The sequence below is a fragment of the Amblyomma mixtum genome, chromosome 6, assembly GCF_055824585.1.
Source record: "Amblyomma mixtum isolate Tamu chromosome 6, ASM5582458v1, whole genome shotgun sequence".
NCBI lineage: Eukaryota > Metazoa > Arthropoda > Arachnida > Ixodida > Ixodidae > Amblyomma > Amblyomma mixtum.
This window is the reverse complement of record NC_143017.1, coordinates 46,745,669-46,876,473: the sequence shown is the minus strand read 5'-3', so window position 1 is coordinate 46,876,473 and position 130,805 is coordinate 46,745,669. Positions and strand designations below refer to the sequence as shown.

Sequence of the window (130,805 nt, the reverse complement as noted above, 5' to 3'; positions counted from 1 at the left end):
GGAACCGACGCAGGCGTGGCAAGCGTCGCCCGGACAAGCTGAAGGCCAAGGCTGCCGACCAAGCCATGGACCAGCCTGTGAATTCCTTTACCGGGAGCCAGGGGAAACCTCCAGCTGCGCCACCGCCGCCTCAAGCCGGTGCAGCGAAGCCCCTCGGACCTCCCCAGAACGGCGGCTCCAAGACGTGGGCAAACGTTGTCAAGCAACACTCCCAGGTGAGCGGCGCGGGCAGGGCAGCTTCTCCCTTCCCTCCCCCTTCCCAATCCCAACCACGGCCAATCTCTGCCGAACAAAAAGAAATATCTGCTCTCCGCGAGCAGGTTGCAAATTTTCAAAAGCGCCTCGCAATAGCGGAGGCCCGCCAAAATTCCCCCAACCACACCTCTGCCTCACCCGCAGAAGGCAATGGAAAGCGACGCAACCCCTTCAGGACAGGCTGCGCATGCCCTCACGGCTCTCGAGGCGAGAGTGAGCGCGCTCGAAACTCAAGTTAACAACAGAATATCCGCATTGGAAACGCAAATCAATGCCACACTTACGGCGGCACTCAACAAAATTAGCCACCTTGCGGCATCTATCCCAAACCTCATAACCGCTCAGTTCGCTCAACTCACCCGCGCTCCCAAGCGCGCTGGCCCGCTCAAAACCTTCGCAGGCCGGCAGCTCAAAGCGTCTAGGCGTCGAATCGCCGGAGAAGAAGAAGAGGTCCCCTGTGCCATCCCCAGTATAGAGAACGCTCCTCTCTTTGGAGCCACTGGCTCTCAAGCCTCCTCTCTCCAAACTCACAACTCTACCCTTGATCATGGCGGGCGCCCCTAGAAATAGGAAGCATCCGCGAAGCAATTCGATCCCTTTTCAAATTGTACAGTGGAACTGTCGCGGATTCAAGGCACGCACAAAGCGAGCCGATCTACGCCTTTTCCTTACAACTTTCCCAGAATTACCTGCTGTGGTGGCCCTTCAGGAGCCAGGAAATGGCGCCACCCTTGCCAGTTACACGGTGTACCAGCAGGATGCGCAGAGCTGCCTCTGCGTACATAAAAATTACACGGCCTCCCAGGTTGACCTGGATCTTAGCGCTAATTTCTCCTATGTAATGGTGACTATCCTTCCGCTACGCAAACAGGACCCCCCATTGCACATACTCAACATTTACTGTCCCCCAAAGCTACCAAATGTTACATTCGCAGATATCTTCAGCCGGGCTTTGAAGGTCGCGAATCGGGATCCCCTCATAATCGTTGGGGACTTTAATGCTCCCAGCACCTTATGGGGGTACACACGTGAAGAGAAACGCGGACGCAAGTTGGCGGAGCTTGTTTCCACACTGTGCCTTACTCTTCACACGGATCCCGCGCAACCCACTCGTATAGGTAACTCCGTTACACGCGATACGTGTCCGGACCTCACCTTTACGAAAAATATTCGCTATGCAGATTGGAGGAACACCGAGGAATCCCTCGGTAGCGACCACTGCATAATTACCACTACAATCCATACCAAGCCACTCACAAGACCACAGGCCAATGCAAAACTACCCGACTGGACAAAATTTAGGAGCAGCTACACCAATCCTCAATCGATAATGGACCAAGGATACTCAACGTGGTCCCAACACCTAGTATCCCACTTGAAATCAGTCGAGCAAAATGTTCAACTCTCAGAGGCGAGCCCGGCGGTGGATAACCACCTCCTCCACCTCTGGGAGGCACGACACAGCCTAGTCCGCCGCTGGCGTCGTCAAAAACACAATCGGAAACTCAAAATTCGCATCGCGGATGTCACCCAACAGGCGGCACAATACGCGGCCCAACTCGCCGGCTCCAATTGGGTGCACCGATGCAACACTGCAGCTCGGCAAATGTCGAGTCGGAGTACGTGGCGCCTCTTTCGCGCCCTTATTGATCCGGCACAAACCCGTACTGAGACACAAAAACAGCTTCAAAGGGCTATACATAACTTCACTGGAGACACGGCCAAACTGGCCGATGCGCTCCGCGACAAATATTTGAGTATACACCAGGATCCCCGTGGTCAGGCGTACTCGTATGCAGGTTCCGAGAACGCGGATTTGGATCAACCGTTCCAGCTCCATGACCTAAAAGCGGCCCTGGCTAAAATGAAGCGAGGTACAGCACCAGGCCGGGACAAGGTGACGGTAAAGCTTATTGCCAACCTCCCAGATCCCGCCTACGAAACTCTCCTCGATTACTTCAACACTATCTGGATTGGAGGCACACCACTCCCCATAGATTGGAAAACGGCACTAGTAACTTTCGTTCCCAAGCCAGGTAAAGCCATTAACACCGACAACCTCCGGCCCATCTCCCTCACTTCGTGTGTGGGGAAGCTGATGGAGACTATGGTCCGCGACAGATTGTCGGCTTTCCTGGAACAGCAAAACATTTTCGCAGACACCATGTACGGTTTCCGCCCACACCGGTCCGCACAAGATGTCCTGTTGCAACTTCACAAGGAGATTCTCGACCCCGTCGAGCACCCCAGCAATGATAAAGTAGTCGTCGCACTTGACCTGCGGGGGGCTTTCGACAATGTGACCCACGAGATCATGCCATCCCACTTGTCGCAAACAGACTGTGGGCGCAATACTTTCAATTATATCAAACAATTCCTTACAGATCGCCAATCCTATATCCGGCTGCAAGACACAGAATATGGCCCATATCAACTTGGCACACGAGGGACCCCACAGGGAGCTGTCCTCTCGCCATTACTATTTAATCTGGCCATGATGAAACCAGCTGGCAGAGGTCGCCGGTGTGCAGCACGCTCTGTATGCGGACATCACCCTCTGGGCAACACAACAATCGGTTGGAGACATCGAGACCAACCTGCAACAAGCGGCAGCTATTGTGGACGAATACGCTCGTCGCTGTGGTCTTGAATGCTCCCCGAGCAAATCTGAATTTGTTCACATACGCCCCAACTCAAAGTGCACAACCAAAATTGCCCTTTACCTACTTAGCGGACCGATACCTGAACACGAGGAGATCCGGGTACTGGGGCTTTTCATTCATCATAGGCGCAAGATAGACACTACCCTAAACAAGCTACGTAAGGTGGGGGACCAGGTGGGTCGGATGCTCCGCCGGGTGTCCAATAAAAGGGGGGGGGGGGGGGGGGGGACTACGATGCAAAGATGCCCTGCGGCTGGCCAATGCATTCGTGACCAGCCGGATTTTATATTCGGCTCCCTACCTCCACCTACGCAAATGCGATGAGAATGCCTTAGAAGTAGTTCTCCGCAAGATTTATAAGAGAGCGCTCGACCTCCCCATAACGACGTCCAACAAGCGTCTCCTCGGTCTGGGGATGACCAACACCTTTGGGGAGTTACGAGAAGCTCATCTTAACAATCAATACTTGCGCCTAAGCAAAACACCTGCGGGGAGCCGCCTTCTGACCCGCTTACACATATCCTACGCAACACATACAGAAGAACGGGTCCGCATCCCTGAAGCCTGGCGCTTTGCACTCCAGGTGCGACCCCTTCCGAAGAACATGACTGCAGACACCCATGATGGTCGCCGTCTCGCGCGGGCGGAGGCTATTTCTCAACAATATGGCCATAAGCCAGGTGTCTTCTATGCAAGGGCGTCCGCAGAATTTTTTGCAGGGGGGGGGCCCCGTTGGTGTCCCGGGGGGGAGGGGGGGGGGGGTATGTTCGTAGCAAAAAGGCGCTATTTGCGGAGTAAATTTATTTATTTATATATAAATAAAAATTAAACAAAATGCGCACATGAAAGAAAAATTACAAACAGCAAATTAAAGCGCGGCTAGGAGAGGTACATTGGAGTTTATCAACGAAGAAACAACTAAAATTAATAAAAAATGCAAAAAGATGCCATATCACTTCGTGGAGAAGAGTGCTCAGTCTTCCTGCATACGGGTTCTCGACTCACCCGGATTGATGACCAGCACACAGCACAATATGTTCGCAAACACGCAACTACAGTCACTCAGTCAGTCTTCCTTGAACAGCAACTGTAGGCGCCTCGGATTTTTCTGGGCGAATTGCGTAATTACACGTGTGATAAATTCACTTCTGTGCTTCATTACACGCTCTCGGTGCACACTCATCATACACATTGATTGGAAAAACTGTTGAACGCGTACGTTGAAAACAAAAGATGACTATATATACAACGAAAACTTATTTACAAGATAAATGCACGCTCGCAGCTTCATACACCTCGCTCCATCTTGCTTGCGCATCCGCACAGTCGAGCAACCCCACACACACTGCTCGCCGCTCGTCGTTTTCTCGTCCGCTGTCTTGGTTGTTCTCAGCTTCGCTGACAACCGGCCACTAAAAACACCCAAGCACAAACACAGAGGCGCGCACACGTGCGAGGGCTTACTTGCCGCAGTATCCCCGAATGCGCACTTTGGGGGTGAAAGGAACGCCGCGCAACTTCCGAGGGGAAGGGACACTCGCCACTCCGGTCGGAAAATTTGTTTTTGTGTTTTTATGGGGTTCAGAGCCCCAAAACGACTCAGGCTATGAGGGATGGAGTAGTACAGAGTTCCGGGTAATGTCGACCACCTGGGTCTCTTTACCATGCACTGACACGCACAGCACATGGGCGCTGTTGTGATTTGAGGCCCAGCCAGAGGTGACAGGCGAGCCAGGCAGGCGCCATCGGGCTGCGTTGACCAAAGGCGCTGGTTTTCACAGAAGACGCAAAGAACGCTGGTGTGGGGGCGCCTCGGGAGACTGCGTCGCCGTGAACAAAAGCAGCTAATCCCCTTTGCCGGAGATTCTGAAAGCGGCGCTTCTACCGAACTGCGCTACACGTGGATCGGAGGAGACAGCGAGCGGCGGCGGCGCCAACTCATCGCCCGCTTGAGCCTGAGCAGCCCGACAAAGCGGGGGTGGACACGGCTGATTTGTCCTTCCCTCCTTAAGAATTCATCGGTGACCGGCGTAACGACATAGGCGAAAACAAGATGCCCCGTGCACTGTCTGCCTCCGTGTCGCTATCTCTCTAGAGATCAAAGAAACAGACACCCATCTCAAGGCGGCTCGAAACACATGCTCGCCGGTGCCGCTGTATGTCTGGAACAGGTCGCCCTTCAGTAGAGCTAACGATGGCGTGGTTTGAAAACGGCGGAACGACGCACGCCCGGACGCGGCATTTCGCAGATGTGACCATGCGGGGCTGCTTTTACCCTTTTGACTGAGCGCACCACCGCCCCTGGTGTGCGGCCATCACTCACGGTTCGAGTGAGTGATTTTCCAGGGGGGTGCAACCGCCCCCCCTTGCCCCCCCCTCCGGACGCCCATGCTTCTATGTGGATGCGGCCGGCCCACACCATGGGGGTTGGTACACGGCGGCCGTCATCCACCAAAACACTACAGTTCAGGGCCTTACTTTCCGTGCCCCAAACATTACATTTGCGGAAGAGATCGCCATTGTACTGGCCGCCGCAGATCCAGAGTCCCGAGTCATTATTACGGACTCCAGGGGCGCCTGCCGCAATATTGAGCAAGGGTATATTCCAGACCGTGCTTTCAAAATTCTCCACGCATGCGAATACACAGGGTTTCCGACCCATCGTACCATCGTGTGGGCTCCGGCTCATGCGGGTCTTGAGGGGAACGAGGCAGCCGACGCTGCCGCCCGCGCGCTTACTCGCCGGGCGTCGCCTCATCCGCAGCCTGATCCGGAATTCAATTTCAATCCGGTCATCACCTTTAAAGAGATCACCTCTCTTTATCAAAATTTTCATGGTCTCTATCCCCCTCCCTGTAAAGGCCTCACCAGGGTGGAGGAGCGCTGGCTTCTCCGCCTCTATACCAATACTGTACTGTGCCCGGCAGTACTTAAGCACTTCAATTCTTCCTTCTCGGGCGCGTGCCCACACTGTGAGGAGGAGTTTTCGGACACCTACCACATGGTGTGGGCATGCCCTTCCAATCCTGCCTACCCACCCCACCTCCACCCCACTCGAGAGGACTGGGAAGCTGCCCTGCGCGGCTGCTCCGAACTCCATGCCCAACAGGCATTGGTAGCTAGAGCCCGGGCCGCTGCGGAAGCTACAGGGATCCCGGACTAGGGATCCCTCCTAGTGTTTGTATGGGGCGGGCCCTTCCGGCTCGCCCCATCGACCTCTCACTGTAAATAGGAATAAAAGTTTTCATCCTCCTCCTCCTCCTCCTCCCAAAGCTGCGAAACCAATAGAGCGGGGGCTTGGAAATTGGTAAATTGGTTTGCAGAGGATAAAATTTGTAAATTGGTTTTTAAGGAAAATAAATGCGCAGTATCTGTCTCACACATCTCGGTGCACACCTGAACCAGAGGGAAGGCGCATAACTGCCACTGGAACAGTGGACACCTCAGTCGTGCTTTAAGCTACGTGGCGGCGGTAGTGACAGATGTGCATTGCATGCTTTGGCATTGACACTGTTGTGCCAGAAGCGCTGCCACCTGCCAGGGTGGCAGGGTGGATGGGTACTTTAATGTAGATATAAAGACAAGCGGGAATTTCTTACCGCTTATGCAGGAGACCATCCCGTTCCTCTCGCTCGTAACGGCTCCCCACAGCTGTGACAACCTAGCGAAATACTTGCGCAGACCTCGCCTTTGAGAGCCAGGCATTGGTGCAGCAAGTCGAGCATATATCCATCTATTTCTCCGACCACAAAGCTTCCTTCATGACAATCAAGAACTGCTAGTGGAGTGTTTCTTGAAGGAATATGTGTGAAAAATAACAAGTTGTCTGTAATTGTACATACATGTATTGCTCGAATTCTTTGCCTCAATCTATCGAAAAGCAGCTGCGCTCATATTTCGCATTAGAAAGTAACGTAATCGTCGGCAATTTTGCACACAGTATGTTATCATTGACGATCTGAGTTCTCCAACTCTGCCAGTAACTCTGCCAGTCACGTCAGGAATGCCGCAGGGAAGCGTCTTGGGGCCTGGTATGCTAGGGGATCGGGACCGAGGTCCTCACCGCACAGCGTTGAAGTAAGCGGACTACGAAGGGAAGCCATCAGGAGAATAAGCAAACTTGAAGATTTATTCTACATATTTACAAAATAACAAGGAGACCAAGAGTCAGAAAAGAGGCGCTATGACACGCGACCGATGGCGACTTAAATACCGTTGGTAATCCCCAGGCACCTAGCTGGGAAATCCCATATCTGGTTGAGCGTCCAATGGGCCTTTAGCCTCATCATAGGCTCCGCCATGGGCGCCCGCACAACTTTTTCCAGGGGGGTGCACCCGATGGCCCGGTATGGGGTAGGCGATAAGTTAGCACCAAAAAGGAACTATTTGTGGTCTAAACTGTGCACATGAAACAAAAATTAGAAGCAGCAAATTAGTGCTAGGCTTGGAGAACAAACATTAGAATTTATTAAAGAACAAAAAATCGAACTCAATAAGCGAAACTTAATATCACCTAAGCGTGCTAATCAAGCTGTATAGTTGTTTTCTACTAGTGCATAAATAATATCCGTAATACCAGGGGGGGGGGGGGGGGGCGGTTGCCCCCCCCCCCTTGCCCTTTCTTTCCGGACGCCCATGGGCTCCGCCCTCACCCCCGTTACCGCGCACACCCCACAGAAACACGCACAGGCAAGGAGGAACCTTGGCGCCTTGCAGTCGAGAACCGCGGTTTGCCGCGGACCGACCAGGCCCAAAGGGTCGTTGGCTGCTATGCGGCGATCCTGGCCGTGGGGGACAAAACCTGACGGCTCGCACCGGTGAACCCTTCAGGAGGGAAGGAAGAATTAGCCGTGTCCACCCCCGCTTTGTCGGGCCGCTCAGGGGCAGCGGCCGATGGGTTGGCGCCGTCGCCGCCGCTCGGTGTCTAATCCGCTGGTCCATGGAAGAGCGCACTGCGGGAGAGGCGCCGCATTCAGCATCACCGACGAAGGGGATTGATGCCTTTGTTCACGGCGACGCCGTCGCCAGAAGCCGCCCCCACGCCGACGTTTCTTGCGTCCTCTCCGAACGGCAGCGCTTTTGGTCACGGTAGCTCGATGGCGCCTGCCTGGCTCGTCTGTCACCGCTGGCTGGGCCTCCGATCACAACAGGCGCCTTTTGTTTTTGATATTTTGTAATGACATCGTAGAAGTTATTCATGAACCCATAAAAATCCGTTTGCTCGCAGATGATTGTGTTAATTTCAACGAAATTAACTCCGAAACTTGTCAGATTGCGCTAAACTCAACCTTAAATTCTATAGGCGACTGGATAAATAAACCGGGCATGAAATTAAACCTCGACTTATCAGTCTTACTTTGCGTCTCGAGGACCAAACGTTCTCTCCACTTCACATGCGCCATCCAGGAAAGTCATTTTATTTAGGTTAATGAATTCAAATATTTGGGAGTGACAATAACAAGTAATCTCAACTGGAATACACATATTAATAATATCTCCTCGGGAGCCTTCCGAAAACTCTGTTTGCTGCGTCGTAAGCTTAAAGATGCGACATTTCAATTTAAACACCTAGCATATACGTCTCTGATACGACCTAAATTAGGGTATGCTTGTATCATCTGAGACCACTTCACTAAAAACAATGCTGACATATTAGAAAGAATACAGCGCCGAGCCGTTCGCTTCATATATTCTCTACGCGGTCACACAGTTTCCGTATTCTTACCTCCATTAAAGACGCAAGTTCTCAGGCCTAAAATTTCTCGACCCGTTATTAAACCGTAAACTAGCTCTGGACCCCAACCTATATTTAACGGTGCTTACTACAAGGCAGACAGAACATACTCGTTCGCTTCCTTTAATGCCCTACTTCGCAAGGACAAACGCATTGCAATATACCGATAACTGTCCTCTGAGTATGATTGAGACACACAATAAACTCCAGGGAATAACGGCAAAAACATGTTTGCCTTTTATTATTTTTGCGCGTGTATTTCACGCCTGTATGTTATTGTTCGTGCTTAATTCCCGACTTTTTTTTTTTTTGCTGTTCTGCAGAAACTCATGCCTGTACTCTGCACTTCGCGTATTTTCTTCAATGTTACATAGTACCCCAGTATCTTTCCCACTGCATAAATTCTACGATATTCCACTTCCTGCGCAACGATTTTTGTGCTTTTCTTTTATATATGCTTGCTGTGAAACTGTTCCCTTTTTACGTTTCATGTATGCCCCTCCTGCTTCGGCTGGCAGTATTTCGTAAAAAAAAAAAAAAAAAAACTAGATACACACCGGCGCGCTGCGATGATAACGCCTGGGAAGTGCATAGCTGCAAAATCAAGCCACATAAGCAGAGCAAAATAAAACTAGCGATAACAAAGCATTCGGGGATAGACAGCGGAACGGCGCAGCATAACGCTCGCATCGGTTCCTCTAACAACGAACATGCTGATACAGACGTGCACTTTCGTTCCTGTAAGTTCATTTCGTTATCGGATCGTGCTGTCGTAGCCACACGGCGGCACCTTTGATCTTGTGGTCGTCGCTTTATTAGTAGCACTCTATCGTTCCGATGTACCAGCTCGCTCAGCTAAAACTTGGTTCGTAGTAACGAGTTCATGCTTTAAACTTCCTTCCTTCCTCTTACCCAACAATGAAAGAATAAAGCGAAGCGTACCCCTGCGGAAAATTACGCGTGCAGGCTGGTAGCGGTTTACGCGCTTATCTTCGTTTAGTCGCATTGACTACGCGGCCCCTTTCTCCACCCCCACCAGCTGCCTCTTCCCCTCGGCCTTGGTCGGCGTCAGCCACGCCAGCCCGTCAGCCTACGCGCCCAAGAGGGAGGTGAGGAGAGGGTCCCACAGCAACACCCCCTTGCCGTCACTTCAGTCATTTTCTTCGCCATTCCTCAACAAACCCTCGCCAATCCCCCTCCCCCCCCCCCCACCTCTCGTGGGTATGTTCCATATCTGGCGAACAGCAACACGCAAAGCCATAAAGAGAATTGGGGGGCGGTGGGGGCGCTTTCCTCGCCACTTCCAGGAAAGAGCAGGAGCTAACCTACAGGCAGGTGACACGTGACAGGCGCGCATGTCAGTATCTCGGTCCAGTCAGTTCTTTCTTCGCCCACGTGGCGGTGCGTGCGCTTTTGCGTGGAAGTGGTAGTGTTGTGTTTGATCCGCGCGCCCGGCGCAAGTTTTTTGTGGCCCTCTCGATGTGATGTAACAGTGCGCCAAGTTTGTGACACGAGCTCGAGCCGCTGGTCAACGTAGAAGCGTTAAGCTGCGCTGCTGGCTGTCAACGGTTGTGTGTTTGTGCGGCTGTCGTCTTGTGGCCGCGGCTTCGTTGTCGAGGGGCCCGTCGGAGAACCCTTGGCGGTGCTCGAGTGCAGAGTGCATTGCATCGAGCGTCGTATGCTTTGAAGCTGTGGGAGCCATGCCGACTGTCACGTAAGCGCGCTTTTACTTGTACTACTTCGTCACTTAGCTCTTTGTCGTGGTCGTAGCTGGACGAGGTCCCGCGGTCGCCATTCCCACCGTAGAAAAGACGTGTCAACATCGCCTTTGCTACAGTTTAACGAAATGTCGCGCTTCACAACGCTCCTTAGACGGGCCGATTTAGTAGTAGCAGTAGTAGTGGTAGTTGTAGTAGTATGTGGTTGGTTATAAAACAAAACGAAAAGGATGGAAACGGTTTTTGAAGCACCAGAGTTGCTGCTAGCGGAAATAAAGGGACAGCGAGCAGACAGGGAGAAAGGACAGGGTTAGGGACATAGTAAATGGCACTAATATCAATCAAATAGCTGCACTTCAATTAGCTGCGGCGTTTACTTTCGGGGAAGACTGCAGTGTCATGGCGTCATTATGCGTCATGGTTGGAGTGGCAAGACAGACGGCCGCTCACCGATTTACGTCGCAGCCCTCGCATGCTCTCAGTGAGCACGGTTAAGAAGCTTAGTTTGTGGGCTTTGATTATATAGTTCGTGGCTGCGCTTCAAAGCCTTTCGCATTTCGCTCTCGTCTGCATTTGGACATTTTTTTTTCCTTCGGGCGAAGCCTTTCTGGTATCGTCGCGCCATCTGTGGGTGTAGCGGGGAACCAATGCGTCAGCTGTTGTGCTCTCAGCTGATTCGGCGCGATCTGAACTCGCTCGTGCCCCGATCCTTGCATTATTTTACCTTACTGTAGTACGGCTGATTTGTTCGAGAACGCGGCATCATTAAGCAATACATGTGCGCTTTCGCACGCACTTTTCATCCGTACGACGGGAGAGCTGCGCGCTGTGCGTGCAGTGTAACTATGCTGTAGCCGATGTTATTTGTAGAGCCTTTTGCGGTGCCCTAAACAGATTCCTTGCGTAGCAGATTCACTGATTGCAGTATAAATGGTGGAATGTAAAAAGATGAATATACAAGCGCTACCCAAGCGAATGGCATGGCTCCGCGCCAGTGCTCCCGTGCTCACCGGGGGTGGTCGGTTTTCATGCGTGCTGCGGAAGATCGCTGCGACGCTCGAATTTTCTGACCGCATAATTCAGTGAGCGACCAAGACGTTTGTTGGAGAGTGCGGAAGTTGGCTTTCAGCTGTTGAGTTCGGCTACGGACTCGGCACGTCGAAGGACGGACACGGACGCAGCCATACTGGATGTTTCGCTTGTTGCGATTTTTATCATTGACATGCGTGTAATTAGATTTAAATTTTACACGTTTAGGCTTTTATTAACAGCTCAGATATTTGGTACGAGTAAATAATATAGTGTTTTCATGTTTTCTTCGGCGCGATCATGTCGGACGACTTCGCGACACCGCCAGGGCGACCGCTGGAGAAGTCGTGTTTCAGCCTGGGTTCTGGCGGATCGCAGGCGAATTTCGAATATGTTGGGGCAGTGATGAGGTGCTCTCAAGTAGCAGCAACGTGCCGAAGCGACCGCAGTGCGCCGCCGGAGCGTTCGCCGCGGAGATGCGCCGGAATTCGCGGCGCTCGCCGGCGGGAGCTTACCTGGCCAGAGGGTCGTGTCCGGCGGTCAATCGGAAGGACTTCAAAGTGCGATTTGATTTCAGGTTATCGCTTCTCGGCCTTTTGGCTAAGATCAAAGTGTAGTATCTGTTCTTATCAGCTTAATATCTGATACGGGTCCTATTTGGACCCAAGATATTAAACTTATTTTTGGAATGCGGCGGAGTGCTTGAAGCTTGCTTCACCTCCGCCACGGGTTGGCCCGGTATTGCACTGCCTCCGGGATCGGCCCACTCACCCCCCACGGGGTGAGACCTTTCTAAATCGAAAATCAGATTTCAGAAACACATCGAAGGCAGATCTGATCGCCTTTACTGATAGCAGTTGCTATTGGAGCATGGTACCAATGTGGCAGCTGGCAGCCATGTTTCTGACGTCAGTGGTGGGGTTTTTTTTTCGAGTTTCAGTGATAACTATTGTAAAGAAAAGCTGAGATTATACTGCCGCCACATTTGGTTTCAAACAATTAGCTAAAGGCGAGGAACAGACGCTGCCTTGCAGGGATGTGCAATCAAGATCATCAGTACGAGACTAGAACAGCTGGAGGTGCAAATTTGATGCAGGGAGTTTTCTGGCTTGGGGGCTTGCTGCAAATGCCTTTGCTCAAACCTGCAGCCAATTGAGTGCATCAGACGTACATGACAGAAGCTGAACCTAAAAGAAAGCAAATCAACACTTTGGAATGAAAGTCTTTCGCCATAGAAAAAGAAGGATGGCAGATGTTGGGAGAGACACACACAAGTGCCTCTGAGTTGGTGAGGATAGCAAAGAAATCCAGCAGGCAGTTTGTGGATGTTCCCCATGCAGCCAAAACAAGGTGGCAACTTTGCTGGGAGGGCTAGTGTGCAGTACAGAGCAGTGCGAAAGGGAGCAGTTAGTTTGACCTCAAGACGCAAGCTTGTTTTTGTTACCAGATCTTAGAAAAGCCTGAAACAGATTTCTTCTGAAAAGAAAACCTGCTTTTATTTACACCTTGCATGGGAACAATGTGTTCTTTTGCCTTTCTGCCGTCAGTCCGAACAAATACGCAACATGAGGTAGCACTTGCATACTATTCACTACAGCAGTGCTGTGCATTAGTGCAGGTTGCTGTCAGGTGCAGCAGCTGATAGCAAAAGCTGAATCGCATGTTTTGTAATATTTATGAATGCAATAAGACTTGCCTCTGTTGAGGGATTTGTGGTAATGCCTAAACAAGCATAGCTGCTTTCAAGGAAGCCCTCTGCAGTTATGCCTTAAAAAAACCTCTCATTTTAAAGCGCTCGGTTTTGTTACTTCTCACGAAAAAGTGCCGTAATCCTCGTATACTAATCTTTTAGGACATGTACACCACTTTTCTGCTATGTGCAGCACTCTGAACAGACCTGCTTGGGTGGCTCATGCAGTGTGCTGCTTCTGGCGCAAAGCAAGTGCATGAAAAGGAGACCGGTGATGTCTAAATCTAAGTTAGTGTGTGCCAGTTTTTCTCTCTGCTGGTTTCTCCTTGCATGGGGCCCACTGATGTCTGCAACTTGTGAGGAAACACCAAACGAGACTGACAACATCAACAGCAACTGCTCCTAGCTGGGGCATGCCAGAAGGAAATGCAAGCGGCGTTGATTCACTAGGGGACTGAGGAGATGGATGGATAGGTGGATGGTGAGAGCGGCTCTCGTTGTGTTTCTCGCTGTGTTCTTTTGTACTTATGTGGAATTGCCTTTCTTGTAGTTCTGTTTAAAATTCCAATATTTTTAGGCTCTACTAAACCTGATATGACATTCTAGTGCTTTACACTGCTACCGTGCTTTTCAGCGAGGAGTATGGACACCTAATTTTTAGTTGTATGTTTTCTGTTTAGTAATGATTAGTAATGACTAATCGTCTACAGTTCTCGGCCGATACAGCATACCTGATTGGGGGCCGCCGCGGTGGCTCAGTGGTTACGGCACTCAGCTGCAGGCCCGAAAGACGCGGGTTTGACCCCTGCTGTGGCGGCTGAGTTTCGATGGAGGCAAAATTCTAGAGGCCTGTGTACTGTGTGATGTCAGTGCACATTAAAGAACCCCAGGTGGTCGAAATTTCCAGAGTCCTTCACTGCGGCATCCCTCATAGCCTGAGTTGCTTTGGGACGTTAAAACCCCCATAAGCCAACCAACCAGTATACCCGATTTCTAGTGCACGAACTAAGGCAGTTCCATGAATGACGCAAAGCGGCTTTGCCTACACATTCACATGGAGAGCTTTATGATGTACTTCCTTTTTTCTCTGAGCCACTTCACTCCGAAGCACATGGAAAAATAGGGACTTTGTTGAGTGCACAGCAAACTTTATGGGCCTTTTTCAATTACCATGCCCTCCTGAACAACTTCAACGTTCTGTTCACGATATTTCTTTAACTTGCTGAAAAAGTGTAGCTGTGCGGCAAATGCAGCGTTAGAAAGGACTGGGCTACGCTGTACTGCAAGATGGAGACCAACAACACACCAACAGTCACTGAGGCTGAGCAGCATAGGTTCTGGCAGTGTAGTTACAAGGTAGCAGCTAGTATTGACGTCACAAGCATGTTGTTTGTATTTCAAGGATGGCTGCTATGGAAAACAGTCGAGATCACTGTTGCCCATTGCAGTTGTCAGCAAACAATCTGGCTTTTTGAGATGAGGAAAAAGCCCTCCTTGGAGATTCAAGGTCATTGGATAAAGTAGGATGAAGCAGTGCTAGAATGGAGTGGATTGAATAAGTTGCGTTTTATTCCGTTACAAGGTATTTCCAGTGATGCCTGAACAACCATGGCCGCTTTCGAAAAAGTGTGGTTCCTACTGCTGCCCGTATTGGATATTTGAAGCCCCTCACACTTCAACATGTCTGCCAGTGAAGCGTAACCTGCATCTCTAAAGCTGTGCAATATGCGTGCCACTTTCCTGCTTTGTGTAGCTCTGAATGGAATCTGTAGGTAGCTGATGCCACCGACACTAAAGCAAGTTCATGCAAGAGAGGACCAAATGGGAAAGTGCTATTAGTAGTTGTGCATGCCATGGTGTTTACTTACAAGTGCTGATTTTGCTGCGTCCAGGTGAAGCCCAGCGGATCCTTGCAGGCCCTCAACCAAGGCACTGTGACGTCTTCTGGCTCCTGACGACCCCTGGACAAGACTGTCGACATAAGCCACTACTGAAAAAGTGGAATTCGGTTCTCTGGCACGAAACGCTACAGAACTTGCTACAGAGCTGCTCCTGGGGACTTGCTAGCCCGCCAGAATTTGTTGATGGTTGACCCCCTGACCGGCGGAGGTGATGAGGTGGTTCTGGCTGCCCTTCTGTGCACATCAGCAACGGCAGCGGCGGGGGTAGGTTTGCCGGGGCCCGCAGTCTGGTGCTGCAAACTGCAGATCAGATGTGTGAGGGCGAGTGAGTTGTTGTCAGTGCTAGTGAGTGTGAGTGAGTGGTTGTGAATCTGAGTGGAAATGAGTGTGAATGTGAGTGAGTGTTAACACTAGGGGTGTGCGAATATTCGCAATTTTCGAATATATTTTGAATATTATATTTTTAGTATTCGAATTCGATTCGAAATTCAAGTATTCGTGTTGTTTCGAATAATCGACCCGACGCGAATATTCGTATCTAGCCGAATATTCATTGTGAGCACCGACGTGCATTTCAGTCCGCAAGCCCTATCGACAGATATATAACAACATGGTGGCGCCTACACGGAAGGAAAATTCTTTCTTCCTCCAAGGGCCATGCCGTAGCTGACTGCGCTGGTGAGCTTTTTTGTGGCTATACTTGCGAAGCTGGTATAGTCAGAGCTGTGCACAAAGTACCTCGCAATACGTGCCAGGTCAGTGCCAAGTGAGAGGGAATTTTCTGTGGCTGGAGGAGTCGTTTCAGTTAGAAGGGAACTACTTCTGTCTGACCATGTGGAGCAGCTGGTTTTACTTCACGGCAACCTTTTACGTCATCCCAGCAACGCGCTTTTGTGCTGATGTCAAGCTAGCCTTAATCAATGCTGTGTACTAGCCATCTTCTCTGATATTTTCACTCTTCTAAGAATAATGTTCGAGACTTTGATACTTTTTGTGCAGCCACACACACCTTTTGTGTTCATTCAATCATCGATAGTTGAACTGTGATGTTCTTGGGTGCCCAAATAAATGTTTTGTAGTGATTAAATGCGTCTGTCCTTGATTATTCGATTCAATATTCGGAACTAAGTATTCGTATTCAATTCGTATTCGAAAAATTTGATATTCGCACACCACTAGTTAACACGTTTTGGCGGGCTAGTCGGTTAAGCATCTTGAATAAACAGCGCGAACGACGACAAGCAAAAGAGACAAGGAAACGGAAGTGGGGAAAAAAAACAGGTGTCGATGTTGTGTTTTCTGCGCCTGATCGTCTGGCTGGTCTGTGCCGATCTGTTAATGAGGTAAAAGGAAATGTGGCTAAGTGCACAACTAAGCACCAGTTACACTTCGTCCCTTGTGATAAGGGGGTTGTTTATAACATCCCTCTGCCCTGTGGAGGGGAGTACATTGGACAGACGGAACGATGTATTAATAAAAGGCTGAGCGAACACAGCTATAAAGTCTCTAAAGTAATTTTTGGTCACCTCTGCATTCATTGCCGGGATTGTGAATGGGCAAAGAAAGAGAAAAAACAGTGCGTACCGCTATATCATGAAACTGTAAGGGAAATTATCGAGGCCTACAACATATTGAAGCAGGGAAATGCATGTATCAGCACTCCTTCGCTAACACTACTGCAAAAAGAGCTGTCACTCCTGGGGGCTGATGATCTCTGCTGATTTCTAGCGCGCTTCTGTTGCTGTGGTCACATTTATGGGTTTCTTGCACTTTGTATATCTTTCCACTCTGCCGACATCTATGTATTTATACTTGTATGATCAGCAATAAACCCTCAGTTGTTAGTCAGTGCTGTGTTGTCCGTTCCCTTGTCTCTTGTGCTTGTCGTCGTTCGCGCTGTTTATTCAAGGTGAGTGAGTGGTTGTGTGAACAAGATGGATATAACGAAGTGTCCTAGTATGTCGTAACCAATAAAAGCAATGCTTTTGCATTTATCCATTCGGGCAGACTTGAGTGCCCTCGTAATTTCTGCAGTTGAGTTCACGAGCTGTTGCACTGAGCAGTGGTGCTCCCAGCGTTCGGTGAAAGGCCTTCTTGCGCCACCTGAGTGAGTGAGGGAATGTGCGTGTGTGTGAGTGGCCGTGAGAGTGAGTGAGTGGATGTGAGTGCATGGTGCTGAGATATGCACCAGAGTCACAAAGAGCATGGAACAGTGTGTGACATGGTCACAAGGCTGCAAAACCGAGCAGCTTGCAGCCGTCCCATTGACTGCCACCTTCCGACCAAAACGATAATGCAACTTTCACAACTCTCAAATTCACACTTGAGAGTCATGAGGTTGCGTGACCCTTCAGGTCGAAAAGCAAAAGTTGCTAGGACGGCCGCACGCACAAACTGCCAAACCAATGAGCGTGCTATGCTTTTTGGTGATATCCTGTTTCAATAATACACTGGTGTCGACTTCACACAGGGTTTCAGTCTTCTCTTGAAATGTTTTGGCACTGTAATCACTGCTATGGCTGCAACCAATTGCACGCAAAGGGCACTGGAAAACCGAGACAAAGACATGCAGCGAACATCCACCAAAGCTCCAAGTCGCGGTTTTGTGCATGACCGCGTAGTTTCAGATTCGGAATGCTGGAAACACTGCATGGCACGACTCATCTGATTCACTGTACATCGTTGCTGGTCACGTCATCCATGGTTGAGTAGTAAAAGCTAACACGGCAAGCTACTGAAGCCTTCAAGAACAGCGCCTACAAGCAAACTGGGTAAAGGTCCCTGAAGTCATACAGTTGCTGACGCTAATTTTACCCTCTCCACATCTCGAAAGAGGCAGTGCAGCCTTGAGGGAGCGTTGCTTGGTTGGCAGCATGCCCAGGACACCCAGGCATGGCGGTGCATGGTTCGCAATATCGGTGGCGCAGCCCATTCACATATGAATTAACGGGGTATGTTTTACATAGACTTCAGTATAACGCGGATGGATCAATTCGCAGAGATCTAATTAACCAGTAATTTGAATGATAAGCTTAAATTAAGCAGCTTTCACTATACTTGGTTTTCAAATCCATTACGAATACTAAAAATGTAATATTCGAATATAGAAAATGTCGAATATTCGCACGCCCCTAGTTTTTCAAAAACAGCAAAAATTGATAAGGGCTAAAAAATCAATGCCGTGCAGTCTCCCTTTCAGTGCGGAGGGCATGCCACCCAGCCATTGCACATGCCTCGTGGGTGCTTGAGGGTTCTGGTGAAGTTAGCTTTGAGTGGACGCGAGGAGAGGGGATGTCATTAGTAGCTGGTCCGGGGACAAAGTAAGCATCGAAACCATGGGAAAGGCAGGCAGTCGTCAATGCTAAGTGTTGGCTAAAATCCAATCTTATCTGTTGAACCAGCAGCTGCATCGTTGATGTGGCATCGAGATCAGAGCAGCTTTGCTTTGAGTGGGATAGCATGTGAGCAGATGAACATCATGTTGTGCCTCGAGAGCCACCACAGTTGTTTTGTCTGTGGATGCCAGCAAAGCCTGATCAGTTGTACCACGACCAACCGAGGTTAGCGCAGTGTCTCCTTTTGTGTTATGTTAGTGGAGGTGTGGCAGTGTGTTGTACGTCCATTGTGTCGATCAAACCACCTGGACAGTCGTTAATGTTTGCCCTGGAATAAACTGGCGCTTTGACTGGTGTGCATGTCAAGTAGGACTATGGCTTGCAGGCCGCTATAACGAAGGGGGGAATCACCCTAGGCTGGAGCAAGGTTTTAAGTAATTACAAGCATAGGCCATACTGCTAGCTCTCTGCTGTAGCCACATGGCTGTACCTCTGTGGATGCCAGTAATTGCACATTTTGATAAGATCCAAAGATAAGGTAATGGATAGCATAAGGACAAACGCAGCGGACTAGACAGGTGCTTGTCTAATCCCAAGGCAGCAGACCCAGCCCATCTTGTCTACGCCTTTAGCCCATTGTTGCTGCGCTGTTGCCTTCAGAAGCGTACCGACAGGCCTGAAAATAACAAACAAGTTGGGGGTCATCTTTCAGACCATTGACGTATATGCCATCTTACGTAAGTCTGCTTTTATTGGCTGCACAAAATTTTTGGCAGCTGTAAAGGACAGAATAGAAAGGGAGGTTATTAGTCTTTCACATTGCAAAGGCAGGTAGGTGACGTGCGTGCGTGACCTTCCTGTTTCGATTCAAGGAAAAGAAATGCTTTTCTTGAGTTGTGCGTGATTTCGGTTTCTCTTATTTGCTACTGCGTTTAGTACGACCGTGTCCTTATTCAGGTTGGAAGGCCTCTAGTCAGTTTGACTTTTTCGTTGTGCTTTTATAAACAGAGTGCTTTTGCCATGTGCTACTTCTCTTTATATTTTTTACCCATTTGGATTGTTTTTTTGTTTTGCTGTTACTTCTTGCCTTTATTAGTTGATACATACTAGTCCTTAGTTTTCAGCTTCTGTTGAGAGTGACACTGTTTTTTGCTTTGCATGTTATTGGTTTCAGATTTCACGCCCCACATACCTTTCACTCTCGCCCCTAACATTTCGTGCTTGACCTCGTGCTTGTGATGTGCTATGCTCATTTTAGGCTTTCTCCTTGACACTGCCTTTTCTTCAGTTGATGTTCAAGCATCCTTTTTTAATTTCCTTGGCCTCTCTGTTCAATTTTTTTTCTTCCTTTTGCCACAGTGTGACTGGATTTTTCTGGTCGCTTTTTCTGCCTTTGGGTCCCACGAGTACGCTGGATGTTTGTACAGTTTAGCCTTTGCCCTGTCTCAATGACCTATTCTGTTCAAAAGCGGTGATATGCCAATTTGTTTTTATTATCAATTTCTGACCCTGAGAGTAAGTGAAGTGTTTTTCTGCACACCGTTTCAGTTGACTGCACGGTAATCTCGTGTTTCAATGTTGGTGTACTTCGTGCTGGCGTGCAGTGCAATAAACGGCTGCCATTCAGCGCCTGTCCTGTCTTGTATCTTTCCTGTCATTGATTAGTTGCGCTGTTTTTGTCTCCAACCCTCCACAATGCTGCTCATTTGCAGTAGCTGTATGCGTAACAGTCTCAATCATTGGTAACATCATCATAGTGCAGTGGGGTAAGGCACCTAGGTAGTGCTTTAAGCAAATTCCCACAACTTTTCATGGTTGTTTGGCATCTTTTGTTTTTTTTTCTCTTTCGTGGCAAGAACCATTAAAGGGAGCCCACCCATGTCAGTCATGTAATTGATGAAGCCCATTGTAGTTGTAGTAGTCTAGCAGCTCTTTCTTGGCTTGGTGTCCAAGTGGATCAGTGCCAAGCCAAGGGAGGGGATACAAATGGGATGCTGCCATTGAGAGAGAAGTGAAAACAAAACATTCATAGATAATGAGTGCGATTGATGTGGAAGAGTATACGTTAGCATTACTGTTCCCCGAATAGAATTCTAAGTAAAACAGACTTGGCTTTACACTGCAACTGTGGGAGCGTTCCTGCACGACACGTTGCGAATGTCACCCTGTGCCTGGTGCTCGGCTGCAGTCCTGGAAGACACAGTTCGATGCTGCCCACTGCGGTTGCATCTCGACTGAGGCGAAAGGCTAGAGGCCCGTGTGCTGTGCGATGTTAGTGTGCTTTAAAGAACCCCTGGAGGCTGAAATTATCCGGAGCCCTTCACTACGGCGTCCCTCATAGCCTGAGTCGCTTTGGGACGTTAAACCCCATCAAAACCAAAGCAAACCAAGCCTCTCATTAACACTGTTTAATTCCCCTATGTTTCCAGCTATATCCATAGCTAATCCACAATAGCTTAGTACGTGCCCGCCCTTTAATACTGTATACGTCTCATCTGTTCTCACCACACGCCTTACCCCCTCTCCACTCTGCCCACTCCTCAACTCTGATTGGAGACCATGGGTCCCACACTCTCTTGCCTCCCTTATGTCCCCTGAAAGCGGAAAGGAGCATTCTCCTCGATGCTCTGCCTCCTCTACACTGATGCTTCACTCTGGAATGCTGGACAGTCTTTTTGCAATAATGGGCATCTTAAAGATATGATTGAGCATTAAAAACTTGCTGTCTAAACAAGGGGATGCGCAGGCTGAATGTTTGAACTCTGCCATAGCCTAGTTTAACTGGCAAGCGTTTATTGCTGCGGCCTTTGCCAACAGTACAGGTCAAAGCATTCTAACATGGCAAGTTTCCCACAATGAGCTTCACTTCCAACCTTGGTCGCTTCGGCCATCTCTGACCCAGCATTGCACCAGAATTTGCTGATTCATTGAATAGTCCCTGAAAGCTTTATGAATTGCGTAAAGTGCGCATCGTACGTAGAACATGCCATTTTGCATGCAATCCCCAATGCCCTCACGCTGCCAAATGAGTCACTAAAACAAGTGGGCACTGGAGTCCCTTTCAGAAGACAGCGGAGTGAGGCGAATAGTAAGTCAGATTTTAAAGGAACTCTGTGGACAGAAATCGGTGCCAAAACTGTGTGATTAAGTCAGCCATCGTCCCTAAAGTGCTTACTGTCACTACAGACAAAGGGTACAGGAAAGTGAAACAGCAGCTGGGTTTGCACAGCTTGGGCAAGTGTCAGCATAGCTCCATAGAAGCTGTCGGACTGTTGCCTGACCAGCGGAAAAAGCAAACCTCTGTTCCTCCCAGCAAGGATAGCCTCCTTGGCCACAGCCAAGGCTAAGCATCATCATCATCAGCCTGACTATGCCCACAGCAGGACAAAGGCCTCTCCCATGTCTCTCCATTTAACCCTGTCCTTCGCCAGTTGCGGCCACCGTATCCCCGCAAACTTCTTAATCTCATCCGCCCACCTAACTTTTTACCGTCCCCTGCTACGCTTGCCTTCTCTTGGAATCCACTTTGTTACCCTTAAGGACCAGTGGTTATCTTGCCTTCGTATTGCATGCCCTGCCCAAGCCCCTTTCTTCCTGTTGAGAGATAGCATGGTAGTAGTAACTGGTTTGGTTTATTGGGGTTTAACGTCCCAAAGCGACTGAGGCTATGAGAGACGCCGTAGTGAAGGGCTCCGGAAATTTCGACCACCTGGGGTTCTTTAACGTGCACTGACATCGCACAGCACACGGGCCTCTAGAATTTCGCCTTCAAGAAATTCAGCCGCCGTGGCTGGGATCGAACCCGTGTCTTTCGGGTCAGCAGCCGAGCGCCGTAACCACTGAGCCACCGCAGCGGGGCATGGTAGTAGTAACTGTAGGAAAATATGAAGTTTGACATTAGACTTTATTTACAAAGCAAGTGCAATACAGCTCTATACTACCTTCAGACATCCATGATGTCGTCGTAAGGTACAGCCAGGCGGACATTGTAGTTGTAGCCAGCCGGTTCGTCGTAAGAAGACAGACAAATGGAAGGAATTCCCGACGTCTGCTGGTTCGCCGAAAAATCGTAGATTCGTATGGACCCCCTTTGCCTTCGGAAGAAAAAAGTGAAGCAGAAGACGTGACAAAGTTAATAAAATGCAAGTCCCAGAGCTGGTCAAACATGTCGACACAGCATTAAGTACACTTACAGTATATGGCTGCAGTTATGTAGGTACAACTGAGCTTAGACTTATCATAACTGCACTTTAAGCATTTTCATAAAACTTCAATGTAAAATTGTGAATCTACATAAGCTTCGAAGTTTATTATCAATGCATAAGTGGTGACGTTCCCAAGGACTGCTGCTGTTTTGTATACACTTGATTTTATTTATTTCCCAAAACGAGAATGTAAAAGGTTGCGGAGATCAAGGGGGGAAAAAAGCTGCTAAAAGGCAGCTTGACTGACCCAAAGTTCCATTACAATAGCTGCAGCAGGGCAGCGGGAATATTTCTCAACGAAAACTTAATCAAGAGAAAAATACCAGTTAAACTTAATAAACAGTTATGAAATTTTATTGTGGAAACCATGCAAAAAGATAAAAAGTGACACTACACAGTGATAAGGACAAAAACTTGTAGTAAAATTACTTGCAGAACATGTGAGCACATCCCCATTACGTTGGGCACGATCATTTAGTAACCTTGGCGACCGGTGTTGCAACATTCGTAGCTAGTACATTTGTACATAGGTTAATTATAGTACATTACATAGGTTACATTAGTACATAGGTAAGGAACGCAGTAAGTTGCAACCAAGCAGTGGTTCGTTAAGGCAGGCATGCAAGTAGGAAGCAGAATGGAAATCATGAGGCTTACTACATGTGACTCTCGAAAACACGACTGATAAAGAAAATTATGGTGTGCATTCATTATGGAAGCACTAATAATAGGTTTTTGAGGAAAGGAAAAAGCCCAGTGTCTGTCTCGCATATCTCCATGGACACCTGAACTGCACCGTGAGGGAGGGGAGGAAGGTGGGAGTGAAAGAAGAAAGAGGTGTGCAGTGGAGGCCTCCCACCTGGAGATCTTTAACATGTAGGCACAGCATGCGGGCACCTTATTCACATTCAAAGTAGCATGTCCATTCATTTATGCTGGTAAATGTGGTCATGAAATATTTAGCTTCCTTAGCATCCTTTCACTTTTCAGAACTACCGAACTCCAGCAAATAGTATTAGCTGCAATTCACAACGGTCACATTATTAAGCAATTAATGGGAAAACTTTCATGTCTACCATTTCCATCTTCCTCTTCTGACATTCACCTCCTTTCAGCGTGTTAACATCAATAGAAACACAGCCCAAACCCTTCATAAAAACGCATGTGGGACAAATACAAACATGCACCAATGACATAGGATGTCTCATCTGCACCAAACTGCTTGAATGCTATGCTGCCAGAGATTGCAGCAAGACAGCAACCAACGTACCTGGTGTGAACCACAATGCTGCCATCCTCTGGCTCTGGAAAGAGGTCCTTCGGAATGTGGGCTGTGACGAGCGTGGTTGGGTTGGCTCGCAAATGTTGCACTGGGTGCCTGGAACACAGCATCGAAGTTTTCCCAGAGTACAACTCAAGCTGTACACACTGCAGGCCACATAATTATCACGCACATCGTGCAAACCATCGAAAGACTACTTCATATTCCCCTGCAGCATGGCTTCCACATTTGTGGACGTCATTTTTTCACAATTTCTCTCAAAAGCGTCTAGTGCTGTTTTCAGGATGCCAGTGGCTACATTTGAAATCCCTGCTGGACAGAATGGCAGAGTGGGTGAGGGAACAAACGCGGGTTAATGACATCCTAGTCGAAATCGAGAGGAAGAAGTGGGCTTGAGCAGGGCATGTAATGTGAAGGCAAGATAACCGCTGGTCCTTAATGGTAACGGAGTGGATTCCAAGAGAAGGCAAGCGTAGCAGGGGGCAGCAGAAAGTTAGGTGGGCGGATCAGATTAAGAACTTTGCGGGTATACGGTGGCCACAGCTGGCGAAGGACAGGGTGGTTAATTGGAGAGACATGGGAGAGGCCTTTGCCCTGCAGTGGGCGTGGTCAGGCTGATGATGATGATAAATGTATGTCTGAAGGGGATAACTGACTTCGAGCCCTCCTTCATTTTGTAATGCCATCAAGGGTCCTTTAGACTGTGTCAGCATGGTAAAGTCAGATTTGGGAAGACTAGGTCGTGTTTCAACTGAGAGCAAAGTGTGAAACAAAGTCCCAGACAAGTTACCACCACAGTGTGGGGATGTCCGCTAAAGGAGAAGGCAAAGTACAGGCGCGGCCATAAGTAAATGGAGCACGCTATTGCGTTCGAAGTGCAATCACGCTTTCTCCACTGGTAATGAAGAAACGTTGTTTGTCTGCAAGAAAGCCCACTAACCTCCGCTACCAGCATGCGCGTACCACTGCTGGAAATTTCAATTGGGTAACGCGTGAAAAATATTCGAAGGCAGTTGCGTGCTCCGTTTACTTTTGTCCGCGCCTGTACATCATCTGGTTTAGGCAGACAGCTTGGTCAGTTGGTACCCATTCATATTAAAAAGTAGCCACTCTCCCATCTGGTATAGCAACTGCAGGTCTTGGCAGTGCAAACCTCTGTGCATGAGAACAGCAGGCACTCCGCAGCTCTTGGGATCAGAATAGCAGTGGCATAGGCCGTATCTATACTTTGTCACAACTTTTTTTGGGCAATGCAGCCAAGTCTACAGAGCCAGAACAAGCATCTTATGCAACAAATACAGATTCTGGCTGCAGTTATCAAATAAAACATACTATATTGGTAACACTCGTTAATTTAAGGGTCCCTGAAAAGGGCGTCTGAAGCTGCTTATAACACGCTTGCATTATGTAAAGTACAGTCGCGGGTAAAAAAGATTAGCACACATGACGGAACACCAGAGCACCGGAATGACAACTCGTGGCGCTGCGGGTGGCGAAGAGGCTGATAACGAGAGTGCCGGGCCGTTCCCATTCTACAGTACTAGGGGGTTCAGCGGACTGCCACGGAGCAGCAAAATTACTGGCTAAAAGCAGCGCTATCATCTATTGTTCCCGCGAGCTCCTTTTGACAAACCATCCCGGACATAAACAAACAGCAATAAAAAGAAGTCATCTTTGCTCATGATAACCGAGCCAAAATAAATGCCGCATGCACAGTCATGTAGGGTCGGCACTTCAAAGCTCGGGCGGTGCACGCTTGATAAAGTTTACTTCCTGCCACCCCCCCTAGGCTGCAAGCATGAAAACGGCCCGTTGGGCAGGTCTTCGTAACGTAGCGCCACGAGGTGAGATATCCCAATTCTGATCGCTAGTGATCTGCGCTAATATTTTTTGCTCGCGACTGTACAGCCAAGATTTCGCCCGAATGTGCATGCAATGCGCCATGCAGCGCTCGTTACGTCACCAGCGGAGGGCTGTCATTGGTATAGCGCAGGTCAACTTCATGTTATGCCTTCTCACTCGGAAATGACCAATTGGAACGTGCCAAAACATAACTGGACCTAATCTGGACCTGACTGGTTCCAACTGGCCTTTTCTAACGAGTTGGCTCTCAAGATAAACACAAAGAGCCACACGCTGTTCACAGGAGGAGGAGTTCCCCCCTCACCTGCAGAACATCTCCCACAGCTTGGCCTTGGTGCGCAGGTCCCAGACGCAGACCAGGCCGTCCTGACCCCCGGTCACCAGGCTGTGCTCATCCATCTGCACTTGGGTCACCCCGAGGCCGTGGGCGTTGATGCGCACTTCACACCGCAGGGTGCGCAGGTCAAAGATGCGTGCACTGCACACAGGGGAGCCGGCACCACGGATGTCAAGGGGGGGTGTGGCTTTGAAATCCCCACACATTGCCCCCCAAAAATTTTTGGATAATTGCTGTTTCCGCTTGTATGCCTCGTTTTTTATGCTGTCCCGAAGTTGCATTGATGAAAGCGACAGGGAAATACTCTAAAAAAAATTGTGACGTGAACTGCGGCAGCTGTGTGTTGTGGAAAGATGCTCGAACAACGGGCGTTTTTCTCCATTACGGTTTCCTGCCTAGCTTGGCTTGCTGAGCAGATTTCTTCATGACTATTGCATCCATTTTGACTTCGTTTCTATTACTGCGCTACTAGAACCACTACAAATTGAAATCCAAAATTTGTGGTATGCAAAAAAGAAAAACTTAAGAATGCAATGAGTGCTGAACCAGCTTGGTGTAACACAATGCCACGGAGCTGGCAATTCTACCTCTGCATGGCTTCATGTAGCCGCTGCACCTCTTCTGTTCTATGCACTAACTTCGTGGAGGCATTCGCTGTTATGCCGCAGCCCACACTCTGCCTTAAGGGTACGACGCAATAGCTAATAGGTTAATGGCCATATATGCACATTATATATATATATATATGCTGCACCACTCTAGGCGCAGTGGAGTAGCAGTTTGCCACTGCCCTGCTATGGCAGGTGCTGCCACCAGTGGAATTTGTGGGATCCAGATCGTCCCAAGCAACCTCATGTGACCAATCACTAATTTAACCGCCGGGCTGCATGGGAATGCCATCTTTTACAGGTACCATCGAGAGTCCCCCCCCCACTCGCACACCGGGGTTTTCACTCAATGGGGCAAGTAAGGCTTTCGCCTGAAAAATTCTCTGTAAATACACCAAGAAATTAAGCACTTTTTTTTTTCTTTTGCTGAAAGCCACAGTGCCCCTTGGAGAGAGAATGCAGAATAACTGGAGTATAGGACAGCATCAATGGATGGCAGTTCACTGAAAATCATGTCTGATATATTGCCGTGACCATGACTGCCGTCCTCTTCCATTATCAACACTATCACGTGCTCAAAGCTAGTGTGCCTCACTTTGTCATTTTTTTCTTTTGCACTGCAGTGTGCCTCCATATGAGACTCATTTTGCTAAATAAAAACGAAGCTGCTATTTGTGTACAAGATTCTGCACTGCACAAAAGATCTTAATGAAAGGTTGGATGTTTATGGTGCCCAATCAGTGCGCACTGCAAAATTTTGGTACTTGGATTGTCATGGACCACGAGTATCTTGAAAGTGTTCTCCATTTTTCACGACTCCAGGTTGACAAGGTCATTTCATTCTCAGTTCATCCCGATTCAATTCTGGGCAGATGAAACGAAGGACAAAAGCCAACGGTCTACCGAGGAACCAGCGGTAGCTGTCTACACTGCTTGTGGCTGTACATTTTCATCATCACCACTCTATGGTCGTGATCCTGCATGCTTGCTAGAGGACACCAGTTTGGAGCATTCCACAAAGAAGTAGTAGACAGCAGAGAGCGCTTAGATCACTCCGGCTGCAAAACTCGCAAGAGGAAGCTATTTCCCGTGCCCACTTTGTAGTGGTTAGCAAATGCAGGCACCGACTAGGAGTGTTAAATTAGAAACTGTCCCCGTCCACTGTCATTCTCTTCAGAAGTGCTGAAATGTGTAGCTAGTTTTAGCTTTTAGTTAAGCACTCTGGTCGTTATATCCGCATGTTTTTATCCCTCCACCTGTTCCACTGATTTTGCTGCCAGGCACTAGTGCACGCCAGCTTGGTTATCAACCAATTCCGAGTTTGTAAGCAGTTCACAATTTATCCTACTGCCCACAGATGTCGCAACAATATGCTAACCTCACAAGTTTTGGCCCCTGAAGGAAGGATGACAAAGGATACACCCCAGCTATTTGAGTGGCTTAGCAAAAAACCTGCTGGAAGTCGCATGCTTTTTCTTCAAGGAGCACCGGGATTCTTACACCCGTAGTCATGGCAATGGTGCCAGCAACAAGCTCAGTCAGGAGGTTTTCCACAGTAGCTTCCGCCCCAAACTGCTTGGTGCACACTCGGGCATTGCCATAGCGATGAAGATGCTAGCTGCTCTTGGCTCCCTGATTGATCACAGGCTGTTGGCCGACAGGCATGACGAAGCCCTTGCTTCTAGCTTCAAAACAAAAAAAAAGTGAAGTAAGGGCCTCTCCTAAACTGTTTCCTTCCTCCAACTTTTCCTCAATCAGACGACCAGATTTTATGGGCCGCATGGAGTGTCACTACTAGTATGATCAAAGAGCTCTGCAGAATCGAGCACTGCACCCACACTGGTGTGTGGCGGAAGAGGGAATCGGGAGAGACGCACTTCTTGTCGCAGCTTCCGGTGAGCACCAGGTTGTCCGGGCACTGGGAGATGTTGACGCACAGAACGCAGCTGGAGTGGCTGGTCAGGGTGCCCCTGAGTTGCCTACTTTCAGCCGAGTACAGGGGAACCTAAAACGGGAAGGCAACGCAGTGAAACGACCCCCACTGATGCAGAGCGCCAGAGGCACTACACGGCCACAGAATGATTGGTTGGTTTGTTGGTTGGTTTATGGGGTTTAACGCCCCGAAGTGAACTCGGGCCACAGAATGAAATGCAAGCACTCTTCCATGACAATGATGCTTAAGGGAGCCCCATTCTTGAAAATATACGTTTTATGCAACACTGCCTCAGAAACGTAAACCACACCAAGATGAGAGAGTACTCTTATTGAAAGCAGGCACTTCTGGACCAAAAGCAGGTGATGGCTAAGACGAGGGCCGCTAGCTGGTACCCAGAACATGCGCAAGCTCCTGAAAAGCCCCACCGCACGACATTCAAGGGGGTGTCCATACCAGCAAAAGCCATCTGCTTAATGCTCAACTCTGCACAGTCGCTTCTACAAACATATGGCCTTTCGCTTCGACCTGGCTTTCTGATTTTTCAAAACATGCAAAGAGATTTTCTTTGCCTTGAGAGGATGGTGGCGACGATGCTGAGATGTAAGAGCCTGTAATAGGTGATAAACATCCCTGTTCACAGCTGTCTCTCGGAATAACAGAGCATATTCCTAATAGCATCTTCGATAAACACCACTGGTGTGCAATTTAACCTTTGATAAATGTGTTGTCGACAGCGATGCTCTGATTCCCCCAAAACATTTGCACAAACCATGCTGACCGTTCAAGCTCCAAGGTATCTTACTGTCTGTGCCAACCATGCCCCCCCCCCCACTTCTTTGATGGGCAGCGAGGAGGAAAGGGGATGCCAAGGCCCGTCTGAGTGCCACTCTCTGATTACCTCAGCCCCCTCAACATCCAGTTGGAGAGTCTTCCCCCATGAGGACGTACTTGCTACACCCTCCACGTAGAAGCCGTTTGTTTCGAACAGTGCTTTTGTAACCATCGCAGGCAATTGAACCAGCACCTTTATTTGTTTTCTTGAAGAGCACTACGCCGACTACAGTAAAAACCCTCGGAAAGGCAAGCTGTGAGGACAATGATCGACAAACTCAAACAAGCTGGACTCTAACTCTGCTTACACGAGCCTTATTCTCTTCCCTCGAAAAAGAACAGCGAGAAGAGGCTTTGCGTAGATTTCCGAGCCCTCAACAAAATAACTAAAAAGGATAGGTATCCACTCCCACCGACAGACGGCCAATTTGGCAGGCTACATGACAAATGGCTTTCCACGAGTCTAACCCTGCGTGCGGCTATTGCCCACCGATAAGGAGTGCCGAGAGAAGGCCGCTGTCATTCCGGATGGCCACTACGAATTCACTTACATGCCATTCGGACTTATAAACGCACCAAGCGTGTTTCAGCGCATCATAAATAAACACTGTCGTCAGCCCCCTCAGAAACGCCAAGGTGATGGCCTACACAGACGACCCACCGATTCCATCAGCTTTGTTTGAGGAAGGATTAGACAGCTAAGGACAGGTGGTTGAAGTCATGAGGTCTGCTGGCATTGCGCTGTCCTTGAAAAAGTGCTCTTTCTTCCAAGAGAAAATCGGCTACCCGGGTTAAAGGTGCACTGAAATGGAATCTGAACTCGTATTTTTGCCGCTGGAACTCGGATCTATATGTTACGAGCGTTCTTATAAAGTTCGAATTATTGCCCTGTGCGGCCCATTTTCATAATTTAAATCCAATTAAACGTCCCTGCTCCCGCCTTTTTTTTTTTTAATTCCACGCAGACGGTGGGAGGAGTAAACCAACCTTTCAGCCAGCCCCGTGGCAGCTTGCCACTCTGCCATCAGCAGAGTGATGCGTAGTGATCAGCGAAAGCAAAGAGTCCACGCGTATTTTTATTTCTTTGGGCCTAATTTCCAGCTGTGCAGTCGCTGACTACGTCTATTTATTCATGGCAACCTAAAAAACAAAATAAAAGCGAAAGCAAAGCCACCATGCAACTGCCTCAAAGACACTCCATCCGTTAGTCGACTCCTCCCACCATCTGTGGGAAATTAAAAAAGATAAAGGCGGGAGTCAGACGTTAATTTGATTTAAATTAGGGAAATCGGCCGCGCAGGGCAATAATTCGAAGTTTCTAAGAATGCTCCAAACGTGTAGATCAAGTTCCCGCAGCAAAAAGACGAGTTCAAATTCCTCCTCAGTGCACCTTTAAGACATTTCCGTTTTGATTCGAAACCCTGACAGACTCAAGCTGAAAGGCATTGTCAGCCTCAGTCTTCCTACACCCGCAAGCATCCATGACCTCCGACATTTCTTGGGCCTTTGCAGCTACTTCCAACATTTTGTGGTGGGATTTGCCATGATAGCAAAACCACTTACAATCTTCCTTTGGAAGGGAGAGGACAGTTAGCGTAGTTGATCAAGCTACAGCTTTGAACAGCTGGTATTCCCGGCTGTGATTCCCAGAGCAGGGTGAATTATTCAACTCGGAAGTTTCTGTGAAAGCTGTTCGGCTTTCTTGTCTTGCTATGTGGCTATGCTTGGGTGGATGCTGATAAGGAATTGCTCTCTTATTCATCCAATAAAGAGTGCACCAATGTGCTCATCTCTGTGCTGAATGCAAGTACAGCACTGTCTCCAACAATGCGTTTCTCATGGTGCCATCATACGCTGCACCAGCCACTTTAATTGGACGCTGTTGGCTGAAAGCTTTTATGGGGACGAATTTATACTCCAGTTTCCAAAGTTAGGATGCTGACCTACACAACTAGCCATCCAATCTGGGTGTGCATTTGGTACTCATATTGAGTTGATCTTAACCTAGGTTGCAGTCGCATACGAGATAAGAGTTCATGCTATAGACATTTATGGGGTTGTTTCCAATTCTTCAGTCCAGAATGCAGTGAACTGAATTCTGATCTGTAAAGCCTGAATAAAGCTTGAAACTGGTCAAATGTTTAGGGGAATCCCCCAAGGTGGAGTAGATTTGTAATAAGGGAGTAATTACTCATTGGCATCCACCCGAGCGCAGCCATACGGCTGCACAGCTTCCCTTTGTGGCCGTATGGCTGCGCTCGGGTGAATGCCAATGAGTAATTACTCCCTTATTACAAAGCTTGAAACTATTCTTAACAGTGTTCTTTTTAATCATACAGCCTTACGTGGTAATGGCGGCCAACTTTCTCATGGGTCGCCCCTGCTCGAAGTATATGGTTGAGGGTGCAAAGGAAAACACAAACATGTGCAACAATTGGGCCTCTGCAAATTCTTGCATTCTGGCCTCGGTTACCTGGGATGAAGACCAAGGAATTATGAAAAATTGCTATAAAAAATGGAGAGATTTTCGAAACTGTTGCAGGAAAAAAGTGCCAAAAACGAGATTTCTATGCCTAGGTTAGGCCGTTTTTGGTTATGGCGTTAGAACATCACTGTGCCTCAAGCCTTCGCTTAGAGTTGGATAGAGGCAGCGTAAGAGGAAGTTTAGTTAGAATACAACCACTCATAACAAGCTACAAAACTTAAAGCCAACCACATCTCAAGGTTGGCACCTAACTGTCTGCCTCTCTTTTTGTAAATATACTGAGAAAAAGCTCAAGCATTTAAAGTTGAATGCATAAGAACACAGTATGCTTCCCGTGTTTCCTACTACTTCATCGAATGTTTTCACATGACCCACATGCATACGATTAATCATTAGCACAAACCCTCAAGCTGGCTTATTTCATCTTTTATTTTATCTGTGGGAGACACTGATGGAAACCTTCTATTTCTTATAGTTAAGTCATTATCTTTCATTGTTGCTGAGGGTTCGGGTCTTCACTGTTTTTTTTTATTTTAGGTACTTACTAAAGTAATGTCACTGCATTACCAAAAAAAGTATACCTTTTGTGTAATGCCACCATAGTACTTTTAACTTAAACCATTACACCTAACACTAGCTGGTTGCAATAACTATCACAACTGTGTTTACTGATCTATCATGAAAAAAACACTGGTTGCAGAAACTTCAAACTGAAGCTCTTCAGAGGTTAGCTGCCAAGTACAGAACAAAAGCATCCAAAGCATGCCCACCACACTATTTAGCTGCATAGCTAAAACTTGCATGTAATGCACTATGGAAGTTTTCAAGGCCTGTTGCCGGTAATGTCCCGAGGCCGCTTGATTACCGCCGTATAAAACCTAGTGGTAGTTTTACTGTTATAATTTCCTCTTCGACGTTACAAGCTCCACTGAAATGTTTTATCCAATGCAAAATTGGTGCACTTAGGAAAATCAAAGCACTTACGCTGGTGGCAAAGCATGACCAAGAAAGGTAAGGTCACAACAAAAACGTGACTGGGGTATGATGCAAAACCTGCTCAAATGGAGTGGGCACTTTCCCTAATCAACATCAATTCCCTGGCCTTGGACAATTTATTGAATACTATACACCCATGGAAAGAAGAATGATAGGTGTAACGTTAAGAGATCAGAAGCGGGCAGAGCGGGTAAGAGAACAGACGCGGGTTAATGACATAATAGTTGAAATCAAGAGGAAGAAATGGGCTTGGGCAGGGCATGTAATGCGAAGGCAAGATAAACGCTGGTCCACAAGGGTAACGGAGTTGATTCCAAGAGAAGGCAAGTGTAGCAGGGGGCGGCAGAAAGTTGGGTGGTCAGATGAGATTAACAAGTTTGTGGAAATACAGTGGCCACAACTGGCGAAGGACAGGGTTAATTGGAGAGACATGAGGGAGGCCTTTGCCCTGCAGTGGGCGTAGTCAGGCTGATGATGATGATGGTGCCTTTATACAAACTCACCCTTTGCTAAGAGGCGGCGGAATAAGATGTCATGGTAGCCAGAAATGCTGCAACAAACCATACCAGAGGAAAGCAGTCTGCACAAAAGCAACACCCACCCATCATGAAAGGGTAGAAGTGTGGGGTAGCTGGCTGTTCATAACTAAAACTGTCGCAAAGGATGCAAGCTCTCCTTTGAGCTGTTTTTAGATAGGAATAGGCTGACCAAAGAAGACAGCTGGGCACTTCAGCTGCGCACCTGGAAGACGTTGACAGCAGACCGGTCTGTGAGTCCCAGGGCGATGACGGTCTCACAGGCGTCCAAGCAAGTGACGGTCGCACCAATCAGGTGGTGCAGGGGGAGGCCATCCGCCTGGAACTGCTTGCCCGCGTGCAGACGCACGGCATCTTCGGCCGCCGACACCACGGGCGGCCATCGTCGGCTGTGCCCAGTCGGAAGCAGCACCACATCAGACACCTGCAAGGATGAACTGCGGCCATCAGGGCGATTTCAGCTCGCTGCAGCGCCCTCTTTTGTTGCGAAAGCAGCATTACTGGAGCCCAGCTCGGCTCGTCGCGCATGCTTGTGGCGGTGCGGCTACCAAATGACCTCGAGTCGCCGTTGCCTAGCAACCGCTTTGGCTGCGCTCCAACAGATGGCGCCACTGCCGCTTGTCGCCTACACAACCAGAGGGCACCACCCTCGCACAGGCGCTGGGCTTCACAGCTCATGATGGCGTAGCCGGCACAAGCTAAACCAAACACTTAACCACAAGCTAACACCACAAGTGTATTGGCAAAAACGGCACATACTATCTTGTGCCGTTGCCTAGCAACCCCAGTTACTACCCGAGCTTACACGTGTTACTCGGGTAAACTTGGGTAGTAACTCGGGTAAGTACATGGGCACCAACACGTCTACTACAAGACATCGGCTCTTGCTTCCTATAATACACACCAATTATGGTCGACAAACGTTGCAATTTACGGGTGCTTATTTGTGGAATAGTCTTGATTATAATGTTCAAATTTCACCTACACTTCATGCCTTTAAAAAACAATTAAAACATTTTCTACTAAATTCAACCTAGTCTACATTCTTTAGTGCTTTAATTTGTGTTTTTTGTCTCAAAATAACATGTTTATTTGATGTTTTCACTAGTATCCAGTGCCTACTGCTGTAATATGCTTATTGCTATATAGTTGCATTATTTGTTGCTGTCGTCTACATCATATGTATTAGCTTATAGTGGTCGGGACCCTTAAACAAATTTTGTTGGGTCCCCGAAGTTGTGTGTTTGTATTTCATGTTTTATGCTAAATAAATACTTTCTTTTTTTCTTTCTTTCTTTCAAAAAAAAAACCCACTAAAGATATCATGCCACACCCCTAGGGCGGAGTTTAAGTGCCCCCTCCAATTGAAGAATGAACACCTGCTTTTGCAGGTCTACTCGGTTCAACTACGTTAAGCCCCTATCAATTTTTGAGTGATATGAGTGTATGCTTTACTTTATGATGACATCCAGACAGGTGACTTCATCCTTTTTACAGTGAAACATGTGTTTGCACAGTGTTGGCCCTTGCACAAATACCTGCACTGGATGGGCAGGTCAGTGAACGACTGAAAGAGCACTGAGACAATGTTTTGCAAGCTATGCCAGGTCACCTTGTTATTATTCATTGCAGGCACATGATTGTGCCCTGTTTTCTGAACACTGTTTGGGTTGTGCTTACAAGCAACAATGCCCTCAGGTGAGACAGAGCTAAGGCTACGCACACTGCATGTTGAACAAAGACGCGTGTAAGCATCAATACACCTTATAGAAGAAAAGGTTTCCTACTAGGCAGCTGAGTAGACATGTGTCTTCGAACTATCTCTTTACTGAGCACATGCGTGTTGCTTGTAATAGCTTGCCGTCATGTCTTGCACTCTAGTTATGCTTCTTAAAGGTGTACTGAAGGGGAATCTGAACTCATACTTTTACCACTGGAACTCAATCTACACGTTCTGAGCATTCTTAGAAATTTCGAATTATTGCCCTGCGCGGCCCATTTCCCTAATTTAAATCTGATTAAACGTCCCGGCTCGCACCTTTTTTAAAAATTTCCCGCGGACGGTGGGAGAAGTAAACCAACCTTTCAACCAGTCCCGTGGCGGCTTGCCGCTCTGCCATTGGCGGAGTGATGCGTAGTGATCGGCGAAAGCAATGAGTCCACAAGTATTTTCATTTCCGTAGGCCTAATCTGCAGCTATGTAGTCTCTGACTAGATCTATTTATTCATGGAAACCTGAAAAACAACACAAAAGCGAAACCTGAAAGGCACTCCATGCGTTGATTGACTCCTTCCCACCGTCTGCGGGGAATTAAAAAAAAAAAAGGCGGGAGCCGGATGTTAATTCAATTTAAATTAGGGAAATCGGCCACACAGGGGAATAATTCGAAGTTTCTAAGAATGCTCGGAACGTGTGGATCGAGTTCCCGTGGCAAAAAGACGAGTTCAGATTTCTCTCCAGTGCACCTTTAAGAAATGCCAAGAGCCTTTACTCTTGAAATAGCTTACACTTTGTGCAACTTCTTCTCCGTGAAACAGTGAGGATGAATAAAAATAGTGCAGATTATTTCAGTAGAAATGCTCGGGAAAATAATCCAGAGAACGTGCCATCGCATAAAAACGAAGACCCTTGCACAGCCGCCGTAAACGCCGCAAATCGTTCTGGGATCACGCATCGAAACAAAGTGTCAAAATTATTGCGTTTGCTCCTTTGGAAGGATGGCCACCTTGAAAAGCTTTTCACTAGGCCTGTTTCTGCACCTGAAACATTTCCCCCTTTCTCTCTTTTCCTCCCTTCTGTCGCTCCAATTCTATTTGCACGTCCAGGGGTGGTATTCTCCCGGTGTCACCTTTTGCGAGATGTCGCATTCGCTCTTTGCTGATTGGCTCGAGCCGCGGTGATGGCGGCGTGACGACACGGACCCGCCTTCCTGCTACGTCATCGTGACGTCGCCCCAACTTACTACGCTTAGTCTAACAACGGAATGCGCTGCAGCGATTCACGCGGGCGACGGGCTACCGTTAGCGTACGAACGCAATCGGCAGTTGCAGCTTTTGCGCCCTTGGCGTGAAAACATGGCGACGTCCTTTCAAGCGAGAGCCGCCCGCTTCAGCCAATTCAGCAGTCCTTGCGATTCCGGTCGGCATGTTTACCGGCAACTACTGGTGTTGTTACTTTTCGCTATGACTTACCTTGCTTCGACGATAAAGTTTAAGCTGCAATTCAGCCTAGTTTTTTAGATACGCTCTCGATTCTAGAGCGCGCAAGCCTAATGGGACCTCCAGCTACACTGCTACCGTCTGCAACTGCCCGAAACGCAGCCGAAACCTAGCACAACCGTCCGGAACGAAAGAAAAATAGATTTGGAGCTTTTTCGCGGTGTTTTATAGACTTAAATGAAGTAAAGCGAGTTTATATTAAATTTGCAAATGTTTTTTTGAACATTAGACGTCATGTGATGGCAAATATTCTTGCTATAAAAGATACGAAACTACTGCTGCTAGTGAATCAGCAGTGGTAAATTGTCGCTTCTCGGAGTGAATGAATGCACCGCAGACGAAAGTGCCGGCGGCTTTTTCCGTTTCTTCGAGCATCTGTAAGCACTTTTTTAGGCCCCGCCCATATGCGACATGTCGCAAAAGGCGACACCGGCAGAATACCACCCCAGAGCAGCATGTAAGAAACAACTTCAACCCTGTGATGTCTAAGCAGTGAAGACTTGAGAGAAAAGTTGGGAGAACTGTCAGTGGTATCCAGTCACCCAAGTGTGGTCCCTGCACTGCAGAAATGTTAAAAAAAATATGGGACAATTGGACATCTGATGTGAGAATTCTGCCAAAGAATTCGGAATTACCCTCGATGATTAGTGAAGGCCTTCAGGGTAAAGGCCTTAGTTGTAAATGCTGTCCGGTAAAAGCCTTAAGATCAAATGCCTTTTGCACATAAAGACCGTAAGTGCCGACCATAACTAGTGCTACTGCATGATATTCTACTGCATATTGGTAGAGCGACTGCTCCGGTGAAGCGGTGGTCCTGGGTTCGAACCCCGGACCAGGACGAATTTTTCTTTAACTACGAAGTTTCTGAGAAAGCTGTTAGCTTTCCTTTGTAGCCGTATGGCTGCGCTCGGGTGGATGCCAATGAGTAATTACTCCCTTATTACAAATCTACTCCACCTTGGGGGATTCCCCTAAAACATTTGACCAGCATGATATTCCGCACTTAGCCATGCCAAACCATCTGCTATTTTTCTGTACTGTGACACTAGTACACCTTATGCAATAATACCGGTAGACTTAGTGAGAGGAATGTGTTCACCAAGTGATTAAAATTAGTTAATTGTGATCATTCCTTGGGGTATCTAGGAGGAACAAAACTGCACATATATACTACTAAGGTGCACGCAGTAAATAAATAGCAAAATTCAAGACTGCTCCACCACCTGGCAATGTAGTGGTACGACCAAAGAAACTTTATGCTGTTTTGTCGTAGGGGTTGGCTTCTGCAGGAATACGTCTTCCTCTTGGGCCTATGGTTGCTGCTGCTTCAATGACCATGCTGTGATAAGCGTATGTTGTACACGGTGTTAATGCAATAAGTGAGAAATCGATACACATCTGTGACCATAAAAGAACACTATTTGTGTTTCTTCAGTCTGTACCATACATGATACTGTGGGCATTACAGGGCTAAGCCTTAAGAAAGTATATGCAGCGCAAAAAATCAAGGACAGCATAGAAAACACAAACGACATGACTGGCACTGAAGTCCTGTCCTGTTGTTTGTGTCTTCTCTGCTGTCCCTGTTTTTTGCGCTGTACATTACTTTCCTTAAGATAAGCCACCGACTGGCCCATACCAATATTTTTGATTGACAGGGCTAAGCCCCACCAGCATAGACCCCCCCTCCTGCACCACCCACCTTGGTAGGGAGCTGCACCGACTGCACCCGTCCCCCGGGGTCCACCAGGGCAACGCTGGTGCCCCCAAAGGCTGCAAAGTGGCCGTCCTGCCTGGAGGCTGCCACCCTGGCTGGACCAGGCAGTGTCATGGCTGGCCCGAAGGTGGCAGCCGACGACCCCTGGCCGCCAATTCCAGCTATGCACACCTCACCTGAAATTAGGACAGGCAGGCTGCTTTCATTGAGCCCCTGTGAGCCTTTTGCATTGCCAGGTTTCAAACTGGCTTCTTGTGGCCTTCACCTGTTAAGTACTGTCAAGTTTCCCGTTTAGCAGAATGCTGTGCGCGAAAAAGCCGATGGCCCACCTGCTACCTAGGTCATGTGACTTTGATGAGGCGTAGGGCCAAATTTTGTTTGGTCTGGTTTATGGGGTTTAATGTCCCAAAGCAACTCAGGCTATGAGATGCGCCATAGTGAAGGGCTCCGGAAATTTCGACCACCTGCAGGGTTCTTTAACGTGCACTGACATCGCACAGCACACTGGGCCTCTAGAATTTCGCCTCAATCAAAAATTTTGTGTTCGCTCAATTTTGTTGATTAAATTCTTTTGGTACGGGCTCCAAATGAGATGCGCATATTCTAATTTAGGCCTTACAAGGGCTTTATATGCATGAAGTTTTACTTCGGGTGGGGCACTGCTCAGCCCTCTTGTCAGGAAGCACAATTTTTTGTTAGTGCTAGCACAGAGAGCATCAGTGTGGGGCTCCCAACTCATGCTGCAGGTTAGCGTAGCCTCCAAATATTTCATTTGATTAGTCTTAGTAACTGCAACATTGTCTAATGTGCACATGAATTCCAGCGGCATTTTTTTATTAGTAAAAGTGATGCTAGCAGTCTTTGATGCGTTTAACTTTAATGCTCATTTAAACACTATGCTTGAATTAAATGCAACGAGAAATTTAACTTATCTTGATCTTGCCTGGTATTTATGGTTGAGTAGATAATGCAGTCGTCTGCAAAGAGTCTAATTTGGATTGGGCATTCAATGAATGAATACCATTTATATAAACCAGAAACAAAAGGGGTGCGAGGATAGAACCCTGCGGAACCCCCCAAAAAACTTTCAAATTGCTAGAAATACAGCCATTTATAGCAATGCATTGTTTTCTGTTGCTGAGATAGCAGGTGGTCCGAGATACTAAATGCTCTTCAATTCCGAAAGCTTTAAGCTTGGTTACTAAATCTTCATGGGAAATAACACCAAAGGCTTTTGAGAAATTAAGGAATACAGCATCTATTTGGCCCTCTGTATTAAATGCGTCTGCAATATGATTAGTTATTTCAGCAAGTTGGGTTACACTTGACAACCCAGACCTAAAGCCATGCTGTCGGTCATAAAGTAGATTACTGCTTTCCAGGTGTAATATCATCACTTTAAAAATGATGTGCTCCAGCACCTTCCAACAAGTACCTGTTAACGAAACTGGTCTGTAGTTGTTTATTTTAAAGCATGAGCCCGATTTCTGTATGGGAATGATTTTTGCCGTGAGCCTATCGTCTGGGATTACTGGTGTGTATAAAGAAGTTAAAAATATTTTTTCCATGTATTTCACAAGCAAAATTGCATATTTTTTTTTTAGAAAAGCAATTGATATATTGTCAGGACCAGAGGATTTTTTGACATCCAGTCTGTTCAAAAGTGAAAGGATACCGACTTTGCTTATAGTCACATGTAGGTGGCCATAAACATACGATTTCAATGGCGCACGTGTTGCTACACGTGTAAACACAGATTAGAAAAAGCCACTGAACTTGTCGGCCATGGCAGCATTGACAGTAATGCTCTCGCCAGAAATCTTTACGTCAAAAACACAGCCATGCTCCCGCGACAAATACTGCCAAAATTTTCGAGTGACATTATCCATGAATGACGGCACCGTGACCAAATAGAAGCGCTATTTAGCTGCATGCAGCTTTTCTTGCAAAGGACTGACAAGGTTGGAAATGCTACGTTTATTTCCTCGTTTACGCCGTCACTTAATCCTGCACTTTAAGTGTATCATATCACGCGTCATCCATGGATAGTCGCGACTAATCCCTTTTTTCTTGGATGGAATAAAGCAATCTTCACAAAAGGTAACGATTTCCTTAAAGCGCGTCCACGGTGTCTTAACTGCTGTGATTTGACCAAAGTGAAGGTAACAGGCTTCCAGCTGACATAATACAAGCTTGATCATCTGTATGACTGTAGTCCTTCACCAAAGTACTGCAAGGTTTGACATGCAAACGTGACCCAGAAACAGGACATGTCAGTACCAGCATCTTATGGTCTGAGATGTCATTTTCAACACTGACGGAACACTCTTGTAAAGAACTACTGACAAATGCTAACTCTAAGAGTGAAGATGAAGAGCCCATAACCCTAGTATCAATTGAAACTAGCTGGTTTAAAGAAAAACTAAATGTATTCGTTCAGCACTTCGTGTTTCTTTGCTATCATGAGACAAAGCAGACCAGTGAATTCCAGGCAAATCGAAGTCACCTGTTATATCTATAATTGAATGGGAACTGGTATATTTCATGAGGTAATCGTGAATGGCTTCAAGATACTCAGGAGGAGTGTTCGAGGTCGATACACGCTGCCTAATAGTATGTGTTTCCCAAGAGATGACAGTTTGCACTAGATGCTTTCATGATTATTGATACCGTTATGAGCAGCACATTTTTTTTTTAACATCAATAGCCACGCTACCATCTCTCGATCCTCGATCTTGTAGGAGAAGTTTATAGGCAGGGGGTACTATTTCTGAATCCTGCACATCGGCATGCAGCCATGTTTCTTCGAGAATAACCCCAAGGAGTTTATATAAAAGAATTAGATTGTCAAGAGGATCAAGTTTATTCAAAACGCTGTGGGCATTGAGTGATATAATTCGCAATGCCTTACTTGCATACTGTCATTTTTTGTGCTTCCGAGGGGCCGCACGAGCAGGCTTTGAATGCTCCGGGTTACTTTGACCGGACGAGAGGGGCTTTGTTATCTCTACTCATTTGCTCTGAAGCAGGTCCCATGCGAAAAGCTTGCCGTCCACTTTCAATCTGTCAAGTATGAGTGCAACTTTCAAGCTGCTTGCTTAGTCCACAGCGGCAGAATTCCAGAGCTTCTTGCGCAGATCGTGAACTCATTGGGAAAAGTCTTCAGGTATTGAAATCTCAGAACCCTTCACCTTATAGCAACAGGCTAAAATTTTTGCTTTTTCCTCAAAGTCAAAGAGCCTTAAAATGTTAGCACGAGGTTGCTCGTCATAACTGACACCAATCCTGTGAATTCGTTCCAAAGAATTGACTTCAAGACAGTGTTTCACCTCGAATATGCTCTCCTTTACCCAGTCTTCCAGTACCTTGGGATTCTCATCAGATTCCTCCTTGATGCCATGGGTTAGAAGGTTGTTACGACGACTTCTGTTTTCGAAGTCATCAATGTTTCTTTCCAACTCTTCAATTACTTTGTTCATTCTCTAGAATGCATTATCATACTCAGCCAGCTTCACCTCACACTTCTGTAGCCGCCCAATTTCTCCCTCAATTGTTTCTATTCTCGTCTGGATATTGACTACAGTTGTCTCCACCTGCCTTAAACTTAAAGGGACACTGAGAAGAAATTGAACTTTGCTTGTATCGACAGAATACCAGCTCCTGATTACAAAAACGCCACTCATACTGACAACAAAGCTCTTGTAACGTAGAAAAGAGCAAGAACCAAAATACAGGTATCGCCGCCACAGGCCAAACTCGCTAGTACAAGCGTGATGACATCATAGGACAAAGCAGTGTTGCTAGAACCAATGGTTCTAGCAACACTAGAACAAGAGAAGCCACGAATCACTGAGGCGCAGCGAATGCATGCACAAATCTCCTTGGCGTCGCCAGACGGCGCCACGTACCCGGCGGCTACGCGCGCGGCTGCAGCATCAGGACCAATCAGCACCTGCTCACCAGGGGTAGGCAGGCTCCCGGTATTCCGCTAACGGTAACAAGGTACACACTATGCTGAAGGTGTCTATTTGCGAGAACTTCGTTGACGACTTCGAGAACGAGATCCATCGTAACGCTGTCAAAACGCTGGTGCAAACGTAAACGAAGCGACGGTAGCGACGGCCGCAATAGCCGATAGATGCCTTCATCGTGCGGCCGGCGGTAGCTTTCTTTTCGGCTGCTGCCAGGCCGCACTGCTGGCCGCCAGAAATCACGGAGTCTGCGTCACGTCATGTGAACGTCATGTTTCACATCACTTAGTCCTGTGTCGTCATAAGAGAATCCCAAATTTGAATCAGAGCGGCGGGAAAACTTTTTCAAATTCGAATCCAAATTTCTTAGAAATAAATGCATCTTTCGCTGCCGGCCAAGTGGCAACAAAGCCATGAAATGCCGAACTATCGGATTTTGCAGTAAAAAATTTTTTAATAGAGCTCTCCTCACTGTCCCTTTAAAATCAATGCCTGAAGAGTTTTGTTTGTCTTAGTTTGTTCGCTCAAAAATTTTCTGGAGTACCTTATTTTGGGAGCTGCTGTCAGATTTGGAGCCGAAGTGTGGCCCGAGGTTTAATTCAACGTCCCCAGAAGTCAATAATGACCGTATAATGACACGCAAGCAGTCGCATAATATCACGGTCAAACATGGCGACTCGCGAGCACCGTCGAGGTCACAGAGTTATCCCGAATAGATGATACAGAGTATTTGTCATTAACCTCAATGTAAAAGAGGAACGGGACAAAGCATCCTGACGCCTGCGGTGCTCCCAAGACCGATGAAAGGGCCCCTGTGATAGCTTCTGGTTATATGAGCGAGCTCAGCAGAATTGGCCGACATCACAGTGCTGCTCCAATGAGAGGCTTGTCACACACGTGGAATCACCTCCGTAGACTGTGAAGCTGTATCCTCGATGAACACTGCAGCGCAGGCATGCGCACCGTAAACAGCTTGTGGAAAGGAACCACTAGTCTGGCCTGAGATGAGATTCGTGTGACCCAGTGCGATCCCGACGCAAAAGAAGAGCCTCCAAGTCCAAGCTGTACAGTCGAGCTCGGATATACCGAACCCAGATATTACTAATTATTGGTTATATCCAACACACAGATTATCCCCTTGAAAGTCCTGCGCAAAAAGCCCAGGGAAGTCATATCATATATTTCTCCAGTTTCAATGGTCATCTGGTATATCAAACTGCGCACCACGTCACAGCAAGTGTCGCTTCAACTCACAGCGCTCTTTATGATCGTTTTTTGTTTGCGGAGACAGGTCGGCTGTGCGGCCTTGGTCTCCAGCTGGTAGCACTAGCACCTTGAAAACACATTATGAGGTGAACATGGGGTGTAGTTAAAGGGACACTGAGGAGAAATTGAAGTTGGCTTGTATCGACAGAATACCAGCTCCTGATTACAAAAACGCCACTCATGCTGACAACAAAGCTCTCGTAACGTAGAAAAGAGCAAGAACCAAAATACAGGTATCGCCGCCACAGGCCAAACTCGCAAGTACAAGTGTGATGACGTCATAGGACAAAACAGTGTTGCTAGAACCAATGGCTGTAGAAACACTGGGACACGAGAGGTGCCACGAATCACTGAGGCGTAGCCAATGCATGCGCAAATTTCCTTGACGTCGCCAGATGGCGCCACGTACCCAGCAGCTACACGCGCGCCTGCAGCATCGGGACCAATCAGCGCCTGCTGACCGGCGGTAGGCGGGCTCCCGGTATTCCGCTAACGGTAACAAGGTACACGGTATGCTAAAGGTGTCTATTTGCGAGAACGTCGTTGACGACTTCGAGAACGGGATCCATCGTAACGCTGGCAAAACGCCGGTGCAAACGTAAACGAAGCGACGGTAGCGACGGCCGCAATAGCCGATAGATGCCTTCAACGTGAGGCCGGCCGTAGCTTTCTTTTCGGCTGCTGCTAGGCCGCACTGCTGGGCGCCAGAAATCACGGAGTCTGCGTTACGTCATGTGCACGTCATGTTTCACGTCACTTAGTCCTGTGTCATCATAAGAGAATCCTAACTTTGAATCAGAGCAGCGGGAAAAACTTTTTCAACTTTGAATCCAAATTTCTTAGAAATAAATGCGTCTTTCGCTGCCGGCCAAGTGGCCTGAGGCTATAACCTAGCGACACCTGCGCTGCCAGGACGCCAGCAAGCAGCATGTCACTGAAGGAAGTGCATTGCTAGCATGGATGAAGTGTATTCTTGCTTCTAGGTTACAGACAAGCTTGTCTGTTGCAATTTTTATATATCCAGTTATCTTGTTATCCAGTTATATATCCAGTTATCCAGTTATCTCCCACGCCACATTGCTGTCGTGCGGTGAAGCCAACCTAACCCACTGAAGCCTTGCAACGGCGCTCACCTGGTGCACTTCGCTGCCGGAGATGTTGTGGAAATCAATTGTATCTTACTTCTATTGAGCGATTATATTATTTATAGTGCACTGGTAACAGAATTAGACATTTTATAATACAGGCAGTGGCTAGTTCCGAAGAACCACCTGCTGCAGCTTCGATGCCGGCTATAACCTGAGGCTATAGCCTGAGGGTAACCTGAGGCTATAGCCTGAGGATAACCTGAGGCTATAGCCTGAGGCTATAACCTAGCGACACCTGCGCTGCCAGGACGCCAGCAAGCAGCACGTCACTGAAGGAAGTGCATTGCTAGCATGGATGAAGTGTATTCTTGCTTCTAGGTTACAGACAAGCTTGTCTGTTGCAATTTTTATATATCCAGTTATCGATATATAGAACTATTTCGCGATCCGCTTCCAGTTTGATACATCTGGGTTCTGCTGTGGTACACCACGCAGCTTGTGTGTACATCACTTCATAGCTTTTGCTTTCCAAACAAGTGGGACACCCCACATTTCACTGCAGCTGCCACCTGCCTGTGCCCACTTTGGAGCTGCACAGCAAAGCATAAAAATCGTCCATCTAGTAATTTTCTTGCCGACTATTAGCCCAAAAAGTGTTCCAAGCTGATTAACACACTCTTTCAAAACTAGACAGTAATTATCCGAGCATTCACCTGGGCACCCAGCTATACAACTTTTGTCTTTTAGCTGTTTGGCTGCACTCGGGAGGGTACTTGAGTAAGTTTTGAAACGTACTCCACCTTAGGCGTTTCCCTTAAACACATTGGAGTAGCTCTTTCAACACGCTGGTCAGTAATTGCAATGCGATGAAATATACGCTTCCTGCGTGAAAATAATGCCGCCCAAACTCACCGTTAGCATATCCGACTACAGCGCAGCCCTTGGCCAGAGCCACCGAGCTGACGTGGCTGAAGCTGTTCGAGCAGACAGCTTCGTCCAGCAATGCATCGAGCAGCTGCACACCTGAGCTGTTGCGCTGCCAGAGGCGCACATCACCACTCGAGTACCTGCAGGGACAACGTTCAAGTCATCCATTGGCAATGCTCGATGATAGATCTCTTGACGTGTCCACCCTGTAGGAGCATTCCGGCACATGCACCAATGTTGTGGGTATACCGTATTTTCCGGTGTATAAGACGCACCCCAATTTACCCAGTTAGGCTAGTGAGACTTAATTAAACACGCTTGCGCGACCATCGTGAAATTCACCGTACCGGAGAGAAATTCTTAAGCAATGCCAAGTGATCAAAAAAGGCAACACTCACGCTATACCCGCCCACGTTGTAGGATAAAGAAAGAAAAAACGAGAGAACTCTCCCGTATGTCCATAACAACATTTTATTCCTACTTAAAACCTTCGAAGTCTTCACCTTCGGATGCGCTGTCAAAAAGTTCGCCCATTTCTGGAGGCAACGCGGCTGAAACATTCTCTTCGCACTACGCACATGGAGCAATGTTGCAAAGGGTGGCTAAAAAATAACGCTGGCTTGTCTTGGCTTGTCTTGACAATGGCAAGAAGTGCGACCGTCACCATCTTTTGGCATTTTACATTACTTCCGCATGGGGCCTCCGAAACGGTCAGAAGTTTGTGATCCAGGAAGTCGTCATCCCCGCCGTTTCATGATAAAGTTCACTTAAAAAAAGTTGCTCACGGCAGTCCCCGTATTGAAGTATTAACCGTGTTACAACCGCGTCATTGGTAGTGATATTTTTTTGGTGAAAAAAGCTTGAACATGAACCTGAATAATTTATGTACTTGCAAAAAAAAAACGAAAAATTCGCATATAAGACGCAGCCTTGTATAGGACGCACCAGCAAGATTTTTTTTTAAAAAGTTGCGTCTTATACACCGGAAAATACGGTACTTGCTTTTTCACAGTCACGTGGCACGTGGTCTGCCCTTGTTTCAATTTCGCTCTGAAACAACTTCACTGCGGTTTGTTCGAATAAAAATTTTGCTGCAAGAACGGGGCGGAGGGTGTCCCACATATCTGCTTGACCTGGCTGTACTCTGTTATGCACTGATGGGGAAGCCGTTACTGACCAAAGCACATTGCTGGTCCAACCTGGACACCTCTCTCAGTTTTGGTCGTGATAAACTATGCCTCGTGTGGATTGCATGCATTGCAACACACGCATTGCAGCAGCAACAAGAACGTGACAACCACCAGAATGACTGCTAACACGTGTAGCAATGTTTACGTGCTACTTTGTGGCAATTCCATATGGATACTGATACCATATGTGATACTGCTTTATAGCATATGGATAAATTTAGCACATATCCGTCGGAATTTGACTTTGCAAGGTGGAAGTTGTGAAAAAAGTGTAGCGATTCATTACTGCACTGCACTGTTGATGTAAAGGAACAGTAAACTGCACTGAGCAGCTGGGGTAATCGATTGCTTTCAAATTAAATTGCTTTCGAACAACTTGCTTTCACACGACAAAAGCATAGGTGTTTGCGCTTTGGTACTAGGTATGATTGGTTGCACAACAGAAATGTTTAAAGAAAAGTAAATGCTGTGATGGTTACTGCCACACTCATGAGTGTGCATGCATGTGTGCATGTATGTGCTCCGTGCGAGCATGTGTGTGCTACATTTGCTGCAACAGGTCCCTGGCTTGGTCCCTGCAGTTTACAACAGCCATGGTGAGAGAACCACGCAATTTTTGGGCAGTTGAAGAATCGCTGTTGAGCAAACACATGCACAAGAACTCTGTCTCAACTTTATCATATCCTTGTCAAAGCAGGAAGTGTAAGTAAACACCATGAACGTAGCAGACAAGCTTTTTTTCGGTAAAATACACACCAATGCGTAATCCCTGCATGAAGCATCTAAAGTGCTCCTGACGGGCACTGGTGGAAGTATTGCTGCTTCGGCCATGCCACCAATAAGGTGAGCATCAAAAGTACAATGTTGATCAACTCATTAACCCCTTGTAAGAGGGCACTGCAATACAATTTGTTCCCCGCTCACGTTTCATTTAAATTCTGGGCCACCTGACCATAAACAGAGAGTAATTGGAGCCAGATAAAACACATGAACAGCACCTAACTTGTATTGCTTCCCAATGCGCTTACCTAATCTGAATCTGAACGGAACCTAATTACAATACCAACCTTGACACATTCCTTAAATCTGAAGAATATCTTGAAGCATACTTCTGCAATGGCAAATCAGTGAATGCTGAAAGGCCCAGAGTGCGTACTATTACAGTTTTGAAACCATTCCAACTTGTCTAAGGCGGTCAGCAGAACAAAGTTTTGATTGACTGCGCACAACTCAATAAATTCATGCTGGTTTCTCACGCACATAAAGGTGTTGGTGCAAGCAAACTACCTCACTTAAAGGCAAACAAACTGTTTGAAGCATTGCCCACACACCCTGCAAGAATGAAGTCGTCCGATGAGTCGACTGCCGACAGCACGCCAGCTCTTGCATACTCGAGATCGTAAAGCCGTCCAATACGATTCTGAAACACATAAGAGAAGGCAGGTCAGCAACACCAAACTGATAAAGTGAATCTAGGGTGGGAAAGTAGCCAATGCATGTTGCACAAATGTCACTATTCCATCATGCTGGCTGTGCAATGGATGTGTCACATGCACCATTCGGACTCAAGCAGAGCTTTGTTCATGAGATAAAACCCCGAGCACTGGCTAATTCATGGGGCCAATGCCTCTGTATTGCTTCCTGAGCCCTCCATGTTTTTTGTTTGCCATTCTTAATGTTACTTGTAATCACTGTAATTTGTAAAAACAGCTTATACAATCTGTTCTCTTTTTTTTACTTACAGAAAGGCTTAACACTCTCACATCAGTAAAGGGGCATTGAGGAAAAGTCAATGACCCATTCCAAACGGCGATGTGTGTTTTCTTCAAACCAAAATACAGGTATCGTCATACCATGGCTGTTCTCAGAAGCAAACTATGATAACAGGCATCCCTTGGGGCTAGACCACAGTGGCATTCACATTTTCAACATCACCAGGAGTTTCAACTGAATGGCAGCAAAAAATTTTTCCACACAGAACTTCCCATTTGTCAGCTACAGACACTATGTCTTCCTCTGCCAGATGAACACCAACAGAGCCCTAAAGGCCAAACAATCAAATTTTGCTTGGAACAAAAGCCGGAGAGATAGCAGTTTTATGTGTCGATTCACGATTCAAACCCAAGTTTTGCCAGTAGGATCTTTAGGTGGCTAGTTCTTCGGTCTTTCATGACTTTATCTTGGCACCCCATGACAAACGTTTCACCCCAAAGCATTGATTCTTTTAATGTTACACAACTTTCTGTGCCGATTAAAAGTTAGAATTCCTCATTAAACAGTATGCTGTGCTCGATCTGTGAACATAAGGCCTGAAACATAGCATGTGTATTCTAAAATTGAAACGCTTTTCGTGAGACATAGGGAAGGCATTTTCCTTCCCACCAGAATCTCATAATTACACTCTGGTCATTTGTCCCAGACCCTTCAACACATCTTTTCCACACATTCTTTTAACACATTTCAAGCGCACTCTATGCATAACAAGTGGACATATGACGTTATAATGACTAGGCTGTACACTGAGGCAAAAAATTTTCTAGAGCAATATTTGCGAAATGAAGCAACACTTGAACCAGTATGCATACTCAGTGCAGACTGCGATCTTTTGTCCTGCGGCCTTAACCAGTGCGCTGCGGAAGACGCATGTTATAATTTCTCAGCTACAGGCTTTACCAGGGTAACGTTGGTTGCTGGGCTAGCTGGGTATGCATGTTACACTTAAAGAAATTAATCATCATCATCCCCAGCCTGACTAAGCCCACTGCAGGGCAAAGGCCTCTCCCATGTCTCTTCAATTAACCCTGTACTTCGCCAGTTGCAGCCACCATATTCCCACAAACTTCTTAATCTCATCCGCCCACCTCACTTTCTGCCGCCCCCTGCTACGCTTGCCTTCCCTTGGAACCCACTCCGTTACCCTTGTGGACCAGCGGTTATCTTGCCTTCGCATTACATGCCCTGCCCAAGCCCACTTCTTCCTCTTGATTTCAACTAGGATGTCATTAACCCGCGTTTGTTCCCTCACCCACTCCGCCTGCTTCCAATCTCCTAATGTTACACCTATCATTTTTCTTTCCATAGCTCGCTGCATTGTCCTTAACTTAAGCTGAACCCTCTTTGTTAGCCTCCATATTTCTGCCCCATAGGTGAGTACCGGTAGGATAAAAATATTAGGGGCTACAAAACATAGCACACACGAGACGAGACAGGACGACGATATAGTTGTGTATGGAGCATGTATCATCGTCCTATCTCGTCTCGGGTGTTTAATGTTTTGCAGCGCCTAATTTCTTCGAAGTGTAACTTTACCAGGGGGGGTCACACGGAACACACACCTTCCAGTTGTGCCTGAGGCGGGCCTCCTTTTGCACTTGCTCTCGCAGGTAGTCCTTCCAGTTGGACTTCTCCAGTGCCACCATCTCCTCTGCATACCCCATCCGGCAGCTGTGCCCATGCCACAACAGCTCGTCGTCCGCTATGCTCTTCCAGCTGCGACTGACCTGCGGGGGAAAAGCAGCTCAATTGCGGGACGCTGCGCTAAAAAGTGCTCAAACGTCACTGCTGTCATTACGAATAGGGGTGTGCGAATGGCACTGTTATAGCGAGAGCTCTACTGATCCAGTTCTACAAGGTCATGTCGGTATGCAAAACGACCTTGGGAGGCAGTGGAGCGCAAAACAGAAACAGTAAAATAAGAACGTAAAACAATAATAAAATGAAATAATAAAACAACAAAAACAAAATAAAATAAAAGCAGCTTTCACTCTTTTTTTATTGGTTTACTGGGGTTTAACGTCCCAAACCAACTAAGGCTATGAGGGATGCCGTAGTGAAGGGCTCCGGAAATTTCGACCGCCTGGGGTTCCTTAACGTGCACTGACATCACACAGCACACGGGCCTCTGGAATTTTGCCTTCATCGAAATTCAGCCGCCGCGGCCGGGATCGAACCCGCATCTTTCGGGACAGCAGCCGAGGGCCGTAACCACTGAGCCACCGCGGCGGGGTAGCTTTCACTCTGCATTAAGGTTTGGCAGAATTGCAACGAACCTGCGTCCATTTTTTTTTTCCCAAATTGAATTGAATACGAATAATGCAGCTTCAGTTTCGAATCGAATACGAACTGTGTAGATAAAAACCGAATCAAATATGAATAGAATAGTGCTGGACTGAACCAAATACAAATCGAATATTAGTACTAATAGTATTTGTTACTTGTTTCGAATTTCATACAAAACAAGCAGTCGTGTAAAACACTGAAGCATCAATGGTGGCACTGCTGCATGGTGCTATAAGTTCAAAACTTACGAAGTTAAAGCTATAGCTGATAAAAGACGCGACACTAATCTCCACTAACGGGTCGCAACATGATGACACTATAGTAACTTAAGACCGTCAAGCTGTAGGTATAGAAAAATTACCATTTTCTTGGTTTGTTCAAGGACCCTTTTTTCTTAAGCATTTCACCCCAGAAAAACCGAGCACTAGGCTGGATGACAGCTTCTACCCATTAAAAAAATCTGGTGGGTATCTGATGGAACTAGAGCCACAACGCAGGAAATGAGACTGGTGTCAGCGGTTTATGAGCCATGGCTTCTAACATCGAGCCTGAGATCGAGTCTTAAAGGCCATGAACAAGCATTATGAATTGAATGCCACCACATAACTGGACCGAGCTGAGACGCTGAACCCTTCATCCTGTTCATACTTCTCGCGGAAGAAGGATGGTGCGTAGCATCAGTGTGGCCCGTTTTTGGAACAGTCGTCCAAGAAGAATATGGTGGGCCTCGTTTGAACCTCCTGTTTATTATTAGAAAACTATTCAAAAAGTTAAGAACATACACGATTCATTTCGAATTCGAAAACACACTATTTGATTCGTTCGAACAATCAAATAGAAAGATATTTGATTTGCTACTGAAAATTTTCGAATATTCGTGCACCTCTAATTATGAAACCTATTATGTCCATCAAATCCAGCATTTCAAAGAAGGCCATTTGATTATGATGAAGCCAGGCGAAATCTGTCTGCATAAAGATGGCAGACAGCGTGACACCCTACTGACTGCTTCACGAAATACGACTTAATGCGTTCACTATATGGCACAAGACATCATCTTTTTTTTGCGACAAGAAGGCTGCTAAATTTACCGGAAACAAAAAAAAAACAGAAGAAGCTGCAGGCTTGCTCTGTACACAGTTGTGTACTGTGGTTGGCTTCTCCACAATGCACCCTCCTTAGCCATTTGCTTCTCCGCAATGCACCCTCTTTAGTCGTGTTAGTACTTTAACTAACAAGAGAGGGCGCCGGCATCGCAGCGACATGAGCGCCACAAATAGCGTGAATGCTGCGCGCGCGTGCACGGGGGGGACGGCCTTTTTCTGCTCGGGCCTGGGGAGCACGCTAACAATCACGCGTGACACTCCACTCTTCGTCCGCGGGGCGAATGGCGAAGCCTCATGGGGGGGACGTTCCCCCACAGCTCGTCCCATCCAGCCTCGGAGTTTCCCTCTGCCCTAGAATGGGCGTACGTTCGCTCGTAACCGTGCTGGTGAGTCAGACGACCTTGATTCCTCAGCGTATTTTGTTGCTAGCTGGCGTTGTTGTTATTGTAGCAATAAATGGCTTGTTTGTGTCAGCCAGAGTGTCGTTCCTTTGTTCCCACAAAGCAAGGCCTGCCGTGGTTGGTGTGCGTTTGGTACCGTACGCGACCACAAGGTAGGGTCCGGCAGTTTCGAAGTGCGTCAGCCACGGTTACACGGGGAAAACGTATTTAATTCCCCCAATTTAAAACCCCACAGTACAGAGCACCTTAAAGGGTTAATACGCAGTTAACACAGTGCTACAAAGAGAAAGTTTAACAAACCATTTCAGCATTATCCAACAAGTTTACCAGACCTCGTTGATATAACCAGCTGCAAAAGTCCACTTCGAAACTGGCTCTTCCCTGTGGACACTCAGCAGACAATGGCACTGCACATGAGCTGAGCTGCTAGCTGTCACTGGTTCCTGCCACTTCTAACGCAACAGTGTCTAACGCATAGTCCGTCAGCATTGTGTCTAGGAATTTCGGATTGGTCAAAATGGTGGCTGAGTTAAAGCAGAAGCAGCAGGTTTTAAAAGTGATTAAAACTTAAAACTGATGATTAAAAGGTTGCTACACGACTTAAATGTCATTAGGACATGTAAGTATATAAAGTAAACAAATTGCATTGAAAAGAAAATTGGGGTAATTAGTCGGGAATCAAGCCCCTGACCCTTGGGTTGCGAGTCGGGCACACTAACACTAGGCCATGCAAGCACGTTCGTACAGCTTGGTTAAAAGCGGGCCTTCATATGTATGTCACGTGGCCTTTCACATAATATGGAAATAGTATCTGTGCCTGTGTGGGCAAAAGAAACCACTGACAGGACCCGTCAATGCTATCGCGTCGTATTCTTAAAGGCAGAGTTTAAGTGTACCCCAAATTTTTATCTGTCCACTACGTTCATATTCTGCGAAAGTGGGAAAGTGCAGTTGCACAATCAGACCGGGGCTTCTCTCCTGCCTCTCGTCCATTTTGTGTTTCCTGCACACGGTGGTTAGTGTCATAGGTAGCTATGGTGGATCCGACCCAAGTGCTTGAAAGCCCAAGGAAGGAGTCTGCAGATATCCCAGTAGATATCCCCGCGGTGTTTCACAATGATACTGCACCTTTTTCACCCATCACCAGAGCTGACCTTAACAATGGCAAGCAAACCAACCAGCTGAGACCCAAGCCGACCTGTTTGCCTCTTGGATTGGCTGTACTTATTTTAATCTGATAGTATTTAGGTTGCCGTCTAGCAAAAGATTTGCGGCTTCTGTATCACGAAATTCCCTTATTGGCCAGGAGGTCACATGACTTTGTGACAACATAACCTTCCCATTGTAGCATCGCTTAACCGTCACATCACTGCGCCGGTGGTAGTGGAATGAGGACTCCAGTGATCTATGAAGGTGACTAAGAGGGTCGAGCTGTCATCAACACGTGACCACCAGTGGACCAACCATAGGGCACCACCAAATTTGCAAATCTGACCACCCTCAAAATTTGAAAGTTGGCCCATGGACCCCCAAAAATTCTAAACGGCCCTCAAAATTTTGGATGTAGGCCCACCCCAGCAAATTGATTAAGGTGGTTTAGTGGGCGGATTTGTTGATCGGATTAGTATAATCCCATATGATAATCCAATTGAAGGTACTAGAACAACCTAGAAGCAGTGGCGGTCCTAAGGGGGGGGCGGTCGCCCCCCCTTAAAAGCCTTTGCATATCTTCCCGAACGTCCCTTTTCGGGCTCTCACAGGGCGAGATGTGATTTTTGACGTAGAACTGGAAAGCTTTTTCTCGTCTGTGGTGCGTCAAGTAGTCCCCTATTTGTACATTCACCATGTTAGCGCCTGTCTTATTTCATACAATTCTATGTTCTACAGGTTACATCAGTAAAATTCGTAGCTATTGTTGAGGTATCGGGGTCCTGCTATGCCCCCATAGTTGTTTTGCCTTAGCGCCGGCGCGCCGACGATGGCAGTGCCATTCATCTGCGGTTGTGGTGGCCAGCAACCTCGTCGGGGCGGAAGGGAGCCACCCATTCATGTACTTATTACATTATGGGCGAGCAGGCGGGCTTGACTTCCCGCTTGCTCTTTGCTTTGCCAGGTAGTGCACGAGTGACATGAACGCTCTGTAGGTGCTACCGCGTACGGTATGCGGCCGGGCGCCCCACTCTGGCCGCTCGTGCAGTGAAAATTGTTGCGCGTGAAAATAATCACGCGCGCGATTAGTTCAAGACAGGACGCTACATACAATTTGTCGTTTTCTCTACATGATTGTGCACAGTGGCCGCTCGCGCGCTCTTATTTTCGGACAGAGCCTGGACATTTGAGCATGAGCGGCGCGAACGTGATTACTTTTTGTATTTCATAAATAGCGCACAAAGCTCTTCCCTGTCCTTTCTTGCTATCATTCGCCTCTATACCTCTCCGCGTTATCTTTTCTCTTTCACCTCCGCCGGCTGCAGCTTGCGTGTTTGACATATTAGATGGCAGTTGCCGCGGCCGGCAACATTCTTTTCCTTCACCTTTTCTTATTTTTTCTTTAAAGTAAACCACTACCACCTATCCCACCATGAGACACAGCGACGCCAGCGTGGGGATCGTCCCTTCTGTTGGCTTCACAAGGCGCGCCGCCCAGCCGCCTTGTCGGAGGGGACGAAGGGCGGAATAAAGCCCCTTCCCCCTTGAAATGCCCGGACAGGTGCTTTGACCATGCTGGACCCACCGTGGAGGGATATCTCACCCGACGACCTGTTTTCCCCTGGCATCAAAATGAATATTGCTCGCGTAACCGTTAACATTCAAGGCAAGGGTTACGGTATAACATCTATAACGTTCGCCATTTATTTTCAACAAAAAACCCACAAAAATTGTTGTACAAATAAAATGTATATGAAAAATTGTTGTTTCTATTTTTTTTTATTTTTTTTTGTATGCGGAAGTTCGCCCGCCCCCCCTAAAACCAATCTCTGGGACCGCCACTGCCAAGAAGGTGATGACTCATGCATACCATATAAGAGCAATGGAACCGGTTCGAAACAACAGTTTTGGCGGGAAAATCACAGGAACAACATTAGACACTCATTGTCAGCACCACAGCAGGCAATCTAAATGCTGTTGTATTTTCTCCTTTAAGAATGTGTTTAAGGAGTCCTCGAAGTTTTTTGTTAGAGTTATGGAAACTCCATCACCCCCATGCACCAAACACAAATGCTTCCACCTGCAGCACACAGCCATCTATCTCACCTGAGCACACCTGCAGAGGTCCACTATGTCCAGATGCTTGAATATGTTAATGGCCACCTCACGAGGAAGACATATGTCGAAAAATGGAATCTCATCAATCTCGTTCTGCAAAAAAAAAAGAAAAAAAAGGAAATGAACACTTTTACATCAACACAGCTACCTCATGGAGCCTTCACACTGGCACTGCACAAATTCAGTGACCCCTTGTGAGAGGTGTGGCATGTGTCGAGAGCAACAGGATTCACAGCACTCGAGGCATCACAGCAGACCGCACAAAGCAGCCAACAGTATGCACAGATGTCATTACGTTGAGGCGAAAGAAAAAAAGGAGGGGGGGGACAAGGGGGATGTGGAAAGCAGCAAGACTAGCCTCGGAAATACCTTAGAAAACCAGGAAGAGAGCGGAGTAGGTCAGGGAACAAACGTGAGTTAGTGGTATCTAGCTAGCCTAGATCACAAAGAGGCAATGAACTTGAGCAGATCATGCTATGCAGAGAACAGATAACCGATGGCTGCTCGGGGCAACATAGCGGATTCCACGGGAGGGTGAACTCAGCAGGGCCTGTGGAGAGTTGGGTGGGTGGATAAGGTTATGAAGTTTGCAGGGACAAGGAGGTGGCACAGCTGACGCAGAACAGGGTTATTCGTAGGTAAGTGGGAGGAGCCGTAGTACTGGCAATGGACACAGGCCGACAGCTGCGAATCACTTCTGCTGGAAACTGGCGGCTACGTAACCAATCGTCTGAGGCAGTTGGGTATGACGGCTTGCTACGGACTAGTTTCAGTGCTGGGGCCTCAGTTCTCCGGCAAACAGAAACTAGGTTTGGTTTGGCTTGGTTTATGGGGGTTTAACGTCCAAAAGCGACTCAGGCTATGAGAGACGCCGTAGTGAAGGGCTTCGGAAATTTCAACCACCTGGGGTTCTTAAACGCGCACTGACATCGCACAGTACACGGGCCTCTAGAAATTCGCCTCCATAGAAATTCGAACGCCATGGCCAGGATCGAACCCGTGTCTTTCAGGTCAGCAGCCGAGCACCATAACCACTGAGCCACCGCAGCGGACAAACAGAAACTATGGTGGAACATTCCGAGAAAGAATTTCTATGTATGCGACCATGCCACGAGGTATAATGGGCTTAAGCAAAACAATGGGACTAAGTCTTCTGTTGTCTTTGATGGGGCTGGCAAAAACACAAATATTGTTGTCATAACCAAGGCCTACTGAACTACACACCTGCATAGATGATCAGATCCTATGAAGCAACATGTATCAACTTTCGTTAACTTTTTGGCCGTTGAGGGCACTTTTTTTTTTTATTCGAGAAGTTGCACTCCGTTGTTCTGTTCGTCTGCTATGATATCATCACCGGCTGCTATTTCGTGGGTGCAATTAAAACACATTTACTTTGTCCTTCTCTGTTCTCTCAGCATCAGCAATGAAGACAGCTATTCCCACTCTAGCACAAAAAAAAAGCATCTTTCCTTTTGCCCCCTTTCATTTCCTCGGCATCACCACACCTAGCATAGATAAATGAAAGATGATGATTACATGGACAAATGATAACATCCTCTTTCAAATAAAATAATGGAGGAGGCCATTTTCCGAAAAGGTATATACTAGCATCACACAGCAAGTAGTGTTGTTATCCCAGTCGCAAAAGGCATGAACCAGGACATGCGCACTGGAGAAGCACCGTATGTGCAGCTCTGTACTTCAATAGGTCTAGGTCGTGACACTGATGCCAGAACAAAGCACCGCCGCCCTCACCAATCTGTGGTTCCTAATCTTTGCCACTTCCTTATTCTATGTATGCTGCTGTTGGCACACTGCAGAACACATAGAGAACTTTGCCTGTGTTATCCCTGCACCGTTTTTCCCCCCAAATGATCTATACTGGGGAACATTCAGCCTCCATCACAGCGCTTTTACACAGAGAAGCCAGCAAACAAATAAGACAGAGACTGGAGCAAGAAAGCAACAAGGTGACAATTCTAAAGTGTATATTATCCTCTTTTTTCACATACCCTAAATGAATCCCTTTTCTCGCCGCATTCTTTTTGTTTCTTCATCGTGCTGTGTCCTGCAGCACGAGGGACTACAAAAATCTCTAGGCTTGAGAGAACCTTTCCGGAAAAACAGTCAGTCTATTGCGAGTCCAGTGTTAATCTAGCCACCTCCTTTTCTGGTACTTAGTTGGATACAACTCGAGAACGAAGCGGCTTTACCCTGTTCCAGCCAATGGCATCGGCCAATTCTCATGACCCTGCTAGCGGGACAACACAGGAAATGGCCAATTCTCTCCTCTCTGCATTGTCACGGCGCTCATTGCGTTGTCAGGCTAGCAGGCTCATGAGAATCGGCCGATGCCATTGGCTGGAACAGGGTCCTTTGACAGGATAAAGTTGCTTCGTTCTTGAGTTGTAACCAACTGTAACCCTACTTTGTACCTGGCTGCTGTATCACCTCGGTGGCACCTATTCAAAGGACGGTGAAAATCACGGGTGATTTTTGTAGACTGTCCCTGAAGTGAAACTTTCCTATGTACAGTCTGCGCTACCCTTGTGTAGTGTGCTACAGCAGCGCGGACCAGTCAGTAAAAACCTTAACTCCACAGCAGCCCATGGTTTTTGGGTAAAGTGCTCCTTATAGCCTGGCTTATTGTATGTGTCTGCACCTCTACTTTGTGCATAGCGTTACCTTTACAGCTTGAAAAGGTGTTTCTTTGTTAGCAGGGCAGTGCACTGTTCGAGCGCTCTGATGCAGACTGTACTGGGCCGTGCACTAATGCTGAATGAATATTAGTTTAAAGAAAGCTCATGCACGTCAGCATATATGATTGTTAACTCATACAGACTGCTTTAAAAATTTGCAGGCCCGTTGCACAAATCGATTCAGTGATCAAACTAGTTTGTTCACTGGCCTTCGCAGGCGGCCAATTGTTTTTTCCCTGTGTATGTCATGCTTACTCTAAAGCTAGCTTTGAAACCATACTTGTCATACTTTCGTTATTGCGCAAGTAAAATCATCGACACCGCGGGCCCTACGGGAAATTAGCGGAGATCCGCATTTCAGAAAACCCATTACCAAATCATTGATGAAAGTATCCACCAACGACGCACAGTCAGCAAGTGGAGTTTTACAGGACGACAACGTCGGCCCATCTGAGCACTCCACAGGCACGGTTCGACTTCTTGAAGCTCGTTTTTTGCTTTCGAACAGGTCGTCGTCCGTCAGGATTTCGCCCTGAAGCAGGCGGTCAGCGATGTCGAAGGCTCGAGGCTGCTCCTGACGGTGCAAGTTGGATTCCAACTGAACAAGGCGTCGCTTCCCTGTCTGCTTCGTTCCGTTGGCGCCGTCCCGGGGAAGTCCTCCCGTCTCCTTCCCGCGAAGGTCTCGGTTAGTTTCGCTTGCCCGAGGGCCCCCGACGACGTGCCGTCTATTCTCGGTTGGGTTCTGCACAGTGTGCTGTTCGCGTTTCAGTTCGTGTAGCCACTCCGACCTGAAGCAATCTAGATCTGACATCGTGAACGTAAGCTATCGATCTCATATGCCGTTCTCGGGATTAAAAGAACCACTTCGACTAAAGGCGATAGACCGCATTGCAGCGCATTACCAATGCACAGCTGAGCAAGCCATGAGGCGACCGTATCATCAGGCGAATCCTGCGTGGTTTGAACGCTTTTCGCTCAAGCACGAAGACATTTCACCAGCGACAAGACCTCAATAACAACCGTAGAAAGCGCTCGACCACAGAGAAAGATATTCGTGGCTCGACCGCGCGTGTCGCGTCGTCTTCTCAAGAGAAGCCGCGAGAACAGATGATGATGATGATGAACGAGAGGCGTCGCATCATTGTTTGCAACGTATTTGCAGTAATGTCCAAGACCAACCATAATTTGATCGCTAAAAAAAAAAAACTTGAATAATTGTTATGAATTATTCAAAAGCATCAGCATGTTTTGTCACGCATAAAAAATTATGATACAAAAGTTAAGCAGACGAATACATTCCTTTTATTTGTAAGAACTATAGTGCCTAGAATATTATAGTAAGAACAATAATCACAATCCGAAACTGGACATCCCGCACTAGCCTCGCTAGCAGCGTCCCGCAAGTTGAACTGGCGAGTGGTGTTGGAAAGGTTATGTAGTTTGTATGTGGTTTTATTTGTAAATAATACTCATATGGGCGTGATTGTAGCTGGTGCAAGAAAATAGAGAGCCAGTTCAGTTAACGAGGAGCCGACACGACGATTTCTTTGCGACGTGAAGTCTTCTGAAAGCTTCGGCTCACTTCTGCAGCAGAGGGAAAGCTCGCGAGCGGAACTTGCAAGATGACGATCCCGAAGGTGATGCGGACGACTGTTTTGGGTTTCGCTAGAAGGTAAACACGAGCTTTTGTCCTTCTCATCGGGTCGCTGCTAGCCGGCAATGAAAGGAACGCGGCGTGTCAACGAACTTAAGCAGCTCGTGCTGTTTTGGCAACTTAGTTTCACGTGCTTGCTTTCAGCTGCACTTCGTCGCACATACGCGTCGACTTTCACGCCGCACCCGAGTTTAAGCCTTCGGGGCTCGGTAGAAGGGTCCAGAAACACTCGGCCAGTAGTCGAGTAACTGTGCGTCGTCTGAAAAATAGTTCGCACAGCGTAAAGGTGCAAGTTCGCTCTTTAAAAAAACAAAGGGCGATTGACCTCTGCAGCGCTCGGCGCGTCCTAGCTAGCGCATGTATACCCCATCCGCACGTCAAGATCCAGCAAAAAATGTACATGTTATCCAAGAACACCGGGAACACCTAACCCGTTGGCGCTGCGTACTTTTCCTCCGTTTCCTTGAAGATGAGGCATGCGTAGATTATTCAAGGGTAAGGTAGGGTAGGTGCATCGCGCGATATGTGCAACATGATACTCGGATGAACTGGAGCCCTCACCACGTATGCCCGGTTTCAACCGGTAACAAAGCAACGACGTCGTCGGGAATTGTGCTGCTGTTTGCATTATGCTCGTCATTTCTTTTAGCGCTTCATGGTGCCGAGACGGAAGCGTTTACAATATTCATAGCTCCTTGCAATTTTATTCAGCGGTGTAGCGTCAGCTGCTTCTCGTATAGTCACGTGTTGAACAGGTATAGTTACATGGCGCCTGTTCTTGTTCCAGGTGTGTGAGGGGTCCAGTGAGTTTACAGGCGCACCTCGTGGTACGTTCATTGTCATTTTCCCAATTATTATTTTCAGTCTCTCGTGCATTGCCTTTTAATTAGGGTTCTTGTAACTTTAGCGCATTAGATTTTGCAGGACATGTCTGCCTGCAGCCAACTCAGCACTTTTCTTTCTGCTTGTACTGCTGCAAAACTTTTCAGAAGTATTTATTTTATTGGTGAAAAAGAAAAATGTAACTGAATTTTCATAATTTTAGTTCTCACAGTGGTCATGTGATTGTTTTCTGATCGTTTAGAGCACTGTTTGCATCACGTCACTGGCATGCACTCATCAATGGTGCTGCTGTCGCTATCAGTGCATGCATGCTTTTGGTGCTGCAGCCTTTTTACCTATTAGATGCAAAAGGGAGATGCGATTTTCAGGAAGTTTTTTTATTTCTTGTTGTATTTACATAAAATTAAGTTTCTTTAGCATATTAGGAATCATTTTATGGCTACTCACAAAAATTTGCTGGTATATGTCCAGAAAATTGTTTTCTAATATACTTTCATTGCGTTCTTACTGATGTGGTACAGGTCAAGACATTCTTGGAATTTTTTTTTTGCGAAGCATAAATTTTGGTTTCTAATTTTTGCGAAGCAACGCGCGTTGGCATATCTGCAGTGAATAAAAGATTCTTACGAGAAATTGAAAATTCACTAATTTAAAAAAAAAAAAAATGTCTGGACCTGCACTGTGGTCCTAGAAGTGCAACGACACAAACTAAGTCAAAATAGATGAAACAGTCGTGAAGTAGTCCGCTCCACGAGGTGAGAATCTACAAGCCATAACGGAGAAAAATGGCTATTGTTTGAGCACTTCTTCGCAACACACAGCCGCCGCAGTTAACAAAACAATTTTTTTTAGAGTACTCCCTGGTCAATTTCAGCAACAAAACTTCGGGGCAGCGTTAAAAAAAAAGAGACATGCAAGCGAATACAGCAGTTGTAAAAAAAATAATTATCTTGGCCATTTTTGGGGATTTCTAATCCACGTTCCCACTTTAAAGTAATATGCTTTGTCCCCCAGAGGGCAATGTCTACAGAGGCACCTGAGTCGAGTGATGTGCTGATGGAGAAAGTCGGCAACAAAGGCGTCATCACCCTGAACCGGCCCAAGGCTCTCAATGCACTCTCCCTGGAAATGATTCGCCAGATCTATCCTGTGCTGAAGGTAATCTTTCTTCACTTTTCTTTCTCCCCTCTTCAGTTCGTTATTCTCTTAAGCTCCTGGTAAAACCATATCTTCTTATACAAATATTTGCAGAGGCAGCGTTGTGCTGAAATGCGGAAGAACAACTTGTTCTCAGAATAACTACAGAATGTTGTAGTTAACTATAATAATTACAGAATGTTGTAGGACTGTCCAGAGCGATGTACAGTCATCCCATCATGTAACAATGAAAGCAAGGTCTGTGAAGGCCATATTTGCACACTCTCAGTAAAGATTGTAGGGACACACTGCATAGAGCAAACTTCCTCTTAAGGTATTGGGCCGCCGCGGTGGCTCAGTGGTTATGGTGCTCGGCTGCTAACCCAAAAGACGCGGCGGTCGATCCCGGCCGCAGCGGCTAGAATTTCTTTGGAGGAGAAATTCTAGAGGCCCGTGTACTGTGCGATGTCAGTGCACGTTAAAGAACCCCAGGTGGTCGAAATTTCCGGAGCCCTCCACTACGGCGTCTCTCATAGCCTTAGTCGCTTTGGGACGTTAAACCCCAATAAACCAAACCATCTTAAGGTATTGTTATACTTTTTTTTTTCTCAAGGGCTGTGGCAGGCGACTGTGCATATCCGTCCCACTATATGCTGTTTTAATTGGATGCCGGGCTGGTGAACAAATGCTATTTGAATATCAGTTTAAAGAAAGCCTGTGCAAGTCAACATATACGTTTACTCATATCGATTGCTTTTAAAATCTGCAAGCCAGATAAACCTAGCTCACTGCACAGATCGACTCGATGAGCTAGTTGGTTCGCTGCCTTTCGCATGTGGCCACTTCTTTTTGTTCAGTTAATTAGGGGTCCACAGTCTTGCAATGATAGAAGATAAAAACAAGTAGTATAGAAGGATTAATTTTCTGCAGCCAGGCAGCAGCATCTACGTGGCTGCTGTTCTGAAGTGCTTAATGACTTCACTAGAGGGACCATGCCCTGTATATCTTTATGACAGCTGTCTACGACATAACAGTTGTCTACAAGTCCGGTCGTAAGCACAACGATGCCGACTGTTTGTCACATGCACCTGTTGACGCTGCCCCTGCGTACACTGAGGACATCATCCTGTTTTTTTGCTGTTGTCACGTTGTCTGACATGGACCAGCGTCAACGAGCTCACCCTGAGTTGCGCTTTCTCATCGAGCATCTCGAGGGCCTTGACGTCGCTGTTCCACAGGCTTTCATCCGCGGTTTATGCTCATACAGCCTCCGAGATCACGTCCTGTAGAAGAGGAACTTTACACATAACAAGGAAACCTTCCTTGTGGTTGTGCTATCCGAACTCCATCCAGAAATCTTAGGTGTCACCCGAACATTCCCACCCATCCGTGCAAAGTACTACTGGCCCAAGTTGCTGTCTTCAGTCCAACACTATGGGAAGACGGGGCGCAACTGCCAGCGGTGAAAAACGCCACCTGTGAAACGTGCAGGGCTTCTCCAACCCATACCGCTGCCTGCAGCACCATTCCGACAAGTGGGCGTGGACTTGCTGGGCCCATTCCCAGTGTCTTCATCGGGGAACATATGGATTGTTGTGGTGACAGACTACTTGATGCTATACCCAGAGACAGTGCCGCTGGCCCGTGCTGCTGCGACCGGAGTGGCGAAGTTTTTGTAACATCCATAGTTTTGTGTCATGGTGCACCATTGATGCATCACAGACAATGGCACCGTCTTTACGGCTGACTTAATGCGGGCTCTCTTTGAGTTTACTCACACCAGTCATAGGAAGACTATGGCGTATCATCCGCAAACAAACAAACTGACTGGACTCCTCAACCGAACGCTCTCAGGCATGCTTTCTATGTATGTCAATGTTGAACATCACACGTGGGATGAAGTTCTCTCGTATGCAATCTTTGCCTACAGTACGGCAGAGCAGGAGACGACCCATCTTACCCTCTTTCCGTTGGTCTACGGACGTCGTGTCAGTACTATGCTGGACACCATAATACCCACTGGTCCTGGCGAAGATGACGACACCTATGCTGATGTTGACACATTCGCCCTGAGGTCTGAAGAAGCCCACCAGCTCACACAGTGCCGAATTCAACACCTCGACGCTAGTCGCTATAACCTCCGACGCCGAGACATTCGGTATGAACCGGGCGATTCTGTGTAGGTATGGACACCTGTACGTCGTCGCGGGATCTCCGAGAAGCTACTTCGGTTCATACGAGATAGTTCGCCGTCTTAGTGACGTCACCTAGGTAGTTGTACAGTGGGGTCAGAGATCCTATCACGGCGGCGCCATCCGACTGAGGCTGTCCATGTGGTCCGCATGAAACCTTATCTTGACAGGCTGCAACCCACTGTGTTGCCAGCCTAACTGTACGCTCTCCACTCCCCACCTTCTGTTCGTTGCCTGCATCGGGCTACCGCTTCTAACGAGGGAGTAATGCCACGGAGCAGAAGAGGACAGAGTGGGCCTATGGCATTTTGTGCAATCTTCTCTGCTGTGCCATTGCGACTGTGGCAAGTCTGTTACAATATATTGAAACAGTCCACCAAAGTAGGGGATGCTGTCACTGTGATGGATGTAGTTGCCGTGACAAATTCCTCTAACGTACAAGTCAAAAGGACTTTGACTCAAACAGCTCTGTGCCCAACGCATTTTCAGTGTAGATGTTGGTGCCTTCCATGTAGCCACCACAACGAAGGTGGTTTTGCAGACTGTGGACACATTGTAAATAATTTATTGCGGGTTTAAAAAAGCTGCAGTAGCCTGGCTGTCCTTGCTGCTGTGGCTGTAGGCATTTCTGGTTCAGTCAAGTACTTGAGGAGGCCCTATTTCCCACCGTTGCTGTTGTCACCTGCAGTGCGTAGCACTTGTAAATTGGCCGTAGGTGACGCAGAATGGCATTCTTTCGGCCTAGGCCTATTTGATGTCATTGCGTGCTGAGTGTCGACTCTGATTAAAGCCGACAGTCAGCAATGGGTTCTGTGTGTCTCCCTGTGTCCCGATGTTCAAGCTGGCCCCACAGATGGCGTAAGTGGTGGCGTGTGCAGTGTTCTGCTTGTGTTTAAGATGTGGTAATGCTCGCGGCATTTTAAGGCGGAAGCCTTTAATGTTTCATCGTTGTAAGCAGGAGTTGTCGACAGATATGTCATGCTTTTCAATTGGTCAAAACGGTCGTGACGTCACAGTGCGCGAATTTCAAACCTTAGTTGCTAGTAGTGATGCAACCAATTAAAGGGACCGTATAGTGATGCTCCAGGTAAGTGGGACTGAGTTTAGTTAATTGCTTAATTACCCAATTAGTCTAATTAACCTTTCTAGTCAGGCCAGATAAATAAATAAAACAGAGTAGGAAATTGGTCGAGCTTGGGAATCGAACCCCGGTCTCCGAGTCTAACTAACCTTTCTAGTCAGGCCAGATAAATAAATAAAACAGAGTAGGAAATTGGTCGAACTCTGGAATCGAACCCCGGTCTCCGGAGTGCAAGACCAGCATGCTAACCACTCCGCCATGCCAGCTCGATGGTTTGGGATGAACAAAGGCGCGTCTAGCGAACACAGTGTCTTCGCTCACTCCCATCTTCCTCCCTTCCCGTTACTGCGAGGTTTAGGTGTCCACCGAGATATGAGAGACAGATACATTTCCCTTCCTCAAAAACCAATTTACCGACGAGCAAGGCGTAGAGCGGAACGGGCGATGGTGTTCTATGGACTCCCTGGCAGCGTTGCAAGACGCTGTCGCGTTCCACTCTTAGAGGCGAAGCTTAACATCTTAACCTTACACGTCAGTGACTCAAGCAGCAACTCTGCGCTTAAGGCTTTCGCCTCACCGCACTTTAGGTCAACAAAGTGCCCCCCTGAATTTTACCGTAACGTCATCGCACGTTTCAGTTGTTGGCTCTTCCGCTTTTTCTTCCGTGTGCTGCAGAAATGGGACACGGACCCAGAGATGAAGATGGTGATCATCAAAGCTGCACCGGGATCCAAGGCCTTCTGTGCTGGTGGTGATGTCAAGGCCATCGCCCTCACGCAAGGCCAAGACTCGAAGCTCAGGGATGCTTTCTTCCGCGAGGAGTACCGGCTCAACAACCTCATTGGTGAGGACGCACTCCTTGTAAGGGGTGTCCGTGGATATTGTGACGCATAAAAGGGGGGGGGGGGGGGGGAAAGAACTGTAGCCCTATTCTGACACAAGGCCACATAAAGGTCGACACGTCAGTTTGTCTTCCACGGTGCCACAAATGTTTTCCACTATGTGAAAGGAAACATGAGACGCCACCTCCCACTTGAATCACGTGTGCCAGATGTTTGTTGCATAGGTGCTGAGTGTGTTTGCATGCTTGATACTTTAAAAGTGTTGCTGTCATGCTTTAGTTCAAGTTTATTCATTAATGAATGCATTAATAGTGAATACAATAAAATTAGTACAGGAGGAGAAAGCATAGCACGCGACTGATGGGTGTACCAGGAGTACCTCCTAGAACAAAGTAAATGGGGTAAAATCCGAAACAGGGGGAAGCAGTATATCAACTAATTAGTATAAGAATTCAACCTACAAAAAAAGGTCATGCTAAAAATAAAATGTGCCAATTAAAAAGAACAAAAATACATACAGTGTTAACTTAGGTACAGTCCCCGTCAAAAGTATACAGCCCAACGGCTTTGCTTCGAAACTGTTTTGCGCAGCTCCCTAGCGCATCTAGCAGTCCAAAGCTTGGCAGGATTGAGGACTCGAAGCCATTTGTGATTCGAGAGATTACGGTCGCTTAGGATGCATAACTAGGCGTGCTGCAGGCCCCGTAAGGAAACCCCTTGGGCTGTATACTTTTGACGGGGGCTGTACATAATGCAGACAAAATAGAACTTTAAACATGGCTTGTTACTGTTTAAGCATGACAGCGATGCAGAAGGTCGATTAAATGTACTTTAATGCAATGAATTTTATGCGATTAATTTAGTGCAATGAATTTCTCATGGTAAATAATTCCATTAGGATATGCCGGCAAACAAGAATAAATTTTTCATAATTAGTGCGCACTTTAGACAAAATTTCCGCTGTTGAAACCTAGTAGGATTAGTATTTATAAGCTGATCAGTAACGATGTCATTATGAGTCTGATGATTATAGTTAGCTTCTACATAATTATGCATCATTTTACAGGTTTGGTTGGTTTGGTTTATGGGGTTTAACGTCCCAAAGCGACTGAGGCTATGAGAGACGCCGTTGTGGAGGGCTCCGGAAATTTTGACCACCTGCGGATATCTTTAACGTGCACTCACATCGCACAGTACACGGGCCTCTGGAATTTCGCCTCCATCGAAATTCAACCGCCGCGGCCGGGATCAAACCCGCGTCTTTCGGGTCAGCAGCCCAGCACCATAACCACTGAGCCACCGCGGCGGCTGAATCATTTTACACTGAATAATTGTTGAAGTGGAAGTATGTGCAGTTAGCTGCCGCGGTGACTCAGTGGTTATGGCGCTCGGCTGCTGACCCGAAAGACGCGGGTTCGATCCCGGCCGCGGCGGCCGAATTTTGATGGAGGCGAAATTCTAGAGGTCCGTGTACTGTGCGATGTCAGTGCACGTTGAAGAACCCCAGGTGGTCGAAATTTCCAGAGCCCTTCACTACGGCGTCCCTCATAGCCCGAGTTGCTTTGGGACGTTCAAACCCATAAACCAAACCTGAGTATGCGCAGGCTTTCATGCAACGGCAACCTAGTCGTTCATGCCTGTCAGAAGAACCCGTTTGCTGAGGGCCGGAATGTGAAGCCTTGTTTGTACAGTGTGTTGTGTTAACGCTGCTTTGTTGGTCTTGACAAGGAAGTGAATATCTGTCTCAGACGGGATTGACAGCTTGAAAGAGGTGAAAAATCTTAGTGAATTAGTAAATATGTTGATGGAGAACAGCTGTATTGCCTCACTGCACTTCGTGTGAAAGCAGAGAGCAAGCATGCTTTGAAGTGCACTGCACTTGTAGTGCATTACTTCTAGGGAAGCTGTGTGTCGGGTCTTTGCGGTGCGCAAAGTGAATGCCCGCCCCTAAGCGGCATCCCTGTCTGATTTTGCAGCTAGCCTGACGGTCCCCTATGTTGCTCTTCTGGATGGCGTCACGATGGGCGGAGTAAGTGTGCTTTTGTCTGCGGCTTTCATTTCGAAATGAAAACCATTTTTTTGCTCATTTCATTATTAAACAATGACAGTTAATGATATCACAATTATTTTGGTTAGTTGGTTAGCTAAAATCTTTGTGTGTATAACTGCGATAGCAATTCGTCTTGTGGCCAAGTAAATTAATGTTATCATTTCGAGCGTCAATGGATATTTTATACATTTTTGACAATAAAAGTATTACTTTTTTTTTCTTAATGGCCTCCTAGTCGAAATCAAGAGGAAGAAGTGTGCTTGGGCAGGGCATGTAATGCAAAGTCAAGATAACCGGTGGTCCTTAAGGGTAACGGTGTGGATTCCGAGAGAAGGCAAGCGTAGCAGGGGGCGGCAGAAAGTTAGGTGGGCGGATGAGATTAAGAAGTTTGCGGGGATACGGTGGCTGCAACTGGCTGCAACTGGCAAAGGACAGGGTTAATTGGAGAGACATGGGAGAGGACTTTGCCCTGTAGTGGGCTTAGTCAGGCTGATGATGATGTTTGAATAAAAAAAGGTTGGTTTTTAAGATACTCTGCTAATCTGTTATTCGCATTTGCTGTTAAAAAATATTTGTCTGAAAGGAGGCCGCCTACGTCAGTTAGCAAAATGGGTTTTAGCTTTGGTTAAGCCATTCAGGTTAATCCCACGGCACCACCTGCTTTTTCTCTGCACTCTTGCCCTCTCTCTCCTGCCCCCTAAATATGGAGAGGAGGATTTTCCACTCTCCACATTGCCACCTGACAATAGTGGCAGGTAGCATCCAGTGATTGAAGTTAGTGGAGGTAAATTACATTATTTCTCTATGTAATTAAACTCTTACAGCTGATGCTGTAGATTCCATGGTGGAATGCAGGTCTGTATCACTAAACCAAAGCTGTGAAAAATGCATGCAGTATCAGCTGTATGATGTGGATAAAATGTAACTGCTTTTGACGCAAAAATTTTCAGCCATCCAGATGCATGAAATGGTCATGGGCAAAGCTATGTGCACCGGTTTGGATGCTGAGTGCCTGTGTCATGTGTCAGGAGAGTCTTGTGTCATAGTGCAAAGGACAGATGCATTTTTGACATTGGATGCACCACTGACCTATTACAACAAAATTCGTAACTGCTACTGTTACAGAGTTAATTGTCAGAATGTTAATTAGCCATCATACTAATTGACGCATCTCATTCATTTTATGACACCCGCCCCACATGATTCCAAAGGAGCGGTAACTTTGTCTAGAATAGCCCAGCTCTGAAAGTACTTGGCCTTCCCTTGGCACACATGCGTCCAGTTGGCTGTCCATATTTCGAACTGATAAGAGGCTGTAAGGAACCTCTAATGGACTTGATGTTGACAGGACGAAAGAGTTGGCTTGAAATAAGAGAATTCCGATTAAAATCAGTCTACTCTACATGTATGTCATGTAAACGTGCATGCATTTATGTGCATGTAATGTACCTTAGAACACGAAGATACACACACGCACTGTCTACAAACTCATTTTTCCACTCCAAAAGGTACCCCAGAGCGACTGGGCTCAATCACATCACTGATACTGTAATGCTACCAGACTAATCCGTGTGAAAATGACGTCTGGCTAACCTTGTTTCGACAACTTGGGCTTGGTGAAACTGAACGTAGAGGTTATGTCATACGCTGCTGCCAGCCAGGAAAATAAGTAGAACCTACTGTGTCCTAACGCGTCTTCGTTTTTTTTTTCTTCCCAGGGTGTAGGGCTCTCAGTTCACGGGACTTTCCGTGTGGCGACCGAACGGACAGTGTTTGCCATGCCAGAGACAGCGATTGGTGAGTCTGGTCGCCTGACACTTTCGTTTGGGCACAACCCGCTGCCACCCCGAAGTTGGGTGGGATTAAAGGGGAACTGCATAGGTTTTAGGAATCAGCGAGCTTAAGAGAGTCGAATGTGGGAAACTTGCAGGTAAAGCATGTGAAGGCTTTTTGGGCTAGCACTTGAGATAGTGAAGTAATCGCCTTTTAAATTCCGGACGCCCTTCAAGCTTCTCCGCAGCGCACAACGTCAAGTGAGGGGCGCATGATGATGTCATCGAAGGTATCGGTGCATTTTCAATGCACAAACGCCCGCTTTGAAGGAAGAAAACCAATGCCACCGAAGGCAAACCCTGCCAAGAGTAGTTTGGCAGCGTTTAACGAGTCAGGGCAGGGTGAGGCTGACGACAGCGGTAATTTGAAATGATACCTTCCGTGACGTCCCGCTGAATTTCCCTTCGCTCCTTCAGTGCATTGAGGAGAAGCGCAAAATTCAATCGTCGATTACGTCACTATTGTAAATGCTAGTGCAAAAACACTTGGCATGCTTTACCTACAGCCTACATAGATTTGAATCCTTGAATATCTCGAAATTAGCAAGAAAGTGCTGCAGGTACCCTTTAAAGAGCCTCCTGGGAAATGACTTTTCTCTCCCCACTTAGTTGTCATCTCACTCATGAGCTCAACATCCACTAGGATACCTTTACTTCTGCTCACGTCTTCATTGCTTGCCTACTGAAACCCTGGAAACTTGATGCTCAGTGGTATTTCTGGTAGCAAGTTACCACATACAGTCTGGATTATGACAAGATTGTCACATATTTATGCCAGTGTTCATGGCAACACTTTTTTGAAAATGTTTTCGGACAAAGTAAGTCCCACTTTGTGTAGTCCAGAAGTGTTCGGGGTACTATATTTGCATTCACAAAAGGGGCTGCCTGCGAGAATGAAGTGAATTTGTGTGTATAAATTGCAGAATTTTTCTGCTAAAAATAACCGAGTGTCTTGAAGGGTGCCCCTTTAGCCTTTAAAATTCCCAGACCCCCCACCTTCGCAGCAGCGGTGCGGCACCTATGCTATGTAGGTGCTTACTGTGTGCCTCCGAACAAAAATATTCAGGAGGCACTTTGGCTCTCTAAGTGCTGCAAGGCGAGAAAGCCTTTCCTGGCGCACTGTTTGGCATTGACTGCGAGACTGTTTGTGCTGTACTAGTGCTTTATTTGACTACCCATTACAACTACATACTTTGACTGCCAACTTTAACTGCTTCTTTAGCACGACTCTCTCTCTGCTTCGATGAGTTCGGTTGTATTCATGGCTCTGTTCGCAGTAATGAGGTATGTAATGTGGCCACCCACGTACGTCTTACGCCCCCCTGTCGGAACGGATGACAACTATTTTTTATTAGTTGTCGTCTGCTTCAAAAGTGGGCGTCAGGCAAACGTGGGTTACCTCGTGACTTTGAATCCGCACACTCTGACGTCATAACCACTTCGACCGACCGAAAAGCGTGGCACCTCTGCTGACAACCTTCTGTCGACAACGATGAGGCATTAAAGGCCTCCGCCTTAAAAGACCCGGTTTGCAAGCGCCTGCCTTTGAGGTGGTCGTTTAACGGGGGTAAAACACTTCTGCCTCATAGATTGAATGACGTGTTCATGCTGGCGTTTCGTGGCCAACTGAACACTTCTATAAGTCAAAGCAGATCCCTGTGGCAAGTCCGGTGAATGTGCGTTCGGAAACCAGCGCCACGCGTGTTTCCTTGCACCACCCTCGAAATGTTCAACAATGCCATGCAGGTTTTTTCCCCGATGTTGGAGGAAGTTACGTGCTACCCCGTCTGCCAGGGAGGCTGGGTATCTACCTTGGCTTGACAGGGCAGCGTCTCATTGGTTGGGATGTCCTCAAGGGCCGCATTGCGACACATTTCTCTTCGTCCTCGAGGGTGAGAGTGCGGTGTTTTCAGATTTCCTTTCACCGGTACGCTTGCACCCTGTCTCTGGACTGTTCTAATCGCAAGCTCATCTCGTGTGCCATGCGGTGATTGAAGGCTCTCCGTTCAAAGTGCCGCCCGTTTTTTTCACGTGTGCTCTCCTCCTGCCTGAAGAGACGTAAGTTAGCGGCGTTGCATCTTTTGCTGCATGAACAGTGTGGTGTTATTGTTCTCGTGGCTTTCACTTTGAGCATTAAAAACAGCACCTGGGAAGAGGAAGCGGAAAACCCTGGTTGCATGTTTACATTTCGTGTTTTGCTGAAGATACTTACCATGTTCTCCTCAGCTTCATCATGGGAAATTAAAACAGTCCCAAAACGGGGAAGCTTGGACTGGTTTGCATGAGGATATGCTTAATTATGACAGCCTTTTGTATGTTGTCAGTCAAGGGAACGCAACTAAGTGGAGCCAATCAGGTGATTGCTGCCACAGTGAATAGGGCCGCGATCTTACCACCATGTCTTTTACAGTTGCGTCATGCATGTCATTACAAGTTGTGTTTAGGAACCTGGAAGTTCTTCGCACGGTCTTGTTGAAGGCACTCCTCTGCTTGAAGAGTGTGCTAAGAATGAAATGCGTAGGCATTAGGTGTGGAGACCATTATACTCCGCGGCAACTTTTTCTGGCAATGCAGCGGAAGGTGCAGAATCTAAACTTGCCCTTTCTATGCAGTGGAATGTCCCTTCTTACAGTTATTAGATTTCTCCTGAAACATATTATATTGTCAACATTCGTTGTTTAAGGCATACTTCTAACACAACTGCCTTTAGAAAGCCAAGGAAGAACAGTTTTCTTGATAACAAATTTCCTAGGCAGGCCTAGTTACAAGAAGCTTCCATAGATGGCGCCAGTTGCCGGAGCACCGGAGTGAAGGTACCATGGAGAGAGGAACACGCCAGGCACGCCGTCATGCGGTTGAACTATTTGGCAGAATGACACAGTTACAGATGCTGTGAACCTGTGGCCTTCCATTCATTGCCAAGAAAAGTTGTCACAGAGTGCATTTCTGCACATTCTGAATGCAAGAACATAGACACTGAGTGAAGTCCTGCTTGGTAGCTTTTTAAATGGTCCTTGTAGAATCTTTACTGCCTCATACCACGTGTTTTAACAAACCGGGGCAATGACTTTTGTGTGCCTGGAGGTGCGTTGCGCTATGGGCATGAATGGCACGTGTGCCAGTGCCGTTCCTCACCTCTGCATACCAGCGGTGGATCGAGACTCAAATAGCTCCACCGTTTTCTTCGATGCCTATGCAGATGGAGCACATTGAAGGTGACCTCATGCGGCTGACCACACCATCCATCTCGGACATTGACAAGATTCTCGTCAAGCATCAGGATCAGGTGAGCAGTGGCAGACAGCTGTGGACCCCAGCGTAATGTGTGTACGGATCGGTTGGTAGGCATGTTTTACATCTTCTTCGGTGATATTCGATATGCGGATTTAAGGGGGGGATGTGGGGATGAGATCGCAAAAATTGCGAAAAAAAGTCGATTTTTGAAAAGTACACTTTTTACCATCTCCAACACTGTTTTTGTGTTGTACTGAAATATTTCACCCCAAAATAAGCTTTAATTAAGCGCTCCAAATAAATATACATTTGTCGGCATCCACACACAGGCAGTGTGTGCTAGCTTAGAACTTTCAGGCTTGTCTTCTCGAAAGTTTGTTTTGAGCTTAATACTTTGCTCGTGGAAAGTGTAGCACAGCAATGGTTGCATGGATTTTTATCCCCTTTGTTTTATTGTGACCACTGAAGTGTGGTCTGACAGTCTCAGATTTACCATTTAGCATTATGTACAGCGCGAAAAACTAAGACAGGGGAAGAAACACGCAAACAAACAAGCGCTGACTATCAACTGAAAATTTTATTAGGAAACTCGTGGTTATAAAGGCTTCAACCCTGCACGCGCAGGCGCACAAAGCCTGAAACAACAAAACAACAAAAACAGCAAAACCGAAACAGCAAACCAAACCACACGTGTGCATTAGCCTCATTGCACTGCCGCAGTACCATCAATATAATCCAGTTCTACCTGGTGTAACGCCACCGAAGGTTTTGCAACGCATGGAATGCGCGATGTGGCGATCAGATACGCCTCTACTATTTCCCGGCACTTCTGATCCCTGTGCCTGAACACAACGTCAGCACGCCCCAAGTCAGGAGTACACACGCTGTCATTTTCCTTACTGCAGTCACGGCAGTGCAGAGCGAGATTAGAAGAAGCGGCAGACGTCCCCAGCGACCTCTCGTGTTCTCTCAGGCGAACGTTGAGGCACCTTCCAGTCTGCCCATAATAAATTTTCCCACATGATACGGGTATTCTGTACACAACGCCCATGTTGCACGGCACGTATCTGTTGGCGTATCTGATCGCCACATCGCGCATTCCATGCGTTGCAAAACCTTCGGTGGCGTTACACCAGGTAGAACTGGATTATATTGATGGTACTGCGGCAGTGCAATGAGGCTAATGCACACGTGTGGTTTGGTTTGCTGTTTCGGTTTTGCTGTTTTTGTTGTTTTGTTGTTTCAGGCTTTGTGCGCCTGCGCGTGCAGGGTTGAAGCCTTTATAACCACGAGTTTCCTAATAAAATTTTCAGTTGATAGTCAGCGCTTGTTTGTTTGCGTGTTTCTTCCCCTGTCTTAGTTTTTCGCGCTGTACATAATGTTGAACCTTCACCAACTCGCCCAGTTTTCTGTTCTACTTACCATTTAGGCTCGCCTGTTTTTATTACATGGTAATTAGAGCATGATACATTCTAAACATAAAAGAAGGTGCATATTGTGTCCTTTGTAAAAAAGAGCAGAGAAATTAAAAAAAAATTAGGAGAGTCTTGATTTACACCACACTTCTTAGTAAATACTAAAAGCATTTACAGACCTGTAGCCTGTTTTTTTGTCATGCTAGGCTTTCCACAAGGCAAGCAACATGGGGACAACATATGAGCAATGATAAAAGGGAATGTACTGGAGCTGTCATTGTGAAACTTTATATCTGATTGTTTGATGCTGTTTTAAGCCAGTCTGCCAAATTTCATCACTCTAAGTCAAAAAATAGAAAAGTTGCCTTCGATCCCCTCATCCCCCCTTAATTGAGATGTTGCGGTAGAGAGAGGCCAGCAAGGGCGCCAAGCATCCATGGCAACTCACACAGTACAGTAATGGTCTTGTGACCAGCTGTTTCACTCTGCTTTGTAAATTTTTTTTAGAAGTAGCAACTCTTGGAGCGCAATTTAATGAGGTTCTTCATGTCCTGGAGCGATCCTTTCTTAGATTGGTGTGTGAATAACACAGTGCAAAGCAGTGAAGTCATCAGAGAGAGAAAGGAATTTTAATGAGGTCGGCCGGTGGTGGCATAGCCCTGGCCTGCTGCTCCACACAGGGGAAAGGGAAGGGGAGGAAAAGGAAAGTGCGAATGAAGGCTGATGATGGCATAATACAATGAGTTTCACGGGTGATGTCTACACACACACACCACACTGGCTGGCACTCGCATCGCGGTTAGTAGACACACATAGAACTGGTGTCTGCAACACAAACACCGACACATGTCATTAACCATGTAGGTTATGCACAGGCAGTCACAGATGAGTATCCAGGCCTGTGTCACACAAAAAGTTGAGCAGGGCCTTTATCACACGCCACCAATCAGAACGTCTCGTCCTGGCGCCCAGAAGAGTTTCCTCAGAGAGAGGGCGAGAGTCCAGTGGTTTCATGGTCGCCTCCAATGTTCTTCTTTCAGCAGTATAATTCGGGCACTCGCAAAGAAGGTGTCCAATAGTCTCTGGAGTGTGGCACTGTGCGCAATTTGTGGTCCCTTGAAGCTTGCTTTGAAGCAGCAAGCACATTCGGTGAGGGAGGTTTAGATTAAGAGCCAGGGGTAGGAGAAGAAGACATGCGCATTGTGTGGTAATGTGGGTGGAGCTAACGTTTCCAGTAAACTGAGCTTTCGTTTCCACGAATGCAGTTGTTGCTTCGCTATTCAATAAATTACCGCACTAAGGCGTGACATCGGCAACGCTGCAGAGTTTATCTGCTGAGCTGCAATAGAATCAAGTGAAGGCATTTGTGTGTTATGTCTTCTTTTGCGGCTTAGGGTTTGCATTTTTCGGCCTGTATGATGTGTCAAGGAATGCGTGAGTAAGTGTAGTAACGTGTAATGCGTTGTTGCGAATTGCTTGAAGGTATGTACCGTATTTTCCGGTGTATAAGACGCGGTTTTTTTTTCAAAAATCTTGCTGGTGCGTCCTATACAAGGGTGCGTCTTATATGCGAATTTTTCGTTTTTTTTTTTGCGAGTTCAGAAATTACTCAGGTTCATGTTCAAGCTTTCTTCACCGAAAAAATATTACTACCAATAACACGGTTGTAACGTGGTTAATACTTCAATACGGAGACCACCGTGCGCAACTTTTGTAGGTGAACTTTATCATGAAACGGCGGGGTTGATCACTTCCGGAATCTTAAACACGCGGCCGTTTCGGAGGCCCCAAGCAAATGCAATGTCAAATGCCAAAAGATGGCGACAGTCGCGCTTCTCGCTATTGTCAAGACAAGCCAAGAGAAGCCGATGTTTTTTTTTAGTCACCCTTTGCAAGTACGTAGTGCGAAGAGAATGCTTCAGGCGCGTTGCCTTTTCGATAGCGCATCCGAAGATGAAGACTTTGAAGGTTTTATGTAAAAATAAATTGTTATGGACATAAAGAGAGTTCTTTCGCTTTTTTTTCTTTTGTGCTAAAACGTGGGCTGGTATGGCGTGAGTGTTGCCTTTTTCGATCACTTAGCGTTGCTTAAGAACTTCTCACACGTACGGTGCATTTTGCGATGGTCGCATAAGCATGTTTAATTAAGCCTCACTAGCCTAGCTGGGTAAATTGGGGTGCGTCTTATACACGGGTGTGTCTTATATGCCAATTTTTTCAATGACATTCTGCATGTATGGCGGGTGCGTCTTATACAAGGGTGTGTCTTGTACACCGGAAAATACGGTATAGGTAGTTAGTTCAGAGCGTATCTGCATTTAGCAGTGTTGGCAGAGAAGAAAAGTTGCACACAGAGCGATGGAACGGCTTTGCCGCTGCCCCTTGTTTCAGTGTGAAGCTGACTTCCGAAAGGAGTTCATCCTCAAGAAGTACATGGGCCGCATCAACGCAGCCTTTGATGCGCCCAGTGTGGAGCGGATCATCGAGAACCTCAAGAAGGACAACTCGGACTGGGCCAAGGAGCAGCTCACCATACTGAGTCGAATGGTGGGCTTTTTTATCCTGTGCGCTTTCCCTTGGTTCCATCTGGTTCCTCCCTCGCACATCCGAAGAGTAGAGTGAGGAAACTACTGCTGCCAGCTTTCAGAGCTTTCTCAAAAAAATCTTGCGTGGTTCGGGTGGCATACTCAATGAGTATAATTTGCCTTAAATTCAGGATAATGCAATGATCTGTGGGAAGGAAAATGGTAGGTGTGACATTAAAGGTGCACTGAAGAGGAATCTGAACTCGTCTTTTTGCCGCGGGAACTCAATCCACACGTTCTGAGCATTCTTAGAAACATCGATTTATTGACCTGTGTGGCCGATTTCCCTAATTAAATCGAATTAATGTCCGGCTCCCGCCTTTTTTTTTTAATTCTCCCTCATACGGTGGGCGGAATCGACCGACGCGGGGAGTGCCTTTCACCCAGTCCCGTGGCGGCTTGCCGCTCTGCCATCGGCGGAGTAATACGTAGTAATCCGCAGAAGCAAACAGTCCGCGCGTATTTTTACTTCTGCGGGCTTATTTTGCGGCTATATTATCTGCGAATGAAACTATTTATTCGCGGAAATCTAAAAAACAAAACAAAGTGAAAGAAAAGTCTCCACGCAGCTGGCTGAAAGGCACTCCATGCGTTGGTCGACTCCGCCCACCGTACAAGGGAGAATTCAAAAATAAAGGTGGGAGCCGGACGTTAATTCAATTTAATTAGAGAAATCGGCCACACAGGGCGATAAGTCGAAGTTTCTAAGAATCCTCGGAACGTGTAGATCGAGTTCCCGCGCTCTTCAGTGCACCTTTAAGAGACAGGAGGAGAACAGAGTAGGTCAGTGAACGAACATTTAATGACATCCTCGTCGAAATCAAGGAGAAAAAGGCAGGGCGTGTAATGCAAAAAGGCAAGATAACCGATGGTCCTTAAGGGTAACAAACTGGATTCCTAGAGAAAGGGAAGTGCAGAAGGGGGTGACAAAAAGTTAGGTTAGGGAACAAACAGAATTGATGAGATCTTCGTCAAAACCAAGGAGAAATGGGCAGGTCATGTAATGCGGAGGCAATATAAGCAATGGTTGTCAAAGGTAGCAAACTGGATTTCAAGGGAGGGAAGCACGGCAAGTAGTGGCAAAAAGTTGGATGGCCAAATGAGGTTAGGAAGTTTGCTAGGATAAGGTGGCCACAGCTGGCACAGGATAGGGTTAAATGGAGAGACATGGGAGAGGCCTTTGCCCTGCAGTGGGCGTAGTCAGGCTGATGATGATGATGAAATGTAGTTATACCAGATGCGAGTTGGATCCTTGCGTTGGTGGCCGTTGCACAGTGCAGAGTCGGGTTCTCTAAGAAGTTCCAAATTCTGGGATAAACAGTTTTTGCTCACAGCAGTGGCTGTCAGCCATTGCGTTGTTGGGAACATCTGATGTGCAGGCTGACGTAGTGTAGGGGCCCCAGTCGGAAACATGGGGTGGATTGTTATGAGAGCAAAAATACAGTTGCCTAGCTTGTTGTGGCCATGGAGTAGACTCACTTTAGGGATGTGCGCAAGCAAAGGGCAACGCAAATAATGCACCAGTTCACTTTGCTGGTTCAGCTGCGTTTTGTGCCACTTCAGTGTGTCTTTAAAAAAGAATGCTGTTGGTCGAAAAATAAACCCATCCCAGAATGGACGTGGTTCAGTGGATCAATCTGGCTGGAATAAGCTCGCAGAACTCCATTAAAAGCTTGAGGCTTTGAGGCAGAGCAAGAGCTTGAAAGATCTGGGGAATATATTTTAGGGCTACTAGGAGTGGCTTCCATTTGAGAGCTAGCAGCCTTCAGGGCCTTGCTCTAGGGAGTGCAAATGAGTGTGCTTAAACGATCAGTCGGATGAATTTTATTGATCATATTTTTTTCTCTAGAAGTCAAGGGCTCGTTGCCTAAAATGGTGATCCTCGATGGATCGTTTTAATGCGTTAGCAGCCGAACGTTCGTTTTGTTATATCCGAGGTTTACGCACTAAAGTTCAGCATATCCGAGGTGGAACCTGCCGCGATGGCTCAGTGGTTATGATGCTCGGCTGCTGGCCCGAAAGGCGTGGGTTTGATCCCGGCTGCGGCAGCTGGATTTCGATGGTGGCGAAATTCTAGAGGTCCGTGTAGTGTGCGATGTCAGTGCACGTTAAGGAACCCCAGGTGGTCGAAATTTCCGGAGCCCTCCACTACGGTGTCCCTCAAAGCCCGAGTTGCTTTGGGACGTTAAACCCCCATAAACCAAACCATAAACCAACCGAAAATATACACTACTGTGTCAGGCGCTAACATTGTTATGTGCAGACACGTGCTTGTGTTTTGTTTTGGTTTTGTGGGGTTTAACGTCTCAAAGCGACTAAGGCTATGAGAGACGCCGTAGTGGAGGGCTTCGGAAATTTCGACCACCTGGGGTTCTTTAACGTGCACTGACATCGCACAGTACACGGGCCTCTAGAATTTCTCCTCCAAAGAAATTCTAGCCGCCGCGGCCGGGATCGAACCCGCGTCTTTTGGGCCAGCAGCCGAACACCATAGCCACTGAGCCACCGCGGCGGCTCAGTGCTTGTGCCGCTTGTGTGGGAATAACACGTGCTTGTGTTATTCCTGTCATCTGAGTCGTGGTGACATTTGTAACGACTCACTTCCTCGGTTCCTGCAGTCGCCGCTGTCGCTGAAGATCACCTTCCGTGAACTGGAGGAAGGCATCCGGCTGACTCTGCAGGATGCCCTGAAGATGGAGTTCCGCCTGTCACAGCGCTTCATGCAGGACTCGGACTTTTACGAGGGCGTCCGATCAGGTGCGTGGGAGCATGAGTGCTTGCCCGTGCTGAGCGCGATTGGTTTGCTTTAAGGGGGGACATGCGTCTTAGAGCATTTTTTTTTATTTACAGACCAAATGCAATGAAACTACACAGACTTATTGAGTTTTTTCTGCTGATTTCAAATATGCAATTTGTTTAGTTCTAAACCAATTAGTTCCTGAGATATTAATATATATCATGCCATTGTCTGCTGAAACAATAGAAAAGAAATGGGCCACCAGAAATTTAATTTTAATGTGTGGGTAGATACTACAATGTGTGAGGAATGCAACCCTGGAAGCAGTTTTCAGTTTTTTGTCCGTGTGAACAAATGGGCTTAATAGTTAGTTTTCAAGTGAGTTGACCAGACATACAGTGCCAGAAAACATGACACACATGAAACTAACTATTAAGCCCATTTGTCCACACGGACAAAAAACTGAAAACTGCTTCCAGCGTTGCATTCCTCACACATTGTAGTATCTACCCACACATTAAAATTAAATTTCTGGTGGCCCATTTCTTTTCTATTGTTTCAGCAGACAATGGCATGATATATATTAATATCTCAGGAACTAATTGGCCTAGAAATAAACAAATTGCATATTTGAAATCAGCAGAAAAAACTGAATAAGTCTGTGCAGTTTCATTGCATTTGGTCTGTAAATAAAAAAAAATGATCTAAGACCCATGTCCCCCCTTAACTAAGCCATCGGGAGAAAGGGTTGATGGAAGGGCACAGAACTGACCAGTAACTTCTTCCTTTTTTAAGGCGAAAGCCTTTAATGCCTCATCGTTGTAAGCAGCAGTTGTCGACAGAAATGTCACGCTTTTCAGTTGGTCGAAACGGTCGTGATGTCACAGTGCGCGCGTTTCAAACGGGGCCAATTGTACTTTGGCTAGTAACCATGCAACCAATTAAAGGGATGGTATAGTGATGCTCCAATTAAGAGGGACTGTGTTTAGTTAATTAGTTAATTTACAAATTAGTCTAATTAACCTTTCTAGTCAGACGAGATAAATAAATAAAACTGAGTACGATTGGCCGAGTTGGGGAATCGAACCAGGGTCTCCGGAGTGCAAGACGAGCACGCTACCACTCCGCCATGCCAGCTGGATGGTTTGGAATGAACAGAGGAGCGTCTAGTGAATATGGTGTCTTCGTTCACTCCCATCTTCCTCCCTTCCCGTTACAGCAGCGAGGTTCAGGTGTCCATCGAGGTATGCCAGACTGATACATTTCCTTTCATCAAAAACCAAATTACCGACGAGCAAGGCATAGATCCGAATGGGTGGTGGCGTTCTGTGGACTCCCTGGCAGCGTTGCAAGACGTTATCGCGTTCCACTCGTAGAGCTTAACATCGTAACCAAACATCAGTGACACAAGTAGCAACGCCGCGCTTAAGGCTTTCGCCTCACCGCACTTTAGGTCAACAAAGTGCCTCACTGAATTTTTTTAACCACCTGCATTGATCAAGCTTCTGTGGCCTACTCTTGCTGTGAGCTCGAAGCGTTTTAAACAGTATATAGGAATCTGGGAGGGTGCTTTCTAAGCATAGAGGTTGTTAGCCTGTGCCTAAGGTGTGGCCTTGCCCCCGAACTCTGACAGCTTCCTTACCTCAGTAAGGAAGCCTTCACTGCAGTGAGGCCCCCTCATGTCACTCTGAAAGCTTTCTTACTGAGGAGCCCTAAGTAAGGTCGTCCTTGGTGCATCCTCAGAGTTAAGACTGCCTCCATGCGCTAGAGGAGCGCTTCACATCTTTACTGCCACAGGTGACTTTGCACACTGGCGCGGGCGGCGAGACGCGAAACAAGGACGCGAGCCTGGCTTGAGCGCAGTTGAGCAGTCAGGAAAAAATGGCAGCGTGGAGTGACCGCTACGCGGGTGACTGCACGCAATTTTTTAACCGTACTTGTGAACATGCATTCGATGAAGTGTACTTGTATCCTCCGACAGCTCGGTCGCTTCGCGACGCTGTGCATCCAGTGGAAGGGCACTCGGAGGAAGAATTTGCATTCAGATTCCGCACCGGTGCAGCTCGGTCACGCTTGGGCATTTGGCGGCGGGAGCAAGCGAAATCCGCCGCTGCCCAGTTGTTGCCTCATTCACACCTCGCCGCTCGTGGCGTACAGAGATATGGTTAGAAAACAGCATAAATTGATGCTGTAAATGTACCGTAAACGTATGCATGCTTACGTATGCTAAACACAGGTATTTTGCGGGACGTTACGTCATTTCTCAAATTCCCACTTTTAGTTCAGCTTGTGCAAACAGCGACGCAATGGCATGACAATTGACGATTATGTGGCTACTCCCTTTGCATCTGGTGGGCGAGTTTTCCGCCCAGTTCAACCTAGTGGCGCCATCTGGTTGTTAGGACAGAAACCATTTCTGTCAGCAAACCGACGGTCCTCTTAAGCCAAAAGGTGCAGAATCGTCAATATAAATAAAAATATTAGGCGAATTTGTCACTCGTACTTTCCTCAGAGGCAAGATGGGACGAAGCGAAAGTCCAATGCCCCATTTATGGCCAGTAAACACACTGAAAAACGCAGTAACAACGACGAATTCAGACCGAATCGAGGGGTACAGCTTCAAAGGGCACCGCCATGTTTGTTGCCGCGGGAATGCAACTTCCTACTTGGCGTCCTATTGGCCGATGTGAAGGAACCCTCGGACCCAGACACGCGGCATGCGTTCTTTACTTGAGGAGAGGAGAGAAGAGCTTTCTGAGTGCTTCCTCCATCGAACATTCGCGGAAAGGAGGCCTCACGTAAGGTTAGGAAGACTTCGAAGGAAAGGAAGCTTTCAGAGTTTGGGCCTTAATGTGCCTGCTTTTCAGATTTTTTTTTTTTCAGTCTAACTTCGTTATAGCGAGCAGGTAAAAAATTGTGAAATAGTTTGGTACAGTAGAAGCCTTGTGTAGTAAACTCACTCGAAGCGTCAAAAAATCTTTTACTATATCAGTTGTTGGCGGTGGCATGGCTCTGAAGATCGCATCTAGTAATTTGTCTACTTTCTGAACACATAGTGTTGGTTTAGAAAGATTATTTTAAATACCTTCCATCATGCTCTGATCACCCTCTTGAGTACTAATCATTTATTTTTGCCTGGTTAATCTCATTTTTCTTATTTCGTCTAAGCCCTGTACAAGTACCATATTTGCATGATTATAACGCAAGGCAGGGAGTTTGAGTCCATATGAGAACAAAATAAGCTTTGCATAAACACAGCGTCATCCTCCGCAGTCTCACTGTCATTTAAGAGGAAATAGTTAAGAAACATGCGTGATGCTGTCTAGCACAGCAAACCGGAAGCCGCACCTGGAGGCCGCGATAGACAGAGTGCCAAATGATACCCGGGTTGGCTTCTCTGCACAGTGCCGCTAGCACATGGTGGCAGACCGAAGGCCGGTGAGGGTGGCTTCCCCACATAACAAGAGTGCCGCGCGGGAATAGGCACACAATGATAGCTGCAGCTGTTTACATCAGTTCTGTGACAGCCGACATGAGTTCGACAGTGGTACTGCAGGATGGTTACTGCTAGGCTTCAACAGTAGACCGCGCTGCTTTTAGGGCGCTGTCAACTGCTGCAACAGGTGCGAATGTTGGCCGATTGCCTGGCTACCAGCCCTTCTTGGCGCCACATATTCCATGGCAGTTCTGGCATGTGCAAGGTGAACGTTTGAGTGACCAGCCTCTAACGTAGTGTGGTGAAGCCTCCCACTTGCCATTGGAGCGGCCACTGCTTGGTGATGGCGGTTCAGCATACGTATACATTTTATGTCCGGCCATGTTCAACGTAAAAAGTAAAAATTGCATTTGTTTTTGTTAAAATGTTTTGCAAGAGTTCAATGTAGCCAATAACCCGTTACATTCATGTTTGATATATCATGGTCTTACTAATTAATCACAATCCTACATAAATATTACTAGTGTTAATAATCATCAGGAAAAAAATTAGTTTTAGCAACTTGTGTTTTGAGCCTGCAAAATCGGATAACTTCCAGCACTCATATCAGTTGTGTGCTAACTCCATTTGTAACGTTAATTTGAGTGTGAAGGGGTCTCTAGGGTGTTGGTCATTGAAGGGATGAACACTTAGGACGACTCTATCGGTTTTTTTGTTCTCAGTAACAATACATTTTCTGAGTGTTGCTGGGTGTGTTGATGTTTCTCCGACAGCAAAGACACTGTTGTTGCTGAGAAAATTAGTGAAAAGTTTGCCCTCCACTTTATTCAAACTTAGGGCATCTACACCAGAAAGGACTCTGAGCTTAACATTTCCAAATTAATGGTAGTGTAACCTGGCTTCTCTTTTCCTCATTGTCCTTCTAACAAGTGGGTGGCTAACTGAGCCATCAGTTAGCACATACACAGATGGCCAGTGAATGTTCCCAAGGCTGCTAGGCCTACTGTTGCTTGCTAGATCAATTCCCAAAAAGCAGTTTGTCGTCGGTGCAAAGTAGAGAGCTGAAAGAAGAAAGGATGCTCACGTAATGCTACACGAGCGCATGCAATAGCTAGCATTTTCTGTTGCTCCTTATCACGTTGTTGTCTTTCCTTTCATTGAGTCCTTGAAAAATAGTTGTGACAGGTGGCGGAGTGCTACGCTTTAGCATTTGCACTAATTTTACAGCTTTGACAACATTGTGCACTGAGGGAAATAACATAATCAGTCTCTATTTTGCTGATACATTTTAAAAGTACAGCATATCATGCAGAAGGAGGTCCTGAAGTCAGAGACTGTAATGGGACCTCCTTGGCTGTCAGTGGCCATCAAGAAATATCGCTGGCTGAACACTTCTCACAGTTGTTGCGCTAAAACTGTCCCACGCGGTGGACTGGTCTGTATTCTGCAACAACTTTTCTTGGCAACACAGCAAACGATACAGAGCCGGAATATGCCTTCTCTGCGTATGCAGCGAACATAGTTTCTGGCTGCAGTTGTTTACTTCCTCTTAAAACATTGTGTATTGGCAACACTTGTTTAAAAGGACACTGTGGACAAATAGAAGTTGGTTTTTATTGACTGAGTGCCGCGTTCTAATCACAAAGAGACCACTGTCATCGAAAACAGAGCTTTTGTGACAGAAAGTACAAAAAAAAAACGAAAGACGGGTGTTGACATCTATGGGCAATTTCACAAGTAAAATGCCTGAGTCAACAAAGATTTTTGGCCACAGATCACAGAGGCTACACCACACTGCAGTTCACTTCAAAATGTTGGCATCTCATCCTTTTCGGTAAAGACGTCAACAGTTTGAATTGACTGGCAGAAAGATCTTTAAATCCAATTTCCAAGTGGATAAATACGTCTTTCGCTGCCGGACAAATGTCAGCATAGCCAGAAACAGCAGGGAATCAATTTTCAATGAGACCAACAATTAGATGGAAATGTCATCAGTGTACCCTTAAGGCATACTATTTCTAGCGTAAATGTGCATTTTGAGTGTTAAGAGGGTCACTGAAAAAATGCCATTGATTTACGAGTTGTTCAGGTTAGAGGCTCTGCCCCTGTACCTTTCCTTTCATTGCTAAAGAAAGCTGTCACCAAGTGTAGTTGTTTAGGATTCTAAATTCAGCCTAGAGCGTGCTTGAAATCTAGTTTGTGGTTAAGAAGGAGGGCATTTGTCCACTGCAGGCTTTGCTGAGCACAAGTGTGGCCCCTCTCTTCGGTGGTGTGTATGCATAGTGAACTGTTTCTGTTGTGTTGGCTTTCATGGCCCATAAGCAGTTAAGGCTGTCATGCGCCAAACACGCAGTTGAAAAAGCTGCCTTTTGTGCTAATGGACTGCTATTTTTTGAAAGGCTAGCTCATTTCCTGCTATTAGGTGCCTAACAACTCGTCTGAAAGACGCAGGTTGAATCCCGGTTATGGCGGCCGAATTTCAATGGAGATGAAGTGCTAGAGGCCCATGTGCTGTGCGATGTCAGTGCACGTTAAAGAACTCCAGGTGGTCGAAGCTTCCGGAGCCCTTCACTACAGCATCCCTCATAGCCCAAGTCGCCTTGGGACATTGAGCCCCCATAAACCAAACCAAACTAAGCCTAACAACTTGTTTTCTCCTAAGAGCAAGTTGAGGCTTAAAAAGGAATGCATTTGCTGTGAAGTACTGTGAAATGCTTTTTTCTCAGTTTGTCGAGTTGTCTACGTGAAGTGAAAATGTGGTTTACTGTGACCACTTGGGCACACACTTCACAAACAGGCTTAACTTTAACAATACGTTTTGCTGGGCGAGTTGGAAGTAATTCATATTGTGGGCCAGCGCAAAAACAGACAAGGGACCAAAATTCAGTTGCTGGACAGCGCCCGTGTCGTGTTATCTTACCTTGGTCCCTTGTCCGTTTTGCGCTGGTCCACAATATGAAGGCTTAACTTGTTTTGCGAGTCGGTTACTGAGACACAACGAGTAAGCATAACCTTTCCACGCGGTACTTTGCAGTGCTCATCGACCGCACGGGGAGTCCAAAGTGGAATCCGGCTACCCTGGAGGAAGTCACTGATGAGCGAGTCAGCGCCTACTTCGAGCCACTGCCTTCGGACAAGGAGCTGAGGCTCTGAGCAGCTCTCAGACCCCTCTTCCCTTCTTCTCTGCCCTCCTCCAGCCCTGGCTCCTCTGCTGCTGTCTACATCCAGCTCGCTGTTCATATGCCAAGCTGCTTCTGTCGAGCTGTGGCCGCCCCCTCCCCCCACTCCCCTGGGGAAGGGGTCGCGGCTTTGAGGAGCGGGAAGTCCCAGGAGGAGCCAATTGTCGCGTTCGAGTCTCGTTGAGGAGAGCCTCATGCAGTGTGCCGACCTTGGCTTCGGTATTTTTCTAGCTTTGGGGCCGGCAGTCGGAAAAGCACGGTGCACGTTTTACCCCTTCTTTTTTGTTACCCGAATAAGAGAAAAAAGCGGCTGTGTGCGTGCGCGCGAGGATTGACGGCAGGGTGTTGGTTGGAATCAAGGCGGAAAGCTGGGCTAATTGGTGTGTCGTCGTTAATTAAAAGACTAGCGCATAAAACTGGGACAAAGACATAGAAGGAGACAGGACGAGCGCTCGTCCTGTCTCCTTCTATGTCTTTTCCTAGTTTTATGTGCTAGTCTTTTAATTAACAATGTTGGTTGGAAAGAAAGGAGAGCTCGCCCAGTTCTTAAGTACGGCTTGGCATTGCGTTTGCTGCGAGCCTCACGTGCGTCTTATTCATCCAGAGGAGCAGAAATCATGTAGCAGCCGGTTTCCTGCTGCACTAAAAAGGATCTGTACACTACAGGCGGACATTTCATGCATCCATCCTTCCTTGCGGCGCATCTGAGAGGATTTGTGCGCTGCCTGCAGAAAGGCCCCCCCCCCCTGCTTTCACTTTGGATCAGGATTGTCGAGCATGTTGTAGCGAGCTGCTGCGTGCATTTCCAACGTTGCACCGACGTTTACGAATTCCAGCTAGTGAGACCATTCCTCGAATACTATGAAGGTGGGAAAGGTGCGTTCTTTGGCGCTGTTGCAGCAACAGCGATTTGGTTGAGAGTCATGGAATCTGCATCCCGGCTTCTTCTCGCTAGTTTCAGGCAGTATGCAGCACGGCAACACTTCTCAGACCGTGTGTGTGTGTGCAGCTAGTCACCCGGTTTTTCTGCAAGGACTCGAGATCTCCACGAATGCATCCAGCGAAAAAAAACCAAGCCTCCGCCCTGCACACCCTGCATAAGACAATCCAGTTGCAGCTTTTTTTAGCCAGCGCCTGCACAGAGCCTTTCGGGAGCTCCTCGAGTGTGGGCATTTTTGTTGCTAGAGTTGCTCGCTAGTTTTGCCACGCCCTGCACTAGTTTCAAAACCTGCCCAGGCATTACTAGTGCACCCCAAGCTAGCAAACTACCGAGCATATGCGGGTAAGGGCCACACTTTTTTATCGCAAGTTTTTCTAGTTTCGGCCCTTACCTGAAAGTGGAATTGTACACTTTATTTTTCGAGTTTTAGTCTGGGGAAACTATTTTATCGTCCCATTGAAGTCTGATGCTATATACGGCACCTACACGAGGGCGGCCCTTACCTGTGTATGCACGGTACATTTTCATTGTAAGTGTAGTGCAGTTACGGATGCTTCAAGCAGAGCACACAGAGCGGAACGTTTTCGTTGGCTTCTTCGGGCCACGCTACCGCTTCCGAAGTGCATTTTGTTGCCCGAATTCCCACGCAGCTCTTCTGTAAGCTGCGAGGTATTTGCTTTCTGTCAAAGACGCGTGACATTGCATATTCAGAGAAGCAAGATTGCTCACGATTCATCGGAAGCCAATGCCGCGTTCAGTCTGCCAGGACCAGTTTGTCCGTATACCAGCTTGGCCCCGCAACAGATGTGTTCTTCTTGCCAGAGCTCATTTTGGGGCACTGAGATTCGAAGGAGATGCTCATGTATTCCTCTCTGCAAGTGACAGCTCTCAGCTGCCGCTTTTTATTTCTTTTCCGCAGTAAGTTATGAGTGCTTGTACTTTGCACGCCCAACCAGCGATCCGTGCACTTTGTGTCTTTGTTTCAGCGAGGCCCACGTTGTCGGCGTTTTAATAAGGGCGCCCATTGTTTCTGCTCTAGGAGAGTTCAGTGACGGAATGCTAGACTAGCAGGCCTGAAGGAAGAGCGCACTGCTGCCCCTTGGGGCTCCGGAAGAACAGCAGCAACAACGTTATGTTTAGAAATTAAAGCTTGAAAGTGCACTTAAGCAGCCACCGTGTCTCAAGTTGTGCATTTTCTGCCCAAAACTGTGCAGTGGCTGTTGCCAACAAGCACTATTGCAGTGCACCTTGGAGAGGTGTTTACTGAGTTCTGCTTCCCTTTTGAAGCGAAAAGCTTCACTATGCTACTCAACACCGCGCTTCGCGTGAGCCGGCGTATGTCGGAGCACGAGTGACGTCACGCACGGCGCACGCTACTGCGCATGTGCGCCGCCGCTTCTCCTCTTCACTACCGTTCGACCTTTCGCTGCAGCCGTGCACAGTGCACATTTGAAAGGAGGGGTAAAGGTGCAAGCGCGTGTTTATCGCGGAGGCCGGCTATATACCCGCTTGCCAGAGAATAGGCGTGCGCATTCAACATGGAAGGACAAGAGAGTGATACTACCGATACAGAAGTGATCATAAAGCATAACAATAAGCTAAACCATAGGCATCACCGCAGCTTTTCGCTTCGAGATATCCAGGGTTAACCTTAGCTAAGCCCCAGCCAATTTTTTTTAATGGCCTTGAACAGCCCTCGCCTAGCAACCGTTTCAGCCAAGCTCCACCAGATGGCATTGCTGGCGGCGGCGGCGCGCGCGTAGTCGCTCGCTCCCGCCAGATGCACGCTCTCCGCTGAAGTAGAGAGTGAGGAGGTGGCGCTTCGCAGGGGTGTATGCGCACTTCGCCTCGGTGGAATCTTGGCGTTATGGAGAGCGCTAAAAAAAAGCAACGGCGATAGGATCAAGCTAGAAAGAGACAACGCGCTTGAGAGACAGCAGAACGCGCTGCACGACTCGAAAGGAGTCGCAACCAAGATGCGGCTAGAAGGAGTCGTTCTACTTCTCAAGAGTGACTCCAGGCTGACGCCTATGGAAGATTCCGGATGAGTTCGCAAGATCTTCGAGATGAAACCAAGCGCAAACGACGTGCTCGGGAAACGGATGAAGAACGTAAAAGAAGGCTCGAGAAACGGCGGGCCGATGCTGCAGCTAAATGAGCCGATGGTGCAGCGGAAGAAGCCAGACTTCGACAGAACGAGACTCGGAGGAGACAGCGTGCCAAAGAAACAGATGAAGAGCGGGCCGCATGTCTAGAGAAAAGAAGGAAGCGGTCTTCGGCCGCTGCCGAATTAATCGTCCAGTGTGGAGACGTTGAAGATCGTAGACATGCTGAGCGGCTGTTGCTAACACAACTGACCAGGCTTAGCCAGAGCTAAACCACGCCTAATTTTTAACCCTTTGTAGCATGAGGAGACCAATTTAACTCCCTTTACAAGTTGCACTTGATCGCCTGCAGACAAACACAGGGTACACTTCAACTTAATTTGTATGGTGCTGCCATCTTGTGAGTGAAAACACTAGCCTTTCTTTTTTTTATAGTTTCTAGAGCTGTCACCTGATGGCAGCAAGATAGTTTGAGTAAGCACTGTTCAGAGTTTAGCACGTGCAAGTTTTTGAGTGGACAGCATTGGCTCTGCTTGTTCTTAGATATGCTTTGTAGACTTCTACATTTCCCGTTTTTGAAATCAATATTTGATACTCCATTTCATACGTAGCAGTCGACACTACGAAAGCTAGAGCACCTGTTTGCGCAGGCTAAATCCGCACCTAGAAAGTAGTTCACCATACAAACAAAGTGAACACAGACATATTTCGTTGTAACGAACCTTGAGTACCGCGACTGGCAATCTCCTGCAGTTCGTTTTACCTCTTACCAAGTTTTCTTCATGCAACTCATCAATACTTCGGTAAGTAAGAATGATATGTAGCAGTTTGCTGGTAGGGCGAATCACTCAGACTCCATCTACGTCTGATATACAGTTCGCACTTTGTGAGAACTCTAGCGAAAGGGCCTGAACACTGAACACCTGCAAATGCTTGCCAATGCTAGCGCTTCGTTTTATACCGCTCTTTGTTTTCGTCCAAACACTCGCTGCCGCTTCGAGAACGAATGATGTTTAGTGGAACAGTATGGTTTTGCGTGCATACTACTTCCACAGCCTGTGCAGCGTTGACTGCTGTGTATGAAACTGAGGACAGGTTTTAGGGGGGGGGGGGGGGGATTAGCACTATATGTTCACTTAAACTCACATACCAGTTTGGTCAAATGTTTGGGGGAATCCCCCAAGGTGGAGTAGATGTGTAGTAATAAATAGATGATAATTACTAGATGTGTAATAAGGAAGTAATTACTCACTGAGTAATTACTCTAGCCCGGAACCCCGCAATTACTGACCCGGAACCTTGCTCTTCTGAGTAATTGCTCCCTTACTGCAAATCTACTCCACTTTGGGGGATTCCCCTAAACATCTGACCTACACAGTTCCCACTTCGAGTTATTGATCAATTCGCTCACGCCCTATCGGAAGCTTGCTGTCCCTGTTAGCTCAGTTGGTAGAACGACTGCTCCGGTGAAGCAGTGGTCCCGGTTTCAAACCCTGGACCTGGACAAATTTTTCTTTTTAACTACAAGTTTCTGAGAAAGCTGTATAGCTTTCCTTTGTAGCCTTATGGCTGCACTCGGGTGGATGTCAATGAGTAACTACTCCGTTATTACATACCAGGTTTGTGTGTTAATCTGTGTGCACCAGCAGACAACGTACACGTGGTTTTGATTGCTTCTGGGCTACCGGCTAACATTCGGGCAGCATTAAAATGTGAAGATATTCAGGAAGAACATAAGTGGAGCACTGCCTAGGCACTAAACACCACTCCTAGCACAGCTCATCAAGAAAAACGTACCGCTGGAACTCCACTACTTGGATGAAAGCAGGTGCAAACCACGAATGTAAAAGATGCCACATCCCACTCTACGTCCAGTATTCTGCGCCTTTTCTCAAAGACAACTAGTGCGTTCACCGCGCAGAGACTTGAAGGATCAGGAAAAGCCAAGACTGCACCTCATTTACAATTGTTTCTTTCATGCTCACCTGAACGGCTTCGAGAATAATTTTTGTCTCATTTTCAGAGAAGTCGTGGTACCCATGGGGCATATTCAACCCACACTTTTTAGAGCCAGTAATTTATGTGCAATGTTGGAAATTGTGCGAAAGCATTCTTTTGCTCTTATTTCATGGGGCCACAATTTCCACAAAATTTTCTGCTAGACTTGTAGTGCAAAACAAAGGGTTAATAAAACAAATTGAAGTTTGCTTGTATCGACAGATTGTTGCGATCTAATTACAAAAAAAGCTACTCTCAATTAGAATGCATCTTTATCACCTAGATGAAGTATAAAAAATGAAATGCACTAGGTGTACCACCATATCAGCTGTTTTGGCTAACAAACATGGAGGCTTTTTTTTGCATGTAGATCCTTGAGGCTAGCCTACACCATCATTAGCTTCGAAACGCCAATTACGGAGTCCTTTTCGATCTTGATGTCTTAAGTTTCATTTGAGTGGCAGAAGCTTTGAAAAGCAATTTTCTCAGCTATAACACATGCATTGTTTCCAGAAAAACTTCAACTGCAGTGAAGGCAAGCTGCGAAATTGATTTTTACAGTGAATAGAAATGTTATTTTAAGCACTGGAGTCAAAAGAGAGGAATGTCTCTTATTCTAGTTCAGTCGACAACCTGAAATTCGGACGCCTGATTTTTCGGACACACCGTGACTGACCACTCGATTTTTCGGACCTCGTTCGCGCTTGCTGCCGATACCCAAGCCGCCATATAATGTGTACAGTGGAACCTCATCATTTCAAACTGCAGGAGAGATCGAAAGCTTCATCAAACAAAACGAAATTCAAGCTTAAAGGAAGCCTCTTGCGATGCTGAAATTCTGTGCGAGTCGGCACATTGCGCCCGCGTGGTTTCGAATTCGTACTGTTCTTCTATGTCTTCCGCCGCACAAACTTGAACCGCAGAATGAGTTCACGGAACTCATCTGTGCCGATTCTTCGATCCCGACTACTGAAACAGGTAGCAACGAAGCGCGTGGGAGGCTTGGTTGGTTGGTTGATGGGGTTTAACGTCCCAAAGCGACTGAGGCTAAGAGAGACGCCGTAGTGGAGGGCTCCGGAAATTTCGACCACCTGGGGTTCTTTAACGTGCACTGACATCGCACAGTACACGGGCCTCGAATTTCTCCTCCAAAGAAATTCAGCCGCCTCGGCCGGGATCGAACCCGCGTCTTTCGGGACAGCAGCCGAGCACCATAGCCACTGAGCCACCGCGGCGGCCGCGTGGGAGGCGTACGGCCTCACGGCGACGGCGAGCACGGGAGAGAACGGTGGTGCATTTCAAGAGCAAGGTCTAGCGTACCCGCGGCAAAACACACCTCAATCCTGACTCTTCTTTCGTAAAACCGTCAGCAAATGGTGTTTTGATGACAGGCGAGAATTATTATACGCAAGCCAGCGCAGAGTGCATATCGCCGGATACGATGCCGATTTTGGCTCCAGTTGCTAGGCCTAATGGCGAAGGCCAACGCCGACGGAGCGCGTGCTTCGGCCATTTCTAGGTTCTTATTGTTTCGCCATCTTCGCGTTCTTGTTCCGGGACCATCGTACTGCGGGCGCAGCGCAGTTCCCGCAGCGGCGTGTTCGCTTTCCCGTTTAGACTTTGTCCCAACCCGAGCGTTCATCGGCGACATGCCAGGCCGAGCTCGTGAAAGCGGTCGCAGCCCGTCGTCCGTGCATACGTCGCGCGGCGAAATATATAGTCATGAGGAGCTTTAGAATGTGTGCAAAACGCCGCCGCGGTGGCTCAGTGGTTATGGTGCTCGGCTGCTGACCCAAAAGACGCGGGTTCGATCCCGGCCGCGGCGGCTGGAATTTCTTTGGAGGAGAAATTCTAGAGGTCTGTTTACTGCGCGATGTCAGTGCACGTTAAAGAACCCCAGGTGGTCGAAATTTCCGGAGCCCTCCACTACGGCGTCTCTCATAGCCTTAGTCGCTTTGGGACGTAAAACTCCCATAAACCACACCAAACCAGAATGTGTGCAAAACAATTGGTCGCTTCCTCCCGCATATTGGTAATAAGTTCGCGATTTTTTCGGTGAAATTTGATTTTCCGTTCTGCCCGATTTTTCAGTCGTTTTCGCGGTCCCTGGAGAGTCTGAAAAATTGGTCGTCCACTGTACATGCACTTCTGCCATCAGTGTACAATAAGAAGTTTTTGACAATACCTATGATGCATCATTGACCTTGCAGAAAGAGCAATCTGGACTTCCATTTGGGTGCAACACTATAGTAGGATACAACTTAAAGAAACAGCAGTTGCTAACACTGGGCCGCGGTCCGCGGCGTCCTGTATTACTCCGCTGGCTAATTGTAACTGTAAAAGAAATCAGCTTTTTAATGTTTGACTATATCAAACAATCCACATATAAAAATTCTAGACTTCATAATTTATTTATTCTGCTAAGCGTCTTGTTTTTATTTATTTATTTATTTATTTATTTATACATACTGCAGCGCAATTTGTATGCGCTATGGCAGGAGTGGGAAAAACACAAAATGCAAGGAAACAAAATGCAGCAAAATGTACAAAGTGAGAAATACAAAAAGTTAAAATCACAAATGAAATATCAAACAATAAAGGAACTGTTAACAACAGGGTAAGAATACACAGCTATTATGCGTCTTCAAGGGCAGTTACAAAGTTTTGAAATGGATGAGAACGAATGGACCCAGGTAAAGAATTCCAGGCTTTTATTGAACGGGGAAAAAAACTGAATTTGAAAAAATTAGCATGCGCAAAATACGGTATCAAATTAAGCTCGTGATGACTTCTTGTAGATGATAATGGTGCAAAGTTAATGTAGTGGTTAGCTGAGAGCCTTACTGAGGAATTAACAACACAATGTAAGAATTTTAATGATTCAGTGTGGCGACGGGCAGACAGCGTGGTTAAATTCAATGAGAGAAGTGTAGAAGAGGGTGAGAAATCGCGATCATAACGATGACATATAAAACGCACAGCTTTCTTTTGGACTGCTTCTAAGATGTTAATTTCGAATTGCTTGTACGGGTTCCACACTACAGCTGCGTAGTCAAGAACAGGGCGGATTAGAGATTTATACAACAGTAGCTTTGTGTCTTTTGGTGCATTGGGTAGCGTGCGTCGTAGATAACCTAGTTTTTTTAGTGCTTTATTACATACGTAATCAATGTGTTTAGACCAAGACATGTTATGCGTGAATATGACACCAAGATATTTGTACTGAGAGACCCTATCCACCACACGGCCATTGAAAGAGTAACTAAAATGGGAAACGGAAGATTTGTTACAGAAAGACATGAGGACGGTTTTGTCGAAATTAATTCTCATTTGCCAGGTACTACACCAACTACAAAACATAGCAAATGACTCTTGTAGGTGACGATGATCATTAGGGCAATTAATTACTTCGTATAAAACGCAGTCATCAGCGTAAAGACGAATGTTAGAAGAAATATTATGTGGCAAGTCATTTATATATATTAAAAAGAGTAGTGGTCCAAGGACGGAGCCTTGAGGCACTCCTGACGTTACATCAACAGCAGCAGAATGAGAAGAATTATAGGAAACGAACTGGGAAAAATTATAGGAAACGAACTGGGAACGAGATGAGAGAAAGTTAGAAATCCAATCAACCAAGTGAGGATTGTTTAGTATAGCATTTAGTTTAGCAAGAAGCTTGGAATGTAGAACAGTATCGAATGCTTTCGAGAAGTCTATAAAAATGGCATCAACTTGGTTACCGACATCGAGGTTATGTAATATATCATGAGCAAATTCTGTTAATTGTGTTACCGTACTAAATCCGCGCCTAAACCCACACGTAACGTTTACGTAACAAGAAACGTTTAAGCAGTGCACTACTTTTTTGTCGTGGAGGAATTCTGTGCGCGGAGGCTGAATGAGGGCAGAGCTTCACTGCAGACTTAAGTTGTATCCGATTATAGTCAGTTGCACCGCTTAAGTCGCAGTACAAGAGGAGGAAGTATTATGCTATAGCATAAAAGCCTCGTTGGACTGGACAGCCGGTGTCGTCCAGTGACCGGTGTCACGCTTGTCATGTTGTGAAATAAAAGAATGGAATAGGGAACAGAACTAGTTGGAAGCAGAGTTTCTCAGTTGCTTTCATCATATGCTTGGCTTACCTTACACGTGCTGGTATATACCCTGAAGGAGGATGCACAACCTTGCCCGGTGAGGCGGTTTGTGGTAGGAGATTGTTTGCACCCAAAATGTCGCAAAGTCAAGTGTGGGTGGTGGTGGAAAACATTTATTTACAGATAATCTTCGGGAGGTGAGGTATGAGCTGACCCAAAGGGGGCCAGCCCTCACAAGTACTAGGTGGAGGTCCCTAGTTCGGGACCCCAGTGGCGTCGGCCGCTGCCCGGGCTCGCGCGACCAGGGCCCGTTGGGCCTGCAGGGACTGGTTGCATCCTAATCGGCACGAAATCTGGCTCAGAACTGCTAGTCAACACTTGCGTTGGCCATCAGTCAGGAGTCGAACAATCGGCCAACACATGCATGGGTGTCTATGGTAGGGAGATAGACTGAAATATGTGCAGTATCTTCAAATACACTGTGTTGTATGCAGCGATACATAATGGTGCACAACGAGGCACTCTGCTATCACACTGTTATATGTAATCGGTGATTAATAAGGGAGTAATTACTCATTGGCATCCACCCGAGCGCAGCCATGCGGCTACAAAGGAAAGCTATAACCAGGACGAATTTTTCTTTAACTACGAAGTTTCTGAGGAAGCTGTATAGCTTTCTTTTGTAGCCGCATGGCTGCGCTTGGATGGATGTCAGTGCGTAGTTGCTCCCTTATTACAAATCTACTCCACCTTGAGGGATTCCCCTAAACATTTGACCAATCGGCGACTAAGTGTCCCAATTTCGAATCTTGGTATTCGGCTTGCCTATCAGCGCCTTTCTGCAAATGGGTTGCCAATTCCCATGCAAGATGGTCTACTGCAGCTGCAAGGATAGACTGATCTTGCCTCAAGTTGCACTGTGCCATCCCTGCCATAAAATATGCCGGTAGCTGTAGCTCTTGGCAGAGATCGACTCGCCACTGTGGACAGAACACACCGATTTCAAAGCGACGATGAGTAAGACACGGCTTTGAAATCGTGAAAAAAATGGTCGAAAACTCGGTTTTTCCAGAACTCATGATGCACCTGCTTCTATTAATCACCCGAGATATACTGCAAAAATTGTCATATCAATCACAGTGTTGCTGTGGCACCACAACACAGTGGCAGTTTTCTGGGCTCGGCAGTAAAGCTCGTTTCTTCACCTTCATATGTGGTGCCCAGTCTCAGTTTCACTTGCAGAGCACACAGTTTCAAGCTCTCACCACAGGACCGCTGTGGATCATCGGCATCGGTCCCCTCCACGGTTGCCCCTAGCAACAGGCGGAGTTAGCGCAGTGGTCCTTGAAGCAGCGTCTGCTCTTGTGTGTTACGTTGTCTTAAGTTCGGACTTAAGCGGGCGTGGAACAACGCTCCGTTAAAGAAAGCGTAAAAAAATGGTCCATTGCCATGGCAGGTGCAAGCGAAAGAAAGAGGCAGCCAAGAAGCACTGCATTCAAAAACTCCAAGGACCACAACGCTGGTGCCATCCACAGAAGTAGATGTGGCGTGCAAGTTTGAATGCCTTTTTCTCAATATTGTTTTTCTGGCTTGTTGCTCACTTTGTAGAAATGATTTCTATGAGACTGTCTCGTTTGTTTCGAGCGTGTTTGTTTGCGTTGCGCTTCTAGAACCACACTGCTCGCTAAGACATTCTTGGTTTTTCAATTTTATGAATTATGACTTCCTCGTATGAAATTTTGTTCAGTCTAGAGATGTGTACAGCAGCTCTGCCACATAAAATTTAAAATTTGTTTTCACTCAGTGATCAGTACGTACAAGTGTTTATTTCAGTACCACCCAAGGATGCCGACGCCCACTGTTGGACCGGATGACAACTAATACAAGTCGTCTGCTCCAACAGGGGGCGTCAGGCGTCCGTGGGTGACCTCATTACTGCGAACACAGCCACCGCTGTGCACGACTAACGGAACAATCTCTGGCTTAAACAGCATTGCTGCTAAAACTCAGCACACCTTGCCCTGTAGTATGTATCCAGTAATAGAGAGCTGTTGCTGTTTCTTTGTTACCAAGGCTAACAAGGTGAATATTTTGAAGTCCTGTCTTTATTGGCTGTAACAAAATAAGTGACCCCAAAACTCTCCTGCACTGCTATCAAATATTTGCCTAACATAGTCAACTCTGTTGACGCAGAGAGACTGTGAATGTTCATCCAATTATCTAACGCATTCTGTTCAGTCTACAGGCTTTGCACACGGTTCAGAAAAAAAAATGGAAAACTTGTATAAAAAATATCTTCAATACAACGTTGAAATCTCGTACAAATAGACAATTCCTGCCGACATCAGTGAAAATTTTCGTCTAAATTCACCAAAAAACTGTCTACCGAAAGCACGTCTCCCTAACGACCATCAACAATAGGTTTGGAACTCAACTCCTCTTTCATTAAATTCTCATTTTCAATTGAAGAAATTGCATATGAAGACTTGTCCATTTATTTATTTCGTTCCTCTAAAGTAGTGCCCTTATGATTTAATCTTTTGTTTCTTAAAAGACCAGCATTTTAAAAACTTGCAGCACAGTACACGCCTAGAACGACACCAATAGACTGTGCTCTCCACTATCAACCACAGTGCAGCTTGGCACCTGTCTGTGTCGCCTCAAGCTTGGTAGTAGCAGCAAGTCAATGAGAACTACAGCCACAGCTGCTGCATAAACACAGTGTACAAGCAGCAAGCTTGGTGGGATCGGTCTGTTGCTCATGGTGCACCCAGTCATACGGTATCCGATTCGCAATGGACCTCCCTGGTAAAGTGCAGTGAGCAGAGACATTAATCTCACATTCGTTGCACATGCGGAGGCTAACGAAAAGGGTTCAATTTAAGTTAAGGGCAGTGCAACAAGCAATGGAAAGAAAAATGATAGGTGTAACGTTAAGAGATCGGAAGAGGGCGGAGTGGGTGAGGGAACAAACGCGGGTTAATGACATCCTAGTCGAAATCAAGAGGAAGAAATGGGCTTGGGCAGGGCATGGAATGTGAAGGCAAGATAACCGCTGGTCCTTAAGGGTAATGGAGTGGATTCCAAGAGAAGGCCAGTGTAGCAGGGGGCGGCAGAAAGTTAGGTGGGCAGATGAGATTAAGAAGTTTGCGGGGATACGGTGGCCGCAGCTGGCGAAGGACAGGGTTAAATGGAGAGACATGGGAGAGGCCTTTGCCCTGCAGTGGGCGTAGTCAGGCTGATGACTCGTTTTTTCCAAACTGAGGCAGTTTAGTCTCTGCAGTAATGACGGACATATTAAAAGGGCCATGGCAGCTGTGCAACATCTGGAAGTATCTAACCAATGGCCATCTCTTAACCGCCACATGCAGGAGCATGAAACTGAGTGGGGCACGAATATGAAAAAGTCGCCAAGAAGAATTGCCAACTTTCGCACACGACTGCGAGTTCTCTGCTGCGTGTAGAAGGTGTGAACACCTTAGCGGAATAATACACAACATTGTGATTAAGCGAGTTTAAGTAATCTGCTCGGAAGGCGCTTCGAGCCCCTTTAAGGAGCAGCTCATTACACGCAACATAGCTGCCAGGAACTATCGATAAGAAAGTTTCCAGTTCGAGTGTGGCGTTCTCAACCAAATGACCTTTCGTAAACATGGCCAGCAAGGAACACAGGAGACTCGATTCCCCCAGTGTGTTTATGTACAAGAAAAAAAAAAAGGTGCATATCAACACAACTAAGCTCCGAAACCTGCATAACTCCTTCATGTGCGCATTGTTTTGAACTGTACTAACACTAGGCTAAGATGCAGGTGCACACAATGAATGCCTCGTGCAGATTTATGTTAAAGCACCTTCAGCTCTAGCAAAGTTCCTTCTCAATGCCCTTTTCCTAGCACCTGCGCAAGAGTCTTGCATCACACTGTTGCAACCTTTTAAACATGCGCTGTTTGTTGCTTGATTTGTTCTTATTTCCAGTTCAAAGCCACAAAAAAAAAAAAAAAACTTTTCAACAAGTCTGGCGATGATGCTGCGCGCATATTCTTCCTTCAGAGCACCACCACACACACTCGCATACACCGAGCCTGGCAACTTCACTGAAAACATCGTGCTTCTCACTATTCAGTCCTCTCTTCACAATCGCATACACACACACATTTGAAGTGCTAGATTTCAAATCTAGGCTGTTGCCGCCGCAGGGTGATCAGACTTGGATCTTCGTTTTCGAGGCCAGTTCTTGGCAGATCTTTCTTCTTCAAACACTGACCCCATCACAGTCACGATCACCGGTGCTCAAAAGACACAGAAATGCGAGAAAGGTGAAATTTCGCTCCGCCACTTCACGCCTCGCTTCGCTCGCCGTCGTGCGTGTGCGGCTATCGTCTTGGCAGTGGCGTGGTCTGTACGTCTTCCGCCCGACCAGCCTGCTGTGCGGCAGGAGACTGCGGGTAGTGCTGGCCGTACAGGCCAACGCAGAACAGTCCCGATATTCCCACCAGCACCACGGTGGAAGTCGTGTTGAACAGCTCTCGGTACTGGAAGTGCAGCACCCAGAGAATGCCCAGTGTTGCCGCAAACAGCGGCCACATGAGGGCGCCGAGGTTGAGGTCTCCCTCCCCGCTGGAGCTGGACGAAGCATCGCTGGGCATGACCGGCGCCGTCGACACGTGCACGTGCACGACGCAGCCCTCGCTCAGTCCGCAGGACGACAGGCGGGCAGAGTCGTCGCGGAGCTGGCCTCCGTTGAAGATGAGCCTCACCAGCCTCTGGCTCGACAGCTCGGCTGCAAAATGGCGCCTGCAAAAAGGGCAGCCATGGTAAAGTGTGGCTCCATTGTTGCTAAAAGAATTAATAGAAGGCCTAATCTAGGCTGGAAGTGCTTTAACTCCCTCACCGACATGTTTTTTTTTCTTTCCAAAATGGTACCAAAATTGTCATTTAGTACCCGTGCTCCCATCGCAGACAAAGAAAAAAATAAATGCTCTGGATGAGCCCTACTCACTTTAAACCAGAGCCAGACACGGAGTGCCAGAAAACGCACAAGCTAGACTTGTCAGGAGCTAGAAATGACAACTGGCTTTCTTTCTTTCTTTCTTTCTTTCTTTCTTTCTTTCTTTCTTTCTTTCTTTCTTTCTTTCTTTCTTTCTTTCATTATTTCTTTCTTTCTTCCTCTTTATTCCTTTCCGGTACAGAAAGCTGGAGCAAAAGCTAAAGGCTAGAGTGCCTGACAAAGGCTCACGATGAGCGTGGCTTGTCCAAGTCAGTTAAGGAGGTTAGTCAACAATTCGACACATAGTTAATCCCTTCAGAAAGAACACTAACAAACTGAACACTGTGGAACCTCTTATTTCGCTCCCTGAAGACTGCTTAATTGTCATGAGTGTGGAAATTGTCTAGTTTTCCCATCAATGAAGTTTAAAAAAAGCAAGAAAAAAAAAAGCTGGTAAACAACCATTCAAATTGGGAAGAATAATATGAACGCTTGCAGTACCAGACAGACAAGCACTCCAGAGCACCAAAAAGCTGATTAGGTTTTGGCACTCTTGTATGGAAAGGCAATGCCACAGAGAGCAACAGCACAATTATAAAAAAATGTGTACATGTTAATTTTGCCGGCTGACATATGCAATACAGTCTAGCCCGGTTATAACGAAGTCGGCGGGAATCGGAAATCACTTCGCTATATCCGCTATTTCGTAATATGCGGACTACGAAAAAAAAATGCAAACATCAGCATACCAATTTATTGCCCCTGAAAGAAGTCGTCCAGCGTCCCCCGAACACGTTTCGCGAGTGCGGACTTCAGGATTGCGGCTTCCATACCATCCAACTGCGAACCAAAGATCTGGTCGATATCCGGACTCCCGAGGTACATCCGTAGCGTGTCAACAGCTGCGATGGCCGCTGCGGAGGTGACCGGCTAAGGGGCACAACTAGCATCGTCGCATTCGCTGTCGGAGGCCATGCGATGCAGTGAAGCAACCTTTCGCTCCGCAGGAGAGCAGACGACGTCACGAAAGGACGCCGTCAGCCGAATTTTGCTCTTATTTTCGCGGAAAAAATTGCCTCAGGGATGCAAAAATGTGTTGATTGGTAGATTATTTTTCGGTTGGTATTAAATATCTTCGTTATATCCGCTGACGCGCTCTTATTTACTTCGTTAAAACCGGACCCAAAATGTATTGAAAATGCAAAAATGGGAATGGGAAATTGAAATCCCTTCGTTATAACCGCTATTTCGCTATAAGTGGCTTTGTTATAAATGGGCTAGACTGTATTTAAAAAAGGGTGACCTTGTAATTGGGACACACTCTGCCCTTGAGGCACAGAAAGATTTCCTTTTTAGGTCATTGAGAGGTGGAGTCCGGTCTCGCAATAGCATTGGACAACTGTTATTGGAGAGCAAACTGCCACACAAAAAGCTAAAATCCACAACAATAATACTCTACTGCAATTGGTGCGCGGGATTTCTCCAAATGCTTTTCGTTTAGAGCGGTTAATGAATATTTCCTTGCAAACTCAACCTATATACCGGTCTCATTCCTGGTTCATTAATGGTGACCCCTCCCCACTGTTTGGGAATTTCTATTACGCTAAACAGAAGAGCTAGGTCCAACAATGATCGTCGTAAGGAGACATACGGGCAACTCGATTCAAATAGTGTTCTCAGTAAAAATTGATCCACTAGTACTTTTTGGCTATGCTGTCGTCTGACAAAAGGAAAATACACACTTATCAGCATGAAAGTTGCAATTGAAATTCTTCCTGGCAGATTCAGCCACATGAAATCTTTTCCCAAAAAGATACATTGCTCCCAGCTTGAATGAATGGTAGTCAAACATAGCCTCTGAGACCTGTGCCCAAAAATCTGTGTTAACGCATGCATTTTACTTGCAAAATTGGCCGGCGATGGCGATGCTTATATTTCTTTTTTTTTTGGTCTTTTGTAACCTATAAAAGCTGAGCTTTAGGTGAGAGCAGTCTCTTTCGAATTAGAACACGGTACCCAATCAATACAGGCCAACTTAAAGGGTATCTGTTGTTTTTGCAACTTCTGCACAACCCAACCTGAGGTTCTTTGAGACAGAAACATTCTCTCAGGTAAACAAAAATTGTTTCACGGCCATTCAAGGCAAAAAGCTGATTTCGATATTTTGCTTGACCTCAGTTTTCTAAATGTCAGAACCGGCATTCTGGCTTTGGATATCTAACATGAAAAACACCCTTTTGAAAACTCAAATGATCAAACGGTGTCACTTGAATATCTAATGCAAGAAATTCTTGTGCAGTCTGTGTGTTTATGGTGTAGAAGATGACGTTTCCGTGACAACATGTGCAAAAGCACCAGCTGATGAATTTTCAACACGGGAAAGCCAACTTAAATAGCACTTGACAACTTTTACACACGTCACAGCTCAACCCATGTTGCCGATTAGGAAACTTCAAAAACCAGGTCTCAGTTTCAAGGTCGACGTCTTTCAATTTTTCAATGTAATCTTTGCCTAAAACAAAACCTGGCTTATCTTTTACGGCTTTGAAAAGACAGTTCTTTGTTGAATGATTTGAAACTACCAGTATGCTGTCATCATATACTGCCCAACACAGAGCTAGATCCAATGCCATGATAAAGCTACATCATACTGCTCATGCTACTGATGTTGATTTCCCGCAGATTAGACCCCAGTTGGCTTGAATACCCATCATCTGGAGACAAGGTGCTGAAATATTTGACCAGTGCCCAAGTCACTGCAGTACGTTGCAACTTTATTTTTTCAGTTTCGCTTATATTTTACACGCTTTAATTACATATACTTCAAAAACGCAAGTTATAACAACTTGCGTTCTTTAAGTATATGTCTCTGTCTTTCAAAGTCACTTGCTCCTAGTCGGTACGCTGTGTGACTTGTTTGCCTTTGGAGGGGTCAGGCCGAAGTCAAGCTAGCATCAATTCCAGGCTGCCTCGAGTCATACAAGGGGTAGAGTAAAATATGACTAGCTTTCGTGACGCATGCTGAAACCTCCTTCCACATTCCGAATGGAATGGACACACATTCTGGAATGCTTACTGTGCCAGTAAAGTTCAGAAATTGGGAAAATACCCACGAGGTTCCAACCTAGCCGGTACTGTACACATACCAATTCACGTAGGCTGATGGTTGCATACAGACCTACTGTACTGAATGAAGTCCTAAAAGAGTACTGCTAGTTGTGCCAAAGCTCCTAAATATACGTAAATAGCCTAGTACCGTGACTAGTCTGCTTGTTTGTTTAGTTTGTTTGTTTACTGTAGTTTAACGTCCCAAAGCAACTCAGGCTATGAGGGACGCCGTAGTGAAGGGCTCCGGAAATTTCAACCACCTGGGGTTCTTTAACGTGCACTGACATCGCACAGCACACGGGCCTCTAGAATTTCACCTTCGTCGAAATTCACCGCCGCGGCCGGGATCGAACCCGCGTCTTTCGGGTCAGCAGCCGAGTGCCGTAACCACTGAGCCACCGCGGCAGGGCTAGTCTGCTTGTGTTCTGACTGCCAGACACATATGAAAATGCAGTGTTTGCGGGCAGAAAAAAAAAAAAAGAGGCTTGAACAAACTGCTCGCAGACAGCAATAAACAAAAGGGTATAACTATCATCCCAGAAAATGGCAACTGCAGAACAGTGGCATGCCTTGGTGGCAGTCTCACCTCTTGAACGACCCCACAGTCTCGTCTGGCCTGCCCCTGACACATCGTTCCGTGTCATTCAGGTACTTGAGACGGACAGCAAAGCCTTCCTCCTGCTCCTCCTCAGCCGCTGCTTCATCGCTGACACCGTCAGCAGTCTCCTGCACAGCTTCGGAGCTTGGTTGTGCACCTTCGGTGGTGCTGCTCAGGCTCTCAACATGCGAGTTCCGCTCCATGAACTCGAGCCGCCTCCGGCGAACGACATCCGGATCCATACTTTCCACGGCAGTTTCAGCACTGTTCTCTTCAACCTGCTGCTGCTGCTGAGGGTTTTCGTTCGCATCCAGAAGGGTGGAATCGGCTGCTGTCTCGGCTGCATCTCCTGCATCGTTGCGCGGAAGCTCCGTGTATACATGTGAAGCGCGGTCTTCAACTACGGTGTCCCCTGCTGCACGGTCCCTTGCACTGGATGCGGTGCTGGCCTCTGGTCTGGTGCGCTGTTGGAAGGAAGACAGGCGGTCAGCACAAGCGCAAGACCAATAGAATGTTAGGGCAGCAGCTTGGTGTGCCGTCATGCATAACCACTACTTTGAGTAGCAGAGTAGTACAGCAAAGGACCAGCAGGGACAGGATACACACAACACAGGTTATAACGGCCAGTTAACTGTACATTAGTCTTCCCATAGCACATAACGATGAACTACAAGAAAAAAGCGCATAGATGCCTGTAAACCTGTCCAGTCCATCGTTTGTTTGTGTCCTGTAAGCAAGTACACACACAGGTCTGGTAAGTTGTGTGCAGCTTAGTTCTTGCCCTGTGCTGTCAATGCTTAGCACATGGTGCCACTACGTCACGCCATTGGCGCCTGAGACCACAGGCCTTGCACTGTCTTCTGTAGCCCAGGCATGTACCAACTAGCTCAACAAAGCATCCTACATCGGACTTTCTTCACTTCGTTGTCTGTCTGCGATTTACTGCATGTAACAGGCTTTCCCGTTTCTCTTGGTACAAGGAGTCGTGTCAGCCCTTCAGCAGAGGCCATGCGACTGTTCTGTTCATGGCAGAGTCGACGATGAATACGTCCGCTGCACGAGAGGTCAAAAAGTGGTTTCCAGCACAAGCACACACGGCAAAATGCACAAGCGTGCGCTTCACTGACGTGTGTGCTACGGCCACGGATGCAATGGAGTGACAATGGTGTACCGTTCGTTGTTCCAGCGCTTTCGCTACATTATTTCTGCACGTTTTTTTTTTCGTATATTTTTGCCGGCGTCGGGAACTTTCCTCTGACGCCAGACTCGTGCGCGAGCTCACGTACTGCGAACCTAGTCTCTCAATGCAGAAAGATTCGCCTGATGACGGAAGAAAACTGCATTGCCGGAGTGCCTTCCAAGCACAGCAGAAAAACGCAATTTCGATCCAGAGCCATCTACACGCGCATAACTGCACTCTTTGCGAGCAGTGCACCATCATAACCATCTACCAGCAGGCAGCCGAAGTCTCAAGTCGGTACCGTTGCAGTGCAAAGAAGCGCGTTGCAACTCGCCTGTGTCCGTGAGCCGCTCCGTGGTCGAAGGCTTGACTGGACGTAGAACGCCACAAGTGCGGCCGCAACTAATGACAGGGAGATGGACGCGAACAGGAGTACCTCGTCGCCGATCCCTTCGATCAGAGTGGCACCTTCTTCAAACATTTTCGCTGCGGTAGGCGGACAGCTGATGGAGAGAAGCGTGTTTGGAAAGCGCGGTTAGGCAAGTCACCACGGCACCTCAGGTCAGCTGCATGCAGTAATTCAGCTGCATCCTGCAAATATGAACCTATTGAAATGCGAAGCTGCGAGTGACAAAGGGACGTGGCACTCTCAGCCTAGCACGAAAATTTGGCAAGACTGATAGGTCAGTGCGGGCTTACGGGAGCTTCTAAACCGATAAATGGCTCCAGTGTAGCATTGCAGCGAAGACGGGACAACAGCTGTGTCGGCTTAGAAGCCTTGCGGTAACGAAGTCCGTGATTATTGCATTCGTAGACGTTTATGCTACAGAAATAAACCAGTGGGCTTCTTCGATTTACCGAGCTCTGATAGTCCTCGGGCAGTTCGCGGTTTCCTGTCAGGCAGGAAGCTACGTCATGATCACGTGCGAGCGGTGCTGGCTGGCAGCCCGCGGGCAGTCAGCGCAGAGGGAAGAGGGGAGCGATGCCGCTCGAGAAATTTGGCGCGCTTTTTGTAGCAGACCAGATGTTGGAGTCTGATAGCTCCGACTCTGAGGAATCCGACGACGACGATTTTGGAGACACATTTGTAATGTGCCTTCTGCTTTCACAGTTGGAACGCAAGGACCGACACAGGGTGAAGCTGTATGTGGAACAGGTTGTGCCGCGCTACTTGGACTTCGAGTTCAGGAAGCTTTTTCGACTATCACGATCAACCGCGGCGACTCTAGTGGACGAGTTCCAGCACTCCTCTTTCTACCCCGAAGGCCTAAGAGGGAGGCCAAAAATCGCAGCCGAGAAAACTGTCCTGATCGCTCTCACTTACATCGGGACCCAATGGGCGCTCTATCAGATCGCCGACAAATTTGATGTCAGCGAATCAACCGCCCACGTCGCCATAAACAGAGTCCTGGACTTTCTATGGTCTGTAAGTGGAAGGGAGATCCGCTGGCCGGATCGTGAAGAGCAGGCTCTCAACAAGCGGGCATTTCGTGCTCTGTACACTCGCCACGGAGAGCCTGTTGGCCTGCCAGACGTCATTGGTGCCATTGATGGGTGCCATGTCCGTATTTCGAGGCCGTCGGAATCGGAGGAGAGCTATTATAATCGCAAGAAATTTCACTCAATATTACTGCAAGGCGTGTGCGATGCGGACATGATGTTCACAGACGTGTTCATCGGATTCCCTGGGAGCGTTCATGACGCCCGAGTCCTACGGCACAGCTTCCTGTTCGAAGAGGCAGCTTCAAAATGCGAAGGTAAGTTCGCACTTTGTAACCTGAAAACTTAAGGGCGCTCTGTAGAGGCATTATGACAATAAATAGAAAAAAGAAAAAAAAAAGCGGGGGTTGGGGGGTTTTGCCGCGCATAATTGAGCAGAGTGCGAAAAAGGGCTTTATGCTGTTTGTCACTTTCGTGTAACTCAGTTCCTGCTCTTCAAAATGAGTCTCGGGGGTGTTCTTTCTAATGCTGAGTTGATATTGTTTCGTGACCCCTCTCTCCGTCACAAGCTGTGTGTCAAAGTACAGATTCAAATAATATTAAAACATCAATACCTGCAAAACAAATCTCACTCTTTGGTCAGAGTGCCTACAAAGACCTTCCACAAGGCTCAAATTTTTTTTGAGGTGGCGGGGAGCAGGTGTGGAACAGGTGTCAGCGTTAGTTTGTGGCATCACAGTTGGAAGCTTCTGAACTAAGGGCACAGAAATGGAAAACATAAAAAATTGATCTGCACAGGAACATGTATGCTACATGGCTGAGAAACTTTGTGGATCATCAGGACTGAGACGAAAACCTGTAGTAATATAGTTTCCTTTATCAACACGAATCTACAAAGAAAAAAAAAACACATACCTTTCTATTGATTCTCTATGAGTGAACATATGCAGTTGTGATGTATGACATATATACAGTAGTGGAGAGTACTTTATAGTCATGGTAACCATTTGCTGCATTTCCAGGCGGCTACCTGCTAGGAGACGCAGCTTACCCGCTCTTGCCATGGCTTCTGCCTCCATATCGCCAGACAGGAGCTTGGAAACCATGGATGGCTGCTTTCAACAGTGCCCATACTAGGCAACGAGTCGTCATTGAAGGCACCTTTGGCCTCGTCAAAGCAAGATTTCAGCGCTTGAATTACATTGACGTGTGGGATGTATCCAAGGCTGCATATGTTGTCATGGCAGCATGTGTGCTCCACAATATGGCAAGGCGCCGTGCTGACACACTGGAGGATTTGCCAGATACCACTGACATAGAGGCCGACGATGAAACCACCCTTGAAACACATGAAGCACCTTCTTTTGCTGTTGCTTTACGGGACAGCATAGCACAAAATCTATGAAGTGGTGAAACCAAGAACCAGGGCTTGCCAATTTGTTGAGCAAAATCTGCATGAACTGTGCCAGGTGACATTTTCAGATATATTCTCAAGACTGAGCCAAAACTATTGTGTGATATTTTTATTGAAAATGTAAATAATACTGTTTGAAGTCACATTGCAATGTAACTTGATTGCAAACAAATCAATGTAAATAAAGTTTGCACTAACATCTGTTAACCGGAACAATAAATAAAAATACACAACATATATTATTCAGGAACAAGTTATAGAATGCTTTTAACTGAACACAGAACCGTTTAAAAGATCAACATGGGAGATGTAATGTTAGAGTACAGTGAATAAAATTAGGCATTCAATAAAAGCTAGCAAGGTAACATGTACTTATGCCCCTGGAAAAACATGAAAAGTATGGAACTAAAAGTTAAATATTGCAATTCTTAACGTATGGGAAAAATAATTTAATTTATTGTTTCTACAATCTTCTGCGAGATCTTAGCACGGTGGGCAAACAATATAAATGACAGCAAATGCTGGAAACAACAATCCAAGGATGTTTTAGTAAAAAGGAAATTAGCAAAAAGCACGGACAGGAATGCAAAAAATACAAAATTGCTTACAAAGTTGCTTCATTATGAAAACTAAACACCAAACAAATGCACAGAAATGATGTGAAGATGTTGTGAATGAGATTACTGTAAGCAATATACATCTTTGCGGGCTAGCTGCTGACGAAGCAGCATGAGGTGAGCAGAGCAATCTTAGACACTTGTACAGAGGACGAAGAATGAGAATGAACACAGCGCTGTGTTCATTCGCATTCTTTGTCCTCTGTGTGTGTCTCAGATTGCGCTGTTCACCTCATGATGCTGTAAGTAATTATAAGCTACTCAACAGGCTCAACATTTGCTGTGGAGTGCCGACACTCGAATCTTGAAGCAAATTTTTCAAGAGCAGCAAGTCGCTCAACATGGGCCTGCCTGCGAGCAGCCATGCGGTCCTCATGTCTTTTTTGTCGGTTCAGCTCAGCTTCACGAAGGTGGCTTAAGAAGCCCTGCACCACAGCACGTGTTGAGTCCAGACGTGCCCTCTTTGCAGTGGTTGTTTCAGTGCGCAGTGGCTCTTGGAATGAGTTGTCAGGTACATCCCTGCCACCGGTGCATTGGTCTCCTACGGTTGGACTCTGCTGAACGCTCACGGTAGTGGGTTGCAGACATGATGGGCTGTAAATACACAGTGGCAATGAAAAAGGACCACTTGAGTAAAGCTGGCGTTAACTGAAAGATCTTGAACAAATCTGGCATTTCTCATGATCTACCTGTATAAATGTTTTACAGCTTCATTTAAAACCCTTAGTACTTCCTTAACACAGCACTGACAACAAATTTGGTTCGTGCTTTCTTCGTTTCCACATGATGTTCGCTTATGAGATCCAAATCAATTTTTTTTCCCATGTTGTTTCGGTACGTTTTACCAGGCTGAGATGTAAACATTCTGGGTTGGTATAATAAAACGATTCCTTCCCAATTCAGTTCCATTTTTTAATTTCATGCCCTGAAGCGGCACCATGCGATAATCGTTGATTCTGCCTAGGTTATCACTCTGGCTCTTGAGGCTAGGCTGGCGTTACCATTATACTGAATTAAAACAGATCACATTAGTTTTTCTATGCCTGACGTAGGCTATACTTAAGGTTTATGTCAAAGCCAGGTGAAACCAAACGAGCACGAGAAAATATTCAAGTCGCAAACGAGTGCCGCTATGTGACCTAAGTTCTCGAATTAATTCATGCGCATTACAAAGAAAACACGCAAGCAAAATCTGCCAAAAAACAGTGCCAGAAATTATCACTGCGAAAAGAAAAAATTGCCGGCTTACGGAACATTCGGCAGAAAAAAAAAAACAATCCCAGCATGGTTTCTCCGCAGTTTCTTTCTGCTGCTTCCACAAATATATAACTTTAAATAAAACCAGTGGCGCGGGAGTAAATTAAGAGGCCATAAACTTACTCAGTGTCTTGGGTCCGCGCAACCCCGGGCCCCAGCAAACACGGCGGGTTCACGGCGTGGCTCTTGTCCAGCAGCTCACTCAACTCCCTGGGCATAACAAATAATGAACCCACCGACATATGTTAGCATGCGTGTCAGTTTGTCAGGACTTTATATGTCAACTGGGATGAGAATCATAACAGTATACACTCACTCTTCAAACTCGCATGTTCGACGGTCATTGCCAGAGCGAGAGTTGTGCTCTCGCACTCGCTTGTATGCTCTTTCAAGCGTACGCCACTTGTTTTCAACTTGGCTAGGTGCTAGGTTGCCTCCGAAAACGTCGTTCAACCTGGCCGCCAGCATCTCCCACATCTGTTTTCTCGTCTTTAGACGCCTTGCCGGGTTTTCTTTAAATTCTTTATAGAGCTGAATCAGGACCAAAGTCTTCTGTCTCGGCCAAAGTTCATCCGAGGCGCTGTCCGAGCCTACGGCGGCTGTTTCCTGGCCGCTGAAGTCGGCGCTGTCCGAGCCTACGGCGGCTGTTTCATGCCCGCGAAAGTCGGCGCTTTCTGCGCCTGTACCTGCAGAGTCGAGAAGGGCAATCCGCAGTCGAACGCCACCTGCAAAATGTGATATGCTTAGCTAGTAAATGCGACAAGAAGTATATGGCACTTGGTAATGCGGTATTGTACTTGGAACTATACTACTATGGCAGGCGCATGCAAAGTAGTACGTACCGTCGGTGACATACACCGGCAATCCTTCTTCTATGACGGGCATGCCGTCCGGGCCAAGCTCCGGGTGCGCGCGCGTCTCGACTCCGTCGAGCAAAATTGTTTCGGAGGCCATGTCGCGCAGCTGTCCGCGTCAAAAGAAGGGAGCGAAAGCGCGCGTAAATTGGCGCGGATGTGCCAAATGCGCATGCGCTTCGTCTGCTAGCTTCTCAGGCAGCGTCGTCTGCTAGCTGCCGGCTCGTGTGGGTCCCAGCAGCTCCGGCAGTCCGCGGTGAGCCAGACGGGGAAAATCGAGTGCGCTTCCGGCAGGTTGCGGACTGGTGGGCGGAGCTTCACGCCCTGCCGCAGAAAAACGAGCTTCGGGCCGGCGTCGTGGTGAGTCCGCGGTGAGTCCGGGACTGATAATCGAAGAAGCCCAGTCTAAACTCCGGGCGGCTCGGGTTTGAGGGTTGTTTTGAGGTCTGTCGTCGGCGCTGGTCGGCGTTGTCGGATCATGCACCGTACCCTCGACGTAAGAGGGCGAGTACTTACAAACGTAAGATGGCTGTGATGGCTGCACTAGGTGCGCTGAGCTCGTGACGAAAAAAATCAGTTGTAAACAGTCGCGCATGGAATTCGATCGTGGTCGAACTGCAATTTAATCAGGATGGTTTTACGTGTGTTGCTGCGGTAAGGTTGCCTGTTCAGTGCCTGGCAGTGTCTGTTTTGTTGGCGCGCTGCAGTTGAGTTTCATCATTGATTCTGAAGTGCCCGATAACTACAGTCACCACAACTTTTTGCATGCGTCTCATTTTTCCTTTTTTTGTTTTCAGATATCTTCTTCATAATGAGCAGCTTATTCAAAGGGTAAATTCGTTTTTGATTTGATAGATTAAATGCATTTGCATCATTTTTTTTTTACTCTACTGGCTTTCATGCCTTCACAGCTGATTCCGTGCATTTGTGCTTACTTTTCGCAGCTAGCAGACTCGTATCCGTTTAGGCGTGCAGCTCAGATTACTGCTCACGTAATGCTGCGTGGGAAGGCACTGGGTGAGTAGACTCGACCGGGGCACTGCGTAGCTTCCCTTGGGTGTCCGGCCGTAAAGAGCGAAGATAGCGAAAAGTTGGTCTTCGCAAGCACGAAGTACTATTTTTGCGAGATGTTTCATGCAGTAGTAGAAGTCTGACTTCGAGGTGCATGCTCTGGAACCAACCCAGGTCGCGCAATCCGTTTTTTTAGGTTAGGTTAGTTAACATGACGTTAAAATGTAAAACATAATGTATCCTTAACGTTCAGTGCTTTTTAACATAGGATGCAACTAAAAACTGTCAGAAATATTATTTCTGTGGCATTGTAATTTAGAAGACAATGGTTTTTGTTGGGTGAAAAAATTGTGTAAAGCTAGATACCGCTAGTGGTATCTAGCTTTACACAATGATTTTGTAGCAAACATATTGCATAATACTTGTCCTACTATTAAGAATACTTGGCATTTGAAATTTTATTGCATAGCTCGTCGACAGTGACAAAATGCAACATTAAATAGACATAACTCGTCATAGCCTTAGTCGCTTTGGGACGTTAAACCCCATAAACCGACCAACCAACCAACCATCGTCATTAATGTTACAGGTACTATGTTTATCTTCTGTAGGGTGGAGTTGGGTGGGGAGGGGGGGGGGGGGAGGGGGCTTGCAGGTGGGAGATGTATATTTACTAGTAGGTGCTTCCTCCAGAGACTGGAGGTGTCGCATTTGCATGCAAGCAGACGGCAGCCAAAAGAAAATTGTACTGCTAACACAGTAAAAGCTCCGTTACAGTGTACTTGAAATGTACTGTTGCTATTTTGAAATCATAGTTGAACGTCGTAACATATAGAATACAGCTCTGGCATTATGTGTTTAGTTTGAATGCTAGACTAATGCTTAGAAGATAACAATTTTCATGTTGATCTTTTCCAATCGAGCACCCTTTATACAACTGACAATTCTGTAACATGACTGCAATGTTCTGTGATAGAGAAGTGCATTGACAGTTTTCATTTGTCAGGTCTTCTCCAATTGCTTTTTCAATTATCTCTTTCTTTAACCTAAGTGTTTCTATATTTGCTGGCAAGACTGGGTTCCTTTGTTCATTCATAACCATTGCTTTTCTATCAGGTCTATAGAGTTTCTGGTGTCCATCAGTATGTTTCAGCAAAGTATTTCTTCATGGCCATGAAGAAAAACCATTGGAAACCTAGTTGGTCCAATTGCATAGGGCATTTGGACTAACCAATTGGAACCAGTCCAAAACTAGTTTGGTCCAGTTGGAACCAGTTTAAAATCCAATTGGTTCCAATGCTTTTTGTTTTTTTGTTTTTTTTTTCTGCGGGATGCACACTTAATGGAGTGGGTTTCTTACTCCACATCTATCACCACTTAATGTGGGTTTTTGCTTCTCAGCATATTGAATATGATGTGTATATTTATCTGCTTGTACTACTTGCAGTTCATTTTGCTTTCTGTGTGTGAGTTCCTGATTCCTTTGTTGTACAGGGCAAGAAAGCCTTGAGCTGATGTCAACTTCCAACCTACTGAGAACACTAATAGAAAGAGTTGGTCAGACAACGCAGCAGGCCAAAGATATTTCCTCAGACAAAGTGAAGAAATTAGAGGTAGGTGTCAGCTTTCACAAGTAACCAGCATGTGTTACTGAAATGGCAAGGATTAAATTCTTAATGAAATGCCTGCATTCATTAAGAGTTCCTGGTTTGAAACTTCAATAGAGACATCAAAATTTGGTTGTGTATCCCTTCTTTGTAATGATGCACAAGGCATAAGTTGGCACTTAAAAGTTCACCTACGCCAGGTGAACAATTTTAAATTCAGTTTATTTTCGTGCTGCTTTGATTTTAACAGTCAAAAGCTGGCTTTGATGCCGCAGTTAGGTTCAAGTCGCATGGAACATCCAGAAAATGCGGTATTACGGCTGCTTCTTTCATTGCCATCCTGACTTTTGGCAGAGTAGCGTAACACTTGCAATAAATTAAAATGACAAATCAGCAGTTGCAGTTTTTATATGCCTTACGGGGTCTAAAAAATTTAATATGGCCACCATCCAGCTATTGGAATCAAAACCAAAAGCATATGAGAAATAAATTTAACTTGCATATTTAGTTGGCTTAGGCAAATTCTATGTGCTGAACTACGTCTACTGATGTCTTCCCCACCATTTCCAAAAAGAAAAAACTACTAAAAATCTAACCGTGGCGGTGGCTCAGTGGTTATGGCGCTCAGCTGCTGAGCCGAAAGATGAGGGTTCGATCCCGGCTGCGATGGCCGAATTTCGATGAAGGCGAAATTCTAGAGGCCCATGTACTGTGCGATGTCAGTGCACGTTAAAGAACCCCAGGTGGTCGAAATTTGTTCATTCAAAAGTGAATGAACACTGATTATATTGCAGTTTTTGCGTGTCTCACATGATCTTGAACTTGTGATGGCTCTACTGCCATTCAACTGCTGAAACCGAAACCGCATATGGAAAAAAATGAAATTATAAATTAATTACCTAGCTAGACAAATTTTGCATCATGATTGCAGTTGACTAATGTCTTAGGGACCTTCTAAGTAAAAAATACCAACTCTCCCAGCTACGCGTTTAAGAAAAATTTGGTGTATCTACCTCTTTAATGCAGTATTCAAAATGTCTGTCACGCTTGTGAGTATTAATTGAGCTTTGTTTTTCCTTTTTTCAGCAAGCCATTAAGGAAATGAAGAGAAAACAAGGTCTGTGATGTCAAGTATGCAGGATAAGAAAAATCTATTGCACCACTGTACATAGCGATAAAATTTTACGAAAAAGCCGAATAAACGACAAAAAAAAAACTCAAACCTGTTTCTGACTCTTCAGTGCACTTTGGTGCGCACTAACATAGAGCTAATAATGTCTTTTAGAGCTAAAACCGAAGTGAAACACACAGTTCCGCGAGAACCAAGCGACGCTGTACATACGTTATAGTGTAAATAGAATATTTATATTTACACTAATATATGTAGGCGCTCGTCTACCGAGCCGGAGTACCCGGGTTCGAACCCGACTGCGGCGGCCGCGTTTCGATGGAGGCGGAACGCAAAAGGCGCCCGTAGGATGTGCTATGTCAGTGCACGTTAAAGATACCCAGGTGGTAGAAATTATTCCGGAGACCTCCATTACGATACCTCTTTCTCTCTTTCACTCCCACCTCCCTCCGTTCCCTTACGGCGCGGTTCAAGTGTCCACCTAGATATGTAACAGATCATGCGCCATTTCCTTTCCTCAAAAACCAATTTACCAAGTTTAATATTTGTATAAATCGTACCTCTCTCCACCATACCCTTTCTTCCTGTCCCCTCATCTCTTTCGTTTCATTTCTCCAGCCTGCCTGCTATCTCTTTATTTCCGCTACTCCACTTTTTTTTTTTTTTTTTTTACAAGCACGAGTATCGTAAGCTTTAACCACGGCTCTACAGCACATTCGCCCTGTGCATGTCCACTGTCTCCAACGTAAAAGTTTGTCCGAATGTAGGGCAGCCTGTGCGCGAACCTAAACTCGGATAGATGTGAAAGCAATATATAGTGCTGTCACCCCGGTAGAGCGCATTCGAATGTACATGTTCTTGCCAAGAGGTAGCGCCACGAGCCAAAACGACGCTTAGCCCTCGTGCGGCGAACATGGGCGTCCTACTCGATGCGAGGGTGATGGCCGGGTGTGTCTACTGAAAAGCCTAGACATCTCGCGTCGCGTCTGTCTGCGTCCGTGTGTTTGCAGCGCGCCCGTGTCTGCCTCGCTCGCAAGACTCCTTGAGTGTTGCTTGGTGCCGGTGTGTGTGTCTGTTGTCGGTTTCTGTGATGAATATGGTGCCGGGTCTTGGGTGCATGTAAGGAGTGTGGCTGCAATGGTGTGTTTCGTCGTGGCCTTATGATCAGCGCAAGCGATGAACAACCGAACGCAGCCGTACTACAACAACTCCCTGGCCATTCGGCAGGAGATTCAGCGCTTCGAGAGCGTCCACCCGAGCATCTATGCCATCTACGATCTGCTGGAAGTCATACCCGATCCGTTGCTGGCCCAACAGATCCGCGAGCACGTCGTCTGCATCGAAGGTGAGTTGCGCGCGAGGCGAGCAGACGAGCAGCCGCAGAGCGAGGCCTAGAGGCGCCGCTGCGTTTCAGGGCGGTCCTGCTAAAAAGGGCTTCGGCGGAGCCGATGCATCCTCCGCCGTCGTGGGCAGCGATTTCGTTTTCGCGCACCGGACTGCGAACGCCCACCGCCGATGACTAACTTCGCCGAAACCGGGCTGCTCCCTCAGCCCAGCCCACTGCAACCCGAGAAGAGCCCGCTGTTGTATATGCACCGCTGCTTGCGTGCTTTGCTCGAATGGAACGTTGCACGTATTCGATTTTGTCGTGGCGTTGAACCAGACTTCGTGATCGTTGCGCTGATGGGCGACCGACAGCACGACCCTTGCTGATCGCTCTTGACTTGCTGACGGCTCCGCTGCCTGCGCTGTCGTCGCATCGTTCGCCGCCTCCGAGTCTGCAGCCGTTGGACCGCATTCGAAACGAAAAAAAAGGAAGAGAAAAGTAAGGACGCGAGCACCAAAATTACTGGCCCCTGTATCGCGGGTGGCGTGGCGCGGTGTTGCCGGAAAGCGCCTTCGCAAATTGCACACGACAACACATGCGCGAGACCCCTCCCCCTTGCCGCATACTGGCTTTGGCCGCCGGGGCTTTTTCCCCTCCGCTCGTTTTGCTGTCCTTTTGATGCGCGGCCGAAAGAAGAAGAGATTCCTTGCCGCTCCGTCGAATCTCCTGCCGCGGCGCAGAGCCGAAACCGGTTCTTTTGGCCCGCACGGATCAGCTGTAATCTGTGTTCACAGTTGTATACCCCTGCGCGTATGTAGTAAGCTGGGGAATGCCGGGCATACCGCTGCGTGCGTCTCCGCGTCTCTCACGTGGGTCGCCTCCGTCCAATGCAGTCTTTAGTGCGAAATGTTTCGTCCGCCTTGAATAACGCCGCGTACCGTGTCGGTCCACCTCCAGACCGAGCGCAACAAAGAACGAGTGAGTGCGAGTCCCGGCGCAGAAGCGGATGAGCTCTGCTTCGATTTCTTGGCCGATCCTCCAGCGCCGGTTTGTAGTAGCACCTTTTACTGGACGCAAAAGGCGCCTCGAAGAAGCTTCGGCTGCCGTGTGAAGTTTGCAGGTCTGGCGGTTGCTGAGTGATCGAAACGAGTTTCGCCATATCCCAGCGCAGACGCGGTGCGGCCTTTTTTGAATATCGGGGAAGTGAAGAAATGCAGCCGTGGCTGGCCGTAGAACTGAGCGCTGACAACATCCGGCGATGATCGCGCCCGCGTGCATTCCATTCGTCTCGTCTTCCTCGATCTGCCAGTTTGCTCCGTTGCGTGTTGGCCGGGAATGCATGGTCCCGGGGAGCTTGGTTGTGAGCTGCCCGCGGGCTTCTCGGATAGCTTGCGTGCCATATCTTTTGTTAACAACGAGCTGCCTAAACATGTGAAAGGAACACGCGCCGGAGACGAGGTTGATGGGACGAGAGCTCGTCTCCTGCGTGTGTTTCTTTCGTGTTTGGGCAATCTGATGAACCAACTCGCCCAGCAAGCAGCACCGCTAGAACACCATAAGCACCGCTAATTGATGTGCTTCGCGCGGCTACGGAAAGCTGTGTTGTCGTGCCGACGCGGGCTTCGGCTGCAGCATGTGTGGAGAGCGTGCGCGTGACTTTCACGAAAAGGGGGGGGGGGTGAGATCTTGCACCATTATCTAATGTGGTGCCCAGATAGCGGCGCTGAGAGGCGGGTACTGCTCACCACGCGGGTGCCATACTCGATAACTCTCGTCTGCAAGACTTTGGTCACCCTCGGGGTCACCGAACAGTTAGAAGGCTTCCCAACATCTTCGGACCAAAATAACTTGACACTGAAGTGTCCTTCATGTACTGACAGTGGCAGCTGGAGATTATTGTAGGCACTTGTACGCGTGATGAATGCTAGACAACTGCTAGGTCACAGAAATATACGTGCCACCAATTCTCGTCTGTAATCGTTACTCAATGCGTGCATACGGTGGAGCAGTTGCCGGCAGAATAAAGCGGGCCTAATCCCATCTGTATCTAACCTCTTCTGGGCATCTTTTGTTTCAGACAAACTTCCGAGCCGGACTAATGTGGCGCTCTTTGTTGGGATCGCGCTATCGGCACGCTGGCGGGCAGTGGGGCAGGCGTTCTCGGAGCAGCGGCCGCTCGCTTCAGCTACTCAAGGCCACTGCGCGAAAGGAAACAGATGGCCCCGTAAAAGTCGAGAAAAATCCCATTTCCAGCCAGTCATTTCTATACACACCTCCTGGGGGGAGGAGGGGTAGAGACCCTTGCTTTTCTGAAGGCACCCCCCTTAATGCGTACCGATTCTTTTTAGTACACTGGTGATTACCAAAAATGACTACCGCTTCTCTTCAACCCTCAATACCCCCCCCCCCCCCCCCCCCCAACATTCAGACTCCCTCCCCGGGGAAACCCCTGTTGCCAGCTCTCTGAAGTCGTTAACAAGGCATACACCCCGCCTAATGTTCAGTTCCGAATGCAGCTAGTTTTAAATCTGCATGTATTTATACACTTTATACTTTTATACACAGTACCTACAGCGCCCTCACTGGGGCATTATTGTAGGGGGGAAACATCATAAATAAGAACAAACATCTAGTACACAATAAATTAGGCAAATGATGCGGTCTACAGAGAAAATACAGAAAACCATTGTAGAAAGGCAGACATACCCTAAACACACACACAAAAAAAAAGAAACATTTTAAAATACAGCACTGCTTAAAGAAAGGCACTTCTAGAGGCAGCTTTGTTCAGTGAAGGGGGAGATTCTCTCCCCATGTAATAAGCCCTGCCCAGTGCAACTTGCTACACGCTGCAAGTTTAGTGTTGATGTTTGATTTCACCTATATAAATGGCAGCAATATACAAAAATTACATTAAGGTCAGCAACACAAGATGAAGACCTGTCAACTTAGCGTAGTGTAGACACCTGATTTTACTTGCATGTTTTCTTCCCTGTAATATTGCGTTGGACATTATTATAGATGGATCAACCGGTGGCATAGCAAAAATACAATAACAAAAAGGAACTGCTGTACCATCGCTCATACGTCGTTTGTTGTCATTCTGGCTCGTGAAGCAGGCTTGTCGGCGATCATTTTGAAGCCCGACGCGACCCGACCTGAACACACGTCATGCCACCGTTTGGTTTTTTGAAATCCAAACAGCAGCAGAGACAGGATTACATTAAATCAATTAGTGGTCGTCGGGAGTTACCACGGGGTGACACCCATGTGTATTTTTATTTATCACAATACCCACAGCGCCCGTGAGAATTACAGCGGGGGGGAGGGGGAGAAGAAAACAAAAGCCAAAAAATAACGCTTTATGGGGGTTTAACGTCCAAAAGCGACTCAGGCTATGAGGGACGCCGTAGTGAAGGGCTCCGGAAATTTCCACCACCTGGGGTTCTTTAACGTGCACCACTGACATCGCACAGCACACGGGCCTCTAGAATTTCACCTCCATCAAAATTCGACCGGCGCGGCCGGGATCCAAACCGCGTCTTTCCTGTCAACAGCCGAACGCCATAACCAGTGAGCCACCGCGGCGGCAGCAATAAATAACGCAGGCACGCAACATATTGTCATGCTCTGCGTATGAACCCCGAAGGAACAACGAAGTGCGCACGCAGATAAAGAGGAAGCTCGGTATCTTGCCTCTGACGAGCTTAAATTGCCTTTGTAAATAGAACCTGTAACAATATCATACACATCGTCAGTACCATACTAATGGCCAGCGCCCTGCCGCGGTGGCTCAGTGGTTACGACGCTCGGCGGCTGGCCCGAAAGACGCGGGTGCGATACCGACCGCGGCGGCCGAATTTCAATGGAGGCGAAATTCTAGAGGCCCGTGTACTGTGCGATGTCAGAGCACGTTAAAGAACTCCAGGTGGTCGAAATTTCCGGAGCCCTTCACTGCAGCTTCCCTCATAGCCTGAGTCGCTTTGGGACGTTGAGCCCCCATAAACCAACTAATGACCAGCGCATCATTACAAAGAAGAACACAAGCCAGAAAAAAATCGTTTCTATATACCTATACGTTGCTGCAGTGCTCAAAAGAAACTTTTATCAGGCACTATTCAGGAATGCAGAACTTTTGAAGTAACAGCCGTACAGCGACCTGCAAAAACCTAATGCTCGGGAATGCAATGAACCATTGCACTCGTCTGCGTCTTAAAATGATCAGTTATCAATATGGGATGAAGAGCCGGGAAACTTGACTATACAAACTTTGTAGTAACGTGGTTTCAAAATGTCGCAGCTGTCAGATAGTATTCCTTTTGACGTCTTCGGCAGCTGCAAAGCGAACAGCTGCTTCTTCACATCTGTTAAAGGGCCCAATCGTTGTAGCATTTCAAGTAGAATATAACAGGCTGGGCGTATACCGCGCTCGAAGACCACAAAGAGGCATTCGCTGGCAGGCAGGCCATTCACGGAGGAATATACAGAGTGCCTACACTTAGGCGAGGCCAGCTCAAAAGGTTTTTCCTGCCACCTTGCGCACCCTGCGTCACGCGTCGATGCTTTCTTTTTTTCCGCCATAGCTTCTCTGCAAGCTGCAGAGTCTCATCGCCTGGACTGCAGAAACACGGCACAGCTATAGTGAGGGAAGAGTGCGTCGAAAGTGTTTTGAACCAGGACGTGCCAGCATGGGTTCTGCCCAATCTCGTATAAAAATGGTCCATAGACTTTCTGTAGATTTCTTAAAACTCTGTTACCTTTCTATAGACATTTCTTTTTGTCTATTCATGGCCTATAAGAAAAAGTCTGCTAAAAGTGTACGCTCATAAATATGTCTGTAGGATTTGTATTGCCTATAGTTCATAGGATTTGTAGTTTGTGGGATATTTAACGTCCCAAAGCGACTCGGGCTATGAGGGACGCCGTAGTGAAGGGCTCCGGAAATTTCGACCACCTGGGGTTCTTTAAAGTGCACCTCTGACATTGCACAGTACACGGACCTCTAGAATTTCGCCTCCATCGAAATTCGACCTCCGCGGCCGGGATCGAACCCGCGTCCTCCGGGTCAGCAGCCGGGCACCATAACCACTGAGCCACCGCGGCGGCAGTCTGTAGGATTTGTCTGTACAGAGCCTAAACTTTATTGACAAAAAATCAAGCGACAAATTTATTGGTTCTCTATAGGACTTTGTCTGAAGATTGCTTGTAGAAATTCTGTAGACTTTATTGACGAATGTCTATGGACAGTCGGCAGACTATTTAAAGATTTTCTTTTTTAAGACATCAAACGAGTAGCTTTCAGTTAAGCCTCACTCCGATAGTGCGCTCGTCTTCGGGAAGGCTACGTAGCCACGGCGAACGCATCGTTCTTAGCGAGAGCGAAGGTGTTTTCCCTACTTGATCAACTACAAGAGCATCAAACCACGTCGGCCTGTGAACTAAATCATCCTGCGTGTCCTCCGCTTCGCCCTCCGCGCTCGCCCATTTTGACCCTCCGCCCTTGCTGCTGACGTCCTCCTGCGCAATCTGCGCGTGCGCAGTTCGCGCCCAAAGACCAGACGTCCCAAGTTAGTCCAGAAGAAGGCAGGCGCGCATGCATGTAACGCCGCTATCATTGAACGTCTCTGAGACGAATTTCAACGCTAGAAAGTGCCTGACTCAGCCGGAGCTCGAGTTTTATTCGACGTGTGCCCCGGAAGGACTTTTTGAAGACATTTGCGGCAGCTGAGGATCGAATAACCGCAGGTCTATTGAAGGGCTGTGGTGCTAGATAAGCTTGCCATCTTGTGCTGTCGGTGACCTCAACTGCTCCAAAGCTCGGAAGAGTGCCGGTATAATATCAAAGCCTGTAAAGAGTGATGAGAAAGACAAGAAAAAAAAAAGGATACCGTTTGTGCATACTGTGCCTTGCTTTCAAGGTATGTATATTACGTATATAAACAGCACAATCATAGCAACGGTAGTTTACGGAAACGATGTTCGATGTTTAATAATCAGGTTTTAGTGGAGAAATGTGCAGAATAGGACAAATCCCCATATCTAGCCTTTCTTGATTACAAAAAAAAAGCATTCTTATTTCTTATTACTGACAGCACAGACTAATTATGGTAAGCAAATAACTTCCTGCATTGCCATGTCAACTTCAAGTAACTTGCGTACTTCACTGAAATCACCAATGCCCCTGTATGAGTTAAAAATTTGTTAAAACTGCGTGCGTTTGAATTCTTAGGCATTTAAATGGTTTTTCTTAGCCATCTATGTCAGCTGGACACATTACTGTCCATTTTTCTGTCTTGCCGCCACGGAGCATCAGTGGTTATGGCGCTCGGCTGCTGACCCGAAAGACGCGGGTTCGATCCCGGCCGCCGCGGTTGAATTTCGATGGAGGCGAAATGGGAGAGGCCCGTGTACTGTGCGCTGTCTGTGCACGTTAAGGAACCCCGGGTGGTCGAAATTTTCGGAGCCCTTCACTACGGCGTCCCTCATCGCCCGAGTCGCTTTGGGACGTTAAACCTCCATAAAAAAACCGAGCCAACCATTTTTCTGTCTTTTGCATCATGTTTTTTTTTCTTTTCTTTCGCTTTGCACCTCGGATTGTTGTGCACGCGCTGGTTTATTATACTCTATTAATGAAGTTATAAGCCCCGAGCTTGGCGCATGATGGCCTCAGTTGCCTATGTGCCATAAAACACAACAAACAAACAAACGAAGTTATAAGCTTATGTAATTGTGCTAGCCAACATCTACGGGGTGCACAGAAACCGCAGTCCTCCACAGCGAAAGTGATAAAACGCCAATAAGAACGTACCCCACCGCGGTGGCTCAGTGGTTACAGCGCTCGGCTGCTGACCCGAAAGACGCGGGTTCGAACCCGGCCGCGGCGGCCGAATTTCGATGAAGGCGAAATTCTAGAGGCCCGTGTGCTGTACGATGTCAGCGAACGTTAAAGAACCCTAGGTGGTCGAAATTTCCGGAGCCCTTCACTACGGCGTCCCTCGTAGCCTGAGTTGCTTCGGGACGTTAAACCCCAATAAACCAACTAAACGAAACCAGTAAGAATGGGTGTTAGGCAAGGGGACGGAATCGGCTGTCATTGAGTTCATGCTTTTGCAAGAGGTATGCGGTGGTTAGGTCGTTAAGGACTAAAGAGGTAACGGGCAAAGACTATGGCAGCGTGCAATTTGCCGATGACGCAGCCCTGCCAAGTATTGCATGTGGTGGAGTTAAAGCGCATTCTCAAGGGCCTGCGTAGACGAAACGTGACAACTTGCAGAATAAAGAGCGCCCTCTACAATTTTCCAACCAAAAACCCTCGTTCGCAGACGACAATCTCCCTTCGAAAAGGGAAGGGGAGACGCCCCTTTATGAGAGGGAAGTTAATGAAAAAGACACAATAGAGCAAGGGTGCGAAAGCGAGGAGCGGTACTCGTCAACGGAATGCATCATTGTAACCCTTGCACAACTTTCCTTTAAGCTGTATCTCGAAAGCTGGTAATAGACACCTTTAGCATACCGTGTGCCGTGTTACCGTTACCGGAGTACCGGGAGCCCGCCCACCGGCGTTGAGCGTGCGCTGATTGGTCCTGACGCTGCGTGCGCGAGCACAGGTGCCGGGTACGTGCCGTCAAGGCAATTTCCGCATGCGCATGGACTGCGCGCAGGCTCCCGGTAGTCCGGTACCGGTTACGCTAACACGGCACACGGTATGCTAAAGGTGTCTAGTGTCCGGAGGGGCTTCAGGTCCACGCAGATTTAGGGCGGCATCCCCCCACACCTTTTCGAAGAAGGATACAGCGGAGGGCTGCTAACAAACGTCCCCTCGCGCTAACCCCTTCATGCAGCAGGGCAGGAAGCGAAAACGTGTCTGTGAACGAGTGTTTTTGGTTAGAAAACATCTTCCTGTAAGTCAGCTTTCCTGCAGTTTTGTAAGTTGTCCATTGATCTGAAGAAAGCTGAAGTATAATATTTAGAGGAGTCTTAAGTTCGGCCCGAGGTATTGGAATCAGTAAGGCTTTTTGACGGGCTAGTTGGTACATATTCATATTTGATAGGTTGCGCGCTAAAGAGACGTTCACAGAAAAAGGGATAGAGACAACAGGAAAGAAGCGCTTCTTTCCTGTCGTCTCAATCCTTTTTCCTGTGAACGTCTTTTTAGCGCACAGCCTGTCAAAGAGGTATTGGAAGGGATGAGGCAGTAGCAGCGGATCCGGATGGTGAGAGGGAGTGGTAACCGGAAGTCGTATTTTCTAGGAGTCCCTCTCGCTTCCCATTTCATTCGGCCGTGACGTCAGTCGTGACGAAAGCAAGGGCTAGTGGGGAAGCAAGCGGCGTGGGCGCCAGTGCGACATGGGCTCCGTAGGGCGTGGTTGGGCCACGACTGGCGTCACGTCCTTCGCGCCACTGGGAGCAGCGCGACCGATGTCAGAGGACTACATGGAACGAAAAAACGAAATGGATAGTTGGAAATTAATTAAGACTTCACAAGAATAGAGCCAGGTTAGGGTGCATTTGTTAGTCACTCGCAAGTTATGAAATAGGTTTTTCAATAGGTCCCAAAAGGAAAGTGTGTTAACATTCGTGTCCTGCCAATGCTCACATATATGGGGCCGAAACTTCCAGTCTATAACGTAAAGGGCCCCGCCGCGGTGGCTCAGTGGTTGCGGCGCTCGGCTACTGACCCGAAAGACGCGGGTTCGATTCCGGCCGCGGCGGCCGAATTTCGATGAAGGCGAAATTCTAGAGGCCCGTTTGCTGTGCGATGTCAGTGTACGTTGAAGAACCCCAGGTGGTCGAAATTTCCGGAGCCCTTCACTACGGCGTCCCTCATAGCCTTAGGTGCTTCGGGACTATAAACCCTAATATACCAAACTATAACGTAAAGGCTTGAAATTTAATTTAAAATAAAGAAGAATTGGTCGGGGAACAAACGCGAGTTCATTACATCCTAGCTGAAATCGAGAAGAATTGGACATGGACAGGACATGTAATGCGAAAGCACGACAACCTCCAAGAGAAGGCAAGCGCAGCAGGGAGCGGCAGAAAGTTAGGTGGGCGGTGGGGATAAGCTGGCCGAATCTGGCACAGGTCGGGGCTGATTGTTGTTGTTGCGACTGTAGCAAGCTTGAAAAGGAAGGTGCACGGCCCTGCCCACTGGCTCGAGCTGAGCCACAACCGCTGCCACGTGCAGACAAAAGAGAGTTGAAAGATGCGAGCGGAAAGATTGAACGAACGGACGCGCCTAGCAAACACCTGTCCGCCGGAGCGAAGACGCCGGCTGTAACAGACACCCCAAGCTCAAATCCCCCCCCTGCCCCCTGATTGCATGAATATGGCAGATGGCTTTTTTTTCCTGCAGTGGGCGTAGTTAGGTTTTATGGGTGCTTATCGTCCCAAAGTGACTCAGGCTATGAGGGGCGCCGTAGTGGAGGGCTCCGGAATAATTTCGACCACCTGGGGTTCTTTAACGTGCACTGACATCATCGCACAGTATACGGGCCTCTAGAATTTCGGCCAGATGCGACCGCCGCGGCCGGGATCGAACCCGCGTCTTTCGGGTCAGCAGCCGAGCACCAGGCGCAAGGTGGCATTCGCGATGTGTCGTGCAGGAACGCTCCCACATTGCAGAGTTCGAATTGCATGGAATTCTGAGAAATGGACAGTGGGACCGGCCCACAACAACGTAGCAAGCGGGAAAATGCAGCGCTCGAAAGCGCGACAGCAGGGCTGCGCGATATTTTTGCCTCTGTCCTTACTATAACGAGTAGGCTTCGAAATGCACCCTGCTCTTTCTTCTGGTGCGTGTTTCGCTTCCCGTGACACGTATAGGAATGCTGGCCGAGGACACCCCTTACAAAAAATGTTTTAGACAGTCTATAGAATGTCTGTAGACTTCTTTCTATAAAATCTATAGAGTGTCTATAGACTGTCTACTGTAAATATATAATAGCCGCCGCGGTGGCTCAGCGGTTATGGTGCTCGGCTGCTGACCCGAAAGACGCGGGTTCGATCACGGCCGCGGCGGCTGGAATTTCTTTGGAGGAGAAATTCTAGAGGCCCGTGTACTGTGCGATGTCAGTGCACGTTGAAGAACCTCAGGTGGTCGAAATTTCCGGAGCCCTCCACTACGGCGTCTCTCATAGCCTTAGTCGCTTTGGGACGTTAAACCCCAATAAACCAAACCAAACCAAATATATAATATACTGTAAATATATGCTCTTCTATCTTCATCATCTACAAGAACGCCTCCTGGTCTTCCTCCACGCCGAATTCACCAGAGGAAGGGTTTGGAAACTTTCCTCTGAAGAATCTTCACTAAGTGTATAGAATGTCTATAGACCATTTTTATAAGAGATGACTTTAATAAACAGGGTCAAGTCGTGACAGTGGGTTCTCGCTCTCCACTCTGATCGCCGCAGGGAGGCACTGCGCCACATCGGGCAAGCTTTCGACTTTCTGCTGTCAGCAGCATTCGCCGGCTAAAAATTTACGTAAAGCGCTTCGGAAATCACCTTTCCTCGGCACCCCATTAAAGGGCAGTTGAGGCAGTTAGATATTAGCTAAGATTAAGTCTCTTAGCAGCGTTATTATGTTATTATTATGTTATTATGTTATTATGTTTATGGAACCCTCACCCCCAAGCTACCTCTCTACGACGTACTCGCCGCAGTCGCCTCCGCTGCTCAACTTTCCTCGAAGACCAGTGCCGACATCACCCTTCAGGCCAAGCCAGCCCAAAGCCTTGTGTTTCTAAAGACTCATTCTCCTCTCACCGCCCACCTCCTACTCTCTGTCACGCATCTTCAGATTCATGGTAAGCCTGTCACCATCAAAACTTACACCCCCCATCCTCCCATCTCATGCCTCGGCGTCATCCATAACGTCGGGGGCCACTTCACTCCTGATGACCTCATGCATGACCTGGAATCTTTCAAAACAGATATTCTCGCTGCTCGCATGATGGGATCCACTCAATCAGTGCTCATAACGTTCGCTGGCACCGTCATCCCCCATTTTGTTTATTTCAAACGCGTTGCCTTCCGCTGCCGTCCTCATAAACCTAAGCCTCCCACCTGCACCCGTTGTCTCACTCTAGGCCATCGCGCCCACCAGTGCCCCCAGCACAGCGTTCCGGCAAAGTGCCGTCGCTGTGCTGCTCCTCTACCCGCTGACCCTTCCGCTCATGTGTGTGCCCAGCCCTGGTGCGTTCATTGCCAGGTGAACACCCACCCCTCCCTCGACCCCACTTGCCCCTTCATCCTTGCTAAGCAACGCGAGTGTGCTAAAGCTGCATACCTCCGACGCCTAGCTTTGCGCCGGGCCACTCAACCCACCAACCCTCCCCCCTCCTCCTCCTCCTCCTCCTCCTCCTCCTCCTCCTCCTCTAATCATGAATCTCCATCATCTCCGATCACGTCACCACCAGGCTCCTATGCCGCCATAGTTAAAGGATCCTCGGTGCCAGCGTCCCTCTCTTCCACTACACCACCCTCTCCATCCTTGACTGACGAGAACCGCTCCTTCGACCTCCGGCTCGCAATGCTGGAACGCCAGCAGCGAGAGCAGCAGCGCATTTCCCACGATCTACAACAGCAGATACATGCCTTGACTCAAACCCTCCAGACAACCACCTCCTCTCTTACCTCCCAGCTTAGCAAGCTAAATGAGCACCTTGCCACGTTCACCACTCCTTCCTCCAGCGCCCAGGTCGCCCCTTTGGCTGACCTTGTAGAAACCACCACACAGGCACATCACACTCGCTTGGTTCAGCTGGAAACTTCGGTTCTCCAGATCCTTACCACCCTCCAAGCACAATCAAAGCAATTGGAATCCTTTGCATCTATGCTTCAATCCGTCCATGAGTCACTGCCCCCGGCAAAAAAGAAGGAACGCGTACCATCGCGTTCCTCTCCTCTATCATAATGGCGTTTGGCGAGGACCTCGAGATTGTGCAGTGGAACTGCCGAAATCTTTGTCACAATAAGACCCCCCTCCACCAGTATCTACTCACCCGCCCCTCCCTACCTCATTTTCTCCTTCTCCAGGAGACCCGGACGGCCCGCAATGTCCCAGGCTACCGCGCCTACCATGCCACTACGGCCACACCACTTGCGTCTATTTATGTACGCAGTGACGTGCTCGTAGAGCAAATTGACATCCCCTCCACCCTCCTTAAATATTTAGTTGGTGTGGTTTATTACCACCCTTCTTCCCGCATCTCACTCGTCCTTTTGTCTTTTTACAACCCCCCTGTCACTTCCTCTTTATTCTCTGCTCTGGGCAAATTCCTTCACTCTCTTTCTTCTACCTCCCATCTGCTCTTTGGTGGTGACTTTAATGCCCCTCACACACTCTGGGGCTACCCACAAACCCTCAAACCCGGCCGCCTCCTCCATTGTCTGGCCCAGGAACGCCACCTCACCCTTCTTAATACTCCTGGCTCTCCTACTCGAGCGGGCACTGCCTCACAACGGCCTACGACACCCGACCTCACTTTCTCTCGGGGTTCACTTTCCTTTCACTGGCAGGTGACAGCCGAAACTCTTCTAAGTGACCACTTTCTCATCCATATCACCACCTCTCTCTCCCACATCCCTCGCTGTCATCCGATTATTCACACTGACTGGCATGCTTTTCGCACTAATCTCGCCTCCGACTCCTTTCAATCCTACGACGACTGGACGTCGCGCATCTCTGCAGCGCTCACGTCCAGTAGCCGTCGCGTTCGCTCTCGTTACCCAATCCAAGACCCAGATCCTCACCTTCTCCGTTTATGGCGTCGCCGTAAACGTCTTCAACGCTCCTTTCGCTCCCAACCACACAATGCCCAACTTTCCTCCCGGATCACTGCTTTGCGGGCCGAGATCGTCGCCCACTGCGCCTCCCTCGAGCACTCTCGTTGGAGTGCTCTTTGTGACCGTCTTGACTCTGCATTGCACTCGCGATCCACATGGTCTCTCTTCAAATCCCTCCTTGGCACTAAGCCTGCCCTTGCTCCCACTCTAGCTAAAGCCCTCACTCAAGGAACTCCCTCCGATGTTTTTGATCAGCTCGCCTCTCTCTATCTCCCGCCCCCTCTGGCACCCTCCTACCCGGTGTACTGCGGTGGACCTAACCCCGATCTGGACCAATCCTTCACTCTCCGGGAGCTCGAATCGGCTCTGGCTGCTAATGCTACACGCTCGGCTCCCGGTGAGGATGCCATTACATACACCACACTTCGCAACCTTCCTGACTGCGCCAAAGAATTCCTCCTTAAAACCTACAATGATGCATGGGACAGCGGCTGCCTGCCCAGCTCCTGGACCTCCTCCCTCATTTCTATGATTCCAAAGCCGGGCAAGCCTCCCTCTCTCTCTAACCTCCGCCCAATCTCCCTGACATCATGTGTTGGTAAGACCCTTGAGCGAATGGCCCTGACTCGCCTCTCTAATTTTCTCGAGACGAGGGAGTTCTTCCCTCATTCTCTCATCGGCTTCCGACGCCACGTCTGTGCACAGGACATGTTTCTGGTTCTCCAGCACACGTTTCTGTCACCTACCCCCACTCAAATTCACGCACTTGTGACCGTCGATGTTCGCAAAGCCTTCGACGGTGTTTGCCACGACCACATCCTTTCCCAACTCGCCTCCCTAGACTGTGGCTCCCGCATGTACTGTTATATCCGCTCATTCCTCTCTAAACGTGTCGCTCGCTTTCGAGTCGACACCTATCTGTCCGACCCCCACAACCTCACCCGAGGCACTCCTCAAGGTGCGGTTCTCTCTCCTACCCTTTTCAATCTTGCTATGGCCCCTCTCGCCTCCAAGCTAGCTGAAATTCCCGACCTGCATCATATATTTTACGCCGATGACATCACTCTCTGGTGTTCATCTGGCTCTCCCGGTCACGTACAGGACACCCTGCAACGTGGCCTAGATCTCATCGACTCCTTTCTCACCACCGCTGGCCTCTCTCCTGCTCCTGAGAAATCCGAGCTTCTCCTTCTCAGCCATTCCTCCTACCAGCGCTCACACAACCACTTCGTCTCTCTCCACCTTTCTGGCTCTCCCATTCCTGTCGTCACACAGTGCAAAGTTCTTGGCTTCCCTTTGCATGCGGCTAAGAATGTGCAATCCCTTCACCGCGCTGTCACCACCTGCCACTCTGTAACTCACCTCCTGCGGCGCGTGGTCACTCGACGCTCAGGTCTCCACGAGGCTCACGCGTGCCGAGTTGCCCACGCGCTGGCCCTCAACAAGGTCTTGTACTTTGCACCCTACGCTTCCTTCACTCAGACTCAACTTAACGCTCTCGAGACTGCTCTTGTGGGCCTCTACAAGGCAGCTCTCAACCTTCCTATCACTACCTCTACCACTAAGCTCTTTGCCACAGGCCTCTTCCATCCTCTTCGTTCTCTTCTCAGTCTCCATCGTGACTCGCAGCTTGCCCGGCTTTCCCTTACCCGTCAGGGTCAGTGGTTATTGACTCAAGCGGGTATCTCGCCCATTCCAATCTCCCCGTTTACCTCTCCTATTCCCACCCCCGCCCCCAATCTTCGTATCCTTCCCCTCCCGACCAACATGTCCCCCGTCCTGCACGCCGGACGTCGTCATGCGGCCGCACA

At 47.5% G+C, this 130,805-nt stretch overlaps 5 protein-coding genes, 1 long non-coding RNA gene and 1 other non-coding gene across 9 annotated transcripts; 4 read left to right on the top strand and 3 right to left on the bottom strand.

Annotated features, from left to right (window-relative positions):
• The first annotated feature begins 9,929 nt into the window (after nucleotides 1–9,929).
• LOC149338990 (uncharacterized) lies at nucleotides 9,930–12,167 on the top strand. Its single transcript, XR_016283467.1, has 2 exons — nucleotides 9,930–10,366; nucleotides 11,728–12,167. It is a non-coding gene; the product is annotated as an uncharacterized LOC149338990 (long non-coding RNA).
• Nucleotides 11,980–12,171, top strand: LOC149338989 (U2 spliceosomal RNA). The gene has a single exon (XR_016283912.1). It is a non-coding gene; the product is annotated as a U2 spliceosomal RNA (small nuclear RNA).
• A 10,039-nt stretch (nucleotides 12,172–22,210) lies between these two features.
• On the bottom strand, nucleotides 22,211–59,440 carry LOC149338988 (F-box/WD repeat-containing protein 8-like). The gene is made up of 11 exons (XM_089547845.1): nucleotides 58,691–59,440; nucleotides 55,604–55,708; nucleotides 50,118–50,282; nucleotides 48,114–48,202; nucleotides 45,578–45,732; nucleotides 38,326–38,516; nucleotides 33,610–33,828; nucleotides 28,498–28,625; nucleotides 25,980–26,153; nucleotides 23,801–23,908; nucleotides 22,211–22,419 (listed from the first exon to the last, which is right to left on the bottom strand). The coding sequence occupies exons 1-11, from the start codon at nucleotides 59,126–59,128 to the stop codon at nucleotides 22,269–22,271; spliced, it is 1,923 nt and encodes a 640-aa protein (XP_089403971.1). The 5' UTR covers nucleotides 59,129–59,440; the 3' UTR covers nucleotides 22,211–22,268.
• Nucleotides 59,441–59,701: 261 nt separating this feature from the next.
• On the top strand, nucleotides 59,702–86,951 carry Hibch (3-hydroxyisobutyryl-CoA hydrolase). Of its 2 annotated transcripts, XM_089547842.1 has the most exons (11): nucleotides 59,702–59,989; nucleotides 60,759–60,798; nucleotides 61,829–61,972; nucleotides 65,900–66,068; nucleotides 68,043–68,095; nucleotides 69,835–69,913; nucleotides 71,695–71,840; nucleotides 73,148–73,234; nucleotides 76,989–77,144; nucleotides 79,801–79,939; nucleotides 86,390–86,951. In XM_089547842.1, the coding sequence occupies exons 1-11, from the start codon at nucleotides 59,940–59,942 to the stop codon at nucleotides 86,506–86,508; spliced, it is 1,182 nt and encodes a 393-aa protein (XP_089403968.1). In that variant the 5' UTR covers nucleotides 59,702–59,939; the 3' UTR covers nucleotides 86,509–86,951. The 2 variants fall into 2 exon arrangements, with proteins under 2 accessions (XP_089403968.1, XP_089403969.1); XM_089547843.1 differs by lacking the exon at nucleotides 60,759–60,798.
• A 12,400-nt stretch (nucleotides 86,952–99,351) lies between these two features.
• Nucleotides 99,352–106,382, bottom strand: LOC149338986 (uncharacterized). 2 transcript variants are annotated; one of them, XM_089547840.1, is made up of 4 exons: nucleotides 106,247–106,382; nucleotides 105,882–106,138; nucleotides 104,356–104,831; nucleotides 99,352–100,468 (listed from the first exon to the last, which is right to left on the bottom strand). In XM_089547840.1, the coding sequence occupies exons 2-4, from the start codon at nucleotides 106,026–106,028 to the stop codon at nucleotides 100,048–100,050; spliced, it is 1,044 nt and encodes a 347-aa protein (XP_089403966.1). In that variant the 5' UTR covers nucleotides 106,029–106,138; nucleotides 106,247–106,382; the 3' UTR covers nucleotides 99,352–100,047. The 2 variants fall into 2 exon arrangements, with proteins under 2 accessions (XP_089403966.1, XP_089403965.1); XM_089547839.1 differs by having other exon boundaries at nucleotides 105,882–106,050.
• A 4,205-nt stretch (nucleotides 106,383–110,587) lies between these two features.
• On the bottom strand, nucleotides 110,588–111,384 carry LOC149338985 (uncharacterized). Its single transcript, XM_089550386.1, has 2 exons — nucleotides 111,118–111,384; nucleotides 110,588–111,000 (listed from the first exon to the last, which is right to left on the bottom strand). Exons 1-2 carry the CDS (start codon nucleotides 111,227–111,229, stop codon nucleotides 110,588–110,590), a joined length of 525 nt encoding a protein of 174 aa, XP_089406512.1. The 5' UTR covers nucleotides 111,230–111,384.
• Nucleotides 111,385–111,662: 278 nt separating this feature from the next.
• LOC149338984 (protein NCBP2AS2 homolog) lies at nucleotides 111,663–114,969 on the top strand. Its single transcript, XM_089547841.1, has 5 exons — nucleotides 111,663–111,783; nucleotides 111,927–111,960; nucleotides 112,074–112,146; nucleotides 113,635–113,753; nucleotides 114,834–114,969. The coding sequence occupies exons 1-5, from the start codon at nucleotides 111,761–111,763 to the stop codon at nucleotides 114,870–114,872; spliced, it is 288 nt and encodes a 95-aa protein (XP_089403967.1). The 5' UTR covers nucleotides 111,663–111,760; the 3' UTR covers nucleotides 114,873–114,969.
• The last annotated feature ends 15,836 nt before the right edge of the window (nucleotides 114,970–130,805 follow it).

Coding starts and splice junctions, on each gene's coding strand:
- LOC149338986 (XM_089547840.1), bottom strand. CDS start 106,028: ATGTTTGAAGAAGGTGCCACTCTGATCGAAGGGATCGGCGACGAGGTA. Junction 104,832..105,881: donor GGAGCGGCTCACGGACACAG/GCGAGTTGCAAC, acceptor TCCTTCCAACAG/CGCACCAGACCAGAGGCCAG. Junction 100,469..104,355: donor ACTGTGGGGTCGTTCAAGAG/GTGAGACTGCCA, acceptor CCCTTTTTGCAG/GCGCCATTTTGCAGCCGAGC.
- LOC149338984 (XM_089547841.1), top strand. CDS start 111,761: ATGGTTTTACGTGTGTTGCTGCG. Junction 111,784..111,926: donor GTTTTACGTGTGTTGCTGCG/GTAAGGTTGCCT, acceptor TTTTGTTTTCAG/ATATCTTCTTCATAATGAGC. Junction 113,754..114,833: donor ACAAAGTGAAGAAATTAGAG/GTAGGTGTCAGC, acceptor TCCTTTTTTCAG/CAAGCCATTAAGGAAATGAA.
- LOC149338988 (XM_089547845.1), bottom strand. CDS start 59,128: ATGTCAGATCTAGATTGCTTCAGGTCGGAGTGGCTACACGAACTGAAA. Junction 33,829..38,325: donor CGGTGCAGCTCCCTACCAAG/GTGGGTGGTGCA, acceptor TCATCCTTGCAG/GTGTCTGATGTGGTGCTGCT. Junction 28,626..33,609: donor CTGCTGTCAACGTCTTCCAG/GTGCGCAGCTGA, acceptor TTCCCGTTTTAG/GTTCCCCTGTACTCGGCTGA.
- LOC149338985 (XM_089550386.1), bottom strand. CDS start 111,229: ATGGCCTCCGAAACAATTTTGCTCGACGGAGTCGAGACGCGCGCGCAC. Junction 111,001..111,117: donor GCCGGTGTATGTCACCGACG/GTACGTACTACT, acceptor CACATTTTGCAG/GTGGCGTTCGACTGCGGATT.
- Hibch (XM_089547842.1), top strand. CDS start 59,940: ATGACGATCCCGAAGGTGATGCGGACGACTGTTTTGGGTTTCGCTAGA. Junction 59,990..60,758: donor GTTTTGGGTTTCGCTAGAAG/GTAAACACGAGC, acceptor TTCTTGTTCCAG/GTGTGTGAGGGGTCCAGTGA. Junction 60,799..61,828: donor GTTTACAGGCGCACCTCGTG/GTACGTTCATTG, acceptor TTTGTCCCCCAG/AGGGCAATGTCTACAGAGGC.